This window comes from Silurus meridionalis, chromosome 2 (genome assembly GCF_014805685.1).
Source record: "Silurus meridionalis isolate SWU-2019-XX chromosome 2, ASM1480568v1, whole genome shotgun sequence".
In the NCBI taxonomy this organism is placed as follows: domain Eukaryota; kingdom Metazoa; phylum Chordata; class Actinopteri; order Siluriformes; family Siluridae; genus Silurus; species Silurus meridionalis.
In genome coordinates, this window is record NC_060885.1 from 13,925,112 (window position 1) to 14,046,527 (window position 121,416).

General features: G+C 36.5%; 13 protein-coding genes and 4 non-coding genes across 23 annotated transcripts; 8 read left to right on the forward strand and 9 right to left on the reverse strand.

The window, feature by feature from the left end:
• Nucleotides 1–2,491: 2,491 nt before the first annotated feature.
• On the forward strand, nt 2,492–2,564 carry trnat-ugu. Its single transcript has one exon. It is a non-coding gene; the product is annotated as a tRNA-Thr (tRNA).
• Nucleotides 2,565–3,118: 554 nt separating this feature from the next.
• trnak-uuu lies at nt 3,119–3,191 on the forward strand. The gene has a single exon. It is a non-coding gene; the product is annotated as a tRNA-Lys (tRNA).
• A 134-nt stretch (nt 3,192–3,325) lies between these two features.
• Nucleotides 3,326–3,398, reverse strand: trnak-cuu. The gene has a single exon. It is a non-coding gene; the product is annotated as a tRNA-Lys (tRNA).
• Nucleotides 3,399–6,971: 3,573 nt separating this feature from the next.
• Nucleotides 6,972–18,789, reverse strand: zgc:66472 (uncharacterized protein LOC327494 homolog). The gene is given in 9 exon segments (XM_046867590.1): nt 6,972–8,642; nt 8,781–8,824; nt 9,109–9,176; nt 9,301–9,335; nt 9,406–9,768; nt 9,770–10,508; nt 12,651–12,747; nt 14,182–14,498; nt 18,633–18,789. Coding segments are annotated over 8 exon segments (1,695 nt in total). The 5' UTR covers nt 14,479–14,498; nt 18,633–18,789; the 3' UTR covers nt 6,972–8,590.
• Nucleotides 18,790–21,692: 2,903 nt separating this feature from the next.
• On the reverse strand, nt 21,693–30,543 carry urb2 (URB2 ribosome biogenesis homolog). Its single transcript, XM_046835873.1, has 10 exons — nt 30,235–30,543; nt 29,074–29,212; nt 28,580–28,756; nt 24,951–28,266; nt 24,687–24,847; nt 24,471–24,581; nt 23,498–23,740; nt 23,253–23,349; nt 22,610–22,743; nt 21,693–22,001 (listed from the first exon to the last, which is right to left on the reverse strand). Exons 2-10 carry the CDS (start codon nt 29,197–29,199, stop codon nt 21,804–21,806), a joined length of 4,563 nt encoding a protein of 1,520 aa, XP_046691829.1. The 5' UTR covers nt 29,200–29,212; nt 30,235–30,543; the 3' UTR covers nt 21,693–21,803.
• A 1,171-nt stretch (nt 30,544–31,714) lies between these two features.
• On the forward strand, nt 31,715–40,665 carry abcb10 (ATP-binding cassette, sub-family B (MDR/TAP), member 10). Of its 2 annotated transcripts, XM_046835349.1 has the most exons (14): nt 31,715–31,870; nt 31,980–32,781; nt 35,378–35,578; nt 35,772–35,974; nt 36,414–36,548; nt 36,892–37,038; nt 37,151–37,286; nt 37,424–37,519; nt 37,648–37,857; nt 37,958–38,037; nt 38,136–38,316; nt 38,442–38,485; nt 38,586–38,620; nt 39,088–40,665. In XM_046835349.1, exons 2-14 carry the CDS (start codon nt 32,388–32,390, stop codon nt 39,341–39,343), a joined length of 2,118 nt encoding a protein of 705 aa, XP_046691305.1. In that variant the 5' UTR covers nt 31,715–31,870; nt 31,980–32,387; the 3' UTR covers nt 39,344–40,665. The 2 variants fall into 2 exon arrangements, with proteins under 2 accessions (XP_046691305.1, XP_046691296.1); XM_046835340.1 differs by having other exon boundaries at nt 31,723–32,781.
• A 1,560-nt stretch (nt 40,666–42,225) lies between these two features.
• acta1b (actin alpha 1, skeletal muscle b) lies at nt 42,226–44,853 on the forward strand. Its single transcript, XM_046872445.1, has 7 exons — nt 42,226–42,361; nt 42,924–43,063; nt 43,178–43,502; nt 43,629–43,790; nt 43,909–44,100; nt 44,201–44,382; nt 44,477–44,853. The coding sequence occupies exons 2-7, from the start codon at nt 42,935–42,937 to the stop codon at nt 44,618–44,620; spliced, it is 1,134 nt and encodes a 377-aa protein (XP_046728401.1). The 5' UTR covers nt 42,226–42,361; nt 42,924–42,934; the 3' UTR covers nt 44,621–44,853.
• Nucleotides 44,854–46,020: 1,167 nt separating this feature from the next.
• On the forward strand, nt 46,021–50,687 carry ccsapb (centriole, cilia and spindle-associated protein b). Its single transcript, XM_046877299.1, is given in 5 exon segments — nt 46,021–46,165; nt 47,193–47,509; nt 47,783–47,957; nt 47,960–48,068; nt 48,222–50,687. Coding segments are annotated over 5 exon segments (879 nt in total). The 5' UTR covers nt 46,021–46,067; the 3' UTR covers nt 48,402–50,687.
• A 1,894-nt stretch (nt 50,688–52,581) lies between these two features.
• On the reverse strand, nt 52,582–56,639 carry rab4a (RAB4a, member RAS oncogene family). The gene is made up of 7 exons (XM_046877288.1): nt 56,483–56,639; nt 55,165–55,245; nt 54,960–55,074; nt 54,243–54,305; nt 53,394–53,548; nt 52,794–52,889; nt 52,582–52,711 (listed from the first exon to the last, which is right to left on the reverse strand). Exons 1-7 carry the CDS (start codon nt 56,496–56,498, stop codon nt 52,596–52,598), a joined length of 642 nt encoding a protein of 213 aa, XP_046733244.1. The 5' UTR covers nt 56,499–56,639; the 3' UTR covers nt 52,582–52,595.
• Nucleotides 56,640–58,065: 1,426 nt separating this feature from the next.
• Nucleotides 58,066–58,148, reverse strand: trnal-cag. Its single transcript has one exon. It is a non-coding gene; the product is annotated as a tRNA-Leu (tRNA).
• Nucleotides 58,149–68,568: 10,420 nt separating this feature from the next.
• Nucleotides 68,569–74,680, reverse strand: rhoua (ras homolog family member Ua). Its single transcript, XM_046834560.1, has 3 exons — nt 74,143–74,680; nt 72,874–72,932; nt 68,569–71,079 (listed from the first exon to the last, which is right to left on the reverse strand). The coding sequence occupies exons 1-3, from the start codon at nt 74,384–74,386 to the stop codon at nt 70,630–70,632; spliced, it is 753 nt and encodes a 250-aa protein (XP_046690516.1). The 5' UTR covers nt 74,387–74,680; the 3' UTR covers nt 68,569–70,629.
• A 2,427-nt stretch (nt 74,681–77,107) lies between these two features.
• Nucleotides 77,108–79,971, forward strand: pdcd2 (programmed cell death 2). Its single transcript, XM_046871728.1, has 6 exons — nt 77,108–77,497; nt 78,554–78,790; nt 78,899–79,036; nt 79,108–79,208; nt 79,502–79,615; nt 79,702–79,971. Exons 1-6 carry the CDS (start codon nt 77,176–77,178, stop codon nt 79,864–79,866), a joined length of 1,077 nt encoding a protein of 358 aa, XP_046727684.1. The 5' UTR covers nt 77,108–77,175; the 3' UTR covers nt 79,867–79,971.
• A 37-nt stretch (nt 79,972–80,008) lies between these two features.
• On the reverse strand, nt 80,009–85,503 carry LOC124400126 (TATA box binding protein). The gene is made up of 8 exons (XM_046871737.1): nt 85,409–85,503; nt 83,386–83,536; nt 82,876–83,216; nt 82,681–82,768; nt 82,108–82,199; nt 81,296–81,463; nt 81,093–81,187; nt 80,009–81,006 (listed from the first exon to the last, which is right to left on the reverse strand). The coding sequence occupies exons 2-8, from the start codon at nt 83,437–83,439 to the stop codon at nt 80,927–80,929; spliced, it is 918 nt and encodes a 305-aa protein (XP_046727693.1). The 5' UTR covers nt 83,440–83,536; nt 85,409–85,503; the 3' UTR covers nt 80,009–80,926.
• On the forward strand, nt 85,496–93,745 carry zgc:153169 (uncharacterized protein LOC767799 homolog). Of its 6 annotated transcripts, none has more exons than XM_046871757.1 (11): nt 85,496–85,602; nt 88,190–88,378; nt 88,592–88,730; nt 88,916–89,072; nt 89,150–89,243; nt 89,684–89,722; nt 92,012–92,100; nt 92,319–92,334; nt 92,458–92,525; nt 93,116–93,220; nt 93,531–93,745. In XM_046871757.1, the coding sequence occupies exons 2-11, from the start codon at nt 88,270–88,272 to the stop codon at nt 93,621–93,623; spliced, it is 909 nt and encodes a 302-aa protein (XP_046727713.1). In that variant the 5' UTR covers nt 85,496–85,602; nt 88,190–88,269; the 3' UTR covers nt 93,624–93,745. The 6 variants fall into 6 exon arrangements, with proteins under 6 accessions (XP_046727713.1, XP_046727722.1, XP_046727740.1 ...); XM_046871766.1 differs by having other exon boundaries at nt 85,507–85,589; XM_046871750.1 differs by lacking the exon at nt 85,496–85,602 and adding an exon at nt 86,405–87,153.
• Nucleotides 93,746–94,206: 461 nt separating this feature from the next.
• rab1ab (RAB1A, member RAS oncogene family b) lies at nt 94,207–101,961 on the forward strand. The gene is made up of 6 exons (XM_046865358.1): nt 94,207–94,394; nt 98,455–98,527; nt 99,301–99,396; nt 99,902–99,997; nt 100,113–100,244; nt 100,724–101,961. Exons 1-6 carry the CDS (start codon nt 94,381–94,383, stop codon nt 100,919–100,921), a joined length of 609 nt encoding a protein of 202 aa, XP_046721314.1. The 5' UTR covers nt 94,207–94,380; the 3' UTR covers nt 100,922–101,961.
• A 393-nt stretch (nt 101,962–102,354) lies between these two features.
• Nucleotides 102,355–109,076, reverse strand: cep68 (centrosomal protein 68). The gene is given in 8 exon segments (XM_046865333.1): nt 102,355–103,011; nt 103,096–103,224; nt 104,255–104,351; nt 104,478–104,600; nt 104,709–105,640; nt 105,643–106,066; nt 106,222–106,605; nt 108,877–109,076. Coding segments are annotated over 7 exon segments (2,028 nt in total). The 5' UTR covers nt 106,513–106,605; nt 108,877–109,076; the 3' UTR covers nt 102,355–102,979.
• Nucleotides 109,077–109,714: 638 nt separating this feature from the next.
• On the reverse strand, nt 109,715–119,897 carry slc1a4 (solute carrier family 1 member 4). Its single transcript, XM_046865346.1, has 8 exons — nt 119,202–119,897; nt 116,673–116,715; nt 115,254–115,319; nt 113,166–113,332; nt 112,470–112,703; nt 112,010–112,204; nt 111,472–111,606; nt 109,715–111,148 (listed from the first exon to the last, which is right to left on the reverse strand). Exons 1-8 carry the CDS (start codon nt 119,714–119,716, stop codon nt 110,884–110,886), a joined length of 1,620 nt encoding a protein of 539 aa, XP_046721302.1. The 5' UTR covers nt 119,717–119,897; the 3' UTR covers nt 109,715–110,883.
• Nucleotides 119,898–121,416: the final 1,519 nt, after the last annotated feature.

Here is a 121,416-nt window from a genome sequence, read left to right on the forward strand (position 1 = left end):
AAAGTAGTCCTGAGTCGATGTAGCAGACTGTTGACATTAACTACTGTCCAATCCATCCTTAAAAGTGCCTGTTCTTACTCCAGAATTTCATGGAACCACCCAAAGCGTTGATGAAATACGAAATACATTGAATTTAATTTTTAACAGCAATGTTAAGGGACAACCAAAGGACCAGGTACAGTGTGAATGGTGGACTATTTTGAGCAAAACAGTGTTACAGTCATGTAATTCCTGCATTTATTTCATTAACCAATTCTATAAATTAAATCATTCAGAAACGGGCCAGCAGTTTTGGATTATGTTCAAATTATCCATCACAATGGGGAAAATGTGATCTCAGTGACTTTATTTGTTTTATGATTGTTGGTGCCAAATAGACTAGTTTGAGTATTTTAGAATTGCTGATGTCCTGCTTATAATTTCTGATTAATCTTAATTTGAACTTAATTAAAACTTTTCTGATTCTGGTTTATTTTTTGTCTCTAAACTACTCTAAACCCTGGTAAAATAAATAAAATCCAGTAAATGAAATTCTGCAACCTTGTTGATAAGAAAGGTCAGTGGAGAAAGATAGAAAAAAAATGGAAATGAAACATGGAATAAAAATGCTACAGTAACTCAGATAAACACAACTGAGAAACTAGGAGAGCTTGAATAACAAAAAATTTTTTTGGCATGAACATCTAGGAATATTTATTTAGGGATGAACATGTTAAATCTTTAGGCACATGGGCTACAACAGCAGACGACCACATTGGACTGCACTTTTTTCAGCCAAGAGCAGAAAGCTGGAGACTGCAGTGGGCACAAGCTCACAAAATCTGGACATTTGAAAACTAGAAAATGAATCCATGGACTCAACCTGCCATAATGTGTGTATGTGTATATGCAATTGCGTTTTCCATATGTGGAGGCATAAATTGTGACATAATTTTCATAGTACATACACATCTGTGAATTACTGTTTATAGTAAAAGCCATATATTTTGTTTATAGCACATATCCTTCTGTAAATTTCAGTTTATAGTAATAGCCATCTGTATATTATGTTCATAGTACATACACATCTGTAAATTACTCCTATAATACCATTTTATCTAATTGATGTAACTCATGTAAACACTGTATATCCTGCACATGCTGCTATTGCACTTCTGGTTAGACCTAAACTGCATGTCGCTGCCTAGTACTTGTACATGTGTATTGACAATAAAGTTGAATCTAATCTAATCTAATCTAATAATCAAAAAGCAATTGCAAATATTCCATTACCGTTTTCGCTTTCGCGAGCGCACAGTGACTTCCAAAGTCCATTTGCAGCAGTATTTCCCGTGTCCACGAGTTATAAACATGTCATATTTAAATAGCAATGTTAATTATTACCTGTGCTTTTTCACTTTCTTTTAGTCGCGTATGCAGCCTGAGAAAACTCAAATGGAATCACAATTCCTTTTGCATTAGATTTTTTAAAGCCTTGCACGGTTTTCATTTGCATTTCTGATGCCTTGCATTGAAAGCTGTCAATCTAGTGTCATGAGTGGGACTATATTATTAGGCGTGTTTGTATTGGGATGTGACGTCACTCACAGTCGACGGGCAAGAGTGGAAATCCTAATAATAGACGATTTTGCAAAAAGTTTTGCACAGTGTAGATTGTCGGTGAAATTGTGGAGGACATTATGATGCTAGCCCACAAGTTGTATAAGCAATTGATACTTCGCAAAAACCCGCCCTCCTTAGTTTCTGTTGCTATGTCCGACAAGACATGCCGCCATAACAAGAACGCCTGTCAATCAATCTCTTTGCGAAGGGTCATTTGCTTATACATTTATATAAACCGCTGTGGCCACCTTTTAACGGAGCAGCCGAAAGAAGAAGAAAAAGACTAAAGAGTTCAGTGTTCTTCAGTGGCCTTCCCAGATCGGAATAGATTTAAACACAGTTGGAATGGGAAATAATGGCAAATGTATAGCATGAAAAAGGTCCTAATCCATTACACAGTAAATCTAAAGCGTACCGCAGTCACACTAGATATAAGAAAGGGAATATACCTACTGGCGTGTATTTGTGAGCTGGGTGAAAAACCATGGAGCCTTCAGGAAACTAATATGGACACAGAGACACCATGTAGCTGTGAGGTGGAACTGTGGAATCCAGTTAAGATAGTGATGAACAAAATAGTTTGAATTAATACAATGATAGGCTTTACTTAATTATTCTACACAAAATAGTCAATTAATGTTACATACGACCAAGAGATACTGTTGTATCTAAAAACTCCGGTAGATGGCGCCAGTGAACTACAACAGCCTATTTGTTGGCATGATTACAAAAAGGAAAATGTTTTCGTTGACAAGATTTGTTAAATTGGTAAATGACACTGTTGGCACGTCGTACATCGTGAACTACAGCTTAAGATGTACAATCGAACAAATGCGGTAAAATATCAAATGTTACTATCATTACAGAAAACTGCCATCGCGTTGAGCACGGCTCCATAGCTCAGGGGTTAGAGCACTGGTCTTGTAAACCAGGGGTCGCGAGTTCAAATCTCGCTGGGGCCTGACAAATATTTTTTTTTTTTACTTCATTATACATATTCGGTCACAAAGTTAGACGTAAAAAGGGATTCATATCTAAATATCCCAGATGATGTGCTTTTTAAGTAGTTCTTAGAGAAACACACCTGATGCAACATACTGTAGCCAATGCAAGAAATATTTATTTGAATTGTGTTTGTTGAAATGTGTATATTTTTCGCGAAAAAAATGACTGACGTTTGGATAATATCCAACATTATCACTGTATACTTAATTAAATATCGAAACATTGAATATTAATTTTTTTTTGTTTTGGTCATCCAGGTATTAAAGCGGGAAGGAGTTATCTGTGTTCACCTAATGGCGTTCTCTTGGCCAATCAAACGTCGTATTTTCATTTTCGGTCAGCCAACCGCAGCTAGGGAGATTTTTTATTCTCAGATATTTGAACTGTAATCCGCATGATGTATATTATGTGGAATAAAAATAAACATAAAAAAAAAAAACCTAGCCTTTATGTAAAATACATTATCACTGTATGCTCAATCAAATGTCTAAGACTTAACCAGTGTATCAGAGCCCGGATAGCTCAGTCGGTAGAGCATCAGACTTTTAATCTGAGGGTCCAGGGTTCAAGTCCCTGTTCGGGCGTAGTTTTTACCTATTATGTATGAAAGTCTTTCAGATTAAGACAAATATATAACAGCATTTTTTAAACGTATGCTTATAGCTATCGTATAATGGTTTGTATAAAGAAAAGAAGCAAAAAAAAAAAAAAAAGCTTGCGCCCAACGTGGGGCTCGAACCCACGACCCTGAGATTAAGAGTCTCATGCTCTACCGACTGAGCTAGCCGGGCATGTGGGAATGCTTAAATGTTTAAATATTAATGTTATTTTAAAACGCAGGAACTTCAATAATTTTGGAAATAACAGTCACATATGTAACAATTTTCGAATACTTATATATAAAACTATATTTAAAGAAAACATGTAAATGATTTATATTATTTCAATTGAAACATATTCAGTACAACTCTAGTCATTGAATGAAAAGCACTGTTGTGGTCTATGCCTAGTCTCTTCACGTTTTATTTTGGTATAATCATATCAGTAATCATATCAATATTGAAAAGCATCAAAAAGTTTATTTATGTTAACTAATAGGCACATTTTTTACCATACTATCTACATATAAATTAGCTCCTTGAAATCAAATACAGAGAGAATGAGGAGGAGCTTCTTCTCACAGGCCATTCAGGGTTTAAACTAGGAGACTAGCAGCAACTAGTACCTGGACTTTTCGCTCCATCCCACTTGTTTCGCTGGACACTATTATTCACATTAATAGTGAATACAAATATTGGATTTTTACTTGCATTACTTGCACTAGTGGAACTCGAACTAGACTGTATTACTTACATTTTGTACACAAGCACATAAACTGTATGAATGTGTATGTGACAAATAAAATTTGATTTGAAAGCTTAAAAGTTCTATAATTGGTTTTTAAAATTGGTGACAAATTAGCATTTTGCAACAAGTTTTCTCATTAGGTGAATTCAGACTTATATTTTGAAGTAGAATTGCACAGGTAAATTCATAAAAAAAATTTTTAAAGAAGAGATTTGAACCGCAGTTAAGCTGGTATTACAGGACATAAACACTTCATTAAAATTGAAAACATTTTATGATAACATTATGGAAATATTTAACAAATATAGCATTTATAATTAACATTCAGAAGTTATAAGAACATTTTATCTCAACGTTTTCAGAACATTCAAGTACAATAGCATTGTAATGACATTCTATGAATGTTGTTCTCATAACATTTTAATAACATTTTGTAAACATTCAACAAATACAAATAACATCCAAAGAATGTTCCAAGAACATTGCTCTAAGAATTCTTTCTGTCAGCATTAGGAAAACAGGCACCAATTACAAATAATGTCATAAGAATATTGTTTTAATAACGTTTTCTATCAACATTAAAAAACATTCATAGAGTATAAATAACGTCATAAGGGCGTTCCAAAAACATTGTTATAAGAACTTTTTACCAACATTAAGAGGACGTGTTTTAACAACTAATAAGTTTGAATGTTCCTTTAACATTGTTTTAAAAACGTTTCGTTTAACATTCAGACATTAAGCTGGTAAAGTAGCATCTTGGAATATTGTGGGAAACACCAGTAATAAATAGATTGCAAATAGTGTATAGACAGCAATATATTACTTGTACTGAAAAGTCAAAACCTCCTTGTAAATGATTAAAATGTAATAAAACTCTCAAAAAGACATATGAGGCACTATAAGCAGGAACGTAAGTTTTAATTCTGGCAACTGTTATTTAATAATTATATATAATAAATAGTTTATTTTGTAGCTGAGCTATATCAGACAATGCAAGCACAGGAAAAGAGTAGGAAATACATTACAGGAGTACATTACAGGAGTAATACATTAAAAAAAGGTTATCATTAAGGTTATCATTAAATACTTTAAGCACAGTTTTAATCTACCAGAATTGAGTTTAATTTGATAATTTAGCAATATGTCCAAATAATTTACGATTTAATCACAATGCATATGACACTAACTTATTTCCTGCAGGTTATCATATGTACAATAAAAAACACCAGAACCATTACTAGAAGTCCAACACCCAAAACTGCTGCAAATACTCGGTATGAGTTGGATCTTGTTTCAGCAGTTGGATGAATAGTTGAGGCTGTGGAAATCAAAATGAGGTAGTTACTAATTCTGTGATTTACAACTTGCAAGGGGGGTTTTCATAATCAACATATGTTCAATAAATTATAAGTTGTTGTTGTGGATCAGCTTAGTGAAGGATATTTCTGATGTAGTTCTTGGTGTTCCAAAAGTGTTTCTATAGTAGAACATTTTTTTACCACTAAAAATGTTACATCCATTAGCATGGCTTGCTGAAGGTACAGTATCTTCATTGGCCTAGTTAAGCCTAGCATAAGCTCTTCATATGATTTTTGTACACTGAATGTAATGAATAGATGATAGTTATATAATTCACTATTTTATAAGATGTTACCTTTTTTATTGCTAGAGACGCATTCATCTTTGTCTTCTGAAAAGATACACAGATGACACAAAAATTAAATATTAATAGCATACAGACTATTGCAAATTTCTTAAGTTATATTACCATATATATGCACTCCGTCTTCAAACTCCATGCGTTTTCCTTCTACAATTCCGCAGTAATATGAGCCAAGATCGCTGTTCAAGACACTGGAAATTTTCAGTCCAAAAAACCTGTCTATCATACAACCTTCATAATGAGTAGTGTTGTAATTCATAACTTCTGTTAATCCGCCATTATTTTTTAGGCGTGCCACCAATACAATCCTAGGTTTTTCCTCATTGTTCACTTTCAGCCAGAAAATTTCATGATGCAAAGAAATATTACACTTCAAGATGACTGGTTTTCCAAGTTGAACTTCTTGTCTTTCTATTGCTCCCATAGCCTTAAATGGCAAGGCAAGGGCCACTGGTGAAATAAAAAATATAAATTATTATTTAAGGTATTTAAAAATATAATTTAATATAAATAAAGCCTCTAAATGTATTTAATGTATTAAAGCCTACCTGTTATTGCCAATACCCAGGACAAACGCATTGTCTTTGTCCGTGGTCATCCCTTGTTTCATTTCTGAGAAATGTGTAGTGCTTCTTACGAACGGAAATGTTTTCCTCTACCCTCCCCCTCAGGTTGTTTTTTTGTTACATGTTTTGTATTGTTTTATTATCACTTATGCTCTGAGAACCACTTGTACGTTTACGAATATTGTTTTTTATCTGAGTAATTACATTTTATTGATGCCTTACTTCAGCTTAGAAAAATCAAAACAGCTAGTGGCTTTCTAATATTAAGTCACATCAGTTTCCTTACTGTATCAAGTTGTTAAAAATAGTTATGCTAATTAGTTAAAGATTTAGATTTTTCGCAATAGCAGTGGCAGTTCCAAGAAGAGACGAGACAATACATTTCTCTGGCTCACATGAAAGCACAGTTAAATACTAAGCGACTCACTCTGATCGTGATTACATAGACATTACTTTCATATCTTTTGTTTTTTAGCGGATGTTAAACACCGCATCATTCTCACCTTCATGTTTCCAACTACACAGGAAACTAATATATAACATATCTAGGTTACACAGTCACACACAAACACATGTACACACACACACACACACACACATATACATATATATATACATATACACATACATACATTTTAAAATAATATACTGCTTATGTACTATTTTAATTAATCAGTTCCATGCAGTGCAACTGAATAAAGGATGTGCATTTGTTACCTTAAATTGAAAAAAAAAAAAAAAGAACTAAAACTGGAAAAAAGGAAATAACAAAGAAACCTTAAAAATTGATTTGGAACATTTATTTGGAACCAGTCTTCATTAGTTCCTCAATGGGAGGGAGGAAATAAAAATTTAGAACTTTAGTCATTCATCCTCCCACATCAGTGCCCTATAAACACAGCAATTTGTCAACATTTTGCCAGTAAACATTTAAAACACCATGTGCAGCAAAGAAGGTATATAGCTACGAAGACACAACTAGTTTACAAAATCTCAGGGCAAAATTTACATCACATAAAAGTATTTCACATGAGGAGTAAACTCTCTGCTACAAGTTATGCTTGCTTAGATTCACAAAGTTGGAGATCATGAACAAGAACATATTAGAGAAGAACAGAGAGCAGCCGTCAATCCAACGTTTCAATTAGCTTTGAAGCAATTTCGAGTCATCAACAAAGTTCTGTTATGTTATATAATAAAGACAAAGGAATTCACATAAACAAACACAGTATTGAAAAAAATTAAATGTTCTCCATTTTTCACTTGCCTTTAGCTCAATAAGCAGATCACATACACTTAGGATTGAAAACAGGATGATTCAACAGCTGAATTTCAAAAATACTGATCACTTGCTGCTTAACATTTTAAAACACAAACATGTATTACTCTCAATTAATAGAAGATTTTTAAATAAATTAGGATGATCAGTTACAGCTTAAAATATATAATATTTAAACCGTTCACCCAAAGAAGTGTACACATTAAAAACATGTAAGACAATGCTTTCCCAAGTACCACAAAATTAATCAAAAAATCATCTCCTCTAATCTCAAATGCAGTTCATGTGAACACCATTGACTGTACAATCATGTTTAATACCACTAACTTTACAGCTGAAATTAGAACTGGTCTTAAATATGCATTACCCAATAAAGTCTTTTGTGTTTTCATTTTATTGCTCACATTGTGAGATTTTCCCACAAAAAGCCTTTAGGCACAATGCACATTTTAGCAAATATAGATGTAAGAAAAACAAAAGATTCTTACTACCAAAACAACTTCATTGTGGTGCAGCCAACCGAATAAATCTACAGCCTGTATTCTTACAGTTAATCAATGCCAGATGTTTTTACATATAGTGGAAAAGTACAGATTATGGAATACACAGAACAGATCCAGAAATTTGTGCAGCTATTTAAAATGTCTTAAAACCTGACTAATTTGCTATTTGCTTTGCATACAATCTGATTTAGTATGCCAGAATCCCTAACCTAATTTAATCTTATGTATGCATTTTATTTTAAATAATTGCTGCTTTATATACATTAGGATGCTGGACCAAATGTTCTCAATGTATTATTTATCTGTTTACAGAAATGAATAAAACACAAAACATATGTAGTGACTTTCCTAAAAAAGTACTGGAAAGATTTCCAGCATATGCGTATGGAGATGGATGAACCGCTGTGGGGTCCCCTAATGGGAAAAGCCGAAAGAAGAAGAAGCAGAAGAAGAAGAGCACTGTTTATTTAGAATCCACTTCTGCAAAAGCACAGAATGTAAAATCAGTAACTCTAGCAACATCCAAGTCCCAAGCCATATGCCAATTGTATATTTTACATTAAATATCACCACACATAGTTTAAGAATGCCTGTCTCCATTTTCTTCAAATTTGCCATCCATCTAAGAGATAAAGCTTTCAGCTGGCTCCCATGTGTTTTTCCATTTTGCTCCACTGAAAAACAGAAATCCATAGATTAGGCTAATTAGTTAATAGCTTTGTAGAAATATATTTTATGCAACATAGTACTAGGTAATCAAGGCAACTAACAAATTATACAGCGGTATAGAACATTTTCATAAATCAGCTTACCATAATGAACAAGGCATCCACTTTATCCTGACTTCATCTCGCCCCTTTTTAATAAATAATAAATAATAATAATAGAAAATGGCAACAAAAAAAATGGCAACAAGAAAACAAGCCCATATTAATAAAAAATAAAATAAAGACAAAAATGAAAAGGTTTTCTATTTTCATAACAATGTGAAACTTCTATGTATGTGTGTGTGCAATGATCAACAATATTACATTTCAGGTTAATTATTTGAACTATCCAAAATCAGTGCCAGGATTTTAAGTTGCACAATATAGATTTTAGGATTAAATTATCTCAATTATTTTTTTCAGTGCAACCCACCTTTGTATTTCTCCATCTAAGAATTTTCTCAACAGGAAACACGCCATTGTAAATGTCATGATTGCAATCTGGGGGGTGGAACAAAAATCATACTGAGAACTTTCTAACCATTCAAATTTGCAGAATCACTAAATAGCCATGAAGAATTTGTTATAATGATCCACTAATCGGTTTAAACTCCAGAATGTTTACCTGAAATTTTCTTTTGCGTGAAAGTGAATTTAATCCTTTTGTTAAGTCTTCACTTGCACTAGATGAACCTTCTTCACATTCCACACTGTCAACTCTACATGCAATCAATGACTTTGGCGGGGTCCACTTTTCTGCTGGCTGCATTTTGCTAGAGGCAGTTGGAAAAACGGAATTGTCTGCCCGTCATCTGACTGCCTCACGCCTTCACTTGATTCAGTCCCAGAACTGGAAGCATGGCATTCCATTAGAAATTCTTTATAGATATTAGATGCTGATTTTTTATCTAAAATGGGTGCATTAATGGTTGGGCCTGCAGATTGTTTATTAGAGCTTCCTGTAGATGATGCGGGTTCCACAGCTGAGGACAAGTTCTCAAACGACTCCACAGAGCTCCTGTTATTTTGATCATCTAGCAGCAAGGAGCTTTTAGGAAATAGTGCAGCTTTCAACTGAGCCTCTGAAATTCTCTAAGCGAACCTCCACCTTAGACTTTAGTTCTTTGGGTACTGTAAATGAATGGGATGGGCTAGGGATGTCCTGTTGAACAACACCAGGAACATGACCATGAGCATGGATTCGCTTGTGTATGTTCCAGCCACAACGAGTAGCAAACATGTGATCACAGAGGTAGCATTTATATGGGAATGGGTTCTCCAATGTAGGAGGTACATGCTGATTGTGAATAGCGAGTTTCTTCAGACAGGTGAATGTCTGTCCACACCTGCTGCACCTATGCTTCTTGGGGCACTTGTGGGTCTCAAATTCTATTATTTCCTGAAACACTGTTCCACACTCTTTGCAGGTATACCCACATGAGGTCACTAGTGAATTCTTTTTTGGCTCATTTCGCTGCTGTGTGCATTGGCCTGAAGTGCAACACACACAAGGTTTCTGGTTGCCTAGGAGGTGCCGGTCACGGAGCGTGTGTGTTACACTGCTGCTTTGTGTGGCAGCGATTTTCTTTGACATGTATTTTTTTTTAGATTCCACTGTCCTCTTTCTTATTGATCTTTTCCTCACAGTTCTGGTTGTGCTAGTTGGTGGTGGCTGGGGGCTGACAACTGCAAGAGCTTGAATCTCAGAGGTCGCAAGCATTTCCGTCTCTGTGCCAGATGTTTGATGTTCTGAGACTATACTAGCAGGAGACAGACCACATATTTTATTTCTTCCTTGTAACTGAGTCACTTGGGGTTTAGTGACAGATGTTTCTGTAGGTAAATAAAAAAAGGAAGAAAAAAGCACCAACACTATTAAAGCAATCAGATATAAAGTGCATCCGGAAAGTATTCACAGCGCTTCCCTTTTCCCCACATTTTGTTGTTACAGCCTTATTCCCAAATGGAATAAATTAATTATTTTCCTTAAAATTCTACAAACAGTACCCCATGATGAAAACGTGAAAATAATTTTTTCAAATGTATATAAAAACATTTTTTTTTTAATTAAATCAAAATAATTTCATAGCCTCCATCCTGACACTCAAAACTGAGCTCAGGCGCATCCTGTTTCCACTGATCATCCTTGGAGTCCACCTGTGGTAAATTCATTTGATTGGAAATGACTTGCGAAGGCACACACCTGTCTATATAAAGTCCCACAGTTAACAGTGCATGTCAAAGCACAAACCAAGCCATGAAGTCTAAAGAATTGTCTGTAGACCTACGAGACAGGATTGTATCAAGGCACAGATCTGGGGAAGGGTACAGAAAAATGCAACACTGAAGGTCCCAATGTGCACAGTGGCCTTAATCATCTATAAAAATTCAAGAACTTTGGAACCACCAGGACTCTTCCTAGAGCGGGCCACCCAACCAAACTGAGTGATCACGGAGGTGTCCAAGAACTGGTTGGTCACACTGAAAGACATTTTGCTGTAAAGAAAGGAGAACTTTCCAGAAGAACAACCATCTTGGCTGCACTCCACCAATTAGGCCTGTATGGTTGAGTGGCCAGACAGAAGCCACTCCTCAGTAAAAGGCACATGACAGTATGCCTGGTGTTTGCCAAAAGGAACCTAAAGAACTCTCAGAACATGAGATCAAAGATTGAATTCTTTGGCCTGAATGTCAAGTGTCATGTCTGGAGGAAACCAGGCATTGCTTATCACCTGGCCAATACCATCCCTACAGTAAAGCATGGTGGTGGCAGCAGCATGATGCTATGCGGGATGTTTTTCAGCGGCAGGAACTGGGAGACTAGTTAGGATTTAGGGAAAGTTGAAGGCAGCAATGTACAGAGACATCCTATATGAAAGCCTGCTCCAAAGGGCTCTGGACCTGTTCACCTTCCAACACGACAACTACCCTAAGCACACAACCTGTGAATGTTCTTCTGGCCGTCTGGCCCAGCCAGAGCCCAGACTTAAACCTGATTGAACATCTCTGAAAAGATCTGAAAATAGCTGTGCCTTGACGCTCCCCATCCAACCCAATGGAACTTAAGAGGTTCTGCAAAGAAAAATGGGAGAAACTACCCAAAAATAGGTGCGTCAAGCTTGTAACACAAAACTCAAAAAGAATTGAGGCTGTAATTGGTGCCAAATGTGCTTCAACAATGTATTGAGCAAAGGCTGTGAATACTCAAGTACATGCAAGGTTTTCATTTTTACTAAATTTGCAAAGATTTTAAACTTCTTTCACAGTGTCATTATGGGGTATTGTTTGTAGAACTTTGAGGAAAAATTATGATTTGAATCCATGTTGGAATAAGGCTGTAACATATAATGTGGAAAAAGTGAAGCGCTGTGAATACTTTCTGGATGCACTGTATGTATACATGCTGTTATGGTACTGGGATGGACAGCTAGATTCTGTGGCCATTTAAGTATTTTTTTGTGTAGATTTGGACACCTGTATTGGATCACCATGTTGCCAAATTTTTTTTTCATTATTGCAGGTCCCAATAATTATGAAGCTTTATCAATGTAGATTTACAGATTGTCAGTCATAACTAAAACAGTGTGACTAATGACTAAAGCAGTAAGTCTAATTTGTTATCAAATAAGCACACAGTACACTTATCCATTATTCAAAGTGCACACTGCACAGGTTTTACTTATTTTTTTGCACAATATATTTTAGTGTATATATGTTTTGACTAAGTAAATGGAAACGTTACAGACATATTGGATAAATAATTGTGTAATACCTACAGTAGGTACAGAAAACAAATATTTATATACAACGAGAGAGATATGCATAGTGATGTATGGCCACAATAAAAAAGGACTATTATTTAAAATGTGTATGTACAAAAAGAAAAAAAATTCACATCAGTTTAAGGAACAGTCTGATGTACAAACCTTTATACATATCATATTGTACAGTCTAGCAAGTTATTTGAATGTTTACCAGGTGCTGTAATTTCAGGAGTTACAGGAACTGAAATGCTCTCCTGCCTGGTGTCCAATTCCTCAGCAGCAGCATCTTCCAGCATTTGAATTTCAAACTAAAAGATTAACAGAGATTTTCAAACATATACTCTATCAGAAGCAAATTGGACATGGTTAAAATCATATTAAAACTGCAACTTAAAGTCCAGATTTTAGTCAATGAAAAAAATATAACAATTTCAAACAAGTACAAATACATACCACTTTCTATCTGCTACTGTAGTAAAAAAACTAAACAAATACGTAAGCAATGCCAGTTTGCATAAACAGTAACATTTACTTTTTATGTACTTTGGCTTTAGCATTTTACCACTAATGAAACAGCACAGCAATTTGTGCTGCTTCATTTATGGTAAAATGCAAAACTATAAGTACATTCAGACTACATATTTTACTTTTGATGCAAAATGGCATTGATTGCTTACTGTTGTTTACCTACACAAAATTAGCACATTACTTATTACAATGCAATTAATATCTCTAAAATTTTTTTAAGAAAAGCTCAGCCAGTCATGAGAGGTCTAACGACAAACAAGCTTGCTATTCAAATTCAATATAAAATAAAACTGTGACCTGCAAGTTTTGCAAAGCGGAGTGTGTGGCATGAAAGTACCTTGTATGCATATGTAATTTATGCATATATCATTTACATCATACAATATTAAATTGGTTATATATTCTGGATGCTTACATCTTCACAACTGAACAAAATGTTTATTTGCTTATTTCAATTATATTTTATATTGATTATTTTAAGCATGGTTGTCAACTTGCCATCTGCAATTATCGTTTAAAACAATACAAATGTTGATTTACACAAATTGGGGGAGTGGTGGCTCACTTGTTATGGTGCTGGGTTACTGATCGGAAGCCCCTGCCACTCTTGGGCCCTTAAACAAGGCTCTTAACCATCTGTGCTCTAGTGGCGCCATATCATGGCTGACCCCATGCTCTGACCCCAGCTTCGGAGCAAGCTGGGATATGCGAAGAACGAATTTCACAGTGCTGTAATGTATACGTGAAAAAAAAGGCTATTCTTCTTGCATAACCAAGTGCTGTTTTTGTTTTGATTTTGCCAAAAAAAAAAAACCCTGCATGAGAGAATTTGTTCAAAAGAGAAACTATAACAAACTATTACAAACAACAAACTATAAGCTTTAAAATATCAAAATTAAAGACATTTATATAAATACCTTTAATTAGTGTTTTATATATTTATAATAAGCAAAACATCAAATATAAATAAAATACAACATTGTTTTGCTCAGTTGTGAAGATGTAAGCATCGAGAATATATAACGAAAAAAAAAAAAAAAAAAAACAATTGTTGGGTTAATCGATTATCAATCTAATCATATGAATCAAGCTGACAACATATAAAAAAAAAACGGAAAAAAAAAAAAGACCCGCTCCTGCATAGTTTAATAACTATAATCCCCATAGATATAATTCAACATGTAGTGCTGTAGCATATATTTAAAAAAACGTACCCTGCATTCTGTACTTTCAGGAATCACATGGCTCTGCTGGGACAACTCCACTTCATCCTCTTCAATTTTTAACATCACTTGTGTCATTTGATTTCTGAAAAGGGGCACTGCTGACTGCATTTCTCTCTGTTCCATCTCCTGCTTGAGGTCATCAATTTCCCTCCAGCTACGAAAGATCTCCATTCTCGTCTCTAACATGACATCAGTAAAAACTTTCACAATCTCTGATGTTGTCTTTATCATGAGTGCCTCAACAATAGTCTGAAATTTGGCAGATATGGGGTCCTCCACCTCCATGATGCTTTGATGCAATCTTCCTGTAGGGGAATAGAAAACACACACACACACATACATATACACATACATACATACACACACACACACACATACATATATATATATATATATATATATATATATATATATATATATATATATATATATATATATATATATATATATATATATATATATATACATATATATATATATACACAGTGGAACCTCGGGTTACAATTTAATTCGTTCGGTACTTTATTCAGTAACCTGAAAAGTTCGTATCCCGATACAAATTTCCCCATAATAATGAACAGAAACTTGGTAATTCGTTCTGGACAACCAAAATATTACTTAAATAAAAATAAAGCCAATATTCACTAATATTATTTACTTTTAACATGTTATATTAAAATCATACCACATAAAACATACAAAAGAGGAAAACATCTTTACCGGTACTTTCCTTTGAGAAGACTCGCTGCAGGACATGACGTTCGTAGAAGGGGGAGGAGGAGAGTTATTGTTTGGAAGGAGAATCTTATTATATTATATTATTTATATATTATTATATATTATATTATTATTAACATGAACGCTGAGACAATTGTTGCATTAGAGGGAAAATGAGAGCTGTTTCTTTAAGGCTACTATCAGTTGGTATTGAAGTCCAGAGTGAAATTCATTATGGGTATTGTACTTGGAAAAGACTGTAACCCTGCTAATCTATCTTCATAAAAACAAGTAAAGTGGTTATGCATCGGCTAATGTTGTCCATCTCATCATTCCACGAGCATGAACTAACGAGTTGTTACGCTGCTGCCGGGAAAAGTTCAAGCGGATAAGTAACACGATGCTCGCTAGGGACACAGGACGCTAACTGATGTGACGAGCTGCGTGGATAGAGCAAAACAACCAACTTGCCTGCGATTTTTGGTGGCGGCGTTCGTATCGATATATTGTTCGTAACCAGGGCAAAATTTTGATGAACTGCGATTCGTAACCTGAATTATCGTATGCCGGGCGTTCGTAACCCGAGGTTCCACTGTATGTATATATATATATATATATATATATATATATATATATATATATATATATACAGTGAAGAAAATAAGTATTTGAACACCCTGCTATTTTGCAAGTTCTCCCACTTGGAAATCATGGAGGGTCTGAAATTGTCATCGTAGGTGCATGTCCACTGTGAGAGACATAATCTAAAAAAAAAAAAAAATCCAGAAATCACAATATTTGATTTTTAAACTATTTATTTGTATGATACAGCTGCAAATAAGTATTTGAACACCTGTCTATCAGCTAGAATTCTGACCCTCAAAGACCTGTTAGTCTGCCTTTAAAATGTCCACCTACGCTACATTTATTATCCTTAATTAGATGCACCTGTTTGAGGTCGTTAGCTGCATAAAGACACCTGTCCACCCTATACAATCAGTAAGAATCCAACTTCTAACATGGCCAAGACCAAAGAGCTGTCCAAAGACACTAGAGACTAAATTGCACACCTCCACAAGGCTGGAAAGGGCTACGGGGAAATTGCCACGCAGCTTGGTAAAAAAAGGTCCACTGTTGGAGCAATCATTAGAAAATGGAAGAAGCTAAACATGACTGTCAATCTCCCTCGGACTGGGGCTCCATGCAAGATCTCACCTTGTGGGGTGTCAATGATCCCAAGGAAGGTGAGAAATCAGCCCAGAACTACACGGGAGGAGCTGGTCAATGACCTAAAAAGAGCTGGGACCACCGTTTCCAAGGTTACTGTTGGTAATACACTAAGACGTCATGGTTTGAAATCATGCATGGCACGGAAGGTTCCCCTGCTTAAACCAGCACATGTCCAGGCACGTCTTAAGTTTGCCAATGACCATTTGGATGATCCAGAGGAGTCATGGGAGAAAGTCATGTGGTCAGATGAGACCAAAATAGAACTTTTGGGTCATAATTCCACTAAACGTGTTTGGAGGAAGAAGAATGATGAGTACCATCCCAAGAACACCATCCCTACTGTGAAGCATGGGGGTGGTAGCATCATGCTTTGGGGGTGTTTTTCTGCACATGGGACAGGGCGACTGCACTGTATTAAGGAGAGGATGACCGGGCCATGTATTGCGAGATTTTAGGGAACAACCTCCTTCCCTCAGTTAGAGCATTGAAGATGGGTCGAAGGCTCGGTCTTCCAACATGACAGTGACTCGAAGCACACAGCCAGGATAACCAAGGAGTGGCTCTGTAAGAAGCATATCAAGGTTCTGGCATGGCCTAGCCAGTCTCCAGACCTAAACCCAATAGAGAATCTTTGGAAGGAGCTCAAACTCCGTGTTTCTCAGCGACAGGCCAGAAACCTGAATGATCTAAAGAAGATCTGTGTGGAGGAGTGGGCCAAAATCCCTCCTGCAGTGTGTGCAAACCTGGTGAAAAACTACAGGAAACGTTTAACCTCTGTAATTGCAAACAAAGGCTACTGTACCATATATTAACATTGACTTTCTCAGGTGTTCAAATACTTATTTGCAGCTGTATCATACAAATAAATAGTTAAAAAATCATACATTGTGATTTCTGGATTTTTTTTTAGATTATGTCTCTCACAGTGGACATGCACCTACGAGGACAATTTCAGACCCCTCCATGATTTCTAAGTGGGAGAACTTGCAAAATAGCAGGGTGTTCAAATACTTATTTTCCTCACTGTATATATATATATATATATATATATATATATATATATATATATATATATCAAGTCAAGTCAGAAGCTTTTATTGTCATTTCAACCATATACAGCTGACACAGTACACAGTGAAATGAGACAACGTTCCTCCAGAACCCTGGTGCTACATTAAACAACATAAAGCTACATAACTGATCAACTTTGATCCCCTGTAGTTACTGCAGGTCTGCACATCTCCCTTATTTTAAAAAAAAACACTACCAGTTCACTACTTCTCCATTCCTCAGGCATCCTGTCACCTTCCAAAATCTTGTTGAACAACCTGTTTAAAAACTCCACTGCCATCTCTCCTAAACATCTTCATGCTTCTACTGGTATGTCATCTGGTCCAACCGACTTTCCAGTCTTCATCCTCTTAATCGCTGCACTCACTTCCTCCTTACTGATCCTATACATTTCCTGCTTCACCATTTCTACATCATCCAACCTTCACTCTAATTTTCCTCATTCATCAGCTGCTCAAAAAAATATTCCCTCCATCTTCTTAACACACTCTGCTCACTAGTCAACACATTTCCATCTCCATCCTTTATTACTCTAACTTGCAGCACATCCTTCCCAGATCTGTCCATCTGCCTGACCAAACAGTACAAATCCTTTTCTCCTTCCTTAGTGTCCAACTTACAGCTCCTCATATGCCTTTTCCTTGGCTTTTGCCACATCCCTCTTCAACTGCTGCCGCATCTAGGTTCACCTTCTACCACTTCATCCAACTCACTCCAACATTTTTCCTTCCCCTCCATCTCACAACCCTCTTGTGGAGGATAAGCACTGATGACATTTATCATCACCCCTTTAACATCAAGCTTCACATTCATCACCCTATCAGAAACTCTCTTGACCGCCACTACACTCCTACTTACTTTGACATTTCTCTTTCCATCCACACTATGATAGAACAGATAGCTACAGGCCTAATGTATATAGAAGATACTTACACTATAGCAACAAGGGGTTTAATTGTATGAATACAACACAAAAAGTTCCATATCGGTGACAATGCTGAGAATGGGAATTATCCAACATTCAATCATTTAAAAAACAAAAACAAAAAAAACCCCATCTAACCAATGTTAGTCTCTTTGCTTCGATGAGGAGAGAAGTTCGTGGCACCTTGTGCACAGCGGCCACAGTCTGCAGCTGTTTGGGTTGTTTCAGTGGCACAGAAAGTTGTTGCTCACTTTAAGTGACTAAACGCCGTGTCATTGTGTTTTTCGACACGATTTACATTTACATTAGCTGTCTGAATCCAGTCCTTTTCTGAAATATGTACCAGAGTACATTTTAAATACAGCGACTGGAGGTAAAACAAATGCTTCTTTAACCAGGAAAAAACAGACAGCATGTAGCATCCACTGTTACCTTCCTGAAAGAAAAGTCCTATATTTTCACACACAGAAACACAAAAAAGTAGTAAATAACTCACCCAAAAAATACAGAAATAAACTGCAAATGTCGTTTAACGAACGACCTTTCCGTAGATTTTTTTTGGCCCGCTAAACAATTTTTTAAGCGTATCGTGGGCAACTCTTGAAGGATCCGGATAGAAACACACACTACATACTCCGTTCCGTATAAAGAAAGTTGCAGTCGAACAGAGAAAAAGAGCCGTTAAAAACAAATCCGTATCTCCCATTAGGGGTCGCCACAGCGGATCATCTGTCTCCATACTACATCTGCCAACTACAGTACCTGCATGTCTTCCCTCACCACATCCATGAACATCCTCATTGGTCTTCATCTTTTTCTCCTTCCTGGTGGCTCCATCCTCAGCATTCTCCTAATGATTGAAAACAGATCCGTATATGGTTACAAAAAAGTTCAAAAGTACTTTCTGCTAACAAAGACTTTGTGATGTTTCCATAATATCACTTTATTAATAAAACCATTATCAAATAAAAACATAATGCAGCACAACAGTAGATCTAATATATGTGGAAGTTAGAAACAGTTAGTTATATGTATATATGTGGAAGTTAGAAACAATGCCACTGAAAGTTATTAAATGTACATATAATAGGTCACAATCAATATAAATTTAGCAATTAATTTCCCCTACATTTCTATTCTAAACGTTCACTGTGCCACCAAATTAAAAAAAATAAGATTATTTTACCTTAAATTAAAATCAAACTTCATGCTTCAGCTGTCTATGTTGGTCATGATGGGTCATTCTGCATCAGGAGGTCAATCGGATGCCCTAGTGTTAGTACTAAACCTAGTGCCGAACTAAGATTTAAATGGCATGAAAAGATAGCAAAAGTCGATGATGAACCAGTGTAGCTTGCATCTGGCTGCTTTAAATGTAGTTCCTATCAGGATGCTTTTTAGTGAATTATCTTAAGCTTACTTAGTATGAGCAGGGAAGTCAGCCAACATGTCAATATTAGTGGTTATGAAAACATGAATAATTACATATTTAGCTGGCATATCTTGGATATGCTTTTAATATAATTGTTCATGATTACACTGACATCAATAAATGTAGCCTTTGGTGGAACTATAAGCATTGAATTTTAAATCCATAAAATTATCTTGAGACATGTACCCAAAATCAGTGCTATTATCTATTAATTAACATTTAGGTTTTCAGTAATCCCATTTGTTTTGCAAATCTTTTACACTCACTATGGCAGAATTTTAAAATACAATTGTAAGTAATCATGTATAAAAAATACAATGAAATGTTGGATTTAAATAAAGAGAAAGTCTAGAGTCTAAAACTAGAGTCTTAAAGGACTATATTGCACTTTTTAGGCTTGGAAGAACATTAATTTATTAAGAACATCTCATCAACTTTGTTTTATTGTTTGATTTAAATTCAGTCAAGCATAATAGTCTTTAGTGTTAAACCCATCAAATCATTCCTATTTTCACATTTGCATTTATGACATTTAGCAGAATCTTTTAGCCAGTGTTGATAACATCAAACAAGTTTACAGTGTTAGTCTTTAAGTCCCCATACAAGCTCAATGATTCTGGTTTGACAGAACAAGGGTACCATCAGTATAAAACTCATGAAAACTAATAAAGGACCTGTGATTCTTTTCTTGTAGCCTGTGATTTTTTTCCCTTTTCCTTTAATTTCTTACAGTTTTATTTAATTTAGCAATTAGAACAAACAGCACAATGCTTTGGAATTATTTTGCAAAAGCCTGTACTTTTATCAAAATCCTTAGTCCATCTCTCAAATGTTACATGTTACATGTTGTTCACAAACAAGATTGTCAAAATGCTTAGTCACGTTTTCGGTATGATGGCGCATGGTTACAGTATTTCTTGATATGAACTACAGTTTGGATTACATTGAGCACAAGGCTGCATTTCTTCTATATGGCACCTATGTATTTCAACAGCACAAATGTATTCATTTGATTGCATATTTGATTTATATTGATTGCAAGAGACAGGAGTTACATCGGGACAGGAGTTACACTTTTACTGTACTATAATAGTGTCATGTTCTGGTTGTTCATCCATTTTCAGAAATTGTAATTCTATGTTTTACTCTTTCCTTAATTGAAAGTTCAAAAGATTCACATATGACCTGTTTTAGAAAACATGTCGATTCCACACTCCCCTTCATTAGTGAAATTCAAGATTCATCTGAAAAATTAAATTCAGGTTACATTTACACAAAAAAAAAAATAGATTAAAAAAAAAAATAGAATTTTTAGATGACAGATTATGACTACTGGTGTAACCATTTTGCATTTTGCATTCAATGACTTGTGCAATCAACTGCTGGTACAGTGGTGAACAACAGGGTCATGGGTGGCTAAGGCTCAATCATGCATGTGGGAAACGATACAAGCCGAGCTACTGTAGCTTAAATGGTTGAAGTTAATGCTGTTAATGCTCAACCAATCAGGACTGTTGTGGCAGCAAAAGAAGAACCAACAAAGTATTAGGCAAGTCTGATCGGTGACAAAGTGGTTGGTGCATGTATACACTTTATAAACCAATTGCTAAAATATTGGAATTTTTAAATCATAAAAGTTTTGCATTTTCTAGTTGTTTTCTATCAAGTTTAAAATATTTTTTAATGTAATTTTTATAAAACTTCTTTATAAAATTAATTTTATAATAATATATATGAAAATTAAATAACTGAAAATATGATATATTGGCAACATATTGTTACTTGTTTAAATAATGAAGTGCTCATTAATTTGGAGCATGATATGGCTGATTAATGACATTCAACTTATTCTTCCACTAAATGCAGTCATCCTAAATTATTTCTGAATATGTTTTATGTTTTGAAAAAAAAGTCTTGCACCAATAACATGTAACAGCTAAGTGTGATGCATATTCTTGTTAAAAAAAACCACCAAACCCACCATGTAGTCATGGTAACCTAGACTCTATCCTTATTCCTTTAGTTATTTAGTTATATAAAAAATTATTTGTATTTTTTATAGTATTGACACATTTAGAGCACTTTAATGAGATAAAAACCAGGAAAGAAATAAGTCCATTCAACTCATGCTTCACAGAAGTTTATTTATTTGTTTTATTTGTTATCTATTTCAAGCAACAGCAATAGAAAGCATATAACAATAAATTGTACAAAATTATTTTGAAAGCAATAGGTTTAGACAGTATACTTCTCTTCCCCTTGCCGTTGAGATTTATGATAGTGTGTGTAATTTTTGTAGAGCTCACTAAACACTTCCTTAACACCCATTTGCAATGTCCTGTTCAAGAACTTTATATCCTGCTCCACACACTGGTCCAGAATGCAGTAGATGCCTTCTGTCAGGTGCACCTTGATTTCTGGTCGAAGTGTCACCTTCACAATTCAAGCAAAAAAGCATGAACTTAAGTACTGTTGCACACAGGGAAGCATTAAGCAAACTTCTAATTATGTATGTGATCCATTTAATTTCTCATTAGTAGATGCTATATTCTTTATTTTGTTGTCAGTGTTATGTCAAGTCAGCCAAAGGTATAAAGCAAAGGATATTTTGATACAATATTTTAAAACAGGGTTCTCCACAACCATCATCAAAACCACAACTGAGAAAATGTGTTCGGCATGTTTTATACAGCATTGAGAATCTTCTAAAACTATATTTTAAAAACGCATCTAAAACTTTTGTTTTTCTATTTTTTTTTTCATCTTGATACCAAAGATGTGACAACTGGTTGACTAAAATCATGCATATAAAAGAAAACCAAAATTTAGCCAAACATTGGGAAATTTCAAGGACTTTTACTCTCTAATAGGTATTTAAATTGTCCGTTAAACTGTACACGCTACCAACATAGACTGCTCCTACACAGTAGTAATTAATTTATAATATTAACAATATAATAATAATTAATAATAAAATTTAATTTCTGAACTAATTGCTGAAATAAAACAACTGTTTAATGTCTATGAGCCAAAGATTTTACCTTTTGAAGTTCAGTGACATACTGTGCCACAATGAAAGAGTTCAAGACAGTGAAACCCTCTGCTGTGGTGCCAATATGGCTATACATCCGCTCCACTAGCATGGCACACTTTAAAAGCTTCTCGAAATCCTTTCCTGCAATTAAGGAAAACAGAAACGTTACATAATCCTAAATAAAAGGAAGACATTTCTCAGAAAATGTAAAATTTTATAGCTGAAATAGATAATGCACAGAGGTTTAAGCTAAAAATATCTGGAAATCTAAATAAAAAAATATTTAACCAGGTATACATAAAGCATTTATTTTAAAGCATTATCACACCTAATACACTGCATTGTAGAGCAGATGCTCTTTTGCTGTTGTATAGTGGTTATATCTATCCTTTAGAATTCAGTCTAAAGATTTATTTTACACCTATTTGAAGCTGTAGTGCATTTACTTCTGAATGCAAATGAATACTGCTTTATTTTAAAATGTGCTTTGTCTTTGTTAGCCAGTTATAAGGAGGTACTACATTGTAATACAAAATACAATTAAACAAAGAAAATTTATCTCTTACATTTTAGTGAAAATACTACACTGACAGCATGCTGAGGTTTAGGAGTTAGTAAAGTGCTTTAAATAAAGGCTAGACATGCCCCACCTTTCTCATTCTCCCCTTTTTGCCTGCCCTCACGCATGATGGATGCCACAAGACGATAAAAACAGTTAAGAAACACTGGAGAAGCTTTCAGCATCACCTATACATAAGAAGAGACATAATTTAAAAACTAGGTAGATTTTTTTTTTAGTTGACCAAAACCAAAGAAAAGGGCTCTAATAAAATCATGTTAAATGAAAGGGACGTATTCCTGTAAAAACAACTGGTACCATAGCAGCTGAATTTACCTTAGGATAGCATAGGATGATTGCATACAAGGCTTCATGGATTACATGGAAAGCTGAATAGTAATCCTCCATGCACTGGTTTTCCAAAGGCACAAACTCAAGTGCTCCAAGCACCAAGATGACATGGTGTGGGTCAGAGATGTGAGGTTCTCCTTGGCGGAGCAACATAATTAGAGTCTCTACCACTGGTACAGTTAGTACACCAGTTAGAGAAGGCACTTGACCAGAGGCTCTCACCACAAACTGAAACAAAAATGTAAAAAAAAAAAAAAAGATGGTTAATACAATCTTAACATCCTTATTTTTACAGTATGTGAACTATTAAAAAACAATCAAAACACAGCTGTTAATTATCAAATGTAAGACTCAGGAAAGTTTGGGGGGAAAAAACACTGATGTTTTAGTTTATTACATATATGAACTAAAGATGAATTAAATGGTGCTATTTTAAGGTAAAATTATGTACTTTAACCAAACAAATGCCCCTGCAAAATATTTTAGACTAGGGACACCTATGCCCAACCCTGTCTTCAGACACAGTACACTCAGATTTATTCATGCTAAGCAAACTGGATGCTAATTCACAGTTTAAGCATCACCTAATTCTAAAAGTTATACTTTTGCTAATAAGTGCAGCATTATTCTGTTTAGTCATATTTGAATCTTCTGAAAAATGTGTCCTTTATATACAATAAATTATACTTGTCTTTTTGACCATAAGACTATACTTAACAAAAATGAATAATTCAATTGACAAAGTTGTCTAAATAAAACTACTTTACACAATAAAATAAATATTCTTTTAGTGTTTTCGGTTTTCATACAGATTTTTCATTCAGATTTTGTCACATTAATTTAAGCTCGTGCAGGACCTCAGTAAAATTGTTTCAGGTCAGTAAGACCGGTGTTTTGCAATATTATTGAGTGATTATTTAATCAAAATAAAAAATTGTATGTCTCTAAAAATACTTACAACAAGAGAAGACATGATATGAGGAACAGTACGCCAGAACATCTCTGAGGAAGTCTCTGAGAGAGAACAGCTGGCCAGCAGCCTTATTAGAGTCACAGCTGCAAACGCATCCTGTCAAAGTACAGATTTTAAATATAGTATATAGTAAATGGTCACTGTATTGTATCGCACTGTTGGGTCTTATTTTGAAATATCAAGTTTTCAATATCAACTCACTTTGTGGTAGCCTCCTTCAATCTGGGTTGCAACAAGTCCACCCCGGATCATGAGAAAAAGTGACTGGAGTTGCACTTCTGAAGAGTTGACCATCAGTTTATTAAGCAGATTACTAAGTGGGACCTCCAATTCTTTTACTTCTGATATAGAAAGCCATGTACCTATTGGACATGATTTAAAGGATAAAAAATAAGTGACGTGTTCAAGAAAGTCAAGATAAAGGCTTGACTTTATGTAACAAGACATTTTATACTGAATGCTTACCTGATAATACCTTATGAACACACTGTAGAATCTTAACATGGAGACAGTCAAGATCAGATTCACAAGTTTTTTCTTCAGCCATGTAAAATGCTGACAGATAATGGACAGATGAAATGAGAAACTCCATGGGTTGTGGTGCAGAGTATAATTTTTCCACAATCTGCTGACAAAAGCTATTGTACAGTGTCATGTTGGATAACTTGTGTTGTCGTTCACAATCACGAATATCCTGTTTCTGATGAGAAACCTTTGCCAGCTCACTCTTGATCATCACCGTCACCACATCAATAGAGAATGACAGTTGAAGTCCACTCTCTGCCTTTCCCAACATCAAAGTCTGAGTGGCAGGCCCCATTACAGAGATGATCTTCCCCAACAACTGAGTCAGAACCTCATCTAGCTGAGGACTTTTCCCAAGCATAGACATCATTTCATTACAAAGTGTGCTCAATGTTGCTAAGTGAAGCTGAAATAAATACAGCGCTTCATCACAAACCCCAGAGATCACAGATGACGCTCCAACAGAATTAGTTCCATCAATCATAAAAGTGGTAAACTTGTCCAGATTGAGCCGCACACTGCTTTTCCGCTCCAATATAACACTAGTTATACTGTGAATGAAAGCTTGGACTGACTGGAGAAAAGAAAACCAAGCTGAGCTTTCAACACTTCGAAAGAGATTCTTATCAAAGCGAGAGAAAAGCAAGGTCATTGTCGCCTCCAATAGTGTACTTCCATGTACAGCCTTGAGGATTGTATGACAATTTTTCCCCACCAAAAGTGAATCCATGAGGCCATATAGCTCTTTCAAAAGGTTGACTGGCACTGACAGTGCCCTATTTTCATTATGTTGCACACAAAGCGTCATGAAAAACAAACCCATAAAAAGTCCTAAATAATCTTCAGAAGATATTGCATATGGATTTAGGACCTTTGTTATCCTCACAAACTGCAAAAGGGTGTCTACTTGTGTTTCAGATATGGGGATAGAAGCACCAGATTTAGCACAGTCCATAATTTCTTGTGCTATGGCTTTGAGTCTGTTAAAAGAGGATGAGATCTCAGCTACGCATCCTTCTTTGCCTTCAGGTGCAACACCAATTTCTGTGCAGGACTTTAAAAATGAAGGACAAAAGGATTGTACATAAGAAGCACTTGGCAGTCCAAAAAGCGTGTTTGTTATAGAAGTCACCACTGCCGAGTACAAGTTGGGCAACTCACAAAGAACAGTGCTTTCAAGCAATTGTGTTGAAATCTGTAGGAATGACAACTCATTCTGCTCCATATTTCTTGTTGAGTGACCCTGGAGCAGGGACTTCAGGATAGTGTCTGCAATGTGAGCTGTTACCTCCTGTGGGAGGTATGGGGAAATTAATGGCAGGTTGGTGGTTACCAAAAACCACAAGGCCACTGGATAGGTGTCACTATTAACACTGCAAAACTGACGGTCCCATGTTTGGTTGGTATACAGGTTTACTGAAAGTTCTTGACTATTTACAACAATCTGAGCCATGTCAAAAAGCACATCTTGTGTGTCCATGTGCAGATTACCTGAATGTGTATTGAGCAAGTGTCTCTTCATTCTGTGGAGAGCAAGATGCTTTTGAAGAAACCTGCTCAATGGACTAGTAACTTCACCTACAGATTCTGTAAGTGCCACAACTTTCTGTACTGTATCATAGGTAGGACTGACATCACCAGTTGGACCAGCTGGAGAGGTGTATTTACTGCAATGAATTTGATAGAGGGTGTCTGCCTCCTCCCAAGTGTAAATGAGGAGAAAACTTGCTTCTTGAATCTTCTCTACCCAAAGGCTGTCTGCAATCAAAACTCCCTCGAGACGCTGCAGAAAAGCCCTAACAAATCTAAGCATCTCTTCCATTAGAGTTTGGGTTTGTCTGACTACAGGCAAAGGAGTGCCCTCATCTAGTGCCTTAAGACTAAAGACCACTGCATGCATGAGAACACACAGAGAAAACATCTTTAGTGCAGACTCCCTTCTTCCCTCTTGGACATAAGGAAACTCTTTTTGCATCTTCTCCAGAATACGTCTGCAGATTTCAAGATTCTGGCTAGGAGGGTTGTCTAAGAGACACTGACTCAGGCAATTCTGCAAAGCCTCAGGCAACAAATTCTGCCTCAGTTCATCAGCTGCTGGTCGACAGATTATGACCAGAAGTTCTTCAATGAGTTTTGGCATCTGGCGTAGCTTTGCATAGGTTTGAAGAACTGCACAGACAAGCGCCTCTCGAGCTTTCTTCACCCGTATTTCCATGTTGTCTGCATCCACCCAGACCGAGGAGACAAACTCATCAAGATCTGGCTCAAGAATTTGGTGGTTTAATGCCAGCAGTATTTTCAGGCAGCGATACCAGGCTGGAATGCCTGTCTGAGCATTATTGAATAAAAGCTGACATACTTTTCTGAAGAAATGTAACTGCACCTCTCCATGATGTATTTTATCTGCAGCTACATTATAGATATCTCCAGCCAAACACGAGTTCAAGATGTTCTCTACAGCAAGGAGAGTAATGCTCCAGTTTGCCTCATTATATGTCTCTTTGATGTTCAGGTCCTCTGTAAAGCCCAAGGCAATAAGAAACTTTGTCATTAGGTGAAAGCAAACCAGCTTGTTGTCTCCTCCTTTGCAAAATGCATCTAAAGCAAATTTGAAGAGCAGTGGCAGAGAACTGGCTTGAACACCATAAAAGAAAGTGTCTTCATTTGCATCATGTCCATTGACAAGATTTGACAGAATTGTTGCAGCAGGGCAAAGTAAAGCTTTGCCTGTAAATCCCTTTCTTCTACCTGATCCTTGTTCTGGTGGGAGAACTTCTTCTTTGTAGTACTGCAGGTGTTCGTGGTAGAAAAGAGCAGATTGAAGAATCAAATCTATTTTACTGCGGATCTCCTTGCTCAAGTGTTGCCGGACCCTGGTATCATCCTTCTCTGTCCACGTTCTAGATGTTATTAAGTGTCTTAGCATGCAGAGGGGCTGAAGCAGGTGCTCTGTCACCTGTACAAAAACTCTCTTCGGGTTTCCTTGCTGCCTTTGCACAGTCAAATAGGTGCTGAGTACAAGAAGTAGAACCTCAAACACCTTTACTATAAGAGGATCTGTAGATTCCTCTTGCTGGAGTTTAAAAAAGGCCAAGCGACTGGTCCTAACAACAAGCTCCACCAGCAGTTCATATTTGGCAGTGTATGCCACAGCGAGGACAGGAAACGTCAAGATCCCTTCACAGCAACTCAAAATAGTGGATAGTTTGACAGACAGAGTTCCTGAGGTGCTTTCCAGAATCCTTTCATTGATTATCTATAAATAAATAAAAAGAAAACAAATAATACAAAAAAATGCAATAATTGTTTATACATGTATGCAGTTATATTTAATGTTTCATTTTCAGTATACACCTGAGGAATCTATTTTTTTTTATATTTCATAAAAGAAAAAAAAGCTTATTTTTGAATAATAATATTTTACAACCCAAGAATTCACAGACCTAAGACAAACTGGCACTAATACATTTAATAAAACTATTAATCATTTTAAAAAATATGTAAGTGAGCAGTTTTTATAAATAAATAAAAATTTAACCTGAATTTGGTCTGTATTGTGCATTAAATACCTGTGGAACTGCTGGGGGTATGTTAATGGTCTTTCCAGTTTTCAGGGTATTACAAAGATTTTTACTATGAAGAATTTCTTTCAGGAAGGTCCATAAGCCCTCCACAACTTCCTGTGGAACCTCTACTTTCTTGCCATAATAACCAGAAAGGGCACGAGCCACCCAGTCAAATAAAAGCTAAAAGGAGAAAACCATGAAACAAAAATAACAGAAACTGAATAAAGCATAAAATTACATTGAAAGATCTGTGCTCTGAGAATTGTATATAATTTGTGAATACTAAATTGCTAATTAACGTACTTAATTAATGTGACCTTTACAACAAATAGTCCACATTTAAAAACCATTCTACATAATACTGTGTTGTTATTAAAATTAATAATGCAGATAATAAAAATAAGTAAAATAAATGTGTGCCCAAAATAGACATTGCTAAATGTGACATTAATTAAATCCATATCTCAAAGCTTGACAAAGAAAATGAATATATTTACCTGTTCCTTATTTGGAAGAAAGCACTGACTGGATACCCATGCAAATCGAGCCAACTTCAGCTTTTCTGGCCATGGTGTGAGGTGGCTTGACAGCTTTTGTTGGATGCCAGAGTAAATGGCAGTCATTTTTAAATTGAATCTAACATAATAATAAACAAAGAGGGGAAAAACAAATAAAAATTTATAAGAACATTTATTAATGTATTAGTGTTGTTAATTTTGTAGTTTTATTGTCTTTTCTATTTTTTTTTATTTTAAAGAATGTTAAAACTCGTTTGTCTGATTTTGGTTGTGTGAGTTTCAATTAGTAACAAATAATTCTGCAAAAAATACACATTTGCTTATCTGCAGCAACATTATAGATATCTCCAGTCAAACATGGGTTCAAGTTCTCGACAGCAAGGAGATTAAAGTGCCAGTTTGCCTAATTAAATGTCTCTGATGTTCACATCCTCTGTAACTTTGTCATAAAATGAAAGCAAACCAGCTTGTTGTCTCCTCCTTTACAAAATGCATCTAAAGCCAATTTGAAAAGTAGTGGAAGAGAGCTGGATTGAACACCATAAAAGAAAGAGTTTTTATTTGCATCAAGTTCTTGGACAAGATTTGACAAAATTGTTGGAGCAAGACAAAGTAGATGTATTTCTTCTATCTGATACTTGTTTTTAAGGGAGAACTTATTTTTTGTAGTACTGCAGGTGCTCTTGCTAGAAAATTGCAGATTGAAGAATTAAATCTATTTTACTGCGGATCAGTATATTTCTATCTATTTCTATTATATTTCTATACTTCTCGTCATTAAACTGGAATAAAATTGACCTAAAAGAAGACTCCTTGGCCTTTCACAAGTATGAATAAATGTAGACAAAAAAATTTAACTGTTAAAAGACTGACATGAACTAAAAGTGTAATAAAAAGAAAAGAAAAGGGGGGAAAAAAGAAAGAAAAAAAGCTACAACTGTGGCCTTTTTAATGTTGGTTTATTCGAGACGCAGGTTTTCCCCCACGCTTGTTACTTTAATAATCGAATACTTTGGTCTTTTATTAAATACTATTTTTTCCGCGTTTATACAGAAAATATAGGACACCCTTCATACAAAAAAAATAATAATAAAATGAAAGCTTTTTAAATTATTCTCCGTTAATATCCTGAATACTTACAGTCACATCACACACGTGTTCCAGTTTAAGTTGCAACACCAAACCCTGCACTTCCACTAGACAGTAGTAATCGACTGACAATTACTAGTTGCACCTAATGGTTCAACCTAATAGTTCAACTAGTGCATTCAAATGTAACTGTAATTTCTGTGGTTTCTACTGTAGTCTTTCGAGTAATGAAAGATCTCAACCCTGGTCTGCCTTTAATTCATTTACCCATTTAACGTTTGAAATAAATGATACTCTACCATTTAATAAATGGTTTGTTTTTCACTCGGAACCTTTTTTTGTATTGTATAAGAAAAAGTGCCCTTGTTTATGCTGTGCACTCATAGAGGTCGAAAAAACATATTTAGAGAAGACACACTTTCCCATATATTATATTATTAATGTATGGCATCAGCGCGCAAATCGGCGAATCGGTCATCCTTAAACATGTCTGAGAAGATTTTTTTTCACCAAAACCGGAAGTACTTAAAATTATACCAATAGCATTTCCGTCATATTTTTTGCCCAAGCAATATCTTTTCTATCTGATCACCGCATGCTTTATCTCTGTTGCTGTGCTGGACTACGAATTTAATTTTCTTGCCAGAATCAAAATACAGCGAATTTACTATCTGATCTGGTGATAAAAAAGACTGCAGTGAAGTCTGCTTTATAAAGGGATCTTCTTTAGCTTGCATTTATATATTATATAGTAAAGGTTTTATATACTACCCTCGCAGATGTGTGTTCAACATAACTGGTGACAAAACTGACCTTGAAATATTATTTCTTCTTTTTTTAAACAATAATTTAAGCAGAAAAAACATTTTTGATGTTTTTATACAGTTCTCTGACAATTCACTGCACTACTGGAAGCAGTGTGTCATGGTCTCTTTTTTTGTTTGGGTTTTTTATTGTTATTTAAATAAAAATCGTACCCTCTTTTTTTTCATAATTTAACCTAGCCATTATATTCTTTTACATCTTGTTGCCCCTATTTAAAGAAAATCTTTTGTGAATATGGTCATCATAGGTTGGTAGTCCATGTGTGGTTTGTTCCAGGAAATAAACAACTTCAACTCTAACTATTATTTATTTTGCTCATAGTTCTTGCTATTTATTTTGTTGCTGGAATTCGTTCAAACTTAAACGTTATTCCAGAACACCTGTGTATTTGTTTCGTCCATATTTACAAATTACTAACAATAATTAATATCATGGGAATTAAAATGTTATTATGAAGCACGCTCCAAATCCTAGAAAATGTCAATAATTCAGCTTTTCTCTCATATACCGTTTTATACTCATGTTAACCAGGTTTTTTTTTCTGATTTCTTCACGTTATTTTCTCAGCGTAGGATTTTTTTTCTATCTGTCCTGATACTATAAAAACATACATATAACATAAGATAGCCAAACGTTTGGACACATGCTTTTGTCATTGTGTTTTCAGCGGAAATAAGGTCACCACGCAAAGGCAGCTTCCGGCAGGAAAACCCCCGGAAGTTAGAAAGGTCGCTGGCGGAATCACGCTCGTGTACTGAACTGTATATGAGATACATATTCCTCCTGTGTGCACTTACTGTAGAGGAGCGCTGTGTGGAGCGGTTATAACCTGTGTAGGGAAACCCATCTCCACCGGGTTTATGTAATTAACAGCTTTTATCAGCGGCAACTTTTTTTCTTGATTATATGTCTATTCTTTTAATTATATGCATTTGTTTATTTATTGGTGTCGGTGTCGTTTTTTTTGCCAGTAAACACATGACGGAACAAGGACGCTACCGGGAAGGACACGTAGGACACATCAGTGTGGGACAGGTTTTGGTGACATTTGGGAGTGCCGATAACCTGTCTGGGTGTGAAAGGAGATAACGAGGGAAAAGGCAGTGTGTAGCTGCCAAACACAGATAATGTTTAGTAGCCGTTAGAAACTGTGAGTCGCCTGGCTCATGATAGGCTTTTCTTCTCTGAAGATGCCAGGAGCCGAAGCGGTGCCTTGTGAATTGGGTCATAACTACCAAAAGATATGAGTGTGAACTTGTTAGCGTAGGAAACCCGGACTACAATAATGTTTCTGCACTCTTTTGAATGTGCTTTGATGATGACCGCCACTGAGTGAAGTGGACCAAATCTAAATCTTCAGTTCAGCTTACTTCCTCTAAATGTCTGCAGTAACAATGTTGCAGATGTCGAGATTCGCTACCAGGAAACTGTTACAGCAGTGGAACTTCAACTGCAAACGTCCTGTAAGACTTAACCAGCTATCTGGTCTGACCTCCATGAGATCTCATAGAAAATCTGTCTGTAAAACTGTACTTGAAGGATCCCTTTTTTCTCACGTCCGACTGGGAGAAACTTTAGGTCCGCATTGTGTTTGGAAACACTTCAGGGCCTCCCCTTCATTTACTTTTTACAGCACGTCCACAAACTCCAAGGGGCAAGTAGCAGAGCATGCTGGAACTAAAGTCAAGACAAACGACAAACCGAAAAAGATATCCACAGATGACTTCAAGAAGTTATTAGAGCTTGCTTATCCAGAGCGCCGGAGGCTTACAGGTAAAATGCACACACCCCAATTACAAGTGCGGCAGATAAAATCTTTTAACTCTGACCTCAAACATTTTTGTTAAAATATTTTTTGCGATATAGGGTACTGTTTAAGACGTTGAGCAGAGGCAATCTGCTCCACTTAGAGTTTAGAGTTGTCCAAGAGGAATAAACTGAGTGTGATCCTTTGTGGAATGTTCTAAAGAGCTTAATGTAAGGAATAAAGCATCACAAATCTTAATGTACCAAAACTAATGGCCAACACGAAATCTACCTTCACTGACATACCCATAAAAGTAATATACGGACAAAAAGTTCAAAACAACACTCAAATGCTGTTTGTTTATCTCTATTCTATGTATTTTTTTTTATTTTTCCTTTTGTCACTTGTAGGTTAAAAACAATTATACACCAATAATTGGTTTGCATGCAATGAAATTACATTTTTAAGCTATAGGGAAGAATGCACATGAGCTACGTTTAATGCCTGTTCCTATAGTGATTTTAAATATGAACTATTAAAGTACAATTACTGTACAATAAACAAAACTTGTGTCCAACCCTATTTCAAAACCAGTTGGGTAAATATATGAGAGTAATTGTATTAAAAGGTTGAGCTGTAGGGAGGAATGCAAAATACTTTCATTTTAAGAATTAAAATCACCCTACATGATCAAAAGTACATGACTCTATCCAAACCCTGGGTTGCAGGTCCCCTCCAAATGTTTTGAAACATCATAGCCAAAAAAGATCAAAAGATGCAAATTGTTTAAACAATTAATATTCTATGGGAAACAAATAAGCTATTTTGAAGCTGAGAAAAGAGAGGAGATTAATTAAAGCTTTTGCAATAGCATACAAGTTTGTACTATAATGTGAGGCAATTTATTTTGCACCAACAAAATATTTCTACAAAATTAAATTTTGCCTTTACATTTACACACATGGCACATTTTCATAAAACTCTTGAGTCACCATTGTTCAGTTGCTGGTTTGTGGTGTCATTTGATGTGTAATTTATTCCAGCATTACCCACAAAAGCCATTACAGAGACCTTACAGTGATGTGAAAAAGTTTTCAGTTCGTCCCTTCCTAAATTCTTATTTTTGCATGTTTGTCACACTTTAATGTTTCAGATCATCAAGCTAATTTAAATATATGTAAAAGATAACAGAAGTAAACACTTCAGTTAATTGAAAGTTTTTATTATTGATGGAAAACAAAATACAAAACTTCATGGCCCTGTGTGAAATATATGATAATAACTGGTTGGGCCACCCTTAGCAGCAATAACTGCAATCAAGGGTTTGCAATAATATTGTCCTGCTGCAGAACCCAAGTTCGCTTCAGATTGAGGTCAGAAACAGATGGCCAGACATTCTCATTCAGGATTTTTTGGTAAACAGCAGAATTCACGGTTTCATTTATCACAGCAAGCCTTCCAGGTCCTGAAGCCACACTACCACCACCATATTTTACTGTTGGTATGATGTTCTTTTTCTGAAATGCGGTGTTACTTTTACGCCAGATGTAATGGTACACACACCTTCCAAAAATTTCAACTTTTGTCTCGTCCGTCCACAGAGTATTTTCTCAAAAGTCTTGGGGCTCATCAAGATGTTTTCTGGCAAAACTGAGACGAGCCTTTATGTTCTTATTGCTCAGCAGCGGTTTTCATCTTGAAACTCTGCCATTAGCATTTTTTCCCCGTCTCTTTCTCATGGTGGAGTCATGAACACTGACCTTAACTGAGACAATTGAGGCCTGCAGTTTTTTGGATGATGATGTGGGGTCTTTTGTGACCTCTTTGATGAGTCGTCGCTTGGGGTAATTTTGGTCGGCCAGCCAGTCCTGGGAAGGTTCTCCACGGTTCCATGTTTTTGCCATTTGTGAATAATGGTTCTGACTGTGGTTCACTGGAGTCCCAAAACTTTAGAAATGGCTTTATAACCTTCTCCAGACTGATGGATCTCAATTACTTTCTTTCTCATTTGTTTCGGAATTTCTTTGGATCTCGGCATGATGTCTTGCTACTTCTACTTCACTTTGTCAGGCAGGTCCTATTTAAGAGATTTCTTGAATGCGAACTGGTGTGGCAGTAATCAGGCCTGGGTGTGGCTAGAGAAATTGAACTCAGGTGTGATAAACCACAGTTTTAGCAAACACTTTTTCACACATGGCCATGTAGTTTTGGATTTTGTTTTCCCTCAATAATAAAAACCCTCATTTAAAAACTGCATGTTGTGTTCACTTGTGGTATAATTTACTAATATTTTAATTAGTTTGATGATTTTTGTGTGCAGACATGCAAGAAATAAGAAATCATGAAGGGGCAAACCCTTTTTCACACCACTGTATATGCACTGTATATTCTATAGTTTTTACTGTCAATCAGTAATAAGTCTCATAAAATTTGTAAACAAAATGATTAAACAGAATCTGGTGTCAGTCATGGCATATCTTTTGAAAACATAAATTGTCTATCAATATTGTATTGTAAATATTTATTGTATATATTAATTGTCAGCTGAATATATATGTATTAATTTATTCACCTGTGTGCTGACTATTGTTCTTTTGTGCTATTGTCTAAAATTTCTTATAGCTGCTATGAGCTTCTTGATTGTCTCCAGTGCTGTCACCATGTCTGCTCCATTTTTCCTGGGTAAAGTGATCGACACTGTGTACACAAACTCATCTGCAGACTTTAGTGCCTCCCTGACCTCCCTGTGCATCATGCTGGCAGGGGTTTTCCTGTGTGGTGGTGCTGCCAATGCTGCACGTGTATACCTTATTCAGGTCTCAGGTGAGCTCTAGACATAAATCACAATACAAAGCCACTGGAATAATAAATGTGTAGTCCTGCTTTGCTTGTTTATTGCTGTTGCAGTATATTAGCAATATATCTTATACTGGAGGTTGTATGAATTAAGTAAAGTTTTACAGATTATTGATTCACTGGCTGACCTGAACATGCTCTTGTTTGTCGGTTTTTGCAGGGGAGCAGATTGTGAGAAACTTACGTGCATCCCTTTTTTCCTCGATTTTGAGGCAGGAGGTGGGATTCTTTGATAAGACTCGCACTGGTGAGCTCATCAATCGCCTTTCATCAGACACTGGACGAGTTGGAAGTGTGCTCACGGACAACATGTCTGATGGTCTACGGGCAGTTGCTCAGGCTGGAGCTGGAGTTAGCATGATGGTGAGCAACAGACTAAAAATAAAAGATACTGTGACTGAAAACATAGCACTCAATAATGTGGACTTGACTATTTAGCAATGTTTGTCTATGGTAATAAGTAATACCATAAATATTAACTCATATCAACTCAAATATCATATAATACCCCCAAGCTTTTTTTTTGTCAGAGAGAATATTTCTTTTCACTCTTGCTTAAGAAGAATTGCTCTCTGTTTGTTCTGACATGGCCACATACATGTATGTGCAATATTAGTTTCATAACAATTTCAGCACTGTGTAAATGCATTCTAAATTTAAACTCTGCTATTTTATGATTGTACTGTAGCAGTATTTTACCTGAATGTTAAGGTACTGGAGGTACTGGTAAACTCTGCTAGATTGGATTGGGAATAATTTGTCAGCTCCTTGAATATTCAAACATTACTTTCTTTTTCTTTAGTTCTATGTGTCACCCAGTCTTGCCACCTTTGTTCTAATGATTGTACCTCCTATGGCGGGCTTGGCAGTCATCTATGGAAGATACGTGCGCTCCATATCTAAACAAACACAGGATGCGCTGGCACAGGCTACACAGGTCAGAACAAGCTCTTTATGCATGTTTCATTTATTTTCTATAGAAATAATACTGCTTTCACATGACCGATTGGGGGTCTTTTTTAGAAAGGATCAGTTCCTAAAGAGATTTTAACCATGTCTGCCACATGGTTATGTACACTTGTATTCAAATGTGTCTCTGGTTAGCTGAAATTCATTGTTATATTATTATATAAATTATTATAAAAAAAGTTATTAAACAACTTTGTGTTTCTGTTTCTTGTTTTATAAGCAATAATGTATCCACCTGCTTTTTTTATTTAATATACATATAATGTTTATTTATCACTTTATCTCCCTGCACTTTTCTGTACATGGTATAGCTGGCAGAAGAGAGGATCAGTAATTTACGGACAGTTAGAGCATTTGGTAAAGAGCTGACAGAAGTGCAGGCCTACTCAGAAAAGGTGGATGATGTTTTCAAACTGGCTAAGAAGGAAGCAGTTCTTACTTCTGGGTTCTATGGAGTGGTATGTCTTGTTCAAACATGTTTACAAATTTTTTACTTGTACATCCTGGGCAGTTATATTATATAAATCACAGTGTTTAACCAGTGTTTACTTTTTATGTGTGTGTGTGTAGACTGGCCTGAGTGGTAACATGATTATCCTGAGTGTGCTGTATAAAGGTGGGCTACTGATGGGTGGTGAGCACATGACAGTTGGAGAGCTCTCCGCCTTTCTTATGTATGCCTTTTGGGTGGGCATTAGCATTGCTGGTGAGGACAATTTACTCTGCATAAGCAAACACCACATATCAGTCATATGCCTTAATACTTTACACAATAACTGACAAGACTTAATCGGTTTATGAAGCATTCCTAACATGAATTCTTTATGTACTGTTAATTGCAAGGCCTGAGCTCATTCTATTCAGAGCTAATGAAGGGGTTTGGAGCTGGCACACGTGTGTGGGAACTGATGGAGCGGAAACCAGAATTTCCTCTCAATGGTAAATAGCACCAAACTCCATATACTGGGTTCTTACTAAAATCTTAGTGGTCATCACATTAATACTTGTCAAGCAATGTGTTGATCAGTGAATTTTGAATCTGACCATTTGTCCTACACCTCTCCCAGAGGGACTTGTACTGAGACCAGAGCAACTGAAGGGAGCTCTCGAGTTCCATAATGTGTCATTTGCTTACCCAACAAGGAAGGATGTCCCTATCTTCCGGAACTTGAATCTCTCTTTGCCAGCTGGTTCAGTAATCGCAGTTGTGGGGTCAAGTGGCTCTGGAAAATCTACACTTGTGTCTCTTTTGCTTCGACTGTATGATCCAGACTCAGGTGAGCCCTACGATCTGTGGGTGCCTCCACTTTGCACTCAAACACAGAATCAGGACTTTGGACTAACACTTATTCTGTACAATTTCTTACCATGACTTAGGTATGGTAACTGTTGATGGCCATGACATCCGGAATTTGAATGCCTATTGGCTGCGGAGTCATATTGGAACTGTAAGCCAGGTAAGCAGCAGGTTTAATTATGACATGGTATAACTTCTAATTATGTTTTTTTTTGTTATAATGATCACAGAATTCCCTATGGTGTTTTTTTTGTGTAGGAGCCAGTCCTCTTCTCATGCTCAATTGCTGAGAACATTGCCTATGGAGCAATAGATCCCAGTCAGGTCACATCAGAGGACATTGTTCGAGCTGCACAGATTGCTAATGCTCATGACTTCATTAATGGATTCCCCAAAGGCTTTGACACTGTTGTTGGAGAGAAAGGAGTACTACTGTCAGGTACTAAAATATCTTATTTTAACTCTTGTGTTGTAATTTTAAATATGTTTTTCTGATGAATTCTCTATGATGAATGTGATAGTATTTCAAACTAAGTGTCACTAATGAATTCATTGGATAAACAGGTGGACAGAAACAAAGAATTGCTATTGCAAGGGCCTTGCTTAAGGTAATTAATTATTCTTTCCTCCAGCATATTCCATAAGATATTTAAAGTTTAAATTGCTAAACTCATTATTAATGTCTAAAATATTTTCTTTTTCTGATAGAACCCCAAAATACTGTTACTCGACGAAGCCACAAGGTAAGTTGTTAATTTGTTTAACGGCAATGGTATAAATATTTAGCATTTTGTCGCTAGCAATGTAGGAATAACATATAAGTTAGTTTATTCAGGCTGCTGTGGTCATTTTTGGTTAGGTTAGGCTGACCTGTCAAGTGCTTCTGTTTACATTGAGACGAGTTTTTATTGACTGTTCATTTTATTGACTATTTGCACACAGTTCTGTCTGTGATATTAGAACACTCACTAGGCTGTAGCTTGGTTACAATAAGTTTGGTTGCAGTGTAGCATGTTTCACTTCTAATGTAGATTATGTAATTCTAATGCTAGAAAACAAAGAATTCACTCTTTATTCTCTCAAGTGTGTATGTATGCTGTAAACATTAGTATATCTCAAAGGACTTTACTGATACTTTTCATACATTTTATATGTTCAAATTTCCATTTTATAATTTCATTATCTCCTCTTACGCTCCTGAAATCCAAAGTGCTCTGGATGCAGAGAATGAGTTCCTGGTGCAAGAGGCTCTGGAGCGGTTGATGCAGGAACGTACAGTGCTTGTCATTGCTCACCGACTCTCCACCATCCAGAATGCAGATGCTGTAGCTGTGTTGGACCAGCAACACATAGTAGAGTGTGGTCGTCATGCCCAACTTCTTACCAACCAAAATGGTCTCTTCCGCAAGCTCATGGAGAAACAAGCCTTTTTAAATGCTGACCAGAAATTGGCTCTTGCCAAATAGAAGAAGACTTCAGAAGAAAGTACTAATGAAAATGAAAGTGTGTGTAAACTGATATGCTGTGTCAAAAGAAGCCGTAGTTAATATAATTGTATTTGAGTGCCTATTTGCAATTTAAACAACCAGTCAAAGGATTTTGTATAGAAAGATTCTCTTTATTTTGAATATTAATTAACACATTTTCCTTCATGATCTAACTATTTATTTATGTAGTTATCACGAAACGTGTTTAACAAATCCAGACAATTTTATATGTAAAATTTGTAGCATTCCTGATTAAGCTGTACACATTTCTCAACCAGTTTCCTAGGTTTGGAGGTGTTTCTAACTGCTTCCAAACAGGCTGAACAATTGTTGCCTGCTTCTTTTACATTCTAAACAGGAATTACTTGTTTAGGGGGAACAATATTTACTAAAAACTTCAAGTACATTTTTATTCCAAATTTTTAAATATTCATTTTGAAACAGATTTCAACTTCAAGGTTTTTCAAGCATAATATACTTGCTTTCTATCCTAATTTGTTAATTTACCAATCTCCTCCATCTCAGTCCTAAACTTCTTTAAGACATTGAAAAATGTGTATTCAAATGAGTGTGTACAAACCTTTGACTGGAAGTATGTGTTTACTCGTTTATGTGAACACCAATATAGGTACAAATGTGTAACAAACACAAAGGACTACTTATGTAAGTCACTGCCACTTTACATGCAGTATAACTGGAAGTTGTTATATTTTTAGAAACATTGATCATGCCATTATGCTTTTGTGATATTTGTTTAACAGAGCAATCTAATATTATATACCCTTTCATAGAGTAGAAATGTTCCTTGTAAAACTGTCAGGACCATAACCATTCTAATCATACAGTAATGTGTCTTTCCATGCCCTCTTTGTATTTATTATTATTTTATTACATTGTTATTGTGGATTCAGTTTTACTGTATGTATTGAAATTTTTGACAATGTTTGCCTAAACTGTGCTATTTCAGGTTATGAAAAAATCAGCTGGTTAGTACTGGATCAAAGACCTGTACATTGCTTAAATATGTGGAAAAACAATCAGCTGCTATACAGGGCGTATAGAAGAACTTTTGTTTGAAGTCATTCTTCAAACTGCTGGCCTTCCAAAGGACCACCAAAGATAAAAATAACCTGAGATATGAATCTGCAAACATACACCATTATAGAAATAAGTCTGCAATCAAATATATGTTTTGTATGTATGGTGAACAGAATATATCTTTTAAAAACTGTAGATATATAATGTAAGGTTTGATATAATTATGAAAATTCTTTATATAAATAAACTACTGAGTGAATGTATTACAGTGTCAAGGAAAACTTATTTAACAACCTGAACATAACTGAGGGTCAAAAAGCATGCGGTACCAAAAGAGGGCACTGCTGGCCTGACATTTTAGATGCACCTCCTCTGCAGACTGCAACCACCTTTTTATGCACAGTTATAAATAAAGCAAAGGTTAAGATTTACATAAAATGACTTACTCGTTACTGAAAACACATTTGAATGTTTTATTGTGTTTATTTCATAGCAAATTTATAGTTTAATTCATTGTATCTAATTCATTGCATTTAATGCAACATCTTCCAAGTGCTGTATATGGTTCCAGTGCATGTCCAGGACAGATTAAGTCCCAAGCACTTATACTCTAAAAAGTCAAGATTCTTTTCAGACTTCTCTCCAGTTTAGTAAAGTCAATAAGCAGCTTAGCTCCCTTGGTGATAAGGAGCCTGTATGAGTTGCTCTGACGATCTGGCCCTGATTAGCATGTATTCTTTACTCTGAACATAAATCGGATTGCTAAACCAGCAATGCCATCTTATTTATTTAGAAAACAGGACTTTAAATTTCATTTAATTAATACATTACAATGTGATCTCTTTAAGAAAGGAAAAACTTGATGTATTATGTATGATGGTGTGCAGCTACAACTTTATAAGTATACTATTGTTATAATAGGCTAGTGTCAAAGCTGATATGTAATTATAATTTTTTCATTCATGAAAACTACAGCATGATAAAAGCCTGTAGTTACAATTGTGGTCAGCGCCGATTAGTCTACAGAAATCAGTGGTAAAACATCTATAGGTGCAAAACATACTATAGTCAACTACACATACATACATACATACATACATACATACATACATACATACATAAATGAATACGTATGAATGTGATCATTTTAAAATGTGTTCATTTTATTAGTTTAAATTTGTATAGATCCCCAAAGTCTTGAAGCACATGTATCTTTCTGTCCCTGTTTGTTAATACAAGAAAATGTTTCAATCACAGAAGATTTTAATCCCGAATTTGTTACATCGATCATTTAAACGGCGCTGTTTACATCGGCACAGCTCTTGTCAAAGCAATATAATTACTACATTTTTAGATCTCAGATTAAAGCCTATTCATAACCATTATATTAAATAAAAGTGCTGATTGCTTACCATAATGTTAACATTATGCTGCAGTCATTGAATTGATAAATCGCTTCAATAATAACCTTCTCATCCTAATGGCTTGCGCCTACCGTAAAACAGATTTCGGTGCACCTTATCCATGGTGAAACAATACGTTTACACAATTATGACAAAGAAACCCTTCTGCCACGGCTGAACTCCACTACATAATCAGAAAGGACAGACTACTCTTACTGGTCGCAGGCATGCCAGCGTAGTAGGATGCACCATGTGCGAATGAAAACACACACTCCCCATATACGGCCTGAGCGCCGTGGCTTCACATCAGGACTGTCACCTTATTAGGACAGCCGTGCACACTTCCAACTGGGAGTCCCTTTCGCCCACCGCCCAAGAACCTAATATGGCCAAAGATTGGGAAAAAATCCAATAGAGCATATGGACCATGTTCAATGGGCGGGAAATGAAGGTGATCGGGTATAAAAGTTTGCCCAGGCCGCCGGACACCCTGTAGCTGGAACCAGCAGAGGTTTCATTCTGCACTGAGCTTCATCTGAGAAGGGCACCACCTAAGGTAAGAAGCGCTGACCACCATAGCTCTCCAAAGCCATCGTGCAACAAGGGCACATAGAAAATGTTTTTTTTTTTTTTTTTTTTTTTTAATGCTAGTTTCTCAAAATAATGCAGAGCAAAACAATTTTTTAAAGAGAGATTTAAAGAGAGATCAAATTAAATTGCTCCAAAGAGAAACAAACCAGAATAATAATTTGGATCAAACAATGACATTTATATCGAATGTTTATGACAATAAAATATTTATATGTAAACTCTTTTCTGTTTCTTAAACTGGTTATTTAACAAAGGCCAAATGATTTTGAATCAGCTCATTCAAAAATGAAATTCATCTCGTACCTACCACAGTGTGAAATTGTATACAAAATGTATAACATTCGGAAGAATTACATTATTACGGTGTTATAAACTTCATCAGCGTGATGGAAATAATTGTATATTTAAATGGTTAAAAGTATAGTATTAATCGTTTTCTTTATTGTTTCGTTTTCGTTGCCTATTTTTTTGTGCTGCGTGTATTATAAAGCTCCCGCTTATTGATATCTAAACATGCTTTAATACAGAACCTGCCAAGATGTGTGATGATGATGAGACTACCGCCTTGGTGTGCGACAACGGTTCCGGCCTGGTGAAGGCTGGCTTCGCCGGTGATGACGCTCCCAGGGCTGTGTTCCCCTCCATCGTTGGTCGCCCCCGTCATCAGGTATAACTCTATAACTGAGACATTTTCAGTGGTGAATAAATATTTAATATTTCAATATCAAATGTCAAATGTATCAATATTAAATATATCAAATGTACCTTTCTACTCTATTAGGGTGTCATGGTGGGTATGGGTCAGAAGGACTCCTATGTAGGTGATGAAGCTCAGAGCAAGAGGGGTATCCTCACTCTGAAGTATCCCATTGAGCATGGCATCATTACCAACTGGGATGATATGGAGAAGATCTGGCACCACACCTTCTACAACGAGCTCCGCGTTGCCCCTGAGGAGCACCCCACTCTGCTCACTGAGGCTCCCCTGAACCCCAAGGCTAACCGTGAGAAGATGACCCAGATCATGTTTGAGACCTTCAACGTCCCTGCCATGTATGTGGCCATCCAGGCTGTGCTGTCTCTGTATGCTTCTGGCCGTACCACTGGTGAGTGCATCTAAACAAAGTTGTACGTTTTTCATGAAGTCCACCAAATACATACCACCAAATATATTATTATGCACAGAAAAAGCAGCTTGTGATGTACTGACTTGACTTTTTGCTGTGGTTTAGGTATTGTGCTGGATTCTGGTGATGGTGTCACCCACAATGTCCCCATCTATGAGGGTTATGCTCTGCCCCATGCCATCATGCGTCTGGATCTGGCTGGTCGCGATCTGACTGACTACCTCATGAAGATCCTGACTGAGCGTGGCTACTCTTTCGTCACAACCGGTACATTTTATTTTTCTTTTCTGATGGTTTGTCCTCAGTGTTTATCTTATTCAGGTTAATCTTTAAACCATTTTGGTAACTGTTTTTTTATTTTGACTCACACAATTCTCCATCACAGCTGAGCGTGAGATTGTGCGTGACATCAAGGAGAAGCTGTGCTATGTTGCTCTGGACTTCGAGAATGAGATGGCCACCGCTGCTTCCTCCTCCTCCCTGGAGAAGAGCTATGAGTTGCCTGATGGTCAGGTTATCACCATTGGTAATGAGCGTTTCCGTTGCCCAGAAACCCTCTTCCAGCCTTCCTTCATTGGTGAGTCATTAAAACCCTCTCTTTGCAACAAAGTGTATGTCTCCAACATATGTAACTGTATGTCGTCATCTTATATTGATCTTTATTTTTATCTGAAAAGGTATGGAATCTGCTGGCATCCATGAGACTGCCTACAACAGCATCATGAAGTGTGACATTGACATCAGGAAGGACCTGTATGCCAACAATGTCCTGTCTGGTGGTACCACCATGTACCCTGGTATTGCTGACCGTATGCAGAAGGAGATCACTGCTCTGGCCCCCAGCACAATGAAGATCAAGGTAATGGAGAAATGCCTTTTCTTTCATATATCTTCATGCTACACCTATGATGTTTTCGATCCTTTCTAAAATACATTCCTTTCTTTTATTCTAGATCATTGCCCCACCTGAGCGTAAGTACTCTGTATGGATCGGTGGCTCTATCTTGGCTTCCCTGTCCACCTTCCAGCAGATGTGGATCACCAAGCAGGAATACGATGAGGCAGGACCCAGCATTGTCCACCGCAAATGCTTCTAAATTCAAAATCATTGTTATCATCTATGTCTACTCGCCATAAACCGAGCAGCAGTGGAGCACTCCGTTGGCAAGGGACAGATTTAATGTTACAAGTATTTTGTAACCCAGTGTTACACAATGGATATACTTCAGTGAAGATTAAGCAACACCAGGATGATTGACATGCTATGTCATACAGCATAATGTGAAATGTACATACATTTTAATTTATTAAAGTCCATTCTTTGGTATCATTTTGGTTTTCAGTATTTTGTGTCTATTTGCATACCACAAGCCTTTGCTTTGAGTTGTCCTTTGGCTAAATCTCATTATCATAATCATAATTTCAGCACACATTCTGCTCATTAGGGAGATTAAACTCATGATGGATAAATATCCAGTAGTACCAATTAATCTATAATTGTATCCACATTAGACTTTCCACACCTGTTCACTACAACAAGTTACACTAGCTTTTAAATGGTCCAAGAAAGCACTTAGAGCGGTCACTAAGGTCATTTCTATTTCTGACACACTCAACCCACTGTGTGAATATACTTGAGGTGAGTGAAAGCTGATACACCAGCTATCTTAACTATGTCTGGCTTGTTTTCATCTTTGAGCCATAGCTGATATTTGACCCTTGCCAGTCATTTGCAGCCTTCTTATAGGCCTATATGAATATGAGACATGTTTAAATTTATTCCTAAGGCTCAGACAGATTAATTCTGTGCTTAATAATGTAGTGCAATTTATGCTATTTTAGATTCCTCATTTAGAAGGGGCACAGAGATCCAGTCGTGCTGTCCATGGGCATTGCATACTCTAGCCATTCACTAGAAACACCAGTCTCATAAACCTCTATATTTATAATGACAAAATCAATGAAATTAGCTTTAAAAAAAAAGTGGAATATTACTGCTGGAAATTTGAGTTTTAAATAACCAACCATACTAGATTCCAAAACATAGGTCAATTTGGTCAAACTGTAGATCAGAGGTACCCAAACCTTCTACTAAGGGCAAAGTTCAGCTAAACTTAAAGTACAATAAGAAACAATCCAGTGTATTGTACAATAGAGCTTTGTGCCTTACACTGCTATTTAGTGACCTCTAATGAGTGACATGATGCTGGTACTTTAGGTTTATTCAAATGGCATTTTCCCCCCTTTTTCTCTCATGACCATATCAATATCACCACTGGCCAACTTCAACCCTATGGGCACTAGTTTGGGCATCTCTGCTGTGCTCTGCAAGCTCAGTCTGTGTTTTGACTTCATGCATCAGATCAGATCAGACTATTTAGTATAGGGATATTACGGCTCATTGCTATCCAATTTTATATATTTTCTTTCTATTATATAGTACACATTGTTTTGTTTTTTATCTATAGGAGACAGTGTGCCTGCATGTTGGAATCGACCCCCCAGTCTGATCCCCACCTGTTGCTCCGGCGGCGGGTTCGAGCAATGGGCGGGGCTAAAATCAAATCAGCAGCACAACAACAGGGAAGGGTCGCGTTTTCCAGACCAGCTGCTGCCTTGTTCCCGGTGTGCAACCTGAAACCGTAAGTAAGAACCCAGATACTCTTTCGTACCCAGATTTGGATCTAACTGACATGGCACGACGATGGGATTTTAACCATTAGCATTCCATTTAGACATATCATGGCGGATGGTTGTTCGTCATTCAAAGATTGTTCAGAGATACGCGTCATATAAACTGAAAAGGAAGTCGATGCGGACAGTTACAAAAACAAAACAGTTTAGGCGTGTTATTCACGTTGTACACAATGTAAACATGGCGGTGGACCTGACTGTTTACACTCGTGTATTTACTAAATCACGGGCTACAGACACACATGACGCATAATGTTGCGGTACATATTTGACAATGTTATCTCGCCATCGCATTGCGTTTATCTTTGTCAATAGGATTTTTAAAAAATAGATCATATTGCTATTTGTGCTATATTAAATAACATGAATATCCGGAGGGGCGTGAAAGCTCTGACGCGAGCAGCTGATCTGCGAATGGTTTCCTCGGATGAAAGGGCTCTTCCTCAATACGTGTTTTGATTTAAATGTCGGGCGGGAGAGGAAGACCAAGTCTCCTGCATGTGCTGGTGAAATGAGTTAAACATGAGTTTCCGACCTCACAGTTGCACACCAAGTTTTCTAAGAGCTTCAAGGCCTTTGAAAACTAAGTCATGTTGCTGAATCTTACTTTTTCCCTTATAGCAGAGAAAAGGGAGGATCCATAAGTGATAGTTAGTAGGTTGTATTAGCTTTTTTTTCTTAGCAATCACTTTTTGGGCACATCGCTTCTTATTTTATAGTTTATCACTATTTCTACATATACACTTGGTTACATTGTCTTTTGTAAGTCACTAAAAAACATTAGGCAAGCTGCAGTATGCTTATTGCATGCAAGTATATCATGATTACAGCTTTGCAATAGGAAATGCAACTATTTTTGCAAAGAATATTATTTGAGTCATGCAGATAACAAATAAATACAACTCGTTTTTTTTCCCAATTTCATAAGCGACACTTTATTCTATATAATTTAAGTAAATTTTCATTTCTTACCAGGAATATGGTGACCAAACGGATTAGGTCAGAATACATGAAAAAGTTTAAGGATCCCAAATGGGAAACGTACGCGAAGTGTTATGAGGATTTGGTGAGCTACAGACTGTCGAGGAGAATGTTAGAGCAAACACACAACCCGTGGTTTTGGGATGAATGTGAAAGCGACGCAGAGTCCAGCGGCCAATGTACACCTCAGGAGAGGACCAGAGACTACAGACTACAGAGATCGGAAAGGACACCCACAGAAAAAGAGACAGCAGTGCACGAAGTGCATGCACCTGAAGATGAGAGAGAACCTGATACGAGCCAGATAAGAGGTAGGATTTTGTTTAAACCTGACCGTTATAAAGCCCACTAAGTTATTGACATCCATAATATATTAATAGCAGGAAATGTGTTCATAGGTTGAATTAGAATGTCATTATACATTGTTCACATTTTCAGGCCTTTATCAGACCTGTACACAGTATCAGACGGGTATATCCTACTTAATGTTTAGGCTGCTTGTGGAATATAAATAAGTATCCCACCTTAAATAATTTTGCTTATGTTTTAATCCCAAAACCCACTGACAAATTTTTTTTTAACAGAACAAGCAACAGAAGATACCAAACCTCAGGAAAAGGACAATGAAAAGACCCAGCACCCTCCCCTGTTGTCCTGGTTGTCCCACCAAAAAAGTATCTCTGTGTTCCGAGCAATACAAAAAGCAAACCAAAGCATTTGTACAAACCAACCCGAACCGAAGCCAAGCATCATGTCACCAAAGACAAAGAAAGCAGACATCCTTTTGCTATGTATGGCTCAGGAGAGAAACAGGCAGATATGGCCTCAAAAAGAACACACAACGTTGGTCCAGCTGCATCAACCAAGGAGGTGAGCTGCTCTTCAGCTGCATGTTATTTCTGTAAACAAACTGGTAGAAACCTTGCATTACTGAAGAACATTTTAAAAAGTGATTGAACTGTTTCAGTGGTATAAAAGACTGAAGGCAAGTTTGTTTATAAATCATCTTTCTTCTGTGCTTAGATTCATGAGTCTGCACTGCGAGCAAAGACCAGACGAGAGGCTGAGAAACAGATGAAGAGAATGGACAAGCGAAGAGCAAAATCAGCTGATTTGGAAAAGCTGAACAAACACAAGCTTGTCCCTGATTACAACCCTTGGATGACCGAGTACATGCGCTGCTTCTCTGCCAGGTCACAGTGAATCTCTAACACTGTCAGCGTTCTTATCAGTTTCAGCTAGAGAGGTGCATCCAGCATATCCTGTCTTCCAAAATGGATTGCTATGATGATAAATCAAATGTCAAAACGACATATTTTTTTTATTTTACCTGACCAGATTTTTGTAGACTGACATTAGTTACTAGTGTTTTAACATATATGTAAAACACCACATCATTCTGACAGAGATTGTCAACATTAAAATATATCTTAAATATGTTGAAAGTCAAATCTGACCAGTCAAGTGCAGTAATGCAAAACAGAGACTTTCTGTTAAGGTACAAAATTATGCTAGTTTTAGCATTGTTTAATTCATTGTAAGTTGCATTGTAATGACAGTGCAGACAGAATTTTTAGACTAAAGTTTTTTTTTTGTTTTTTTTTTTTTACTTTGGTATTTTCTAAGGTATATGTGTTGATTTTAATGTTTTATATTTGCCACTTTGCACGCTTTGGAAGTTAACACTCAACCTATTCCATAGTTTTATTTACAACATAGATGTAAAATTCATTGAGGACATTAATAACACTTATTTTGAAATGTCTGGTTCAGTAAAAGACTTTAAAAGTATCCCTCATTCCAGTTTTACTGTATTCTGACCCGTCATAATGTCCTCAGCACTTTTACAAAATTTCTCAAAATCTACAGTGTGCAAAGGTTCATGTGTAATATCTTTTTTCAGGGAAGGTTTGTAGACAATTGTTATGTCTTTGAATTAAGTGTGTAGTGCTGTGGTCTACCTCGCATGTGGTTCATAAATAATGTATAAATAAGAAGCGGGGTTCATTAAAAACATGATGCTAAAATAATGACGCCATGAATTGCAGGTATTACACACCAGGGTTTTGTGAAGACTTTTGAAATGAGAATTGAACGACATTTTCTGGTTCTGCAAAATATTGTGCCCAGTGGTGCACCACTATATTTCCAATTTTACTGTACAATTATAATTTAACATTCTGAGAATTTACCTATCTTTTAACAATTGTTATGGACCTCTAGTGATAAGGCATTTGTCTGTATTGTAATAGTGATTTGTTTAGTACTGACTTAATTAGTAGAGTTAATGAAGCCATAATTTTGCTTCTGAGCCAGAGAAGCACAAAGATCTACCAGTTATTGTTTGTGTAGAAAGCTGTAGAATCCATTCTGAACGGTGCATAGATGGGACTCGTTGCTTGTGGTTTGGGCTGTATGTAAATGTTTAGTAGTGTATTTGAGCAGTGACCGTAATTAGATTTGGAGTCACTCAGGGCAGACTCATTGGGAGTTTTTTCCTCTCAGCTTTAGTGTTCATGTGATTGTTACTTGATAAGGTTAGAGTTATTGTGAGTGTTGCTTAAGTCCAACACACTGTGTTTCTCAAATGTATTAATAAAGTGTTTAGTTTTATTACAATGTTATATGTATTTTTGTATTACTATTACAGATATGTCATCCAAAATAAATGTACAACATGGAAGTACACATGGGGGAACTTATTTTTAAAATAATTTAATATTAGTATTGTAGTCTGATAGGAGTTTATTGGTGTGAGCCAGTTGATGTTTCTAAGTAAGGCTGGACCATACAACAATCATACCTTGCATCACAATAAATGTTATAATATTGCAACATGTCTGAATGCTGGCCCATCTTTGCTTCCATCTGCTCCATTTACAGATGCATTAAATACAAAAATAAACACAAAAAAATCAAGGTAAATATTTAATACAGGATGATTTTTCTTTCACCTCCAAAAAGTGACTTTTCTAAAACACAATGCAAATATCTTGCATGGCCCATGAAGCATGTGCTCCATTAATGGTAAACTGTAAACACGTTCAGCAGTGTTTGCTTACAATGTCGAAATCTGACAATTCCCCTCCCCTTGTTTTCGGTAACAGCTAGGTTAAGAATACATGAAATGTAGGATTAAACACATTTTCCAAGAACGTATGAATAAAGTTGAATGCAGATACATAGCAATTACATTGAAAATGTGATACTAGGTTTAATAACACTTGGCATGAGTTAGTCAAACATTTTCAAACAGGACAGCATTTAAGTTTGCTGTGCAAAGTAACACTATGAAACAGTGACTGCAACATGTTTCATTGTTTTATATTTTAATTACTATATATGAATAGAAGATAGGTCTGTGCCTCAATATGTGCTATAATCTGACATTCCAGGTTTTAAAGTAACATCTGATATATCTTGTGTGTTTATATATATATATATATATATAATGTGTGCAAAAATAAAATAAAAGCAAAACAATGGAAATAAAGAACAGTACATAGCTTTCCAAAGAAAGCAATCACATTCATACAACATGGCATTTGTTTGTCATCTGCAGAAAAAATTGTAATAAATGTTTTCAGCGGATATAACCTAATGACACTCCTGAGCTGATAAAACCTAATCATTCAAGTTATGGAAATGCAATCCATAAACATGCTTCAAAATAATGATTTAACTTCCTCTTTACACAAGACCTAAATATTTGATTGGGAGTAGGACAGGAAATAGAGGGTTAAGTGGGTCAAGCTCAGTGCAGAACGTTCAGCAAGGGCATAAATTCATCATCCTCAGCTGGTGTCTTTGTCTCGGCCCGAATTGTCCTAGAGCACAGCGGTGTCCCAACATCTTAGACTTGTCTGAACCGGAGTGAAGGGAAGGAGAGGGAAGAGTTTCTCCACTGTTTTGGGTCTGTCGTCCTCTTCCCAAAATAGTCTTTATAAAATGTTTTCTGTAGAGAAAGAAGGGAAGCCTTGAAAATAAGTAAGGTATAAAACACAGCATAGCATGCAGTCTAAGAAAAATAATCAAGTGTTTATTAATTACTGATTGAACCGTCTCACTTTTAATAAGTTTGTTTGTACATTTAATAATGTGGAATATCACGACCCTTTAGAGATGTTAACACTTATAAAAGCAATATAGAGTCATCACCAGGCCCCTCTTATTTTTCATTGTTAATTAGGTTTCTCCTTTTGTAGATACCTTGGATCCTGCTCCACCTTGGATCTCTATTTCTGGTTAGCATTCCAAAGTAGCCAAATAAGGTGTCTAAGATGCTTAGGGTCTGGGAAGGACACAGAGTGTCTGGAGTTAAATATAACCGATAGCCTGCACTGTTCTGTATTTGTGTGTGAGTGCAGACTAACTGATAAGTGCTAGGGGTGGGGAATAAAGGTTTAGGCACTTGTTCTTACTCTAGTTGGGAAAGACGACAACCCTGGGTGTGTATCTGTAATTGTGCAAGGGGTAGGCTGGAGAAGGATATGCTTAGAGTGGCTCAGCATCGCTGTGTCATCGTCACTCGGGCATGCTGAAGCAAACCTGATCAGGGCTCAGGGGGCATTAATGACGAAAATAGCCCCCTATATTAAAAGTGGACTCCGCCTTCCAAGAGCTAACTAAATACAGAACAGACGCTGCTGAGCTGCTACCACTGACATCCTTTTACAGACAAGAGTGAAGGGACGGGGAAATCTTTACAGGACAGGCCATTATAATAGGCAAAAAAGTGTTAAACTCCAATCATGGGGCAGCTACAATTCTAGACAATTTAAATTTTGACTATTCTAACATATTGAGAATTCACACACACTTGAAACCCTTTAAAAAACACAAAACAAAGAGACCCAAAAGCCTAAATAAAATAAATGCCTCTCAATAAAACCTCTTTGTGATGTCTTAATTATACATACAATAATTATTACATAATTATTATTACATTCATATAATATTAAATTAATCAGCAACCACTGATTGAAATTAATAACAAAAATTGTTACATACACAAAATGCAAATGGAGTTAAATCATGGCACAAGCAAGACATCTACAAAAAACAAATCTGACATATATAAATGTGGCCCATTCTATCACCTCTGAATTCTCTAGGAAGTCTTGCTATTTTTAGCACTCGTAGCATTTTTAGAGCTGCAATCCCTCCCCAGTGCATCTGTTCGAATGCCAGTGCAAAGGTGACAGAGTTTGTCTCAGATGCCTGGGTTCAAAATACCAGAGGTACACATAGGAACTTGGCAAATATTTTCCTTATTCAGCCCTATTTATAAAGCCCCAATTAAACTGAGGAAATTACAAAGGGGTGTGTTTTGGTTGTTCACATATTTGGAAGCAATCATTGCAAAGGTACAGTTTTGTCTCACCTGGTTGTTTTCCTCTAACAACTACACTCCTGCACGCTCTCAGCCTGAGCTCGTCTCGGAGAACGTAGCTGTCGTAGCGCTGCATCACCATACTGAATGCCTGAACCCATCCTCTCTGGATCCAGCTCACCTGAACAGCATGACAAGATCCTATTAGAAGCAAATCTCCTAAATTGCCTGACAATGTTACAAGTTGAATTCTGTGCTTTTACCTGATTCTATTTTGTTGAGGATTTTCCGTGCACACTGGACAAAGGCCTCTTCCACGTTTTCCCCAGTTAAAGCACTGGTCTCTAAAAACATGAGCTCTAGAGTACACAAATATATAAGTATTATTTTATGAATTAAATACTGAAAGTAAAACTCTAGTAGTCTGAACTGATATTGGTTTTAAATACTTTAGTAGGCTCTTTTTCCATTAAGGTCAGGTTTCTTAATGAGGTGGTGTGAGTGGGGCACCCTTAACTGAAATAAGAGCATGGTAGTCCCTGGGATGTTAAAGCTCATTTACAATCCTGCAGTGGCCCCTTGTGGAGCATAGTTCTGGGTACAGACTGTGCCATCACTTTTTAAAAAACCTATACAATTGGCCCAAAAGAATACTTCTTATTAATATGGTACTGGGCTTAATATTTTGAAAATCTAAATAAAACTGCTAAAATAAAATATTATTTAATATTGAATTTACTAATTAGTATTGAATATTTTTGTTTTTAATAAATCTAAAAAAGGAGCACTGATTAAATCTTGTGATTTTAGAAAGCTTCTGTGTACATATTAGAGGTTTTTATATTTCAAGCAGGCAGACGCACCATTTTCCTGAGCAAAGCGAGACGCCTCCAGAAAGGTGACCTCCCGATCAGCATCCAAGTCCTTCTTATTGCCACACAGTATTATAACAATGTTCTGACTGGCTAACATCCTGGCATCTGTCAGCCAGTTGGTCAGAGCATTATATGTCTCCCGACTGATGTAAGAATAAGTAAAATATCAAGAAAAAAATGAAAGAATTATTTGTATATCATTATTTTTTAAAGACTCCATACAGGCAACAAGTACACTTTACACAAAAGCAAGGTTTGAAGAGAATAAAATATGACAGATGGTATGTTATAGAAAACTAAAAGTTATAACAATAGCCTTAATAAAAGCATAAAATAAACCCCATATGCATAATTGCACATATTTGTAACTTCCACACATTTGAACGAAACAGATCATTTTCAAGCCATTAATTTAGGTATTAATCCTTACGTTACACATAAAACAGTATGTCTGAAATGTTTACACAGAAGATCTGAGTTTGTTTTCTTTTATAACTATGCTAATACTCTACTGCTCTCTAAACTGGAAAAGATTTATTTCATATAACAGTATGCTTTCTTTTTTATTAACTTTTTTTAATTAATTACGTTTCAAATATGTGAAATAATGCAATTGGCCAATATAGAAACAATGCATTAACACAAGCCTGTAACTTTGCCATGCATTGCAGAACTATTCTGTTATAGAAAATGATTCTCAATAAACAAATATGACAATTTAACAGTACTGTGGTGAAATGTGCTATCTGTTAGTTATAAAGCCTAGAAGCCCAAATAGTGGCGGTTGGAAATGTATTAGCTCTGAAAAGCTGACTGTTACTGCTACTGTTCACCTACCTAGTGATGTCATAGACAAGGAGAGCCCCTGCCGCCCCTCTGTAATAGCTTCTTGTTACAGATCTAAGGAGACAAAATTACATGTTATATAGAGAATATAAAAACCATTGTACAAACCAATATATTTAGTTAATGGGAAATACCTAAATTCATAATTTTTTATGATTATTATTTTATAATACTTATTTATTTTATATCATGGTAAAAGTTGTGGTGGATCCAGAGTTTATGCAAGCAACAGAGTGTGGCATAATTTAGCGTGGATGCACTTAGTATATCATTGGGCACCATTCTCACACACACGCTCACTTCCACACTCTCACTCACAGGCAACTCACTGCACCATTGTTTTGCTTTATACTCAGTATTACTACTGGTAGGTAGTTAGTTCCCCCTGCTCTCCTTCAATTTCAGCACTAAAATAAGGGTTGAATGCATTTTTATTTAATTTTGCAAACTGTGTGGCCATTTTAGGCAAACTAATCTCTGGGAGGAAGATGATGTTGAATAAATAGTGCAGGCATTTGAACAACATTTATATTAAATCATAAATTCATAAAAATGTACAAGCTTTCTAAATTCCCAAAAAAAGGTATTGAGCTGCACTGAAAGAGAAAGCACCAGCACAATCATAAATATCACATTGTGAAAAAAATTTAATGCAAACCAGCATTACAGACATGTATGATTAAATGAGTAACTGAGCTTTAAACATACCTAAATCGTTCCTGTCCGGCTGTGTCCCAAATCTGGAGTTTGACAAATTTGTTGACCACATTGATGATCTTAGAGCCAAACTCCACCCCAATTGTATGATTTGAGTCATCTTTGACTGAAGAAGCAAAAATGAATAAATAAAATACATATTCCTGTTACGTTATGACTAATGACGAATGTGTGCTGTTATTGAAATCAGACATACAATTATTCTCTATGAACTGGTGAAGGAGACATGATTTTCCAGTTCCCGCATTCCCGATAACAAGGAACTTGAACAGGAAATCTGCAGAGAAAACAAACAGTATTATTTATTCAATTAAAATCTCCTTATCACTGCTTGATTTGATCAGTTTATTTGTGTCCATGCTCTGAAAGGCTGCAATCCATAATGAAGTTTATTACCTGTTTTAATACTACGCCTTTTGGGACAAAAAATAAAGAAATCAGCTATTGTTTAGTGCACAAGTTTGCATAATTTTGTGGACATAAACGATTATCTAATTTATATCATGATAATAAAGAATAATTTATATCTACCAAACATTTCCCCATCAACAGTAGAGTCAAATATCACTTGAAAACGTTACTTCTATATTACAGCCTCTAATGACTTTTCTATTCTTAGACCAGCTTGTGTATCCTGCCAATTAGTAAATTAGTAATAATCACCATTGAATCTTGGTTTATCTTTAAATCTGGTCTTTTCATTACGCCTTTAATATTACACTGCCCCCTGGGGGCGGAGCGGAGGTAGTTTATAGGTTAAGACACTGGACTTGGCTCTGAGGGTTGTGAATTCAAATCCCAGCGACAGTAAGCTGCCACTTCAGATCTCCTGAACAAGGCCTTTAAACCCATCCCTGCTCAGTTTGTATGAATGAGATAAATATACATTTCTCTGGGTACAGGCGTCTGGAAAATGCCGTAAATGCCTGCATTTCTGGAATCTAAAACATGGGTGCATTTGTCTCTTTTCCCCACCACAGGAAATGCATAGCTAATAATACTGACTTGACATTAAATGATGGCACACACACAAACACGACTCAGCTGTGCAGTGTTGTTCACCTCAGGACCTCAACATTTTCCTACAACAGCTGCTAATTAAGCACAATAGCCAGGCGTTGTGTGCTGTCGAACAGTGTTCAAAATGTATGCGATTGCGCAATACAGGAGGCTGGGTGTAGCATCGCAGAGATTAAAGCCAGCTAGCGGAGCAGATGTAGCGGCTTCCCCCGGGCTTCACTGCGCCGTGTTATGTTTTAGCAGCCAAGAATCTTAAGAGAAGCGTTTCTGTGCTAATTAGTTAATCAGTCGCTTCTCTGTCGATCCATTCAGCAGAATCAGTGCAATGCTAGTCAGACTTAATCCCAGCGGGCGGAGCTGCTAGTGGACAGCGGAATTAGCCTGCGAGCCGTTATTACTGCGATGCATCACATCAGGACACCTGCAAAATCAATGCAGCACAACCAGCAGGACTCAGCCTGAACACTGGTGCACGAATAATAAACATTCCCTACCGTATGTTTCAGACATGGCAGATGTCTATTTCAGATAGCTATTTTTTTCTCAGCGGGGTTGAGGAGGATATTAAATAAAGGAAAATCCCTCAGCGGGATCCGCGCATCCTGCTAGAATTCACAGGCCACACACTTCCGCTTCCGGTTTCCAACGTAAAAGCTTGGGAGAGTGTCGCATGGAGTTGGGGAAATTGCAAAACAAATTGATAATTCTTATTTCTGATAAAGCACACAGTATTTTACAGTAGACATATTAAAAGCTGTTTTTTAATAAGCCAAATGCTGCTCTGCACCAGGTTGTTTTATTAAAAAATCGAGTGTCTGCTATTCAGTCTGGTGTAGTCTAGGGTAAAATATATTTCAGGCAGGTCTGTGAATCCTAATGTTTTCATGTTGATGTCTTATGTGAAATCCACTAGTTTGATTGGTCGAGGCTTCCTATACATCAAGGGTCGGTACCGGGCCGCAAACTGTTAATATTTATTTTATTTTCATTTAATGACTTACATTTTTAAATGATCACTTTCGCCTGTGCCAATTTCAAGCATTTGCTTCAGTCGCATCTTTTTATATGTATCGATAATTACAGCTAAAATTATTTATTGTGGTGAGTTGAATATGAATAAATAGGAATAACACGTACTGTGTGTATCACCCCACTGGTCCTTTACCTACTTCCTAATCCGAAATGGTTAATATAAGTTTTCTTTTCATTAACAGAGTATAACTTTCCCCAAGTGTTTGCCCAGAGATCAAATCATTTTGTCTTGAATAGCGGACAGGATGCATTTATTTCCAACACCAGAGTAAAAGAAACAGAGCATTTAACCAAATTATGTCCGCTGTGTAATTTAATTGATGTTAACCTTATTGAGTAAAAGACAGGAGGTAGCAAAGCTGAAGATGTTGAGGTTTATATTGGGAGTGATGAGAATGGACAGGGTTAGAAATTAGTTTATTACAGGGACAGCGCATGTAGGATGTTTTGGAGACAAGGTGAGATTGAGATGGTTTGGACATGTGCAGAGGAGGGACATTGGTTATATCTATAGGAGAATGCTGAGGATGAAGCCACCAGGAAGGAGGAAAAGAGGAAGACCAAAGAGGAGGTTTATGTATGTGGTGAAGGAAGACATGCAGGTAGTTGGGTTGAAAGAGGCAGATGTAGAGGACAGGGAGATATGGAGACAGATGATCCGTTGTGGCGACCCCTAATGGGAGAAGCCGACAGAATAATAATAAGAGAACCTTGTTTTTAGAAAGCTGTTCTATTGAAGCAATATCGCACTGGCATGATCACGATTATACTGAAAATCGATTTGACTGTGACTCACCACTGTAGCGAATTACAGTCACGCCACTATCCACTATAAATGCACTTTTTGCCAGCACTATATTGGCTAATGTGTTTAATTTTCGGGTTGCCTGGTGTAAATTTCAGTTTTTTGCTACTTCGAATACACATCACCGGTAACAATCATTAATCATTCATTATAAGAAGTACTTATTGGTTAGTAACCATTCGAATCAAACAAACAAATCTATATCCAAAAAAAGTCAATAATGTCTGATAAAAAATATATTGTCAGAAGTGGGATTCGAACCCACGCCTCCAGGGGAGACTGCGACCTGAACGCAGCGCCTTAGACCGCTCGGCCATCCTGACATATTGTAAGTGGTACAATAATTATATTGTATGATTGCTTACTCAAGCGTAATAACTTTTATATAATAACATTTTCGGAGTAGATTTTTCTGATTCCACGTGTCACTAAAGATAAAGGTTACACGGTGTGGCATTTTCTCTGCCTAATTTAGGTGTACCTTATGTCCAAATAAAACTGCAACCACAGCTGTGCTCTCCATCTGACTACTAAACACAGCTAGCATCATTCGTTTATTTATTTATATATTTTTTATTTATTGTTATAATTATTAAATTATTTTAGTTAGTTTATAGATTAGATACACCACATCTTCACTTCTATCCACGTCTCATTAAAAGGTAATTCAATTATACATATTTTATCTATGCAAACACATGACCACACTATATCTTGTGATTTGCCACTAGTATTTACTCACAATTTTACTAAACGTGTGAGATCACGTGTGAGAAATGTTGAAAACCTGCTCACCACAAGAGGGCGATAGTCATGTTTTAATGAAATTCACATACAGGAGAGCATTTTACGCTCGAGCGTATAATTTTGCTAACTTGCATTTATTAAAAACTCAAAATTCTATGACATGTACATTCACTGAACACTTTTAAGTGATGCTGGCACACATACATATTCATGCAATTATTAGCATGATCAGCTGATCATGTGGCAACAGCGATATAACCAGATAGCTCAGATAACCATTCCACGTACAGGTAGTCGTCGACTTACGACCATGATTGGTTCCGATAGACGTAAATATAGGTCGTAAGTAGAGGTCGTAAGTAGAGTAGAGTAAGTAGAGGTCGTAAGTAGAGTAGGCTATATGTACAGTACTGTAAAATGATGTTATAAAAATCTTTAAGTAGTATTTTATCATAATTTTCTTTCATTATTGTTATACTGTATATATCATAATTTTCTTCGTTCATTTTATGCCATTTGTATCATCTCTACACCATTTTGTTTCTTACTGTCGTACGCCGCGAGCACCGCAGCTAGCGATTGTGGTCGTAAAGTCGAATGGTCCCTTGTTTAATTAATTGGTATATGAATTTGGTTCAATTAACATAGTGGATGCAGAATAATTAAATGTAGCCTAGGATATTTTGTATGTCCTGTTAATAAGGACCCTGCTTTGTGCACAGGAACACTGTCATGCTGTAACATGATTGGGTACCATAGTTCCAGTGAATAAATAAAAAAAATATGCATAATTCTACAATATACATGGACATTACAGGCAAGAATGTATTCAAATGTTAGGACAACACTTGATTGAATGAAGATCCACATATGGGTATGAACATACATTTTTTTCTTATTTTTAACATATTTTGCTATGTTGCTTTATTTTAATAGTGCAGCATATAAATAGTTGTCATGTGGTCATGCATTAGTTAATAACATTCCATATATAGAGGTTTGAGCAGTTTCTATATATCCTCTCTTTTGTTTTGACATTTCCTGTTTTGTTGAAATCCTTCCTGACTGGAAAATATGAGAAAGTAAAGACAAGTAATGGTTCAAAAACCCTTTATCAAATAAATTCTCAACAGTTAGCATGTACTGTCTACTATATTGGAATGGATGTGCTGGGCATCTGAGCTGATGTTGTCTTGAAGCATTTACCTTAACACAGTGCCTTAAGGACAGAGATTGCATCAGCTGATCCTCATCTCAGATTACTGCCTGTGAGGAGTTTCACATGTTCACCCCATGTTTGTGTAAGTTTTTGAGTTCTCTGTATTTTACCCCAATGTCCAAAACATGCATGTACAGTAGTTGGTTGGTCACCCTAGGTGTAAATTAGTGTGTTAATATGTATGATTGGTCAACTATGGACTGGCTTCCTCCTGCCTCTGGTTGGAACAATGACAAAATGGTTCCTGACTAATGCTCTCTGGTTAATTTCAAATTCAAGGGACATATAGTGTATTATTACACCTCCAGGTATTTGTCAAGCCTTTGAATGCCAGTTTAATTATTCTTGCACTCAATATTACTGCAACATTTTACTAAGGAATAAATAAATTAAAATGTATTGTGACATAGTTGTCTTTTACTTATAACTCGTTTGCTGTATTGTAATGTGCTCATTGAACAAGTTAATGCTAAAGCAAATAGATGCAGTGCATAATGCATACTAAAGAAAAAAAATCCTCTGTCATTATGAAACTGCTGTGTGAACCCGGGGGGGATTTGGGCCTCACCGGGGATCTTCACTATCACTGCAGTACAATAGTAGCCAGGAAGCAGAGAAACTAACTGTCCTTGAAATCTAAAAATGTCATCACATTCTCAAGGCAGGATGTTGTTCTGAAATGTGGGAGTCCTTTTTTATTACAGCTGAAACTAGTGACCAGAGGTACTTGCATCTGTTCCAGGTTAAGGCCACTGGGGAAGAGTACACCCAACTGGACTGAAAAACATGCCCGGCATGTTGTGATAAGAGTTCAGTTATACTATTTTTGGTGTCCTCACACACTTACAGACTGACACACTTTCAGCTTAATTTGTACAGAAATATACAATCAGTAATTGGAAACAATATTTGTTTTTTAATTTATGTATTATGTGAAGCCATACATTTGAATGTTGTAATGTTAAATAGGATGTTTTGTGTAACCTGAATTTTAATGAAGCAGTCTTGAATTAATGAGAGTCCTTTTGGCAGGTGGTTTGAATTTGTAATCTTAGTGCAAGTCATAAAATAACTTCTTATGCAAGTTACAGGAGAATAACACCAGCCTTTCCACTATGCCATAAGGCTCTAAACAACATGTGGTTTGTTAGTTTAAAGAGGCCTTGGGAGGCTGTACATTAACAGTGCAGGCTTTCACTGGGCTGGCCCTGTGCAGACAGTATTAGTGCCACAGTGACTTGCTCATTTCCAAACCCAAAAGTTCTCTTTAGACTTGTTTATCCTATAGGCACCTTCCTCTGTGCTGGCCCAGGTTGAGTCAAAGCTTAACTCCTAGACTTACAGACATTAAAAGCAAACACTCTGAATACTGTCATTGTGCTGAAGTCAGGAAAGGCTGGAGCTAAGAGCTGGGAAATCATTCTGAAGAGGAGAGAGAGAAGCATACAGTGTGTAAAAATGTTGTTCACTGACTAAGCAAATAGAATTCAATGTGTGTCTCTCTTATGTGTGTTTGAATTATTCTGCTGAAAATGTCAATACCTAAATTATATAAAATCATTTGGTCGATTTCTCCAGCCATTATATTATTTCCAGTTTGTATTATAACATGGTATTTTAGTGTCAGGCAACATAGGCTATTGTTTTCCTAACAACCACTTATGCGTTAGCCAATGGATTCATGGGTGGCTCGGGTGGACACGTTTCATGTCATGCAACACAAGTTGTACAACTAAATGGCCAAAGATCACAGAGATGTGTACAGTCAGTGAAAGTCCTTTACAACACACACACATATACACAAGCACAAACTCATGCATATACACTTTGAGGCAATTCAATTAGACTTACTTACTATATTTTACTGCTGCACTTTGTTACTGACTATAGCTTGGTTATGGATTTGCAGAATTTATCAAACTTCCTGTACTCAAAACACCTACACAACTAACACATGTTGATCACAACCACGTCAGTATTACTGCTGTGCTAAAATTACAGCACAAGCCACATGCTGTCTGGTCAGTTGTTTTCTCTTTGATGGTTCCCTCACATTGTTGGACAGGGTGGGGGTAGGGGGGGTTCTTGTTTCTTTTTTATGATATTTACATAATTATATTTTGTAAATAGGCAAAAATAGGCTAATATATTCAAATTAATTTTACTATAATTACATAATAAGAAATAAAACAATATTTTAGACAAGATATCTTTATTTAATTTAATTTAATTCAACATTATGTGTGTGTGTGTGTGTGTGTGTGTGTGTGTGTGTGTGTGTGTGTGTGTTTGAGTGGTTACGTGAGCAAGTAAGTTAATGCAGATATAAATTTTTTATTGACATTTATATCTAATCTTTGGTCGTAACGTGTACAGTTTAAGAGTATCAATGTGGCTCAGTAATGCAGGTCTAGTTAGTAAAGTGACCTGTACCTCTGTTATGTTAGGTTGTAGTCAATAAACCATGAGTCAGACTTCACTCACTTATATTTGGTTCATGTTGCATAATCCTCTGATGTCAGAAGCCTTAAATTATTGGTTGCATTTATATTTTATTGACGCAGGAGGATGAAGTGAGCGTGCCAGTTGTATGTGAAGATCCCTGAAATAAGATTGTTTGCTTTAATAAGAGAGAGAAGCCCTTAATGTGTGTCTAAAATGTAAAGCTGAAAGCCTTCTTTGAGGAAGTGTCGCCTCCTTAGTCCTTCATGGTGCACAGAGTTCACCATTGTTCCCTCCCCATCACTATTGGAAACAGACAGCCGGGAAGGCAGCGGGCAGAGCAACAGGAGTGAGAGAGAGGGAGAGTTGAAGAGGGGAGAACAGAGGGGGTGGGACTTGGCTCTTTTTTATCACTCCAATGTTCACTAAACAGACACAAAAGAAGAGTCATTGCATGTCTGCTGTGGGTCACTGCGAGAACTATCAAGAATGAGAACTCCAAAACTCCAATACTGATAATCATCAAAAACTTAACTGTGAAGACAAGCAGCACCCAGTAACTAACACTCAGTGGGCATTGGTCAATTATTGGGTCATTTTGTTACATTCATGTATATTTTCATAAATTTGTTAAAATGTGGGTAACTAGGTCCAACATGGTGTTATTTCTTAGAGCAACAAAAAATGCATTGAATTGCAATAAAACAATTAAGATTGTATACTTCCAAGAACAGGCACACGATTTCTAAATATATATATATAAAAACTAAACAGACGTGAATCTAAACATTCTCTGGGATAGCACCAGGCATGCCATCTCAATCTAAATTTCAACCCTACCTCACAGTTTCTCTTCATTGTGCATCTTTTAAATGTGGTGATTCTAGCTGTGCCTGTCATTTCAAGGGGAAAAAACTTCATGATAAAGGGATTCTATGACAATATGCACAAGCTGAATACACATCTCTGTGGTATTCAAGTGGCTGTGGATTGAATGCTAATGAGGTGAGTGCAGCTGTCACAGGGCAGCTTAGCAAGTCAATTGCATCAATGATGACCCCAGTGTGCCTTCATTAGAACCTTTTACTGATGGCAACTCTGTGCAGTGAAACGGGTTTATAGGCAGTTCTCCAATAAAAGGCACTTTCACCTTAACCAGCACACTAGGTCTCATGCTGGCCAATTTCTATTATTAGCCCAAATTAAATATTTTAAAATAACAAAAATCTCTTACAAAATCAAATCAAACAGAATTATTAAATGACATTAGTCTGTCTGAATATAATTTAATTAATCAGCACTGCACAGCATTTGGTTGCTATTTGTGTATGTTGACATATTGTCTGGCTGATGATCAAAACATTACATAATAGGGTTCTCTAAAGATTATTTGCCTCAGTAAAATTTCTAACTGGAACACAGATTTAGTCTCTTAAGTCTAAAAGAAAATTGTATGTGAGCAAATCCTTAATATCCTGTTTACATTTACAAGGTTTGAAAGCTCTTTTTGTTGCCTGCTGGAAAAAGTGCTAGACAAGCCATGTTGTTTTGTCAGTGCAGACTGACCATAGTCATTTTAGTGCCTAAAAGCTGTGTGGTTAAATGTGTGTGCCTGTTTGTTGCACAAATAACAGTGTAACATCTCAAATTCTACAATATAGTCAAAGAAATGCATGGAGATTAGTTAATATTAATACATTTTATACCAAATATTAGTAACGACCCGTGGATGAATAGATGGTTTATTAGTTAATATTAATACATTGTATACCAAATATTAGTAACTACCCGTGCATGATTAGATGGTTTATTTACTACACACCAATGATCATGCTGATTTGACTTTTACTGCCTCGTTTTCATTTCATACACAGCTGGCCCAGCACAGACTGCTCTATTATCAGTGTAGATAACAGCAGTTATTCTTTTTCCATCACAAAAATATGCTGTATAAATACCGGATCTGGGCATGACCATACAAATGGAACATAACTGTGAAAAAGTACAGGGGACCAATAGGATAAGAAGAGCCTTGTGGAAAGTAGCTGTTGGGTTCAAATTCCATTGCATGTAGATTGTGATAAGAATATGGCCCTGTCTTTGGGGATTAGTATTTTTTACACAAAAGTAAAGGTGTAAACAGGAGGCCTTTTTGAAGGAATTCTGGTGAACATTGAGCTTGTTCCTGGTGTGGATTAATTATATGTAACTCTAAGAATGCACTAATGGTTCCAGACTCTCCTTTTTTACACTCAGTTTTAATTAATGACATATAAGAGTTTAAATAATACAGATTTTGTAGCTTAGCAGCAAAAAATCTAGTTTTACAAACTCACCTAATTATGGTTTTAGAAGCCTTCTGCAGCCTTCTTGATTATCACATGATAAAATGATTCCCCACACCCAAAAGACAAACAAACCAACCATATATCAGCAGATGCTACAGAATTCCAGCCTGCAGAGGAGGAGCTGTGGTGCACTCGTGCCCTAACACTGACCAGAGCCTGCATTTCATCATCATGACATCACACAACTCAGACGAGTAGTTACTTCAGAGAGATACAGGCAGATAACAGGGAAAGAGATCTACTTTAGAAACTATACTATACAGTATATGAGAGTTAATTCAGTTTTACTGAGTTATGTCGAAAGAAATTACACTGTTTACAATTATAGTAGATTGCAAAAGAGTTAAACTTGTATTGCATGATGGAAGAGGCTGATATGAAAATAGCACAAACATATTCAAAACTAATGGTTGACCTTAAAAACAATGCAGCTTTAGATGGAGGGTAGTCATAATCTGTAACAGAACAATCTGTACCAAAACATTTCATTATAAATACATGTTCCGTTAAATCCTTAATATATATATATATATATATATATATATATATATATATATATATATATATATATATATATATATATATATATGAAATATGTATATGTATATACTGTATAAATTTTTTTTACAAATTGTAATTTTTAAATATTTTGATATATCCTATTTAATTTTTATAAAATATTATAAAATATATTTTTTTATATATATATCATTTAACTAAGCAGGCATTATATTACATTATATACAAAAATTTTATGTTTTGCATTTCTTTCCCCTAACCGTACCGAAATTTAACCGAACCATGAAAAATTTATGCACGCCAAGGTTCGGTTAAATTTCGGTATGGTCTCTTCTTTTCTCTCTCTCTCTCTCTCTCTCTCTCTCTCTCTCTCTCTCTCTCTCTCGACAGACAGACAGACAGACAGACAGACAGACAGACAGACAGATAGATAGATAGATATTTAACACTAAACAAAACACTAAAAATATATATACTAAATGCTTTTAAACTTTTAACTATGAGTCCCTACTGCAGTAACCATGTTTTTTTCTACAGAGAAAAACATATTAAACATATTTAAAGGTCATAAAGAGCATCAACTAATCCATCCTACAAATGTGTGTCAGGATATTCTTGTGAAGGAGTGTGAGTCACCATTCCCAGAAAAACACTTGCTGCTTTCACATTGTGTTAGAAGAGAAAAGATGAAAAAAAGACAGTGTGTGGAGGCGTGACAGAGTCCTGGAACTGAGCCAAGCATGAGCTGGTTGAGAGCAGAAGTTTACCAAATTTCACCAGAACAAAATGAACCAAATCAAACATTCACAAGGGGGGGAAAGGAGATATAAAGAAGACATGACACTTGTTTACACAACTGGATTATTTGTTATCAATTCTTCAATCTTATTAAAAATGTATCTTTATCAAACAACCATAAAATTTGAGTCTGTTTTATACAACTGTAGTCCCTCACAGACATCTGATAACCTTGCTGTTAAAGGTTTTTCTTCAAAGAGAAGCAAAGAGATTTTTGGTCATACCTACAGCAGAATTGAGCCCAAGTGCATGTGACATGTTGCAGTAAGCAGAGGGATCATTTTTTAAACTAAGATCTGTTGTCTTTAGTTGAACAATGACCAAAACAGAAACAGAAGCTCGGGGTCAGCAGAGATGGACAGCCTCAACAAAAGACTTTTACTGCACAATGCAACAAACTGGAGGTAGATTTGCAAACAGCTGTGTGTTTGGAACCTTGGCAAATGGTGTGTTTAATGCTTCCTCTGCCTATTTGGAGAAATGCCTGATCCTGGATTTACCCACTCACAATATTGCTGTCTCTGTTAGCTATATTTACACTGATTTTAGAAACTTACTAATTTATAACTTGTACATAAGAGATGTACAGTGCTCCTCACAGAGCTCAGGCCAGGAAGAAAAATAATTTCCCACCAAATTACAGGTTATGTTTTTAATTTCTCATCAGATCATGGATTATCCATTTTTGTAACATTGTGGATTTTTCTTAAAACAAGTTTGTTCTGTGTATTACGTTAATTATTACAGTTATAAATAATTATTCTCTTATCAGAGACTTTTTTCTCAATAATTTTAACATTATCACATTACCAGGAAATCTGGAAAACCCCCATTCTAATGAGCTTTACCTCGGACTGAACTACTGAAGAAAGTTCTTCCAAACTTGTTAGCTAGATATTTCCTTAGACAAAGTTTCTCAATATATTTACAGTTACACACATTTTATTAATATATGTGGAGCGCATGCTATACGGGTCTCATTGAATCAGTGGTTGTGAAACAAATGTATATTCTAACAGGAACATTAATGTTACTCGGTTATTTGAATTATAGCCATAATACTGTCAGAGATGCTGTTAGAGATTTTTTCCCACCAATCAGATTTAGGAACATAGTTGTGGCACAAACAGAATATATATAACTATATAATTAAAACGCTTTAGAGATATCATAAAGGCTGTGATGCCTTGTGTTTTTGATTTATTTGCTTGGTTATTATCCACCAGAATTCTTATGCACTTGCTCATTTCCATTCCTGTTGCTGATTATCACTGCACATTTTAAGTGCTTGCCTGTAGTTAGTATAAGACCTTATCTACTTATCTATCCTATATGAAGTCCACAACAGCTATACAGTGTAAATGTTTTACACAGTGGATTTCTTTACAACTAAACCTTTAGACACAGCATGCAGTGCTATTTACAGTGTTTAGAAATCAGTAAACAGAGTGCTAATAATTCTGTTAAAGCATAATTTGTTCCAGACACGCTTACAGATGTGGATAGCTGTCTCTGTAGTAGTGTCCAGGCTGCATTTGGATTAGAGTTAAGCATAATGCACACAATGTTCTTCTTCTCATTGCTACATACTGCGGAAAACTGCAGCTATTTTTTGCACTTCATAAAAATGTGATTAATTAAAGGAAAGTAAGTAAATGAAAAGTGAATGCTTTAAAGAAAAGAAAAAAAGCTATGACATTCCTGGACCCAATTAAGTTGATTGTGGTTAAAAGTGCAGGTATTCATGACGAAGGTTCCACAGATGGGCTTTACAGTTACAAATGTATTTTTGAACACACACATATATACACAGTTTATTATAATTTTTTTTCCTTTTGTATATACCTTAACATATTGCTTTTTATTGCTTTGGACATCACTCATATTTTTCAGATTGAATTCAAAACTATATTAATGCATTGGAAATCTTGTCAAAGAATGTGTTTTCAAATTATCTAGGAGTAAGAGAGCACTTTAAAAAATGTTTGACTACTGGTTGGTTTATATTAAAATCTAAATAACTGCAGTATATCACACTAATTTAGAGCAATAACCTAAAATAATCTACATTTTATTGAATGCGAAAGAAAGAAAGAAAGAAAGAAAGAAAGAAAGAAAGAAAGAAAGAAAGAAAGAAAGAAAGGTGCTTTATACTTGTTACATGTACTTTACAGCACAGTGAAATTCTTTCTTTTTTACCTATCCAATAAAGTGTAAATTGTCTATTTATCTTATTTGTCAACAAGAATTTAGCTGGTGACATTAAATATCATAATAAACATTGAATAATAATAAATTGATATATTATTTCTTTCCATGAACATGTCCAGCTAGCTTAGTATTAATCACTGTTAGCTAAGTAACAATTAAATATTTGTAAATATTCAAACTGATAGATATCCCCATTAACATTCAGTTATAGCTAATGCATAATTAACATAAAAAACAAGTTATTAACTGACTATAGATAGGCCATGAATATTTTGTATTTTTATTTAAAAAATGCTAACAATCTATATACACTTCTTTGCTCATCTCAGGTCTCACTGGATCACGACCTGGTCCTGAGAATAACTTTATCAACTGTAAAAAGTCATAGTTCACAGTGTTGCATGCCATTTGACAATAAAAAGACCTAGCAAAAGCTATAAGATAGCATTCAACACTCAACACTTTTAACAGCACCTTTATTTCCAGTTTTACGTGTTCATTGTGGCTTCTTACTCACAGAAACAGATACAGTATTCAGTTTTTCATATTCATAAAGGCAATAACTTCATCTCTCCACTTTCACTTACATTCTTTTGGATGGTAGACATGAGGAGCTTTTTTTTTGCTATATAAATCCAACCTCTAGAGACATCAGTTTCGGTTCATTGCTGATAGAAGCATTTTGTGAAGGGCAGGGTTACTGATACTCTGGTGTCTACCAATGCTTATCTTGTGAAACTTTAACCTCTCTATTCAGTGCCACTACATTTTCACTTGCTCATGTCCCGTTTCAGCAGGTGATTTTTCCAGTTCATCCTACGAGGGTGTACCTGATAAATTATTTACCCCAGAAAGCTCTAGAATTTACAACAACTGGGTAAATGCTGAACAATAAATGATGCTAGTGCTTCATGACTGTAATGTTTATCATGACTTTAGATTGAGATGTCTCAAGAGGAGACAAGGCAAAAAGTTATATTGATGTTCATAATCAACTATGGCATTGTTATTTTTAATAACTGTAATTGCCAATGTTATTGTCAATTTATATTTGATTTATTTGTAAAAATCTTTTTTAAATATAATTAATTAAACATACCATATGTTCTTCTGTGATGTAACATTTGTTTAAGTGTAATAGCAGGTAAATAATATAATCTGATAGGGCCACTTGTTATAATACAGCTTTACCTGAGCTATGCAGAAACCATTTAGGACATTTCTCTACATACTTTATCACATTTTTCTGAATGCATATTATATCATTTCAGGCTACTTTGTACATTTTAATATCCAATTTTTATGATTTCATGCTTAATTACTAGATTACTGTATGGAATTTATAAAGAACTGATCATTTCTTTTAATAAACATAAAACACATTGAACATACATAAAAATAAAAATACAGACTTTGTAAATAAAACACACTACATATAAGTATACAGATTTGTTTAAAGATGTATACATTCAAATTTATTAGCATTAAGAAGGCCTTCTGAAAATTCTGTGATGTATTGATCTGTAATTTCATGGGAAACTCTCTATTAAACATTATCCCTCATTCTGCACCTTAGCAGATAAACAGGCAATGTCTAGTGAAAAAAAACAAAGCAAACATTGTTTTTTTCTAATTCGAACACTCCTGGCAGGAGTGAAATGCAGTATATCCACAAATTTTGAATGGCCTTTAATACTCACTCACTGACCATGACCTCATGGTAAGTTTTAAAAGGAAGCTCTGGATTAAGTCATAAAGTAAACAAGACTTTTTTTGTTCAGCTGTTTTTGAAATGGGCTGTCCTTCAACCTTACAGATCACTGAAAACAAACTGATATCGAACTACTGATAGTGCACCAGAATATCTATTTTGTTTTGACAGACAGGGGATTAACACATTAGCAATCTTTGACTGGAACACACTTTGGCAGCGTGCCAACAAGAAATCGTATTCCAATATTCCAGCTGGAGGACAGCTGTTCGTCCAGGTATAAAAAGGATTTAGGAACTTATGTGGTAAAAGAAGGACAAAAGAGAAATATTGGTGGACTTCTGTCCTCTATCTGGGACCACCCAAGTAGGGTTTTTTTATTTCACAGTGTAGGTCGAGTAGTCTGCATTTCAAAAATAGAAATTTAGGGAACATTGTATTTAATGTTGTCTAGTGATCTGCTGCATAATAAAACACCAATGACGATTTAACCGCACCTACAATGATGCTTTTAATTCAATGGTATATTGCTTCTTCTTGATGTTTGTTATTCAAAACATAGCAAAAACTAGGCACAGGCCACTTATTTCAAGGGTCAACTTTGCATTTTCCACTGTAAAAGATGGATAAGTACAGTTAATCTTTGTAGAATGATTTACTGTTTCACTCATACACTTCTCCATAATGTCCTATCGCAATTCAATATAATTTTAATTTGTATTTATAAATTACTCCAGCAACCCCTAAAGCCACAGTTTTGTCTTTTAGTCCATACTTAAAAGTTCAGAGTGAATATCCCTCTTTTCCATCTATGCAAGACAGCAGTATTTCCTCCACCATGACTCAGAGAGTGTCCTCATCTTATCGGGTGTGCGTTTCATTAACCTCTGCTGGTGACTGTCTGTATTCTGAATGCTGGCTAGTATCGCTGCATCAAACACTTCCTTCAGGTTCTTCTGGGTAAGAGCTGAACACTCCATATAAGACACAGCCCTCACCTCCTCAGCACACATGCAGGCTTCTTGTGGTTCCACTGGCCGCTCTTTGTACTTTGCCAGCTGTATGAGAATGTTGACGTCCTGCCGGAGGTCTGCCTGGGTGCCAACTAACAGGATGGGAGTGCGTGGACAGTGTCGTCGAATCTCAGGAACCCACTTCTCCCTGACGTTCTGGAACGAAGATGGTGTGACAACGCTGAAGCACAACAGGAAGACGTCAGCGTTGGTGTAGCACAGAGGGCGCAGTTTATCAAACTCATCCTGAATGGGAAATGCAGAAATAGTCTATTTAGTCCATTAAATCTATCAGTGGATGGTCTTGATTATCAAAAGTAGAAAATGTGTTCTTTTGTATGTTTTTGTTTTATCATCTACTACAGAGTAAAAACAACATCAGAGAAAAAATTCCTTCCAGATTAATTTAATGTTTACAGTTGTATTATAGTGATCTGTATTTACACTCTATTCTCACAGTTTACAAAATTGATACATCAAGACATCTAGTTTACTTTACCTTAAAACCACCATAAATAAATAAATTAAACCTGGAATTTTTACATTTTACTTCACACTCCAGAGTAGAACATATTTAAAGAAATGAACAACTAGAGAGTGGTCATTAACTGTGGAGATTTAATGCATTAATTCCCGTTCTTAATTCAACGAGTGAATCTCTGAAAATCTGAATTCCCCATATGAAATAACCTCTTTTTTAAAGGAAAGCATAAAAACCACACAAAGTTTTGCAAGCATAATAAAACTTTAAACATATTTTTCTTTAACATCAGCATTCTTATCTATTGCGTGACTTTTATTTTTTAAAGACTAAACGTAGCAGGGGAAAACCTCTCTTGACTTGACTCTTGACCCATATATCAATGTTGGACAGCTCTCTACCACTTTTACTTTTCCTCATAAAATTTTAGAGTGGAACTAGTGCATATACCAAAAGTTATTTCCTTTAAGCTCAGTTAACTGGAAACTTCTCACCACAAGGGAAATCCCTTAATGATTCATACCAGTTAAGCATTTTATAAAAGTTAGTTATAAAAATTAATTACTGTGGTTGCAGTGACTAATAAAAATGACATTTCTCTAGAGTGCTTGCAGATGTAAGCATAAATTGAATTCACCTGTTTAATTGAAAAATAAAAGCACATGACAGTGTACTGTGTCTGTGTGCATCTGGAAATCTTTATAATCTTTATAAAAAATCTTTATATTTGCTACTTTTATTCGTCATGATGCATTTTATCATCATTATATTATATATTAAAATATATTGCATTTCACAGTGTCACCTTGTTCCTTTTCTGAAATAATAAAATATAATAAATTCATTATTAACAATACATTTTTTTATTATCCCACTTCCACTTGCTTGTTCCCTGAGCCCAAAATAAATTCAAAATCGATTTTTCTATATCAAGACAGCAGTGCTGCTTCATGTTCTTTTGGCACGCTTCCTTGCACACTCTTTCCCCAGCCGGCTTGGCTCCTTAAAAACACACTGGTCTCACGTTTCCACTGACTAGCCCCAGCTGTGCCTCAACTGAAACTAGGCCTCCTTTTTCCCCGGATCACGAACCATTTATCACAATTACAGAGCTTCCTATTTGCAGTCCCCTAGAGCTGGTTCTTCCCTCATACACTGCTATATACAGTATTTCACTGATACAACATTATTTCTGTCATTCCCTCAGGAGGAAGCTATAAGTCCACATTGGCGAACTTTACCCAAACTCTGTATTATGAATAAGAATGAAAATCTGAGCAATTCAGTAATCATTACTCATTTGGCTTTATTCTACTTACGCTCAGTCATGACCAATTATAAACATGACTGATGGTCTATCACTTCCTCTACATATTCACAGAATAAACAACGACTTTAGTAGTGTACAGAAACGAAATCAGAGCTAAAGTCAACACTCTTACATAAACAATGTGTCATATGTTTACACCATGACAGGATCCAGGGGCTACATAGACAGAAGCTGCCTGTCCTTAAAGTGCATGTGTGAGCTGATATGATCAAAACCATGCTGCACTGACCTGGCCTGCCGTGTCACACAGCTGGAGTTTCATGGGCTTGCCATCAACAGCAACCACCGCTGCAGAGAAAAACACATCCAAATCAGAGATGACCACGTGCATGGTGGGACTTCCTTTCTCTCACGTACATTAGTATGGGGAACAGACTTGGATAATGACAATGAAGTAAGAGACCCGTTTTTGAGTTTATGGGTCACATAGATGTTGCTTTTATCTAACTGACCTAACCTCAGGGTTGACTCTCTAAACAGTCCATTAGAATTTCGTAGAAAACTATGTCTTTCTGGACTTTGCTTTGTACACAGCAAGATTTGTTGTTTTTTTACTGTTTCTTCTTTTATATAAATGCATACAGCTATTATTTAAATGCAGTCATTGGCAGTTATCACATCATGAAGTTTCCTGTAGATGTTCCTACCATTGATAAGTATAGTAACTTTTATCAGTTGGTGACGCAACTAGCATTCCACTTTTGACAACAAATCCGGAGACGGCTCTTGTGTGCTCTAGGGTACACTCCCAATGGTAGTCACTGCTCCATTTCTGCATTAAGTTAAAACCTTTGCAACTTTCTCACATTGCTGAACATGTGTCTACATCTAGTCACTTAAAGTCACCTTCGCTTAATTAATGGAGGTCATCAGCTTTTAATGAATAAGAATGGCCTCTGTTTGCTTTGTCGCTGTGAGTCACTGCTTGTGCTTACGTAGCTTGGAAGCTACAGCATGAAAAGTTGTAGACACTTGAGTTTTTTGTGGCAACATTTTGGGGAAGAACAACAAAAAGGTTTAATGAGGTCCACATACTTTTAGACACATAGTTTAAATTATAAAAATGACCCAACGGTGACATAATGTTTTTATCTTCGTAAGTTCTTGCATTATAATTTGACTTAATAAGTTGATTGATACATTTATTGATTTATTAGCTATTTATTTTTCAGATAATATTACCAATCTTCCTTGAGTTGATTTTTTTGCAAGCCAGTGACAACAAGGCCATCAAGGTACAATTAATAAGTTTTAATGGCACTTTTGCATTCGATGTTTCTTGTGACTTTACCAGTAAACAGAACAGGTACTTTTGTTCTCTGAGGTTCTTGATGAAATATCCTGTGTCTGTTCAGTTTTTATTTTATTTTATTTTTTTCGTTTGTTAGCAGAAATATTCAAGATCTTTCCCATATTATCTCAGTTAGGGGCAATTCAATAAACTGAACACTTCATAAATATCAGAGTATTCATTTCATGTTCTTTATGCTTCGTTTACCTGAAAAGTTATCAAAAGCTGTAGGGACATACTCCGTGGGGTAGCCGTTGGTGGTGTAACTGATGATCAGACTTGTTTTACCAACCGCTCCGTCTCCAACCAGCACGCACTTCACCCTGCGCTCCGGCGCCGAACCCCAGCGGCTCCGTTTGGTCACATCTTTACTACGGAATCTGCGCGGTGGTACCGGTGGCACTGACGAGCCTGACACGGGTTTATACTCCCCAACACCGTGCGGAGGCATCGCGCTGCACTCTTAGGCTACTCCTGATTTCTCCAGTCCGTGTGTGTGTTCATGCTTAGCTGCATTCTGTGATGAGAAATCCCCTCCGTGTCCGTCAACGCCAAAGTGATATCCATGTGCAAAAAATAAAAATAAAGTAGTTTTGGACACGCCTAAAAGCGAGAAAAGTGTGTATGGCACATATACAAACTTTGATTCAGTTTTGGACCGAAGATGATGAGGGTCCAATCCTCTCCTCGACCAAGTGATCCAGCCCTATCGCTTTAATCCAACAGGATGACATCATAGAGCGCGCACACACGTTTCAAACACACGCGCGCGCACACACACACACACACACACACACACACACACACGCGCGCGCGCGTGATGAAAATCTGAAGATGACGTACACTTTCTTTACGCTTTTTAGTGCACAGAAGCCATTTACTCTATTTGAATGGCAGAGATTTGTTTTAACCAAGTTCCTTTTGTTACAACACTGTATCTTAGCCAAACACCGAGATCATGAGATAATGACAAAGAAAACACTTTTTTTTTCTGAGGTCAGTATTCAATAGACTACACGATTAAGATTTTTCATATACGGAAAAAAAACAGCCCGATCGTGCCATCTAGTGGACATGTGGTGTTATTGGTTGACAAGTCAAAAGTCAAGTCAAGAGGTTTTTATTGTCATTTCTACTAAACACAGTGGTACACAGTACACAGTAAAAACAGACAACGTTCCTCCAGAACCCTGGTGCTACACTAAACAAAATAGAGCTACAACAAACAACATTCTTCTTCTTCTTCTTTCGGCTTCTCTCATTAGGGGTTGCAACATAACAAATCACTCCTGTCACTCTTCTCCACCCACTCCACCCTGCCTGCACTCTTTTCTTCACTTCTCTAACACACTTTCCATTACTTTGCTCTGTTGACCCCAGGTACCTGAGCTCCTCCACATTCTCCACCTCTTCTCCCTGTACATGTACTCTGTCTTAATCCTACTGACTTTCATTCCCCATTTTCTCCAGCACATACCTCCACCTCTCCAGGGTCTTCTCAACCTGCTCCCTACTCTCACCACAAATAACAATATCAAGCTACAACACACAACATAAAGCTACATAACATAAAGCTGTTGTAAACCTATATTGAGCACAATATGTCTTTAAGCTTGCATAACATTTTGATTTGTGGTGTGAAGTTTATCAGAATGTGTGTAACAACAAAACAATTCCAACCTAACTAGTCTAGTTGGATCGTAGTTAAACTAGCAAGTATTGATTTGTTTACCTTAAATTTAAGTGATGTCAAAGTTTTTCTGTAATTGTACTGAATAAGTCCTGAACAGTGTTCAGTAAGGGAAATCTCCTATGCAGCTTAAAGGCTAATTTAAAAGACACATATTATATGGATATAGATGTTGTATGTATCTTATGGATACAATTAGCAAATGAGATCTAACATTCTTGGCCCTGAGAGTTTGATAAATTGTGCAGAATTATATGTGTATTTAATCGTGCGATACATGCATTAGGTTTAAATTTATACATGAAATGGAGCTCTCAGAAATGTATCCAAATTTATGGAGATAAATGCATTAGAATGAACTTTATACATGAAATTGAGCTCTCAGAAATGTATCCAATTTTATGGACAGCTTTGAGAATGTCTTACTTATCCAGGGACGGTAGCAAAAGCAGAGAGGAGCTTTTCAAAGCTAAAATTAACAAATGGGGTTGAACCCTGGGGCAGTCATTCAAGCTAGAACAGCTATTGCCGGTTGGTGGTATCTACTTATAACAAACACAGTTCAGGATCACTTCAACAGCAAGCAGAACATTTTGAGAGGAATAAATAATGTAAGAAACTCCTGACTTTCTGACTCCTGACTGAACTCAGTAGTATTCCTGTGTTTTACATATGTTACTATTATGCATGTGATTTGATTGGTGTAACAGCTACAACTCCGTCAGCCAATATGATTTTCACTACTGTAACAGAACTCTGTTACAGAATCAGAATACAGAATACAGAAATGTAACATAATCAAAACTTCATTAAGTGCTTATGGACTGGTAGGGTTGTTGCTACCTGCAGTATTAGTTTATTATTATTATTATTATTATTATTATTATTATTATTATTATTATTATTTAATAGGTTTGTGGAGTTGGAGCATATTTTCAGTTTCGCAGGATTATTAAGTTTTGGGAAAAGTTATGACTCGGTCGTGTCTTCTCTGCAATAAAGCTTGTTGTAAATCTGAAACAACAGAAACCTACCTTAGTCAGAATATTTACATTTACAGTCTGTAATATGGATTCAATATCCAATTTATAATCAGTTTATATAAGCAAGTATTAAACTCGATGTAAATCAACAGCATATTCATACTCAACAGCATATTCATACTGTAGTTTAGACTAGTTATAGTCTAAACTACAGTATGAATATACCACTCACAACTAGTTTATTGATATATGAATATTAATATAAGATATGATTTTTTATGATGATGCTCGTCATTAGACAGTACACATTGCGCCTTTGCAGTCCTTTGCACTAAAATCTGTTCTATTTTAACACGCAAACAGTAAGGATTAATTATTTATGAGTATCTCCGTTGTTATAAATAACTTCAGTATAAGAGTTGAATTTACTTTAAATTCTGCTAAACTCCAGTTGGGAGCGCAGCGCGGCCGCTTTTCACAACGTCTTTTGTTTCACCCGAACTTTATTACGGACACACACAGGAAAGCACATTGCGATGTGGAGTTATGTGAGGTTGTAGGTGGAACATGGCTCAGATGTCTGAAAACCGTACCGACTCAGAAAGAGAAACCGGGGTTGTGTTGGGCTTTTTAGAGGAGTCAGAACCTTGGCAGCTCGCTAGTGCTCAGTTTCCAAGCAAAGTCGGAGGAAGACCCGCCTGGTTGAGTCAGCTGAATTTACCAGCCGGCGAGGAGCTCGTGTGTGAGAAATGCCAGCTTCCGACAGTTTTTCTTCTACAAGTTTATGCCCCTATAGTTGGACAAGATCGGAGTTTTCACAGGACACTGTATGTATTCTGCTGCAGGACACCTGAGTGCTACACGGCAAACGACAACCGGTGTTTTAAAGGTAATGCTCCTTTGAAAGACTGGATCTCGGCGCGGTTCCTAAACATAGTGCCAGTTAACAGTGCTGAGCAAAAGCACAGAACAACAAAGTGCATGTTTCCTTAACTGAACTAAAATCTCACACTAATGCATTGTTGCCATGTTTAGATTTCTGACAGCTGGCTCTTTTTTTGTCTAGCTATGATTAAAGTTGTTGTTTAAATCTCTATATATACACTATACTATGCTATACTATATATAATATTTCCATCTAAAAAATAAAATGCAATAAGTTTGTGGCATTATTCTAAACAAGACATGTTCACCTTGGATATAGTGCACCATGCCAAACATTAGAAGAGAGAAAAAAGGGGACCATTGGAAAGACTTTTGGAAAAATAAGGAACATCTTCATGTCTCTCATTAAACGTCATCGAACAAGTTCATTAGCTAAGCAGATGACAGGAGTGTTTTCACTTTAATTTATTTGAAAAACATTAAATCATAAACGAGAAGAACTATGGCAACTTTAATTTTAATATAATGTTTGGTACTATATAGCATTTTCTTTCCTCAATCAAGTTAGATTTTTTTTGTCCTTTCATAGTTGAAAATGGGGGTAAGTCTGTACTAAACATACTGTTGTGAGAATCTGCAGACCTAACCCAACACTTTAACATGTTAGATTCATTTAATTATGTACAGTAATAATAGCGAGCTGAATAACATTTTGTTCCCAAAGTTTTCTCTTACAGTAATTTTTAATGACATTGTACTTTTTTATTTTTGTTTTTTAACACCATAAAATTCAAGATAGAATTTGTGACCATTCAGGATTATAAGATTTAGGTACAAAACCCCATTGACAAAGATATAAGTAAGTCTGAAAATAATGAATTTAAATGAAATGAAATAATGAATTGTCATTTCCATTAAAACTTGCCAACACCCTGGTTTTGCTTCATAGACCCCTTTTGTAAATCAATGCTAAAGAGTGTTTATATTTTCAAATGCTATTCAGAGTGTCAATCATATTGTTTTTGTAGGAGGTCATAAAATATAATTTTTTTCCCTTCAGTGTACAGAAGCCAGTTACCTAGGAAAAATGATTTTTATCCATATGACCCTCCCCCTGACGAAGAGCCAGCCACCAGTGCAGATGAGTGTAAACTAGAATCAGGAGTGAAACTCTGCAGGCTGTGTGGCTGCGCCGGACACAAATCGTGTTCTCGGTGCCACGCAGTCACATACTGCAGCAAAGAGCATCAGACTATAGATTGGAAACAACGCCACAAGAAAGAATGCAGTAGTGAATGTGAGTGTTGAAAGATCACATCACATACATTTAAGCTTGTATCCATTTTATACAAAGACAACAATTATAATTAACCTTGTTCTTTTCCTTTCTCATATTTTTGACCAGCTTCCGCTTTTTCTGATGCTGTAAGTTTGTTTTTGTTTCCTGAGTGGGAGTTGGTAACAGAACCTGAAGAACACCCTTTAAAGGATGATGAGCCTCCTGATGCAAACATATCGGCGCAGGCAAATATTGCATCTTCAGGTAAATTACAAAGAATTCGCAAAACCTGTATAATTTAGAGATTTAGGTGCAGCAGTGATCTCCTTTTACAGATTTGGAGGAGAGCGAGTTAGAGTCCATGGCCCTCCATGAATCACAAGACAGTAAAGTGTTTCAGAAATTCAAGGTGCACATTGCTGCAGCGCCACATCAGGTCAGTGGTAGTTAAGAATCTATAAGCAATACATTAGGTAATGAAGAGATCTGCACCAAAAACTCTTGAAAAGTAAAATGCACAACTATATACACTTTTTTTGGGTTCCTATATTTTAATGATATACTTTTCTTTACATTCAATGTGTGACAAACAACCTTAACGTTTGAACCTCTCTCACAGAGGGCACAACTGGTGTTTGGTTTCTTTATTATTATTATTGTATTTATTTACTGCCAGGAACCATCATTTGTGCAAAAATAAACTGGTGTTATATTCCCCTTGCCAAAAAGGTTTTGCGATATTGCAAAGAAGGATCTCCACTTTGGTTGTCATCTGAACACGTGCCCAGCAAAGACGACATTCCAAAATGCCCATGCGGCACCAACAGAATCTTTGAATTTCAGGTAACTGAAAATAGTAACTTTACCTTAACATAGTGTTTTACAGCTCAGGAAGCAAGTTAAACTAAGCTAAAATATGTTCATTTCAGATCATGCCTCAGTTGCTTAATCACCTAAAGGTGGACAGAACAGATGCCAGCATTGACTGGGGGACACTAGCCATCTACACATGTGCTGCCAGCTGTGATCAGGGCAAAAACTATTCAGCAGAATTCATTTGGAAACAAGACATCCCAGAAGACCGTGCAGTTTAACTAGTACATAATAACCACCTGTTATGGCAACATTTCTTGTCATGTTTTTCCACATTATGTGCACAAAAAATAATTAAATAAAACACCTCCATAGAATAAACTGTCTCAAGGTGTGAAAGTCTCACTAAATTAATGACAAGAGTAAGAGTAGAGAAATGTTTTATTTGGGTGGGGTGGGGTCAACCCAACTAAAAGAAACAGTGTGGATATAAAGTATTTATGTGCTTATTTCAAAGCAAATCACTGATGCAAAAACAAACAAAAAAAAAAAACCCACAGTGCTTGACAAGAGGCTGAATGTAACCCATATAATGAATATATAAATCAAGCTACACCAAATCACATTTCAGGCTCTTTGCCATTCTTAAACATTTACAAACAGACAAAGGTCTACAGTGACGTGTGCTGAAGAAAAGTGCACTTGGTTAGCAATAAAACAAAACTCTTGGTTACCAACATGCACCATGCACTTGGAGAGCCAACACGAGCATGGGTGCAAACAGCATTATATTCATTATACGGGTTAGGTGGAAGACTTAACATTTCAGTGAATTACCATGAAAACACAAAAACGGTTCCTAATACACGGCACAGCTACTTTAACCAAAATATGCCAGGCCCAGCCAAACAGAATCTAATTTTCAACCGATATTTGCATCTTGCAACAAATTGCTTCAGCTGGGGCAAATGCATTTTCACTGATCTGGACACATTGATGCTGTGATACTTGTAATACTTTAATTCCTGACCAATATCTTAAACACTTTTCCTTCAGAATCCACCACTTCTCTGAAATTACCTTCAATAGAACCTGCCTGCTCACAGTAGGAATGTGTGACCCAAGAAAAAAAAAAACCTATTAAAATGTTATGGTAAAACTGGGCTGTGGCAGCCACAATCCAGCAGAATAAAAATGAAAAATAGAAAGATAAAAGTTATTTCCATTCACTATTCGTGAATAAAACATTATTTACATAATTAAACAAAATTAAGAGAACAGATGTCGCAGTAAAATCGGTTCCCTCAAACAAGTACAATAAGAAGGTGCAGGTCAACAGGATTATGTAGTCTTTCTGAATCCTTTTAAGATAGGATATATATTTTCAAATGCTTCATAAATTTCACCCCTCACTTTTGCACCTAAGAAAGAGAAACATTGTTAATAACTGAGCCTAGTATTCCAAACTGTAATTTGTATTTATGTTATATATGTAAAAATAACTTACCTGTGAGTACAACTTTGCCTGAAACGAATATTAAAAGCACAATTCTGGGTTTAATCATTCTGTAGATTAAACCAGGGAATAACTCTGGCTCATAACTGAAAAAGAAACATTTTGCAAAATGTCAGTCACAAACAGAAATATGGGCACAAATCAAGTACACTTTATTTTGACAATGGGAAGAAAAAAAAAAAAAACACACAGACCTGCTGAACTGCTGATGGGTGAGAACCAGACCCTCGAGTCGGATTGGAAACTTGACGTCACAACTTCCAACCATGTTCTGAATCTTAAAGTCTAGAAATTTGGCAGGGAAACCCAGTTTCTGCACTACTCTTGCATATTTCCTGGCAGCCAGACGAGACTGCTCCTCGCTGGAGAGGGACACAAGACACACATTACCTACTGTAGTTTGTTATAATTGTCCACTGTCAGGTTTAAGAATATTGAAAGGTGTAAGAATTTAATTAGGAGTATGAGGACAAAAACAGCTTTAGCCTTTTTTTGGTTGGTTGTGTTTGTGTGTGTGTGCATGAATGTAATTTTACAATCATGCAACCCCCCCTGTGATACCTGGTTTGAGAAAAAAAAGTGTCACTAAGCACTGAAACATTCAATAGTAAGGATTACAATACCACATTATTGGGATAGTTGTTAGGGGTCCCTCTGGTGGTCATAGAGCACACGGCATAGCTTATGTATGGAAGTCTCTGCGTTAGAACAATGGTGCTTATTTCACCTGCGAGACTCCGTTTTTTGTTTCAGCACAGAAAAATCTTAATGCTTCAGCATACTAGGCAGTTGCCTAATTTGTTTTCATTTTGTGTAAACAAATTAGGAAACATGTAGATGCGATTGCCAGATGCACAACTTTTAATCATATAGTTTAAGTTTATACAGTATTATTCGATCTTATTGGTTTGATTCAATTCTGGGTACTTCCATCATTGATTGCTTCTTGCATAACAACTGTATAACATTTGATACAAGGAACTTATTTCCAGCATCAGAAACTTACCTCTTAGCTCCTGTGCAGACCATCTTGCCTGAACTGAAAATCAGAGCAGTTGTTCTGGGTTCTCGTATTCTCATGATGACGGCTGCAAAACGCTGAAAGAAAGAACCACTCGTTAAATGTAAGGAACAACAGAGCAACATTTCAAATAAAGTCAGCAATTACTAAATATCCTGTGAAATTATTTAACTTTGTACAATAATTTAAGTCACATCCTCAATTACTGTACAGCGTCTTTTCTTAACTTGTAATACAACAAACTCAAATGAAAAAATTTTCACTCCTTCAGCACTAATCGATTCCAAACGCACACACAACAAACAGGAGTTAATAACTATTTACAGTGTGCAATCTTAATTCCAAACTACAACAATAAAGGGTGCGGAATAAGCAAGACAATTATATACTGCAATTACAGTCTTATAATTGAGACATCTCTAAATACACTAATTATACCAACATGACGTGTATTGTTGTATGCATTTGTTGAAACAAACGGACTGCCTTTTTTTGACAGAAAGCAAAAAGGGGATATGAGTGGGGAGAAAGTGCTTGTAAGATGCAAGAGCATAATACCTTTGGGTTATATTCAGCATTCCTGGCTCGTAGTGCGATTGTCTTCAGGTCAAGTTTGCATCCCAAATTCACAGTTGAGACAATATTTCTTTAGAAGAAGAAGAAAACAACATTAATCATTACCAAGACCAGATACAACACAAACACACTATAAGCACTATAATGCTCATTAGGAGAATCCAAGACAGAACTCACTGTAGTTGAGGGACAATGCCAGAGCTTTCTGAAGCAGGTGTGGCAGGAGTGATGGGGGTCATAGGTGTGAGAGGGGTTGTGTAGAGAGGGGTGTTTCCTGGCAGTGCTGTTGTAGTAGAAACAGCTTGTGAGTGATAAAACTGAGGAGTCTGGCCTGATGTTCCCACTATCCCACTCTGCTGTTGAGATGCTGCCGCCTGCTGCTGCTGTTGTTGCTGTTGCTGCCTTTGCTGCTCCTCTAAAATTGATAAGCTGTTGGTGTTTTGTACTGGCTGTGGTGTAAGCCCTGACCCATAAGGCATCATAGGGCTAAAGATGGGGATACCAGGCGTCATGGCCCCCTACAGACAAAAAGAACCAAATGCTTTTCATCTCAAACTAATAAAACATGATAAGTTAGTATTAATCACAATTCTTTGAGAAAACATTGATTATATGCACATATCTTCAACTGGTACCAAAGTGTAATTTAAAATTTATTATTAGCATCTGTTTAAGCATTCTGTTTACCTGAGGCGACGCAAGGCTTTGTGGGAATGAAGGCAAGCTGTTGTTTTGCTCCATCTTGTCCAGTTATGAAGCAAACAGCAGACAGATGTTTTCAGCACAGGATGAACCAAAGACTGAGTTCAGATGTCCAAAGTCATTCAGTGGCTCAGACCTTCACAATACCAGCACATTTATGAATACTGTAAATTAGTTCCAGCTAAAAAATTTATTTGAAAAGTTCAAAAACAGTTACAAGCTCAATAACCTGAAACATGTAAAAACACCATAAGACTACATGCAAAGATGTAGTCTGAATGTTGTGCAGAGTTACATAAGAGGAAACAACTTTCAATCACCTTGATCAGTGAGCCAAATAGTAGATCAGTGTCAGGATGGACTATTTTCCAACCCAATCTACTGACATTTTTAATGGGGTGAATATATACTACATGAAATCTCAAAACTAATCTTTAGAAAGAGCACAAACTGTCAGGCTAGCATCAAGCCAGTGTTTCAGGTAACATGTCAATAGTACTTAGGATTGACTCCGATTCTGGTACAGAGCAGCAGACCAATAACCCCAAACTAACAGTCATCTTATTGATTATTGGAACCAACACACTACAGCATGAGAGAATAGTAGTACATACAGTACAGACCAAAGGTTTGTACACACCTTCTCATTCAAAGAGTTTTCTTTATTTTCATGACTATGAAAATTGTAGATTCACACTGAAGGCATCAAGGGCTATTTCACCAAGAAGGAGAGTGATGGGGTGCTGCGCCAGATGACCTGGCCTCCAGAGTCACCGGACCTGAACCCAATCGAGATGGTTTAGAGGTGAGCTGGACCGCAGAGTCAAGGCAAAAGGGCCAACAAGTGCCAAGCATCTCTCGGGGAACTCCTTCAAGACTGTTGGAAGACCATTTCAGGTGACTACCTCTTGAAGCTCATCAAGAGAATGCCAAGAGTGTGCAAAGCAGTAATCAAAGCAAAAGGTGGCTACTTTGAAGAACCTAGAATATGACATTTTTCAGTTGTTTCACACTTTTTTGTTATGTAAATAATTCCATATATAATTCCACGTGTTAATTCATAGTTTTGATGCCTTCAGTGTGAATCTACAATTTTCATAGTCATGAAAATAAAGAAAACTCTGAATTAGAAGGTGTGTCCAAACTTTTGGTCTGTACTGTATGTGGCATCAAATGCAGGGAAACCTAAACTGCCATGCCCCAGTGTGGGGAAAGAGGACCAGTGGTGTGTCTTAGCTTCTAAAATAAACTTCTCATTCCCTTTCAACTAAATACAATAACCAACATTCATTCCCAGAGAACGTAGTCCGCATTAAACTCCCATGCATAAAATATCACCCTGACTCTGGTGCTCACGGTGAAACGTGATCTTTGAAATCTCGACCGAAAGGAGAAAAATCTCGCTGGGGTTCAAATAAACATTGCACGTCTAGAAACAAAAATAGACAAGAATGTAGATAAAGTGCATAGTAATTGTGCAAAAGTGCATAATTATTTGATCGACTATAAACATGTACAATACACAAAAAAACACTGTACGATCACTACAAAGAAATAAAAGCTGATCCACTTCAGAAACTGACCAAATATGCAAAATAAGCAAGAGGCAAATTATACTCGATGTGTATTAAATGAAGCAGTAGTTAGCTGAAAACAGAGGTGATCGGCTGCGTGTTGTGCTCTTCGGGTTTGAATTACAATTAAAGCAATGATCCGGTAGAAAATAAAATAAACCCGTTTTTATCCAGCAACCGGTTCAACACCGTGAAACACAAAGCAATGGGGAATAAAACAAATCACCGGTTTTAAACAAACCTGGCTGCCGTTAGCGCAAAAAAAAAGCCCGCTACGCTAATGCTAGCCTGTCAACGCTAGTATCACTCAGACATCTACACAGAAACCTGGTCAGAAATATGTCAAAGCGGAACCATAATCCGAACACATACAACACAATAAAACACTTTCAATACACACGCATAACGAGTTCAAGTTAGCGTTCTAAGATTACCTCGGCTCAGTCTGGGCGCAAAAACCATGAGCCCCTTTACAACCACTTCCGCCTGCGCGCTAAACTACTTCCGGCGTTTTAATACTCCCCCCCCATCCCAAGATGCCGCGCGCGCAACGAGTACACTACATTTCCGGCGAAACGTAAACAATCTGCCATCGTGTAGTGCCTGTAGTGTGTGGTGAGTCCAGAAGGCAAGGCAGCTCTATCTTATAATAAAATAGTTATATTATGTTTTAATATAATGCCCATATGTATATATTTTTTATATTTTTTTTAATTGTCAGTTTTAATTAATCTATCATATATTATGGTATTTGATTATATATTTAATAATACTTAATAATCATGAGCAAATCATATTATACCGTGTACAGGTGTACCTTTTTTGTGCAAGATTTGCTTGATAATTAGCAACACGTTCATGGTTAAACGCTTATAAATATTTAGCCATTTGTATAACTGTTATAAAATATATTAGCATCTTCTAGTTACAGAGTTGATTGTTAAACACAACCAGCAAAAAAAAAAAAAAAATATATATATATATATATATATATATATATATATATATATATATATATATATATATATATATATATATATATTATTATTATTATTATTATTATTAGTTGTGGTCCAAACTAAATATTTTTTTAAAAATTGACTGCAATTGTGCATGTTTTCCCTTCTCTCCAGATGTGTAATGTTGAACGTTTTCAAATGGAAACAAACTTTAGTTTTTCATAAACTTTGAATCTGGAACAACCAAAGTTTAATATTATAAACAAATGAAAAATTAAATTTGAAATAAAACACACATTAGTGGTATTCGTTTTCTTATTATGTCTCTCTCTCTCTCTCTCTCTCTCTCTCTCTCTCTAGCCTTTTAAATTCCTTTTTAATGTAAATCTTTTTTCACAGGCCAACAACAAAACAACCAAAAATAATAATAATTTCCTTCGATTTAAAAAGCAATCTTTTAACTATTAACAGTCCATGCCTTGGAGTAGAAATAGTGCATAAAGACAACATTCATTCAAGCTCAGTAGCTACACTCTGATTTACTCTGATGCACATTGGTTAAAAATAGATATCTGGCATCTCTTCTTAGATGCAATGTCTGGGTTTAGGCTCTGAGCTGAGGAAATCCTCAGGATTGAGTGAAGGCGTATATCAGTGGGACTCCTGAGAACAGTTTCTCACAGAGATATGTGCTGGTGAACATAGAGAGTATTAGAGCAGCTTGGACACAGAGTTGGAGCAGTGTGTCGGAGAGGAAACATGGAAACTGTGCAGCACACACAGAGTCGTACTTTGACTCGAGCGTGTCTCTACACTGGAGTTCAATCAGCTCCATTTGGAGGTTGGTTGGTGAGCTTTCCAAGTCAACCACAAACGGATTACTGAGCAGTTCAAATCTGCATTTTAGGGCTTCAAAGTCGGCTAAGTTTTTAGCGGCCTCGACTGACGCGCTAATGAAAGCTAATATGCCACAACTCTGTACCACTAAGGACTCCGAAGCATAGAGAAGCATAGAGAGGCGGTTGGCGAAGGATCCCGCAAAGGCAGTTGCATTTGTTAATGTGTTTTTGGATTTGTTGTTTTGTTTTTGGATTTGTTAATTTGTTTTCGGGTTTTGTTAATGTGTTTTGCACTTCTCGGCCACCGTAGATATACCCTGCCAATGAATCCATAGGACGACGTGGATGGAGACAAAGTCAAGTTCTCACTGATCATTTCTGGTAAAGCTTCATGAGAAACTACTTACCCAATCTCCAACTAAGACATAAATGGCATGCAGAGACCAAAACCCTTGCAGTTGGGTCTGTTGTTATGATTGTTGATCCCAGTTACCACGAGCCCTTTGGTTGATTGGGAGAGTGTTAAGGACATTCCCTGAAGCAGATGGACAAGCAAGGTCTGCAGAGGTCAACGTTAAAGGTTGATTATACACACGGATAGTTACCCATTTCATTAATCTACCAGAGATAGCAGATGAGGACGACACCAAGATCAAACCGACAGACTTTTAACTAAGATTTAGGAGCAAACAATGCTATGCATATTTGGGGTGGCAGTGTAAGAAAAGATTCCTATTCAGTTGTATTTCCACATTTCACCACCAAGCAGCAGTCGTCATTGACCAGTGGCCATCCGACATTGTGCAACCTGTCACTCAGCACTGATTATTCAGCAGTGGCCTTTCAGCATGCATTCAGCATCACGCAAGCTACCGAACAGCAACTAACAGAAGATAGCAAAAATCACCTCGTATACGATCTATCCTATACCCAGTAAAGTTGAGTGTTCTGAATCCTGTACCGTGTTTTTACTGACACGCTGGGGCGAGTACAATCCCCTGATCAGCGCACACCAGACAGTGAAAATCCCTATATAATCCTTCGAGCTAGAGAGGAAAACTTACTAACATTCGGTCCTTCGAGCTGGATAGGAAAAACTTGCTTATCTGTCAACTGTCACCAGTGCTGAGTGACAGGTTGCACGATGTCGAATGGCCACTGGTCAATTTTATACTCTTGATGGAGGACGGTGCACTGTAATGTCATTGGTAGCTAGTCATTGCTTGGTAAACTGTATGTCTGCCTCTAGTGGTGAAGCGTGAAAATACAACTGAATAGAAATCCTTTCTTACACTAATGCATAGCATATTTGAGGGCGTAGCTGTTGCTAAAGAAATTGCAACAGCTTATAAAAGTCCAGACTTTTTTTATATTTACATTATACACCTATAATATACCTTCCGGTCTCTTGGAACAGGTGTTTACAGGTCACTCAGCCAATACTGGAAATAGCTGTACCTGGTTGTACAGACCCAGAGGCAGCATAAGGGATTCAGCATGGCTGCTGTGGGCACTTGGTCCTTCTCGCTCCCTGCTGTAGAAAGGATGCAGTGCATGATTCTAGCTGGACAACATTCCACCGATGTTGTTGAGAATGCAATTGCAGGTAAAAAAAAAAGAAAAAAAAAGGCAAATATATGCTTTAACTATAGTATCAGAACACAGATAAGTTCCAGTCCATTCCCTTTAATTGGGGAGATGTGTGGAGTTAATCACTGAATGTTACAAAGGTTGTCATAGCCAGTGAGGTTTACTGTGTATAACAGCAGAAAATTAACCATGTATTTTGGTACAGTATGATATTATTATTATTTTTCAGATGTGGAAAATGACGTGCAGACAGGCTGTTATATAGTGGGAAGAGGAGGCTTCCCAAATAACAAGGGAATAGTAGAATGTGACGCAGCAATAATGGAAGGTTTACCTGGGAGATTTGGGGCAGTAGCTGCATTGCGTGGGTAAAGAGACACAGTGAATCATATTTCAGACTCTTATGGCTTTATGAACATCTGAAAATATATTATGTTTTTTATATTTTGGCTGTTTTTTGTGTAGGGAGTTTTTTGCTTACTATTTAAAAATAATGCTCATGATCCTGAACTGTACAATTAATCATATCATATGTGGCATATGTTGTTGTCAGGGTAGGGCAGCCATGTCGGGTAGCACGCCAAGTAATGGAAAGAAGTCCTCACAGCTTATTAGTTGGTGAAGGAGCTGAAGCTTTTGCACGGGAGAAAGGTTTTATCATTGAGCCCAATAACAACATGCTCTCAGACCATACAGCTACTGCGTATCAGGTACACACACACACACGCACAATGCCAGTTATAACATCATTGGATCTCTAGGGGCTGAGGATATTAACATTTAACAGTGCAACTTTAATTTGTCTTTATGTTTTTCATTTGATGTGAAACTTAAGGAATTTCTTAAAAGTGGGAAACAAGTCAGAGGCCATGATACTATAGGTGAGTATGAACCTTTTTATCTTATTGTGCTTCAATCAGTGATGAAGTCAGTGAGGCAGAAATTGTTCAGCTAATTTTAGTTAAGTCTAAAAGACATCTGAATTCTACCTGTAAATAATTTGGTGATGTTTTTTCACTGAAGAAAGCGAGTTATATGCAATATTTTAAGGACTCTGTTATGATGTCTTGTTGTAGATATGCTTCTTGTCTGTTAATCTTTGTTAATTATTGTAATTCCATTTTATCCTGCTCTATTCAGTTGCATTTTTTCTACAATACAGCACATTAAAAACCTGCCCTATTTGACAGTATTTTATTTATGCTGAATCTTCTTCCAGAGCAATTTCTGACTTTAGGCATAAAGGAATTTCTAATTTAATTAGCATTAAAATTTACTTTTGAGATAGAAAAGAGTAAGGATGTCTTGTATTTCTTTTCAGGTCTCATTGCTTTGGATCTTACAGGAAATATAACTGTGGGTAAGAATAATTTGCTTAAAATTTGTCATTTATTTTTTTTTAAGCCAAGTCAAGTTTATTTCTATAGCACTTTTCACAACAGAAATTGTATCAAAGCAGCTTTACGGAATTTAAGAGCTAAGGTGAACAGGGGAGACTGTGGCAAGGAAAAACTCCCTTAGATGTTATGAGGAAGAAAGCTTGAGAGGAACCAGACTCAAAAGGGGAACCCAACCTCATTTGGGTGACATCAAGTGTTTGATTATAAATCTTTAAACAATACAGAATACTGGAAAGTGAGAACTAACATGAGCACTGGAATGTAAGATTAGGAGTAATTTTCTTTCTACAGTCTTATATAGTAATTTGAGATCATCATAGATCCAACACCAACTTCTCCATGCCAGAACCTTTAAACACTCAAAGAGGTCCAATGTCCAAACTCCACATGAATCGAAATGGTGCTGGTACGTCTCTAGATGGTTCGGGATGTTCGCAGGGTCGGCATCTACTTCTTTAAAGGACGTGACTGGAGCTGGCACAACCTCAGGATGCCTCGGGATGGGTAGAGAAAGAGAAGCAGTGGAGAGGAATTGGTGTAGCTGCTGTCCATAATATTAACAAGCACAAGTTGATAATGTGCATGTGATCAAATGTACTGGAGCACAAGGTTATGATATGTGATGTGTGTTATGTGTAGGCCTTGCCAAAAAGATACGTTTTTAATCTGCACTTAAACTGGGAGAGTGTGTCCGAGCCACAAACACTGTCAGTAAGACTATTCCAAAGTTTAGGAGCTAAATGTGAGAATGCTCTACCGCCTTTAGTGGACTTTACTATTCTAGGAACTACTAGAAGTCCAGAGTTTTGAGATCTCAATGAGCGTGACAGATTGTAGCATGTTAGAAGACTGGAAAGATAAATGGAAGCTAAACCATTTAGTGTTTTGTTTGTAAGTAGCAGTAGTTTGTAGTCCATTCGAAACAGGTAGCCAGTGTAGGGATGATAAGATTGGGGTTATATGGTCATATTTTCTCGACCTTTGTGAGAACTCTGGCTGCTGCATTCTGGACTAACTGTAGCTTGTTTATTAATGATGCAGGACATCCACCTAGTAATGCATTACAATAGTCCAGTCTGGAGGTCATAAACGCATGGACGAGCTTCTCTGCATCAGATATAGACAACATGTTTCTTAGCTTAGCAATATTTCTAAAGTGGAAGAAGGCTGTTTTTGTAACATGGTTGATATGATTTTTGAAAGACAAGTCGCTGTCTTAAATAACTCCCAGGTCTTTTACTGTTGAACTAGTAGTTACAAAACATCCTTCTAAATGCAGGTTGAAATGCTGGAGCTCCTGTGTACTGGTTTTTGGGCCAATGAGCAAAATCTCTGTCTTATCAAAATTTAATAATAGAAAGTTATGAGTCATCCAATCTTTTAATTCTTTGACACACTCAGTTATCCAAGCTCATATATATGAGATATACAGTTGGGAGAGTATCAAAGGCATAACAGTGGAAGCTAATCCCATGCCTTCTAATAATATTTCCTAAGGGAAGCATGTTGTGAAAAGCAGGGGTCCTAGAACTGAACCTTGTGGCACCCCATAATTTACTTGCATTAACCTGAATAGCTCTTTGTTTGAATCTACAAAATGGTAATGATCAGACAGGTAGGATTTAAACCAACCTTTAAACAAACCTTAATGCCTGTCCCTGAATACTGATGTAATTTTGTAAGTGATCTAGGAGAAGATCTATAGTTTCGAATGAAACACTAAGATCTAGTCTAACAGAGAGACTATTTTAACGAGAATCTTTATTTTCTGGAAAATCCACTATTTGCTATTATTTGTAAATATTTGGGTAAAAGAATAAAAACGGAGCCAGATAAGCAGAGAGAATTAGTTTTGTTGTATTTTATTGATAATGGTAATCATTTAATTAAACTATTATTAAGAGAAAATATGAAATGCATGAAACGAATCCTTGTTTCTGACCCAGTCAATTTCTAAAGAAGTAAAAGCTGCCATGATGCAAATATGAGTATTTCGTCTTAGTTTAAGCTGATGAAACACATCCAGAAACTACACAGGATGATACAGTGGTCATTTTCTAATCCAAACAAGATTTGAGAATCAGCTGTATTATCTTTCTTATCAATATATTTAACTATCTGTTTAGTGAATGATGAAGAATGTCCCAATTAAATATTCTGGACAGTATGTTTATCACTGTGAATAAAAAGGAATGAGAACATTATTATCTATGCATAATATACTAATAGGGTTTTAATCAACTGTTAAGGTGTTTCTACATCAGGAAAACCCTTCAAGGCTCCAGGGCGAGTGGGAGACTCTCCACTTCCTGGTTGTGGCCTTTATGCTGACCACACAGTAAGGTTTTCAACCCCCATAGCAGCAAAAATATTATAGTGCATTTATATAGTGCCTAATTTATTTTTATGGCAGAAGGTGGTTCCAGCAATCAAGAGCAAACTAGTTAAACATCAACTTGTATTAGTGATGTCTATATCGGATAAGATAATAAAAGAACAAATTAATGTAGTTTGAGAATTTGGGGAAGTTTGACTTCTATTATTTTCATATTTTAGGTGGGTGCTGCAGCAGGTTGGTGCTCTGTTATTATTATTTAGCAGTTCCACCTATTATACTGTATAACTGAAACTAGTGAAAGCTATATATAACTAATAAATATATATTTATAATATATATTTTTTCTTTTTAACCCAGTGACAGGTGATGGAGATAAAATCATGTGCTACTGTCCTAGCTTTCAGATTGTACAATTGATGAGACAGGTATGTTATGAATACTTCAAAATTACATTTAATTAAATAATAAAGAATATTAATTCAAACTTTTATGTTCATGTTAAAAAAAGGAACAACAAGTAAGAAATCTAAACATGTTCAATACTGTGTAAATGTTAGAGCCTTACTTTGTCTTACAAGGTTTGTGTGAAAAACTGTAGCAAGTTTTCCAATATGCATAGAACAACAGAACAACCAGCTAAGCTTTTGAATACTACACCCCAGAGTACCAATGAATGCAGCTTTAAATACAAAGAGTAAAAATGTGTTATGTTAATTTGTACTGATCAGCATGACAAACTTTAGGTGTGACTTTTGCACAGTACTGTATTTTGGTTGTAAGATATTGTTTAAAGCTTCCTGGTTTGTGAAATCATAACTATGGTATTATGGTAGTGTTTGCAGGTCTTTTTTTTTTTTTAAATACACTGCACCCTTTTTTATGTTAAAGTTATGTTAAAGTTGTTTAAGTTATGATTAATTCTCACCATTAATATTCTGATTTGAATATAGTTTCTGAGATGTAGAGCAGCTGGCATGGGTTAACCTACAGTTTGTTTCTTGTCCTTGCTTTATAGGGGTTGTCTCCAAAGGAAGCCTGTTGTTCTGTCCTTGCTGATATAAAGAAAAGGACAGGAGAAGACAAATGCTTTGAGATTGGGCTTATTGCCTTAAATTTGAAGGTAAATTAATTTTACCAATGAATTTTTTTCTTACCACAGTCAGTTTGGTTAATTATTTGGACACATTTTCTGTTTGAGGGAATGGTTCATAAGTATTTATATTTAAATACATACACAGAGCACATAATTATGTACACATAAGCACATACCGGCACATACCAGCCGTTTGTGGCTATATTACTATGTATACTATTTACTAAAGACCCTGAAGGAAAACATATATTGCATATTTTCTTAGTTTTGCATGCCAACTTACAGTAGCATCTCTGAGGTGATATGTAATTGCTAAACAACAGCCTTGTTCTTTCAGGGAGAAGTTGGTGCCGCTTCCTCAGTGGAATTCCCATATACCTTCTGGAACCAGGGAATGGATTCCGTGGAAAAGCACGTCCTTTCTTATTAAAGTTCCTTTTCTGTCTTAACATAAACTTTCAAATAAGCAAATTCAATGTAATGGAATCTTTATACATAATTGCATAAAAGCATGGATTTCACTTTATAATAAAGAATAATTTATGAATATAATATGGTATTGTATTATTGTCATTTTGTTTCTATGTAATGTTTGTGGGCTGTAATTAGAGGTGATCACTCATCAGTAATAAATATGATTCTTTTATCATTTTAATTAAAATGATTTTATTTTTATACTATATACTAAAGGAATAACCTGACTCAGGATTTCTTCTTACACACACACACAGTATTGATCAGTGATTCATATTCACACCAGTCTATGCCACGTTTCACTAATGACGTAATTTTTACCTCTTATGATAGAGGGCAGGATTGCAGTAGTACCGAGTGAGACGGCCTAACAACTATGAACTCATTACCGCTGATTTGCAGTGATGGGAATTGTAGTTTTTAGGTTTGCCATTTTTAAACCGAATGTGTTACTCTTTTCGAGTCCTAGAACTACTACTTCCGGGAACCCGTGCCACCGGCCTGTGACGCAGTGTGTTTGAAGAGCCGCTATTTCCTGGTTGAACAGTCAGCCATTTTGGGTTTCAAACGAGGAGCCTCTGGTCTGAGAGAGCAGCTAGCCGAGATAGTTACTTTTTTTTAATAATCAGTAGAGATTTGTTGTTTCTACATCATTTAACCCAAACGAGGTGTTATTCCAGAAGAGGAGTTAATTTCACAATATCACCTCCACGATGAATCCTGAATAGTAAGTGGAATATTCACAGAAATAGCCTGCTAGCTCTTTACCCAGCTAGCGTTAGCAAATTTTTCAACAGTGATCAGGTTTGACAGCTAGCCAGGTTAACTATTTATCAGTTCTGTCAGCAGAGGAGACTTGCTGGTCTGTGTCACAATGAAAGATTTTAGATTCAGATTGTTTTTTTGTCGTTATATAATTGCGTCTGTCTCCGAGGACGTTTATGATTAGTTTTCGATAATAACTAGCAGTCGATCATTGACCGTTTGGGTTGACTAGCGGTTTAACCCGCAGTGTCGTCTGATGGCGAACTGTTGATTTGTCCTCTCGTTGTAGTTACATTTTGATGTCGCCGGGATATAAATGTATCAAGCGAACTGTCACATTCACAAGATAACAATGTAGCTCAGGGCATATAATTTAGTTAAATGGCTAATGCTGTCAAGGTGTTGTTGAGGAAATCAATTACTTCGTTCTATATGGCGATACTTTAATGAACTATAAAGCACGTGGGAATGACTGGAATCACAAAAACATCCAGAGTTATGACTTTTCTCTCACCACACTTTCACTAAATTCCTTAATTAATTTCTGTAATCAACGGTTTCACATTCCAGCTGAATATAGCTGGATACATTTTCTTTCTTCTTATAACTAAAGAAGTTGATTGAGTAAACGCAAACATTTTACAGGACTCTGTACAGGATTTAGGATATTGGTTGTATACAACTAAACAGTTCAACAGGGTTTCCTGTTTGATCTAAAATGTTTATTGAAGCCACTAGTGCATGCAGATTTCACTCAGGACTGTGCAGCTCATACATTTCTCTGTATTTTTATTATCATATAAACCTGGCAGATCAAGCAGTTGGGTCAGTTGTACACATAATCAACCCTAATTGATCCTTCTTTTTGTCTTGATTGATGTATAGTATAGCAGTAAGTAGAAACTCTTGCAGACCAAGTATTTGTGCTCACATTGTGTATTTATTGGTTTGCAGAATAAAGGGGGGAAAAAACTGTCAAAATCTATTAATGGTTTGCCCACATCTTTAATTAAGCATACACTAATGCTTAAATAAACAGAAATGAGAAGTATAAGATGCTGTGGGTGTGTTGGTTGTTTGCCATAGGCCACAAATCAGACTTGTAGTGCTTCATACTATTTTTTTATTCTTGTAGACACTGTGCTGCAGTGACTATTGTCACAGCTTTGCTTGGATATTTTTCTGAGTTTGTGAATCTATCTGTCTTTCATCAGTCTCAATTCAGAAAATAAGTGTAGGTTTGAAAAAGGAAGCCACCCTTCCTCTACTCAGCTGTGTGTTAGTCATGTGCAGGTCACATGGCAGATGACGCGGCTTTATGTGAAATGCTGAACAACTGGAAAGGCACTTGCCTTCCGGATGTGTTCATTACAATATACATTGTTCTGCTATCTAGTAATATACTTCAAAGAACGGATTTATTGCGGCAGCATTTGTTTCTGCTGGCATCATCCTTTTGCTTCTTATTTTGAGAGGTTTTATTTTATTTATTCTTGTGAAGAGGCAGGTTTTCAACGAAAGGTCCCCTGTAAGCCTCCTCTAAGTTACTGTTGTTTTTTATTTTATTTTATTTTATTTTTGCATTTAGAGTGTAGGGATGCATTAAAAAACAATGTTAATATTTTTTATAAGCAGACATTATGCCAGCCAATACTGTGTTTATGATAACTGTACATAAGGTGCAGTGTTCATAGGACTTTAAATTTGTATTAAACAGGAAATACAAATTGATTATCTTATTTGGGAATTTGTATAGCAGAGCAGGAAGTGCTTTTTATTAATGAATTTTTTTTGTGTGCATATTTACTGCATTTTGATTAACATATTTCAAAATGAGCTATATTTTGTCAATCATTTTCTTGAAGCGAGATAGTAGTACACCTTCTGATGCTTTAAAAAAAATATTTATGAAAAAATATATTTTGAGGAAAATTGCGTAAATTGCCATTTTGTTCTGGATGTTTGTGTAGAACACAGCAGCAGTTATTTTCAGCCTAATGAGGAGTGTGTGACTCAAATTTATTGCAATGAGATTGGGCAAGAATGTACAAGGCCATTCAGCCTACCATGTTTCATAAACCTCTCTGTGCTATTCTAAATACAAAACTGTTTATAACCAAATATACAAACCCGCCACCTGAGAGCAGGGTTTTGGAGGACATGTACATAGGGGTGTGCAGCAGCACATACTAGATATTCTGCTGAGTGCACAAATCAGTAACTTATTATTTTGATGAAATACTTTCCATCTAAGTAGTATTTATAATAAGGAATAAAATGGCCAACTTTTAAGGTACCAATAATCATTATGGTTGGATTTGTATGTAAATTACATACACTATCAGAAGTAAATTAGGCCACATCAGGGTATCTGGCCACATCAGGGTATCTGGTTTGTGTACAGGAAGCATAGTTCTGTTGTTGTTTTCATTTATCATTTCTGTTAAAGAAAGTGTTATCAAGTACTTGATTAAACTTTTCCTAGATTTTGTAAGTGCAATGGAACATTTTTTGATACCTTGCACAGAAACGGAGCATTCTGTGTCTGCTGCTCATCATACAGCTGCAGCTGCATCTGTCTCTGTTGTCTCATGAATACAAAACAGAGTGGAAGCTGGCCAAGTGCTCTACATCAAACACAAGAATGCAGATCCTTACTCTAAATCTTAACATGTGGTTCAGCCAATTATCTTTGCCGCCTCAATCAGGTGGAAATGGAAACACTATGAAGTGTTTAGAGGCTTGGGCACGGCAAGCTAAATTCCCCCTCTGTGGAATCCTTAATCAGCTTACTCAAGTTTCCCTTGCATCAAGCTCATTGTCAAGTTGTATAAGTCACTGTACACTACACTGTCAAATAATGTTGTGCACTAATGTCATGCTTCTGTGTTTTTCTAGAGTCAGAAGTTTAGGGGTTACATATTTCTATGGACTTCTTTGGCAAACCTGGGGGCAATCATTAGTTCATGGTTAAAATGTACTTGTTCAGTTCATACTAGAGAAGTGGTTCCTAGTCTCTATTGATCAGTTTTTACAGTTCATGCCTTTAATACAAAATTTCCTGTATGAGCTAATCCAGGTCAGATCAGGAAATGCACAGAGACCAGCCTCTGGTCAAGGAAGCCAGAATCTAAAAATTATTTGTTTCAGTGTAATGGTGGTTAATGTGAATAGATTGTGGGCAGCTTTTTTGTGAGTTATTGTTGCCTAATTAATGGATTATTATATGCTATTTTGTACTAAACTGAACACTGTTAAATCTAATGCTTGGAACTGATACTGCATAATAATTTTAACTAGCATTATAGTAAGAGCAATTGAAACCCCACCCATTAAGGCTAAATACTAAGCCCTTTATTTACCAAGTATCTTTACCTCTGGTCTTTTTTCTAAGCTGTACTGAAGGACTGGACTTGCAGGACTGAAGTTATTGGCTTGGTTAGATCCCAAGTCAGACATTCATCTCACAATAACAATATGTTAATCATTTTAAATATTTGCGTTTGTAATGTTGTTACTGTAAAAGTAATCATTACACCTTTAAGGTATTGGGTATAAGGTATTAAACCCCTGACGTGGCCATACAGCGCATACAGTGTGCTACAGTTTGCTTAATTGACAACCACCAGTGTAACCGACAAGGAATCTCAAACACAGGCATGTAAATCAAGCCTCCTTATAGCAATATAAGGGCCACACCCAGACAGTTGTCTGATATGTTATAAACAGTCAGTTCAGCTGGTGGTCAGACAGCGTGTTTCTTTCCACCTTTGTTTTTATCATATATATTTTAATAGGTTAAAAATACAAATATTTTGAATATTTCCTAACCTTGTATTCTTGTGTATGTTAGGTACACTTACAAAGTCTGTTACATTACCTTATCACATTCTTCCAAAGAACAAATAATGTGAAGTAATTGACTGCATTTTGTAACTACATTTCATGTAGCTTGTCTGCATCAAAATTGCTCAGGGCCTGTGTCTAATGTTTTTTTGTGTGGTTTTTTTTGCTCTCAACAGTGATTATTTATTCAAGCTGCTCTTGATTGGGGACTCCGGTGTTGGAAAGTCTTGTCTTCTCCTCCGATTTGCAGTAAGTGCTTATATTCAGTTCGGTTGTAAAGCAGAAGTGATATGTCTGTGTGTGAAGCTCAGCTGAGTTTGAACAATGTGAGGTGATGCTGACGTTACAGGCTTTATTTTTCAGTTCTAGTATTTGCTAAGATCAAATTGTTCAGTTCATGGTTCACATTGGGGATTGTAGTTGACTTATGACCCATTAATACTCAAACTGAGCACATTTTTAAAACCAGCAATAGCACAATGCATTTTTTTTGCCTCATGAACCATATTTTGGAATATGAAGCTGGTGCTTCTGCATTTCTTTTGCTATCTTTGCAATTTTAAAAGTTAGTGGTCCTATTTTAGCAGCAGCTGACACATTGCTGATGTTGGGTGATAATGACAGCTATATAAACATCCGAGTGTAACTTATGAAGAGAAAAAAACATACATTAGTTTTTGACATTAGTCATTAGCCCTTATATTCTGATCGAGGACCACATATCCACTCTGTGTAAACAGATTTTGGAAATATCTGATATTCTGTGGTTTGAAACCCCTCAATCAAAAATGACCTGATGTTACTATCTTGTATTAAACTTTTACTTTTCTGTACTAAGTGACTTTGCAATCAAATGTGTCCACAGTCTGTAAAAAACCTAATCAGATGCCTTGCTTTGTGAACAAAGTGTTTTTGTTTTCACACTGAAGACCAAGCTCTCACCTTCAGAAAAAGCAAAAAGATTTAATTGTATTTCCTAATCAACATTATATTTTGTGTAATCTTTGTGTTTTTTTCTTCAGGATGACACATACACAGAAAGCTACATTAGCACAATTGGTGTGGACTTCAAAATAAGAACTATAGAATTAGATGGAAAGACCATCAAACTTCAAATTGTAAGTGTCCTTCAGATCTCATTAATATTATGTGATTTTTTTTAATTATTATTTATTTGTTTTACATGCTGAGGTAGACAAGTGGTAGGGGAAGTGGTAGCTCCAGCGGTTAAGGCGCTGGGTTACCGATCGGAAGGTCGGGGGTTCAAGCCCCGGTATCGCCAAGCTTCCACTCTTGGGCCCTTGAGCAAGGCCCTTAACCCTCTATGCTCCAGGGGCGCCGTATCATGGCCGACCCTGCGCTCTGACCCCAGCTTCTAAGCAAGCTGGGATATGCGAAGAACAAATTTCACTGTGCTGTAATGTATAAGTGACAAATAAACGCTATTCTTCTATTCTAAATTAATACAACTTATGATATCCATATAGTTTATATATTTTATATTTTGCACTGGTCTCGGATGTCATTGATCATTTCTGCAGTCTATATATGTTGAACACAGTCTTTTAAGAGGTCTGTTTTCGTCTGTGTTCATTGTGCATTTTTTTAATCAACTCTTTACAGTGGGACACAGCAGGGCAGGAGAGATTTCGCACAATCACGTCGAGCTACTACAGAGGAGCACACGGCATTATTGTAGTCTACGATGTTACAGACCAGGTCAGACTGCCAGATACTATAGTTGTTTTCTAAAGCCACTTCTTGTTTTTGATAAGACTGAAAGCTGATACCAGGTGTCCTCTTTATAATGCTGATCTTTCCTTTTTCCTCTTAGGAGTCCTTCAATAATGTTAAACAGTGGCTACAGGAGATAGATCGCTATGCCAGTGAAAATGTAAACAAGTTATTGGTGGGCAACAAGTGTGACTTGACAACGAAAAAAGTGGTGGACTACACAACGGCAAAGGTTTTTTCTCTCCCCACCCTTTTTTTTTCTTTTTAAGAACTAAAATTAATAACAGGATGTAACTTGTCTGACATAATCACAATATTAAATGTAACCTTAAACTAGTCAAGCTGATGGTTCTTTCAAGCTGGGGAAAAAAAAAAAAAAAAAATATATATATATATATATATATATAGTGCAACCTCGATACTCGAAGGGGTTATGCCAAGGTTTTGACTCTGTGCTATAAACTCAACAAAAATTGTGAATTACTTATAAACTTACTCATATAAATTACATATAAATTACTCATAAATGTTTTATTTACTACTTTAAATGAATACTATATTCAGTCACTAGTATCGAGGTTCTACTGTACACTTATGTTTAGTTTTATTTTTCAGATAAAACATGTCCTAATTTGGCTAAAGTATTTTTTTTAGCTCTAGTTTTGTTGTATTGTACTATATAGAAACTAAAACATTTCCTTCTTTCCCCAGGAATTTGCTGACTCCCTTGGAATCCCTTTTCTGGAAACTAGTGCTAAGAATGCCACCAATGTGGAACAGGCCTTCATGACCATGGCTGCTGAGATCAAGAAGCGAATGGGACCTGGAGCAACAGCCGGGGGCTCGGAGAAGTCCAACGTGAAGATCCAGAGCACTCCAGTGAAGCCTGCAGCTGGGGGCTGCTGCTGAGGGCACCATGCTCCTTTACCAAAAAGTCCCAGAATCCCAAACAACAAGGCCCAACAATACCAGAGAAACAGAACTAGACCACTTATTTCCACAGAGACAAGGGTGAGATGAAGACAGGAAACAACTTAAGTTGTCTAAATTGTACTGTATGTAGCCTCACTACCAACAAAACTATAGAAGAATCTACAACCGTCCCGGCTCCCTCCCTTTTAAACAGGTTAACATGTCAGATATTTGGTAACGGTCTGGGGCTGCATTGAAACACCCCTACAACCACTCCTTCCCCCCCACCGAAAATAAAAAATAAAAACAGCCCCAGACTGATTTCATTTTCACACAAATGTGTGTCTGTGTGCAGGTTTCTAAGGAATATTGTGTGTATTTCTCACTGCATTTCACGGCATTCCTCTTGCAGGTTTAGTGTGGTCAAAATACAATTACTCCCTTTTTTCCTTTTCCTTTTGGTTTCCTATATTTCCTGTGTTGATTATTTCACTGTAATATCAGCATGTGTAGGTTTTTGTCCCCATATATGGTCATTTGCCAATCTGCATTTTAAACAACTGCACAACAGTGGCTGTCTAATGTCAAAAAAAAAAAAAAATTTAGTGAAATATATGTACATATACATTATGTATATATATGTAAGATCGACTTGCCAGTTCTGTAGAAATGAAGACATTATCTAAGTAGTTTTACTTTTAAAATCTTTTGTATTTACTTTGTGGCTGCAGACTTGTACTTTTGTTGCGCTACATGTAACATTTAACAAACAAGTAAAAAATAATAAATATTGTACCACCACACTGTACAATAACACATATGTTTGCCATTCTTGATAGAACATGTAGAGACCATGTATGTGTTTTGATTATTTATTCAGCTTTCATTTGGGGGAAAGAAAAATCCTGTTCCTAATGTAATCCAAAACCAATTTCAAGTTAGCCGTTACCTGTGGAATATCTTGCACATGGCCAAGCTGCATATAAAACACTATGTTCTCATTTTTCATAATAAAGACAACTGAAGTCCGGCTTAAACAAGCGTGTTAATAGATGGCATATAGTTTGTGTTGCCCAATGACCAAGTATACATCAAATGCTATGCATTATATGTTGCATACCTGCATGTTCCATTATCCATGTTTCCTTATATCTAAATAATATCTAAAGAACTGTTTTGCAGTTATTAATGTCTAATGTAAGAACAGACTACTTTAAGAGCAGAATGTATTCTCTTTTGAAACTCCTCAAAGTTAATTGTATTCAATAGCAATTATTAAAACTGAAACAGCATTTAAATCCTTATATTGCCAAGTAAACATTGGAAATAATTAAGCTTTTGTCAGGTGTGTCATATCTTTTTAAGATATGCTATATTTAAAAGTACAAGATAAAAATATTATTTTCTTAATAGAACACAGGACAGAAAAATAATGGTTGTGCAAAGTTTATTATTCTTTGTGATAGAAAAACTGCAACTGAGACTAATCTTAATTAATCCAAAAACTACTTTCTTTACTTGAACATGGGGTGTCTGGAAATCCTACTGCGGTCTCTTTAGGGTGAGATGTAAAACCATACATAACATTAAAAAGGCACACACTGTGCAGCCTGGACAACAGTGTGCTCTCAGCCGAGGCAGAAACTAAAGCTGCAGGCCTGCTATTGAGGAGGCCTCTTATTAAAACTTAATGAATAGCCCTAATAACCTGAGATCCTGCTGTGTACCAGGACAGAAGAGCACTTAACTGTTACATAAAGTAAAATAATACTATAATGACATACACTGACTTTTTGTAACATAAGAATATATACAGTACATGTAACTGAACATATATGAATCAGATGATGTGCAAAAACAAAGTGCGTCTGTGGTAACAGTTGACATACAATACAATTATTCTTTAAAATATAACAACAGTGCTTCAAAGTAAATGTTTTAAAGGGTAACACAAAACATGACCATAAATGTAATTATGGCAGAACTTTTTTTTTACACAACTCATGCAGTAGCACCTGCACATAAAAGTCCTGAAAGACACAGGCACATTGAATTCTACTGATCCCGACTGCTGAATGATGTCTCTTCTGTTGGGAAATGAGAATCATTTTTTTTAGGACAATACACTTATGTGCAAAACATTTAAACAATTTGAGCTCAGCATTGCTTACCTGTGTTATTCCACAAGTTTGGATCGGTTAGACAGTCCATGGTGGATAGGATCGAGGAGAAGAGGTGCTCTGAATGACTCTCCAAAGCATGAGACTGCCTCTCTATTAATGTCAGTGTATCCTTCAGAACTGGATACCAATAAGAGTGAGAGAATATAAAACAAAATTATTCTGTAAACATTAATTAGTTGATGCACTTTAATAACTGTTTGTTTTTATATATGTATACATGTACAGTGTACGATTACCACATACTGGTGATGACAATGCAATGCAACAAAAACATTACTCCGTTTATCTCATGCATGCATGGTCTTTTTCTCCAGCTGGACTGCTGTCACACATGACTGTGATATTGGGTTACACTGTACTATTTGTTCACAAGCACAGTGCTCTAACTGGATGGCACGCACACAGGAAAAATGAGCCACTGTTTTTGCAAAGTAAAGAAGAACGTGCTTTAACAGCACTTCGATCCTTCTGAAGGATCATTACACAATACAGCTGTTCTTTTTAACGGATTAAAGGAAAAACCAATGACAAACATTTTGAGGAATTGTGACGTAGCAGCACGCTTTCCGTTTGAGAACATTCAGGACATCTATATGTCACTGTGACCACCAGAGGAAGCTATTAGCTGACATGAATACTTGTTTGTTACAGCATTTGACCTGTAGAGCTTATTGCATACCAGAAGCGAAAGGAAGAAGTTTTGTCACCCAATATATTACATTAAAGTGAGATTCTTTCGTTCACATATAGCATCTTGTTAGGAAGCTGGGGTCACAGCACAGGGTCTGGCATAATACAGCACATCACAAGGGCCATGCTCAAGGGCCAAAAACTGGTAGCTTAACGAATGGTGTCATGAGACACATTGGTCATGCGATCTAGACCATTATATGATTTTCACTTGTGATTGTTATTAAATAAATAAAACATTGCACGAGTATAACAATAATTTAATTATTTAGTAATTAAAATTTGGTACTTGAACAAATTCAGCAAAAAAATTATAGAAACGTGTAATCAATGCTTATTAAATTTAATTAACAAAATGGACATAAAATGTGTAATTACACATCTAATTGTTCTCAATACATGCGAGTAAAAAAATAATAGAAATTCACTATCACTATAGTCACTATCAGACACTCACAGGGAGATGTTGAGTTTATGCAGCTCAAAAGGCATTCTCCAGTCTGGAGGACAGATGTTGTAAGTGGTTTGTGGGCTTGGACTTCCTCCTGAAAACTCTGGAAATAATTCATTGATTTATTAACTGTTTGTTGAGAATAAAAAAAAAATCTTGTAGGAAATGTTTGCAAGGAATCAGACTATGCATACATCCAGTTATCCTATATTATTTTCATAGTACTGACCTTATAGTCAGCCAGAGAGGCTTTAACACTGTCAATATTCCCTGAAGGAGGTGAAAGCATGTCCATCCTTTCCACCACCTTGTGCAACCACTGAATCAGTTTTTCTAAATTTGAGCAAAAACTCTGAGAAAAAACAGAAGTCACATTAGAGTTCATGTCACGGGCAGTTAATTAATTCCAATAGACAGTTGGAATATCCTCTGGGGGGCAATATCTCAATTTTCAACTCACTTGTAAGTTCTGCAACAGGGACTCTTGTGTCCTTTCCACACCTTCATCAATCTCTGTCTTCCTTTTAAACTCATACAAAGTCATTTCTCTTAGCTGATCCACAGTGGCTTCCATGTCCCCCAGATTATCTCTGGTTAACTGCACTCTAGTATTCAGTCTTTTCTTTTGCTCTATAAGAGGAACCTTTTTAGCAGACTGTTGCAAATAAGAGTCCTCATCTGCCTTTTTTCCCGCTTGCATTAAAGATCTAATAGACACACTTTGCTGCTCCAGAACCTCCTGGTTGGTGGTGACTGGCTGGTTTATTTGTGCTGTGATGTCTTTTAGTTTCTGAGAAAGGTCCTGAATCTCATGTAGCTGTTCAGGCAACTGGAGAAACTCCTCATCCCACTCGCCAAGTGACCTCAAACTGGGTAAGATGCTTGTGGACCTGATAAATGTTGGAGTAGACCTGGATGTGGAAAATTTCTTATAGTGAGAGTTGCATTTTCCTTCACAATCCAGACTTTCCAATGATAAACCCACCTGCTCTAATGAATTCAGGCTTCTAGACACTCTAATGTCTGATGGCTTGGACTGTGCCAGCTTCATCAGATTTGGACACTGAAATCCAAATGGTTGACGAGAAGCTGGACCAGATCTACCCTGCCTCATTCCTGAAACAGGCTTGTCCAAAAAAGAAAGACTAGAAGAGCTAAGAAAACTATCCACTTCAATGCCAGAGTCTTGTAAAGGTTGATCAGTTTGCAACTTGTGTTCATTTGAACTCCAGTTATAAGTCATGTTGGGCCTTAGAGGATATGTATAATCCAGGAGGGTCTGATACTCCTTGTCAGGGTCCCAGCTGGGAGACTTGCGGTCTGGAGAAGGTGGTAAGGTACTGGGGATAGCGCAATCCCAGTAAGTGGATTGATACTGGGACATTTGTTTAGGTGCCGATAATAGCTCTTGTTTCTCAGTGAAAAGTCAGTGTTAAGCAGATAATTTTTCTCTTGCTTGGATGCTCTTGTGTTTGATCTTTGGAAGGTACGAGCTTGAGCAGTGTATGAAAGAGGCAAAATCCTCTGTGTGGAAGTCCACATAGGACTTATTGGTATTGTAAGGTTCAAATCATCTAATGGGGAGCTAGAAAGGCTCCTATTTTCAACTTTGCTTGCTGAAGGACCAGGGCTGTAAATAGGTTCCTCATGAGAAGAGCATAGCCTGAGATCTGACAAATTCAAGGAAGCACAAAGGTCTTCCCTGGATGCTGAAAGAGAAGAAGTAATGACCTTTGGAACACTTGTGCTATCCAACATGTTAGAATCCAAGCGTTCATCTTGCATTTGACAATTTGCTTGGAAATTGCTCATGTAAACCTATGAAATAAAATAAAAAAATATCTTAATATTCAAAACAATCAAAGAATCATTAACAGAAACACAATATAATAGTGTGCATGAATTAGAATAATGTAAAAGTTCAAAAAGTATTCATAAAATCTGCAACAATTAGAACATTGAGATCAACTCACCCTTTTAGAGTACTCATGTGTGAGAGGATTCTTCAGAATTGAAGTGTGGTGCTCTGTTGAGATCAGTGGCTTTCGGGCAGTATACAAGCTCCTGCCTGTCATGTACCTAGAAGTAGGTGCCATGGTAACAGTTTTTTTGCTAGCAGCACTGTCTCTGTCAAAGTTTCTACAGTCCGGGCCATGCATTGACCTTGATCGGTTACTGGCTCCTTGTGTGAGATGTCGAGTGTAGGCACTGTGAATAAATGCTGGAATCCTGCTTTTACGCCTCCCATAGTTACTCTGCTCCATCTGATACAAGGTGTCTGATAAATCAATTCCCAGAGCCCTAGGAACACACTGAATTCTTGATATGCCCCATTTGATCTCTCTAAGAAAGATGAACTGACAAAGGAAGGGGAACAAAAGTGAGGAGTCACTATCATATCAGCATTCATGAAGTACTATTATGCAAAAGCATAAAGTAAACATACATTTAGCAGGACATTGCATGTAAAAAGTAAAATGAGCTTTGTTAAATGTATTGATGCGTTTGCTACTTGATATGGCTCAACAAACTCATAAAGAGGACATGCTCAGGCTTGCCTGTTATTCAAGATTAAATGTGCTCAATGAACACTGCCACAAAATACCGAGAATGTTCCAGGAAACAAGAGAGAAAGTCAACAAATATAAATGAACTCATTTAAAACAAACAAAACAATACATTTCACAATCAAATGTGAATATCCCCTATACTTTGTATTATAAAATTACTATACTGCATATATCTACCTCCATCAAATCCAACTTCAGTGCATTTGATGGTGAAATTAATTACACTTCTGTAGAAGATGTAAATGCTTGTGGAAGGCAACTCTTGCCATTTTTCTGCTTCTTTGGCTCAGTCATTTCATGTACTTCTGGTTTTTATGGTGAAAGACAGGATCACTTCTCTAAAAAGCTGCTCCCATGATGAGTGCAACACTAGGAGTAATGTTCTTCGATTTGAAATCTCAGTGTTTTCAAGATTAGGCTGCCAAAAGACAATGGAAAACTGGCATATGACCATTTTACAATCAAACCTTCTGGTAATCAGTCTGTTGTAAAATCATTTGTCACATATATTGCAGTGGTCCTTTACACTGTGTAAATGTCTCCTATACCACCTAGCTTTGTGTTCAGTGTTCCCGGTAAATAAAATTAGAGGTCGACCGATATGGGTTTTTTTCTCTGGGTGATATTAAAAAAGCAGGATTTTGTTTTTTTCCGCTTATCTCATAAAATCGAATAGTTAATAAATAACACATGATGCAGAAAATTGCTTAAAAGTAACTTTTATTGAACAAGCCTCCTCAATCGGCACACTTGTTACCAGGTTTTGGCGGCGACGAACTCCGAATAAATATTTAGCTGGGCGAATTAGCACACAAGAAAAACAATTAAACATGCTTTTTGTCATTCTTGCGCTTGTCCTTAAAACATGGCATACATAATTTTTTTAAAAAGCTCACAAATATGTACATTAGTAATTGCGCAGGTGCTTTATATAGTCACAGTTGTAGTTTTTCCGGTTCCCCTTTTGGGACGCGGAATACAGACTACAGCCACCTGCTGGTACGGGAAAGTTCTTCTCTCATACAAGCGCAGAACGTTATCTCACGGTTTAGTGTGTCAGATGCACCTGCTTAATAATCGGCCTAATTTGCAGCACAATCAGCAAGTGCTGATTAGTTCAAACATGCCAAAACATCGATCAATTGGTCGACCTCTAGACTGATGAAATGGTTTGAAAAGATGTATGAATAAATTAATTAATTAAGACTTTGGTAACGCATAAGAGGTATCTCAAAGAGTGAAATTCTGATGTGGCTAATGTATTCAATATTTGAAGGCATGGCATTGTATTGACAGTGGGAATTTGAATGTAAATGCATGCTTGTAAATTGTTATAACTCATGATTGCATTGTGGGATGTCTCTGTAGCCTATACACACCTACTACAAGCTCAGCAATGAGACGTCCTACGTGTTTGTACACCACCATGGCAACTATAGACTGAGAGAGCATTGAACCAAAATGCAAATCCTCAATGCGCTGTTAGCCCTGACATTGTTTGTGCTGTCCCAATCAACAATTGTGCAGTGCATAAAGCAGTGCATGATAACCTAATGGTTTAGAAACTAAGCAATCAAAGAATCAAAATGAATTTGCCCAGTGACGCTCAACATCTGACTGTTCTGTCCAGAGCCACCAGTTGAACAGGACAGTTTGAAGACTTTTATATGGTTAATCTATCACATTCCCCATTTAGAAGTGAAACAAGCTTTTAAAAGCCACAGCAGAGGAAAGCAGCAGGCAAAACGTTTTCTGGGACTAGTAATAGCTCTCGAACTAGAATGAAACTGAAAGGTATTTTCATTGTTGGCATTATAGGACAAATAACTAAATGTTTAACTCAGGAACATCTGTACGTTTTACACATAACCAAAAACATCCAGTCATTGATCAGCAGCAGCGACAAACTATCGAGTAACTGTCGCCGATGAGGGACAACTACTGTATATACCGCGTCCATTTATATGTCTAGATGTTACACCGCTTCTGTTCATCACAAAGACAATATCCGATGTTAGTAGGCAGCCATCTTATGCAGGCTAAGAACAGTGTAAATACCTCTTTTTTTTCCCCAGATGTGACGCAGAAGGTTTTAAAAGGTTTAGTGTATATAAAATTCTCGGACGTTTAGCAGTAAAAAATACAGTGCAGTCCGGTATTAAAGCGGTTCCTATTAAAGACTAGCGGAAAAGCGGAAGAGCTCGAGAGAGCCAGCCAATAGCAACACCAGACCGACCATGGCGGAGGTACACTGAGCTTCCTCTTTTCTGCTTTTTAGGGGGGTAAACCCGTAATGCAAATCTCCTATTATCTTTGTCCTTTGTCATGCAGGGTGCAGATATGGAATTAGTCATTTTTTAAATAATAATAATAATAATAATAATACAGTCAATGCAGTGAGAACACCGAGGAAGTCTGAATAAAAATCAACATAAAAAAAAAAAACAATTTAGAAAATCTTGAAAGGCATTTTTACTCAGAATCCTATACACTGATACTGCACAGGCTATAATCTACACTAAGATACTGAATTTTCCTCATCAGTGATGTGGTCACTAACCTTATTTTGCACCTTTAAAATTTAACTGTGAAAAATTTCTCGATTACCTTCCAAGAAACGTAGTACATAATTGGACCATAATTTACTTTTAGTGCTACGCTTTAAATGCACCATACATGCACCTTTTTAGAGATAAATTACTTACAAATTGGGTGTATGCTTTAGGATACTATTTCACAGACAAAAATAGTACAGTACCCTTTTATCCTTAAAATTGTATCTATCTTGAACAAATCCAGCTTCAGTGTATTTGATTATGACCTGTATATAGTGGGATTTGCATATATGTCATTTTGGGACACAAACACTTTTGCAACACTAGAAAAGACAGTCTTTGCTCTTGATTTAATGAAAAAAAAAAGAAGCTGAGAGAAATCAGTAGTAGTAGTTACAGAGTTCACAGTTTTAAAATTAAATTATGTATTATTGTTTGTACCAGTAATATCTTAAAAACACATTAACACATACAGTGGTATTAACTTGTCAAACCAGCCAACAACACATTTTACCAACTTGGCAGCCAATGCTTTCAGCATTTAGATAAATATGTTTAACAAATTTTGTATAAAAGTAACAAAATTACAAGAAATTATGTAAAATCACGAGTTTACCTAGCAGTTGTAATTCTCACTCACCATATCCATAATTCAATGGCTATTTAAAGTTGATTAGGCATTCACATTTAGCCGAAAATCAACACAAAAATATAAACAAATAAACATACATGTCATTTTGTCTGTCAGTGGTCTACTAAATGTTTTAAGTGAAGTTTAACACCTGAACATAAGGAAAACTTTACCAAGAATGACACATATAACACATATAACACTGGGTGTCGCTACAGCATCTTATATCTATAGTAGCCTTTCTGCTATCCATGAGAAATTGTACATACATGCCCAGAAGTATGACAAATGACGATTTACTTTATATTATGCCTGTTATTGGCAAAACCAAGTGAAATCAAGCACCAAAAGATATATTCTAATAGTCATTTTGCAATGCAGTCCACAGCAAATCTCAGTGTCCCTAGACCATGAATCAACTGAGCTGTGATAAGACATTATGCCATCAGGGAAACAAATATTTACAGCACGTTTTCGTATCCATCTTCAAAATGGTTAATGTTTCATAGGTGGAAAAAAGATACAGCAAATAAATAGAGCCAGGGAGAGAGGTCAATCTGTAAATGATTCTCTTCTTTCATCTTAAACAACTCTTAAAAAAGGGAATAGTCTCCCTTTTAGCCTTGTACAAATGGAATTGTTGTCCCAAAGGAGAGATTAATTCATCGTTTTGGCACAATAAAAATAGTACGAATGTAACCACACTGATCTCACCCAATCTATTATGCTAATACCACAAAGAAATTTTACAGTATGTTTCACAACTTGATGGGGGGGAGATACTGCACGTATTCCCATATTTCAGAGAGGAGTAAGGAGTAAGAGTTTGGAAATGCTTTGAAATTATAAACTGCTTTCAGTGGTTAGACGACAGTAAGTTTAGCACACAGACTCCACACCATCCTTTTCATCAGCAGAGTTATGTGAGCAGTTATCGCCCACTTTTTGGTGTGTGACGAGAGGCGATGTTTCCTCCTCAGCCTGAGTGTTAGCCACGGCTTCCACTTTAACCTCCTTCAGTTCTTCCTCTTCCTGCTGGTTGCCTAAATGTTTTTGCTTTTTCAACTCCTGTTCATTTATATGGTGCAGGATCCCAGCACCCAGAGCATCACCTTCCACATTTACCACAGTGGTGGTTCGGTCTCTGAAAAAAGAAAATGCGCGCACACACACACACACACACACACACACACACACACACACACACACACAAACATGCCATACCAAAGTATAAATAACATGCTACAAAATCCTCAAGCATGTGTTACAACACACATGATATGTAAAGGGAGTAAGACAACACAGACAAGAATCACACGCAATTCATAGTCTGTGGATGTAATATGTGTATATTACAACTGTATGTCCAAATATGGCATATGACCATTGATATATGTTATTTAAAACAACTGAACTAAATTATTTGCAGTAGAGAACATGAGGTTGATGTAATACAGGATTTCTTACACAATCCAGTCCACAGCCAGCATTAGTGACAGATCATTGGTAGGCAGGCCAATGGCTTCCAAAATAATTGCAATGGTGATGATTCCCCCCGCTGGAATGCCTGCCGCTCCAACACTGGATGCTGTAGCTGTTACACTGCAATAAATAAATAAATAAATAAATAAATAAATAAAATACACTTTTACTTTCATTCTCTCAATTATAGGGGCAGTGGTTAAGGTGATCAATATGTTCATATCTTTGGACAACCACAGAGCTTCTGTTGTGCCCTCAACCCTCAGCGGCTAAGGCTGTATTCGTTTATTAAACAAATTAATAAATATAAAAGTAAACCAATAAGTTAACAAAACTGACTAGCAAGAGCGGTTCCTGTGCTGGTAAAATTACACCACTCTTTATAGTACTGGCTTGCCATTAGACTAAGTGTGCATGGGTTTTTTTTACTCCTGGAACAGGAATGCAGCCTAGAACACACAGTCTTTTTCTATTTATATGCCTGTTTATTCTGCAGGAACTATGCGTTCTGTAATACACTCACAGAATAGTGAAGATCTGACCCGCATTAAGATCGACATTGTTGAGTTGAGCAATGAATACAGCAGCAATGCACTGGAAGATAGCGGCTCCATCCATGTTTACAGTAGCTCCAATTGGCAGGATAAAACGACTGATTCTTTTGTCCACACCATTGTTCTCCTCAACACATTTAATCATAGAGGGCAGTGTTGCTGAGCTGAGAAAGCAGAAAAAAGAGGTCAAACAGATATAAGCAGTGCAATAGAATTAAAGCAAATGATCACATAAACTTGTAAAGTTATCTATTACTTAATAATTAGAGTACCGTTCAATTTAGATACAGTAATAATAATAATACATACAACACATAACACTATTGGCCAGAGCCTATATTTTGAATCAAATGAAGCCAAAACAAAAGACTGTTTTAGTAATTAGAATTTAAACACTACACAGACTGCAACATGCAAAATGGCAATTACCTGGAACAGGTGGCAAAGGCTGTGGTAAAAGGTGTTATCAGGCCAGAGAGGAAACTGAAGGGGTTTTTGCGAGTGATTCCAAAGTAGATAAGAGGTAAGACAATGCCTCCATGAATAATATGACCCAGGATTGAGGCAAAGATGTATTTTCCTAAACTGGTGACAAGCAGAACCACATCCTCCATCTCCACAATCTTACTGCCTACCAGGAACATAATGCCAACTGGTACATACCTGTAAAGCACATCGTGTTGCTAAATGTAACATGGTAGCTTCACAGGGCATGTTACAGCATCTGAAATTATTTGCAGTGTTTTTATTGAGGTCATTATATCATATAGCATATCCCACTGTAAGATATTTAAGTGCTTGCCTACTAGAGAGTTTTATGGACAAAGTGTGTCCATGACCCATACATTTGCGCAATGACTTTCAACTCAAAACAGTGCTGAGCAAACTTCCAGGAATTAATGATAAAAGAGACCTTGGGCCTTTTTGCTTTTTGCTGTAAATGATCTGTATTAAAACTATAATGAAAATATTTCTTCATACTACACAAAATGTTTAAAGGTAATTATCTAAATTACAAAGTAATTATAAGGTAAGGTAATGACTTGAAGTACAGAAATAAAATCAATGCAGGCTGCTTTCATCTACTGTTGACTTATTGGTCTTTAAGCAGAGGATTTCACTCACCACATGATCCAAGATACCAGTACCATAGTTGCTTCATTGAAGGCATTAAAGAAACGTATGAGCTCCTCCCCTTCAGCTCCCAGCTTTCTCAAGGCCACCCCGAACACCATGGCAAACAGAACCAGACCGAGAATGTTCATCCCATCTGCTTCTGTTCCCACTGGCACCTGCAAATAATCACCACATATGATTAAGATATCAGCCTTGTTCAAGGTGTGTATGTGTTTCACAAACACCACTGTGAGATAAACTGGCAACAACAAAATTAAAAAGTGTTTTTATTTTACATGTTTATTAAAGTAATATAATTTATATAATATACATTTTTTTAAGATGATCAAAAAGCATTTCTGAAAGTGATCTCAATGTCCTTTATTTCACTCTGCTTCATTAACTTTTCCTTATTTCCCTTAATAACATTAAAGTTCTTTTTTTCTAAACTTTTTAGTGCTTTCCTTGATAGTATCTTTTTGTTTGATTAGTAGTCATGTCCTTAAATGTGATGTTTTTATAACCTTCCCTAGAACAGTGAATTTTGATGTTTTCTGTTTATAATTGACAATTTTAGTTAATTGTTGTCTCTTCCCCATGTTTAAATATTATATAGGTGTTATTTGGTTGTTTTTAGAAAATGATTAAATCTGTCAATATCTACCATGGTTTTACAATGGATGAGCTGAGCTTTGGTGCATGCAAAAAAACAGAACAACCAGCTGTTTAAGTGTTTCAATAGCTGAAGAGTGTCAGGAGTGTATGTTCTAACAATGCAGCATAGAACAAACAGCACATGTTTTCAGAGCTGCCAAATAGCCAGCACAACCATGGCCCAGATTCTCAGCAAATCCAATCTGGCCCTATGCCAAAAACCTCAAAAAAGTAAACTATTTGACATTCAGTGAAGTTTAAAATCAAGATCTTCTGAAGCAGCATCTCAAATGGAGCACTGTGCAGTCTTGAAAAGGCCTGTATTGGGTCTACCATAGCTACTGTATTTTTCGGACTATAAGCCGCTACTTTTTTCCTACACTTTGAACCCCACGGCTTAAACAACGAAGCAACTAATTTATGAATTGTTCCTGGGTTTTTCCCGGTTTCACAAACTTCAAGCCAAAAAACGGAATGACAAAACACTAGACCAATGAAATTTCAGAAAAACGCACCTCACCTGTATTCTGAGCTGCACGGCATTGGGAGGAAAAACGTTTTTTTTAAACGCACGACGATGACAAAAGATAAACTCCCGAGAGAAATAGTTGTGAAAGGAAGGAGGAAGACAGTGAACAATGACTTTCTTGGTAGGCTACTGTTTAGATACAAGCCGTTGTAGCGCGTTGAGTCTGGGTGAAGGGAGAGCTCGCTAACTCCAGTTGCAACAGAAATCATATAAGCACAGACAGGTTTCCAAAACTCGTGCTTTTTTATTTTTCTTGGCAACAGCATTAAGGGTTAGTCGAAGAAACTTAGAAATAAGCATCAGAAAATAATGAGGACATAATCCTTGTCTTGAACACACACAGTAATACCGGAAAATGCTGTGCCTGGCTGTTCCCAAAAATACTTGCCTAAAGAAAGCGCAACATATTTCACCTGTTACACCGTGTGTAACGTGTCTTTTGTTAAAGCCTGTGTAAAGTACATTAGTGTAGACACTAGTGTAGCGGCTTATAGACAGGTGCGGTTTATTTATGTTAAAAATACAAATATTCGTAAAATTCAGTGGGTGTCGCTTATATATGGGTGCGCTTTATAGTCCGGAAATCACGGTATATAAAACCAAATCATAATATCAAATCTGAATTAAAAAAACATTCGGGCAGTTTTATAAGCGTTTCGTGTATGATTTGTGTTTTGTTTAATTGCATGATACATTTAATAAATAATAATTTAGTAGAAATTAATGCAGAACTTGTTTAGCATTATTCATTTGTTTCTATGTGAAGCAAGACTCAGTGATAATGTCTAGCAACATAATCATAATTTTTCAGTTGTCTTACAACAAAAATTAAAAGAGATCAGAGGAATCAGAATGTGTTGGTGAAACAAATTCAGTAGTATGTCAGTTGATATGACATAAAGTAAAATTGTTACCTTTTGATAGAGTATAGTCCCATTTGTGGTGTTTCCCACTGCAATCATCTTGTAGTCTGTAGCATACTACAAGAAAAAAGATATATTAATAGTGATTCATTAGCAACAGTTAATAGATAAACATGGCTTTATTTTCCATAACTTTCAATTTCAACTCATTGACATTTCAGTGAGCTGTAATGGTTGGACATCCCCATGAATCAGTTCTCAAAAGAAGTATACAAAATCAGCATTTAAAGCACAGCTGAAGAAAACCTGCCAACTGGCATACTCATGGACAATGACAGTGCTATTCAGAGGCTCCTCTAAATCAGAAACTTTGCTTGGTCTCCTAGACTTGTGTACTCTCTTATTTAATATACACTGCTCGGTTTACATTTACTTATTACAGTGTAACATAAAGTGTTTTAAACTTCAGGGATATTAATCTATCCTTTTAGGAAGCATAAAGGACCGTGGATCCATTTCACATGCTTTGGTGCAAATGAAAGTGACAGGTGCACTGGAGAGGCAACAGCAAGGCAACCCCCAAAGAGGGAATAGTATTGCAGGTGGTTAAAAACAGACAATCCTTCCCGACAGATTTGTCTCTAGTTTTGTGTTTTGTTAGGGTCCATGTCACTACTTGTAGCATGAGGCAATTCCTGCAACCCAATCAGGTTGCACAGGTCGTCCAGCTCCTCCAGGGTGGCATATCCGCAATCAGAAATAATCATGCTTTTTTTAAACATTCCATGGTGGACAATAATAGGTCTCTCTACCTGAATGTTACACCAATATGAATAATTAATATTTGCATTTGAAATAAATGTATTTAAAATTTACCACAGCAAAGAAATTAGTAGTTTTTACTTGTTGCATCTCACTTGCAACCTTATAATGGCTACTGGAATAGGCATAGTTATATTTTCTTAATTTATTCTGAGGTGCAACTGATCTTGTACTATTTGTGTGATTATTTATTAGTTGACTCAGGCCTTAGTCAGTGAGGGAACATTGCACACTCAGCTGTGCACGTTCCCCACTGTGCATGGTGACATTATCTTCCACCCCTTACACAACCCTGTGACCCATTCTCCGCTTTCAGGCAGAGTCACACCAGCCTGTGCAGCCACCCATGTACTACATCCTAGTAAAGCACTGCCAGGTTGCCAGGCATCAGGGAATGGAATACGCCTGCTATGGCAACGACTGGGAAGCTTTTAGTGGTGAGAGAAAGCATAAAAGATTTTTATTGGGTAAAGAGAAAAAGGACCACACCAGGCAGAGACTCTGTTCATTAAGCATTAAGGGACTGTTAATATAGAGGAACTGAGGTTTGAAAGTGGCCATAAATACCAAGGTGGTGCTGGTGGTACTAGTGTATGGATTTTGTTTATATTGAGTTAAACTATCAAAATTAAAGAGAGAGATACTCACTGAGCGAAAAGCAGCAGCTACCAGATTAGATGGAAACAGATTTCTGTGAAGGGAAAAAAAAAATTGTTTTTGCATTCATTGACAAAAAGCTCTACTGTCTCTCCTCTGAATTATCACTGGGCAGCATTGATAATAGAACTCAAAGGCTCACTGAATATTATATAATTGGGCTGTCATGCTGTGTTTAGTAAATACAATTTTTCTTTTAAGCTTACTAATAAGGAGAGACAAATAAAGCATAAATTACAAAATTGCATATTACTAAGCCTTTCGTAAAAAGATAAAATGTTATAAAACCTCCACCAAATTTTTTATAAATTTATTTGCTAAACAAAATAGACCAAAGAAAATACACAGCTTTTTTTTCATTCATTAATTAAATTATTAATAAAGTTATTTACATGCTCTATCTGTTCATGACATATGACAAGTAATGCCATCGTTTTTCCCCACACATGGACTAAGACCCAGAGTATCCCACACGTTTGTTTAGCAAGCTGTGTGTTTACTTTTCCCTTCCACCCTGTGCTTGAAATGTTGTTCTTAGGCATGAAATGTCACAAAAAGCACTTTTCACTTTTCATTTGATGCTCCTTTGAAATGCTTTATTAAAATGGAACGGACACAGACTCACCTTCATTTTGTCAGAGTACCCAGTTCCCTTAACTATTTTTATGACTACCAAATAATTATTCAGCATAGATTGTTACTGTTTAGCATTTCCAAAAAATATGTAATTTGGATGCAAACAATGATGTGCACATAATTCCCAACACAGCTTTAACCTTAAGGCATTCAACACCTATGCACGAGACTATTGCATAAAGGAGAAGTTTCCAGAGTGCTAGGGTGCAGTCTGGCATTGAGTGAGGTGACTGAAAGTGACAGTAGATCTGCTAAGGGAGTTCACATCACTATTGAAAACCATGGACTTACTGTCTAACGACAAGTATAAAATTCCCTTGGTACTGGGAAACCAATTCTGGGGACATATCCCAAATCATTTTATCACTGTCCAGACTGGTGTATATGCCAGATGAGTTACTCTCATTGAGGCTTACTTTCTGACTGGACTCTATGCAAAGCATAGAGAGGTGCTCAACCACTGTGACACTGTCTGTGCAAACTATTGCACATTTTTGTGGACCCTTCACTTACATGAAAATACATTTCCTTCCATGTTGTCCAGCCACACTCTGTTACAGCTCTTCTGATAAAACCCTATCTGATTCATGCCTAAATCATAGAAAGAATCTTGTGCCAATGAATTTCATGACCTGCATTTGGAGCTTTATACTAAGATCACTGTAAGGCTAAGCTTTGCAATCAATGTGAGGGAGGGTTTGCTAAAGTATATGGTCTGCCTTTTGGTGTGGCCAGAATGTCAAGCAGCTATTCTGATTCTAGCCATAATGGAAGACAAGGCCAATGGCCCATGGCTCCAAAAGCATTAAGGGAATATACTAATAGCAATAAACAAGAGACATAACATACCATGTATACTATTTAAATGTATCAAAACTTAGTTTGTCATACTCTTTTTTTAATCAGTGGTGTAGCCAGGGGTTTGGATTAAATTGATTCACCCCAAGTGTTCAAGCATTTTACTTTGAATATAAAGGTTAATGGAAACAGTCAATAGGATAATGAATATACTGTCCTAAAGACCTAAAAACTGAAAATTTTGACCTTTCACAGGGCTGTAGCAGAACAGAAAACATATCAGGTTTAGACATAACAGTATCAACAGGGTGCTGGTAATAGAGTGTATGGATAGAGAAAACAATAAATCTGAAATGCTGACAGAAAGATACCATCAAGCAGTGCTGAAGGTACAGGGTGGATATCTGGTCTGACTCCCCACTGAAATATTTTCCAGTTTAACTTATTCAGATGGATATACAATATTAATAACGATACTTTTATGAACTTTATTTCATAACAGTTGCATTGTGCTGTAATAACATATATTACTAGTTGGTGGCTGCTATGGTGGGAAACAGAATTCATCAGAATGGTGCATTTTCCATTTTTGTTTTAAAACCGGATTCTGAAGTACAGGGATTTCGAGGTGGAAAAGTGTTGAGAAGAGACAATAACTGCACGTCTTGCACGACTTGGTGATATGTGCTGGAGTTTCCTGTTGCCCTACCGGCTTATTTTCATCATGACCATGTTTAACTGTCATACGGGTATTTTATGTCAACGTTATTAATATATCTGCTTATGACTCCGCGTCCACGCCCCCGTCGAGCCTCCCAAAAGATTTGCTGACTACGTCATTGCTACCAAAGTCTGAAATGTATCTGGGAATGTATAACAATTTTTTTTTTTTTAATTATTATTATTATTATTATACAATTGCTTTATTATTAGGATTTTGTAATACTTGAATAATTCTGGAAACATTATGGAACTCGTGTGTATATATATATATATATATATATATATATATATATATATATATATATATATATATATATATATATATATCATAAGTTTTGTGCGTTCAGTAGTCCAAATCAGTACCTTGCTAGATCCAAGAACGAGTCTGCGGTCTCCTTGTTGTTGCTGACGCTCTCCAGCGACAGGCTGTTGGTGTTGAGAGCTCCAGCGCCAACCCCGGGCTTGATGAGGAAAGCCAGGGCAACGCCAATGGACGAGGCTATGAGCGTGGTGATCAGAAAGTAGGACACGGCGATCCCACCGAGTTTTCCCAGGGAGCGAGTGTCCAGGCTGGCAGAGCCCGAGATTAGGCTGCACACCACGAGAGGCAGAATGATCATCTTCAGCATCCTGAGCAGCATCTCACCGGGAAACGCGAAGTAAGTCATCTGCGCTCGTGTCAGGTTCATTTTGCGGACTATCACGCCGAGCCCGACCCCGACAAGGACTCCTGAAACCGTCAGAATCACTACGAGATTCCTACGTAAAAAGGACTTAAACTTCTCCTGGAAATTTCTCTTCTCTAGTTTTACCGAGTCGACCGGAATAACGGTCTCGGATACAGCATGTCCGTTTATCTCACTTTTCTTCTCAATCATGATTAAAAGCGATTACAAACTGCTTTCTAAGTAAAAGAGTCGAGACTGAAAAGCTGTCTGTGTCAATCAGTATTCTCGAGAGAACAGACGGGAAAAAAAAATCTGCGCCTCTTCTAACACCGAAGAGAAGCGTGCGCGCACACTGTGGCTACAAGCGCTAGAAAGACTGTAATACCGGCGCGACTTGCATGTGCGCCAATGGGCAGACGATCACTACGCATGCGCACTAACCTTTACACTTGAAATGATGCAACTTTAGGTTGTGTTGCTGTCCAATAAAGCTTTTTTTTCCACTGCATTGTTAATTGTGTGTGGAAAATGACACATTGAAATGTAATTCTTTAACATTGTCTTGGTTTATTAATTCACAATAATCTAGAAGCAAAACTGGTATACATTCAGACCAAAATTAGGATAGTTCAAGTTTATTTCTATAGCGCTTTTTTACAATGGACATTGTCTTAAAGCAGCTTTACATAACTTAAGAATTAAAGTGAATTATGTTTATTTATCCCCGATGAGCAAGACTGGGGGAAGGAAAAACTCTGTAGATGTTATGAGAAGGAAACCTTGAGAGGAACCAAACTAAAGATAATGGTTTTAATTCAATTATAGTATGAGGAATCATTTCAGACCCTATTCATGGCACTGTATCTGCATTGCCACACATCCAGGCTGGCTGAATGAAGTCCTTAATTATTTTGCTACTGCTGTACCAGATCATAGGCTTTAGTAATTTGTGCTTTTTTTTTTTTTTTTTTTTTTTTAAAGATAGGCCTAAATCTGTCACAATGTTTAAATGAATTGATACAAAATCATTTATTCCAATAAAACTAAATCATTAAAGCAACTTAAAGGGACTCTAAGGTAACCCTGAATATTTAAGAGCTCTCTGAATATCTAATAAGCTTTGCTATACTCCAACAGTAGAAGGGACCCAGATGGAAGCAAAAAAATATTTTTCAGGTGAGTAATTATATTGTATGTATAAAAAGTATTATAAAACAACCTTTGAAATTACATTAAAAGCCTAAATAATGTATGTACAGTGGGGAAAATAATTATTTGACACTGTGCTGATTTTGTGAGTTTACCCCCTTACAAAGAAATTAACAGTCTAGAATTTTTATGGTAGGTTTATTTGAACAGAAAAAAAATATATATTTAAAAAAATCCAGAAAAAAACAATAAAGAAAGGTTATAAATTAATTAGTATTTGATCGAGTGAAATAAACATTTCATCCCATACCCAACAGCAAGAAATCTGACCCCTACAGACCCAAATTAGTCAAGTCAAGAGGCTTTAATAGTCATTTCCACTATACCCAGTGGTACACAGTACACAGTAAAAACAAGACAACGTTTCTCCAGAACCCTGGTGCTACAGTAAACAACATCGAGCTACAACACAACACAAAGCTACATAAAGTGCATCGAGTGCAACCTAGTGCAAACAATGCCGATGAAAAACAGTACAGACAGACAACAGTACAGACAGACAGACAACACAAGACAATACACATAACACAAGATAGGGCCGACCAGTGAACCTACTGTATACTCTGAATATACAGTACTGTGCAAAGAGAACTATAAAAACTATAACCAAGAGTATATATATATATATATATATATATATATATATATATATATATATATATATATATATATATATATATATAAACAAACACAATGCAGTG

Bases quoted from the DNA above. Each gene is read 5' to 3' on its own strand.
- urb2 (XM_046835873.1), bottom strand. From the start codon at position 29,199: ATGACTGCCATTTACTCTGGCATCCAACAAAAGCTGTCAAGCCACCTC. The intron at 28,757-29,073 runs GTAAATATATTC...TTCTCCTTTTAG, and splicing joins TTCTTCCAAATAAGGAACAG to CTTTTATTTGACTGGGTGGC. The intron at 22,002-22,609 runs GTAAAATCTTTG...TGAATTGTGAAG, and splicing joins ATGTCACTGAACTTCAAAAG to GTGACACTTCGACCAGAAAT.
- abcb10 (XM_046835349.1), top strand. From the start codon at position 32,388: ATGTCTGCAGTAACAATGTTGCAGATGTCGAGATTCGCTACCAGGAAA. The intron at 35,975-36,413 runs GTGAGCAACAGA...CTTTTTCTTTAG, and splicing joins GAGCTGGAGTTAGCATGATG to TTCTATGTGTCACCCAGTCT. The intron at 38,317-38,441 runs GTACTAAAATAT...TTGGATAAACAG, and splicing joins GAAAGGAGTACTACTGTCAG to GTGGACAGAAACAAAGAATT.
- acta1b (XM_046872445.1), top strand. From the start codon at position 42,935: ATGTGTGATGATGATGAGACTACCGCCTTGGTGTGCGACAACGGTTCC. The intron at 43,791-43,908 runs GTACATTTTATT...TCTCCATCACAG, and splicing joins CTACTCTTTCGTCACAACCG to CTGAGCGTGAGATTGTGCGT. The intron at 44,101-44,200 runs GTGAGTCATTAA...TTATCTGAAAAG, and splicing joins CTTCCAGCCTTCCTTCATTG to GTATGGAATCTGCTGGCATC.
- rab4a (XM_046877288.1), bottom strand. The intron at 54,306-54,959 runs GTATGTTTAAAG...TTGTCTCCTTAG, and splicing joins GCCGGACAGGAACGATTTAG to ATCTGTAACAAGAAGCTATT. The intron at 53,549-54,242 runs GTAGGTGAACAG...TTCTTACATCAG, and splicing joins CTTGTCTATGACATCACTAG to TCGGGAGACATATAATGCTC.
- rhoua (XM_046834560.1), bottom strand. From the start codon at position 74,386: ATGCCTCCGCACGGTGTTGGGGAGTATAAACCCGTGTCAGGCTCGTCA. The intron at 72,933-74,142 runs GTAAACGAAGCA...TTTTCTCTGCAG, and splicing joins AGCTTTTGATAACTTTTCAG to CGGTGGTTGCTGTTGATGGC. The intron at 71,080-72,873 runs GTCAGTGCAGCA...TTTCCCATTCAG, and splicing joins TGTGTGACACGGCAGGCCAG to GATGAGTTTGATAAACTGCG.
- pdcd2 (XM_046871728.1), top strand. From the start codon at position 77,176: ATGGCTCAGATGTCTGAAAACCGTACCGACTCAGAAAGAGAAACCGGG. The intron at 79,209-79,501 runs GTCAGTGGTAGT...CTTGCCAAAAAG, and splicing joins TTGCTGCAGCGCCACATCAG to GTTTTGCGATATTGCAAAGA. The intron at 79,616-79,701 runs GTAACTGAAAAT...TGTTCATTTCAG, and splicing joins ACAGAATCTTTGAATTTCAG to ATCATGCCTCAGTTGCTTAA.
- LOC124400126 (XM_046871737.1), bottom strand. From the start codon at position 83,439: ATGGAGCAAAACAACAGCTTGCCTTCATTCCCACAAAGCCTTGCGTCG. The intron at 82,200-82,680 runs GTATTATGCTCT...TCTTTCTTTCAG, and splicing joins ATGCTGAATATAACCCAAAG to CGTTTTGCAGCCGTCATCAT. The intron at 81,188-81,295 runs GTCTGTGTGTTT...TTTCTTTTTCAG, and splicing joins ACCCATCAGCAGTTCAGCAG to TTATGAGCCAGAGTTATTCC.
- zgc:153169 (XM_046871757.1), top strand. From the start codon at position 88,270: ATGGCTGCTGTGGGCACTTGGTCCTTCTCGCTCCCTGCTGTAGAAAGG. The intron at 89,244-89,683 runs GTGAGTATGAAC...ATTTCTTTTCAG, and splicing joins CAGAGGCCATGATACTATAG to GTCTCATTGCTTTGGATCTT. The intron at 93,221-93,530 runs GTAAATTAATTT...TTGTTCTTTCAG, and splicing joins TTATTGCCTTAAATTTGAAG to GGAGAAGTTGGTGCCGCTTC.
- rab1ab (XM_046865358.1), top strand. The intron at 98,528-99,300 runs GTAAGTGCTTAT...TTTTTTCTTCAG, and splicing joins GTCTTCTCCTCCGATTTGCA to GATGACACATACACAGAAAG. The intron at 99,397-99,901 runs GTAAGTGTCCTT...AACTCTTTACAG, and splicing joins AGACCATCAAACTTCAAATT to TGGGACACAGCAGGGCAGGA.
- slc1a4 (XM_046865346.1), bottom strand. From the start codon at position 119,716: ATGATTGAGAAGAAAAGTGAGATAAACGGACATGCTGTATCCGAGACC. The intron at 116,716-119,201 runs GTACTGATTTGG...TTCCCTTCACAG, and splicing joins TCGTTCTTGGATCTAGCAAG to AAATCTGTTTCCATCTAATC. The intron at 115,320-116,672 runs GTGAGTATCTCT...TTTTTCTTGTAG, and splicing joins TAGCTGCTGCTTTTCGCTCA to TATGCTACAGACTACAAGAT.